Source organism: Scaptodrosophila lebanonensis, unplaced genomic scaffold, assembly GCF_003285725.1.
Source record: "Scaptodrosophila lebanonensis strain 11010-0011.00,11010-0021.00 unplaced genomic scaffold, SlebRS2 tig00000001-arrow-pilon, whole genome shotgun sequence".
NCBI lineage: Eukaryota > Metazoa > Arthropoda > Insecta > Diptera > Drosophilidae > Scaptodrosophila > Scaptodrosophila lebanonensis.
Genome location: NW_022060529.1, coordinates 9725279 through 9850969, shown reverse-complemented (window position 1 = coordinate 9850969; position 125691 = coordinate 9725279). Strand labels below are relative to the sequence as shown.

Sequence of the window (125691 nt, the reverse complement as noted above, 5' to 3'; positions counted from 1 at the left end):
AATGCACATGTCAACACACACAGAATCGTACACTCAACACACACTCAACGCCTGCCAATGACAATCTCAATTAGTTTGGTACGCAAATTAGCAAAATTAGCAGCGACAATGTGCAAATGCGAAAAATTCCAACTGAAATGCAAATGCAGCAGCACCAGCACTAAAAGAAATAACAGTAGCAACAAAAACAGGAACAACAATGCAGCGTACCAAATGAAGAAACGAACTACAAACAAACAAAAAATAAAATCACAATGATATAGTTTGGCACACCAAGCTACAGAGTCCCTTGCATTCGTGTAAGACTTAAAAATGCAGCTTTAAAGTACATAATTGATAATAATATACAAAAAACGAAAGTGGCAACTATTTCTAACTATAAATAAATACATTTCATAACACCTGAACGATATTTTATTTGAGTGATTTCCAAAAATGAATCCGTTTTTAACAGTTTTGCACTTTGTAACAGCTTTTACTTTTATTTGTATACTTATACAAGTAACTAGCAAGTGTTTTATAATGTGTTTCTTTCCCAATAACAATCTGGCAGCATGTACAAGTACATTCGAAAATGGAATATCATAACATATATTTTTACATCACAAAGGCATGCTTAATTTAAATGATAAAAAAAATCAACTTTAGTTAACAAGCATGCATTTATATTTTTAATGAAAATACAAGAAACTGCTAACTATTTAATAATATTATACTTTTTCTGCATATTACTAGCAATATGCCTTTTTATAGGGTACACATAGGAGAATGGGAACAAGAACCGCCAAGTACTCCTAAATTTGGACAGAAAAAAAAATTGCCAAGCAAACAAAAAAAGAATTTAAGCAAGTAGAAGAACAAACTGGGGAGCAGAGAGTGGTAACAATGTTTTAACAAATTTACAATGAAACCGCTGGGTAAATAAATATGCCCGCCCTTGTCCCACTTCTCTGTGCCTCCGCTGCTCCTTCCTCTACTGGTATTGCTGCTGATGCTGCTTCGACGCCCCAGGCCAACGAGAGTGTCGCGCTGTGCACTGCTTTCTATGTGTGTCAACCTCAGCCCCAATCCCAGCTATACCGCCAGCCACCATAGTCCTCGCGGGTGCAGTCGCAGTCGAAGCCGAAGCTGGCTATACAATGTAACATGCAAATTTCCATTTGCTGCACAAATCCATACACAAAAAAATTCTGGTAGGAGAGTGGGGGAAGGTGGAAGAAGGAGGCTACGTTTTAACTATTTGCGCAAATAGTGCAAGCGAACAGCTTGTCTAATTGTAATCCGAGTTGTAAGTCGTTTAAAACAGACAACGACGCTGACAACAGCCAACTACAGAGGCGATGGCGACGGCGACGGCGGCTGCGACGATGACGACGATGACGACGATGACGACGAGAGCGGCGAATACTTGAATTAATTACCCTCGGAAGTTGCTTGGTTAACAACGCGCAGCGAAACGGAACGGCACACGGAAGCGTTGCCCGGACAGGACTGCAGCGGACTGAACCGGACAGTACAGGACCGAATGCAGGCCGAACAGCGTGAGTGTGTGTGTGTGTGTTTGTGTGTAGACTTTTCGTTGGAATGTCATCATCAACGCGTTGTCCGTGGACACAATGATGGCTAGCCAGTCCAGTTCAGTGCGACTTTGCCAATGTCCCCAACTATACGACTCGCTGCTTTCCTCTCGGCCACTCTCTTTCTCTCTTCTTCTCTCTTTGCAACTGTAATGGCAATGGCAATGGCGAAATGAAATGAAATTGCGACCGCACCGCAATGGAACGTGTATGTGGCCACAGGCATCGTCAAGCTGTGCGTACGTTTCTGTGTGTGTGTGTGTGTGTGAATCAGTCTGCATAAATGTGTATATACTATATATGTATGTGTGTGTGCGAGTGTATGACGTGCAAATGAATGCAGCGGAAACGAAATGAATTCGTTAGAGCCACAAAAAGCAACGAGCTGCGAACATGGCAAACGGTTTGCAATTAATGAGCGCCTTACGGTATGCAATAAAAAGCCTTACAGGCTCATGTGATTTTGCATGGGCGTGCCAGCAAAGTATGTGGTTTGATTTAAGCGCTATCCATGCTGCTGACAGCCGACTGGCAACTCAGATTATAAAAATATCAATGACCCCAATTCTCAATTGAGTCGTTATGCAAATATTAAAGCTTGTGTAAATGACAATTTTCTGCCTGCACCTTTTGGACTGCCGTCCCAAATCTCTCTTTATTAGTGCATCATTATTTTAGTACTTCTTCTTTGTCTTCAAATTCACGCTGCCGCCTCGTATGCTCAAGCTCTTTGCCTTTGACAGACTTAACATAATGAGCTCAAATTAAAATCTTGTTAGGAGTGCATTAAATATAAAATAAGGAGAGAAGTGAAAAAAGCTGCTGGCAACCATAAATGGAAATACGCTCGACATTTGCCTTGCCTTGCGCTGCATTTGACTTGACAAGCCACCCCCAGCGTCACAAGCTTTCCAAGCATCTCAAGCCAGCCAGCCAGGCAGTTAATCTCGCCGAGCTACTTAAAAGTCATTGCAACGACGCACAAAGTGCAAGTTGCAAAGGCAAAGAACTTAATTAGAAAATTATGCGCGCAACTTCAAAAGCTGTATAAAGTTTGCATTAGTGCGACGCCATATAGTTCGATGTATAAACAATTCTACTCATACAAATAGTTTCAATCTTGCTCAACTTAATGGATACATATATATTTCGTATTAGTGATATACAAATCAATTGAAATTCTTCTGTACTATTCTCGCCCCATACATTTACTCAGAAAGTTGAACTTTAACACTTAATTGCGAGCCGATGATCTGGTTGGTGTATATATATATATATATATATATATATATATATATATATATATATATATATATATATATATATATATATATATATATATGAGAGAGAGAGAGAGAATGTTTGCCTGTGCCGTCGGATGTGTAATATATATTTGTGCGATCATATTGCATCGCACCTGAAATATGCTTGGTTCTTATGTTTAACGTAAACACTTACTTTTTACTTACTCAAGTACAGTATGTTCTCTATTTTTGCGCATGCTACAATATACAGAATAATTTTTTTATATACTATAACATTTTAATAGACTACAAGTATATATGTTGAAAAAGGGCAGCTTCTGCTTATAACCCTATGTTGGATTCAATGTTACCAATTGGAATTAACAAATACATATATAACTACTCATTATAATAATTATATAAAAAAGGTTTTTTATATAATACAATACCTACACAAATAGTCTACATTTTTACAAAGTTATAGTGCTAAATAATTAGCCCAGTTATATCCGTAAAGCATCATGAATAAATATAATTACATGAGCAACATTATAATAGAAACAGAGGTATATTTGGGACACTGTGCCCATTTTCGTGAGTGTCAGTGTTATGTATTTGTAGATAAGTGTGTGTGAAAAGATATGCTCAGAATTTGAATATTAAATGCCACGAAGTGATTTTCTAATGTATCAATAGACATTCGATATGGCATTTGTGCAACATTTCAATAATCCTGAAAATTGAACAAGTTCATACTTACTGCTTTGCACATTTCATTTAAAGTTTCATTAGTGAACTCATTTAAACTACGTTTCAAGCGCATACATATATATGTTTTGGCCTTAAGCATGTTCCCACGCCTGCTTTTAGCAAGTCAATGACTGTGGAAAGGCAGTAGCAGCTATCAGCTTAAGCAGTTTGAGCAGAACTTGTGAATTTTTAATGATGGCTTCATATTAATGGCTGCTTGGCATGTTGTGCGTTGTGCATATCTGCCAAATTGTTGCCTTCTTGCATTATGCACACACACTTTGGCAACTCAAACACACACACACACACACACAGACATAGTGTGCACACAAAATGAAGTTGTCGTAAGAGCAAGCAACCAACCCTCGAAGAAAAGCTCGACTACTACTTTTCACCTTTTCTGCATTTTTTATGGCATTAATTTTTCCCAGCACAAGGCAAACATCACATCGCTCACCTTGCCATGGAGAGAAAAAAAAGGTATACACATATATATGTATATAAACTGCAGACAAGACGCAATTCGTGCTGTTTGTGTTGCCAAATTTAAATTGTGTTGCACCGAGTGCTGTTGAAGTTGAAGCTGAAGTCGCTGCTGAAGTCATCGTTGTCCGTGAAGATGATGCAACACAAGGCAGCAAAACAGACTTGCTCATAAGCCATGCATCAACGCAGTCAGCTTTTAACGTGTACACACAAACATACACACATATACATAAGAGTACACTCAGCGAAAAATGTAATTAAAAATCTGAACTGCAAAATACAGTGAAAACTCCCTAAATGGACACCTCTTTTATCCGGACACTCCATTCGGCGGACACTTTTTCTAAAAACATTCGATCGGTGTATAAAGTATTTAAGTATCCGCTTAAGCGGACACTCGCCTTGGGCGGACAGAAATTGGCTGACCGTGAGAGTTTTCACTGTACAAGAAACTTGCATATTTCATATAAGTTCGACATTTCTTCAAATTCAATTTTCAGATGGTTATAACAAGAAAGATCGTACACTTTACATTCTGGCACTTACATGATTTACTTTGCATAATTTACAATTAAATTAATTGAATTAATATTCTTCACTGGCTTCCAAACAATTGGAAACACACAATTAGAAGCAGGTTGAAAGGTAATGAAGTCTTGCCTCTTTACTTTAGGCGTATCCAAGGCGAATTTATTAATGTACATATTTACCTTTATTAATTGATTATATTTTGTATGCACAGATTTGTTTTCTTACATGTATTTAGAAAAAGAATCACGTATTTGTTTGGCATTTCAAAAATAAATTTTTAGATATTTGCACCTTTGCTCTATTAATATTTTTCCGATTTTTTATTCTCATATTTTTTAAATTAAGCCAGAAAGTAATGGTAAATGAAATATAGTATTAATACATGAAATAAATAATTATATAAACATGAAATGAACATCCTAGAGTGTTAAAGTTGACTTCAGTTTTTCTACAAACGAATTTATTTTTATTGAAAAACAACGTCTAGAGACTTTTTTCTGAGTGTATATACGTACATATATGTGTGTCGCTATTAGTGCTAGCAAATTCAGTTAAACTCTCCTCTCTGTGCCGTTATAATGTTGATTTGATGCTGACGTACGCCAAGTGAGTGTGTCTGACTGTCTTCCCCTTTCCCTCCCCCACTCCATCACCACTCCACCCCTTCAACTCGGTAAACTTTTGTGCTATACATGGAAACGATAATTTCACACATATTTGCAAAATAGTAATCATAATTTTCTCACGCGCTTGCACTTTTGCCATTACGAGCATTCAGAGTTGGGGGCCCGCAACCGCTCGCAGCCCGCCGCCAGCCGCCCGCCGACCGCCTTCCGCTTATAGACGTTGATTAAGTTGTACTTAAAGTTTGTCATGGTCGTCTCGATGTCGTTCCACCTTTAGCATAATGAAGACATTTGCGCGTAGTTGTGGCTGAAACTTTGCAGGTTGTCAGCTCAACTGACAAGCTCACGTGCAACTGGGGGGCATTGACTCAAAAGTTTTGCGCACATCAAAAGCCAATAAAGCTCATATTAAAATTCATTTAATGGTCAATGCACTCACATGCGAATAGAGACAGACACTGAATCGTATAGTCATGTACATGTATTTCCACTTCAATGCAGCGCTTAGTTTTCAAACTGCACAAAGGATATGCTTGTAGAAGCGGACAAGATTCAACGTGTGTCTCCAGTTGCACCTTACAGGTAGACTAGCTCACTAACGGACTGACTACCCGGGTGAGTGTTATACGTACATATGTATGAGTACGTGTACTTTTGCCCAAAGCCCAAAGTTGACAAAGTTTTAATTGAACTTTAGTGAGTTGTCGTTTCTGGAAACCAAAGACTGGCTATGGCAGTCCCAAAACGAGCAATGACCGCCATTTAAAAGAATAGGAATGAAAAGCAAGCAAGCAAGCAACGACACAAAAGCTTAGCGAAATCACTAGAAAAAATAAATGTAGCCCAAGACAGGGAAAAATGAAAAAGACTACTACTACTCGTAGTACAAGTACCTATATATTACTTTAATGGAATAATTAAGCATGTTTGCGGCCTCGACGAGCGGCCAAAAGGAATGCCGAAGCGCACCGTCACAAAGCGTTCGCTTACTCAAGTTTGTTTTCTTAGTCTTCCCATTAGAAGTTGCGACATGACGGCTTTTGTTGCCACTTCTCGCTGAGGGCTATATACACTGCTATAGTTGGGAACTTGTATTTTTAATATGCAGCGCACAATGAACGCGATATTTTGCTGACTGACTGCACTCGGGGTCTATTTCATTGTGTGCCCAGCGAGCTCTATGGTGGCAATTGCAGCCCCAGCCAGAGTGACTTTTTTTTTTTTTGTGGCGCACCCATAATCATATTGAATGACAAATAATTGAGGTTAGTTTAGCCATTGACCTGTGGGACATTGATGAAGTGGCAGCAGAAGGAAAGAAAGAAATGCGAAAAAAAACTAAATATTATTGCTTGCTCGCTGCTAATCGCAAATGTCAAACACGTTTCAGGGCTCATGAGCAAGTGTTGATGGCATGCGGGAGGCAGATAGCTGGCCACCAGTCAGTGTCAGGCAATGCTTACGTGCTGCACAGCCACATGCACACACACATAGATACATACATACACACACACACACACACACACACACACACAGCACATAGAACCTAGTACAGTTCAAAATACAAAAGAGCACAATTTTCTAAAGGAAAACTTTTGTAACGGAAAAAGCAAAAGTTTTGCTTCGACACCGCAACGAGAATTGTGTTTTTTGCACCAACTACTACCCGCCTCTCTAACTGGGCAATGCATGCCGTTTCCTGAGCTGCCTTTCATGCCGGCCAGCCAAGTCGAACCAGTTTAGCAGACGAGCTGAGAGCTGCGAGCTGCGAGCTGTGAGCTTGTTAATCCATAGCCACACTCGGCTAGTGATAGTTTTAGGCGTACGTGTGGAACGTTTCAATTTACCGCAGCTAGCTGCAGCAGTCGCGTGCGAAGCGAAAATTGAATTTATTATCATTGGAATTGATTGTGAGCATCACACCCCACTAACACCCACACCCACATCTAGAGCCACCTCACCATGTCCTCATTCTGTTAGAGCAGCTACAACTTTGCGCTCATCAGTGGCCAACTGTCGACTGTCGACGACTGCCGTTTGTTGTAACAAAAGGCATGCTCATGCTACCAAGAAAAAGTAAGTATAAGGAGAGAAGTAAGTGAGTATGCGGGTCGCTGCCTGGCACAATGTCAGATTTATAACTGGCATCAATGGCGTCACACACACATACACATGCTTTGATTTATGCGCTGCCCTTTCCCTACCGCTTCCACTTTTTCCACTTTTCACTTGACGCTGCACAAAAATTTAATTGTTTAAAACAAATTTGACGACTTTTTGTTAATTTCGTTTGCCTTTTGCTATGACTTTACGTCTTTTTTGGCCATTGCACTGATTACACTTTGCTCGTACACCACCTTGCCTTTTGCCATTTGCCTTCCTTTGTACCGCAGCTGTGGAAATGTGCATGTGAGTGTATGTTAAACCTTCATGCAACGGCGACGACTGCCGGAAGCTGTGTGCACGTTGGGGGCTGGCCAAAGTCGTTAAAGCTTCATTTCCGGTGCAGCCATGCATGTAACCGAACATTGACCAAACGAGCTTCAAAATGCCTGTACAGCTCAGCATTGCTAGCCAGGTTGGACAGTCCTTAAAATGGCTACTGTCCCAAAAAGCGATGCTATTATGACTTAAAACTTGAGATTAGTGCAGCTACTTATGCCCCGATGAATCATATTGCATCGCTAAAATGCTGCTAAATAATTGAAATTAAATATCAGAATTTTTGTTCAATAATAACAGATTCACAATTTGTATTTTGAGCACAGAATTAGATCTGCCTGTTATATGCACTCGGTTACATATTAGAAAATGTATAGAAGTGTATAGAAAATGTACAGTGACTGATGTACCTCCACCAACAAAATTCAGATTCCAATTGAGTGACGACTCAACTTTTAGGTACAAATATACAAGTATGTACATCTACTCGAAATACAGTATATGGCTTTAATAAAGCCTTAAATCTATGAACGTCACTGGATTTGCTTAACTCCAATAAATGTTCCCCAGTTGGAGCATAAAGAAGTTAAACTATAACAAGAAAAATTTAAAATGAAACTGAATATCAGATTGTAGTAAGTATGTTAATAAATTTTCTAATCATATGATTCGAAATATTTATATAATTTGAGATATAGCTTGTAATTTTATAAGCAACTATAAAGTTATTTCACTGTGGCCGTGACTTAGCTTCTAACCACCTACAGCAATAGCTGGTGACGCCTTTTGATGAGCAACCATTGTGTGTCTGCCAGCAACAGTTCCTGCCTTCAAATAAAATTGCAGCTTTTCGTTTCGCTTGCTCATTTGTACTTGGGCGGCTTTGTTGGCGCTTTAAATGCATAAATTATGCAATTTAAAATAATTAAAAGAGCCGACGCCTCGACACGTGTAAAATGTTGAAGCAGACGCCGCCGGCCACAACAAACAGTGTCTCACATTAGCCAAAGCAGCTCAGCAGACAAATGCCATGTGCACAGCTTAAGAGCGAGTCCCCACACCACCATCCCGTACCCTCGCACCACAACCGTCAGACAACAATTTTCACACAAAAATTTGCACAAAACCGCATCGCAAAAGTTTTGCGGCGTCAACGCAGCGAAAAAGAGGGAAAAAACTACAGATCCAAGTTGGTGTTAGAGTTACGGCTGCTGGTACTGCTGCTGGTGTTGGTGCTGGTGCTCGTGCTGGTGCTGATACTGCTGCTCGGTGTGATTACTGAAAACACTTTCATTAAAATTATTATTGCAGAAAATGCTTTTTACGCTTTTTGTTGCTGTTGCAATTATCTCCACTCTGTGTTGGAGTGCCGGTACCAGGGCTAGCCAACTGCGACTGCATCAACCTGAAGTTGCGCGGTGTTTTCAACACCACGAATACACTGAGAACAAATTTTAACATCTTAAATTGTGTGGAAAATTTAATCGATACATCTCTTTATTTAGAAAATACATATTGATTCCATAGATCTCGGTGTTTAGACGGACAAACAAACGGCCATGTCTATATCGATTTCTCTCATCACGGCCAATTTGCAAATTAATGAAAATAAAAAAGTTTATATAATAAACTGGAAAGTTTTCTTCTCATGTATTTCTTACTTTTCAAACAGCTTTCGTTTTAATAATTTAACATATATTTTATTCAACTTTAAATGTCCATTACGTAAAATGAACATCTCTCTAAAAAAAACAAGCGATAAATTTTCATTTTCATCCTTTTTTCTCTGAGTGTAGGTAGAAAACCCACACATACATTCAAACAATTACATTTGCATGCGGCACAGTGCAATGCGTTCACCAACACTGCTGTTATTGTTGTTCCTGCATGGAAGCCGCCAAAGGCGCATGTTGCAAGTGTGTTTGTGTGCGAGTATGTGTGTGTGTGTGTGTGTGTGTGTGTGTGGATGTGCTGTGTGGTGTTTGTCTGCGGTGCAGCGTGTGCTGATTGCTTGGCTGCACCACCGAAGCCAACAACGTCGACGTGATGCCCACGGCGAAGCTGCAACATGAAAATGCAATGTGCTCGAAATGAAAACATTAAAAATTTAATTGCGATAATACAAGCGCATAAAATGTTAATGGAGTGTATGTAATCTGACACAGCAAAAAGCAGAAAGTAGAAAGTAAAAAGCAGACAGCAAAACGGTGACGAAGCGTGTGAAGCGAACGCAGCGAAATGGCGAAAAAAGGAACCGGATGAAATGAAGGGTGAAAGAAATTAAACTGCTTTGTGCGTTTGGCTTCTTCATCATCTTCCTTGGTAGTTACTGTTGCTGTTAGCCATCGACGCGGACTTGCAGATCAGCATTGAAGCATTTCGGTATGGAAGGTCTTGCCTTGGGGACCATTGACAGCGTTGACACTGATCCAAGCTGAACAGTGGGCCAAGCAAATTGTGCATAGACAACACTTTACATTAAAGTTGCAAAAAGCATCAATGGCTGCAAACAAGAGGAACAAAAAATGGCGAACTGTCTACTTTGTCAATCCCAATGCCTTTTTGTCCACAACTACAAACAGCTGCATTGCGTCCGTACGGTAATTGAATGCGCCGGAGATAAAAAGCAAGGCAGTAAGGCATGAAAAAACAGAAATAAATAAATAAACGAAAAGTGCCATGTAGAGTGTAAGCTACAATAGCAAATACTATAAGTAACATAAGATTGTTGTATAAAGAAATAAGCAAACTACCAGGTAAGACCGACCCCCTAGCGCCCTCCCTCCCCCACACAAGATGTTTCCAGACTGCAGTGCAGTGTGAAAAGCAACTCAAAAACAACTTGAAGCGTAGCGAATTCAACTCGACTCGACTCAGCGACTACCAAAACCCAGAGTATAGGAACGAGAATGGGAATCTGAATGAGAACGACGAGCAAGCTAACGCTTGCCTGTTGTATTGGCAAAACAAAAACAGGAAGTGCTCTGCGTTGCGCTTAAGTACTTCCGGTACTCATTGTTGCCGTCGCCAGCGCCGCCATCGTTGCTGCATTCGATGCCAAGTTGTCGGAGTTGCTGCAAGGCTGCCAGCATAACCAGCTCAGCCTCAATACCTCCCATCCTCAAATCCTAGCCTGTATACTCGTATTTTTTCTTCTTGCTTGTTGTCGTACAAATGAAAGCTGATTGCATGCAACACGTCGCTCGCTCCACACAGCAAATAGCTGGCATAATTGCTGCGGGCTGTTTTTACTGCGCTCATTTCACCTGACAGCCAGCAGGCAGTACATGCAATCAAGAAGTTATAAAACACACACAAATATCACATATTTGCTTTCCATATCGAACACTGAAACTGGATGCCGCCAGCAAGACTGCGATACAAATCGAAACGAAAGCACCAAACCATACTCAACTGACTTGCTTGTAATGCAAAATTCTAGCCAGCGTGCTGCCCTCGTAATTGAGCGAATAATATTCAAAATAACAAAACATAGAATATCATAAAAGTATCACTTATACAGTCTATCTTTCATTTGATAACTTCCCACCAGGAATCATTTCAGCTTTGATTTTTATTCAAAAACATTTTGTTTTCCGTATGTGCTGAATGTGCAGGCTAGAAGCAATACAAACGGTCTTATCCAGAAAATAAATGATGGTAATCATAATACTCAAACTAGTATATATTTAAGCCTGCTAATGCTATGGTCTAATAAGAAAATAATTCGCTTATGGATTATAAACTTATATCTAAGTTGACTTCAATTCAATTCAATTTAAGTTGTTTTAAGTTTGCTTTTAAAATTGCGTTAAAAAAATTGGATTAGAATAACTGACGGACAGCGCTCTCTTCTCCCCTTACCTATACTAAAGAACAAAACGGTTTTTGATGCTTCCATTCCCGGTTCGATTTGTCGTTGCTTAATATACTAAATTATAGCATAAGAACTGACTGAACAGCAGTCTTTCAACCAGTGATCCCAATTAGTAAATGTTGCAAATAACATGCAAAACAATTACAAAAGAAATACATTTTGTTATTCATTTATTATAAACTTTAATATATGTGCAGAGCTTTTAGTAATATTACTTACTGACTTTCTTTTTAATTTATAGTAACATATCTTCTCAATTAATTCGATCTGAAAATGTGGCATTCTAAATAATAAATAACAGCTTTAGTTCGTTCATTGACTTGCTGACAAAGTGTTGCAAGTTAATAATTAATTTTAATTTGTACCCACTTCAAATTCACAGATAAACGATTTGTGTGCCTAAGCCTTTTTGTTGCAGCTCGCAGCACATGAAATACAAAAAACACACATTTTGCTTTTCTATCCACACGAAACGAAACGAAACGCTGACCAACTTCATAATGAACACTTTGCCATATGGCCACGATAGTTGTTGTTGCTATTGGCGTTGGTGTTGGTGTTGAGCATCTCGAAGGGCGAGTGGGAGCGCCACCTTTTTAAAATGCAAAACAAAACTTTCGGTTAACAATACTAATCCGGCAATTTATGCAAGGGATTTCGACAGCTGGACCACAGCTGCTTAAACAAACTTAGTGGCTCTGCGTGCAGCATTTGGGGGCGAAATGGTGCGGCGAAAAACTACATAAATGCGACAAATACAATGGGCCAATGGCAGCGTGTACAATAAATAAGTTGCTGCCAGCAGCTTTTCCAAAAATAATACGCTCCTCATGGTGGAACGGCGACTGCGACGGGGCCTTTGGCTAAACGCAACTGACAAAAACAAAAACAAAAAAGCCAAAAAAAAGCAAACAGTGGCCAGGCAGCTCAAAGTATTTTGCATAAGCGTTGAAAGCATCAGCAGTATAGCAAGACGGCCAATTATGCCAACAAAAGCGAAAAATCTACAAAGGCAACAACAACAACAGCAGCAACAAAAGCGAAAAGTATGTGCGGCGCTTAGCAAACTTTGCATGCTCCCACCACCACCACCACCACCACCACCACCATCACCACCGCCCCCGGTGGTAATGCATGGCGTATACGTAACTTCTGATGGCGCCCAACGTAAATTTCGCTCGTTAGCCCAAAACAATTCATTATAGAATTAGAAAGTAATTCGAACGGAAATTTTACTTTTGCGCAACCAAAGTTGGACGCCTGTCTGCCTTCCAGTGTGCCGTAGGCGAATCGTACTTGGGTCGCTCCGGGGTGGTGGTCAGTACTGAAGCTTACGAAACATTTCATGGGTGGGTTGGATGGGGGGGTGAACTGTATATGTATGTGGGTATGTGTGTATGTGGGTGCACACCTCAACATAAAATTTAAGGCGATTAAAATGTCAAACACGACAAAGCGTGCGGTTTTAAAAATGCCAACAACGTGGCAACACCCACAGGCACACACTCGCACACGCACACCCGGGCACAACTGTCTTCTGAACACACAAATACATACATATAGTACATATACAGTGGCGGCTTTCGCACAATTGACCAACACTGCAATCCCTCGACCGTTTGCTCTTTATTTTTGCATAACATTTTTCTTTTCAGGCGTTGCTGTGTGTTGTAACGCTTGCAGCAGCAACTGTTTTGTTAAATCAGTTTAATAGGCGAATATCGTAATTTTTCTTAGCGCCACCTCTTGGTCGTATGATGGAAAGGCGCAAGCAGGTCAATAGGGTAACTCCTTGCTTAACAGGTGCAAGTGTCACTTTCGCCGAAAATGGCTACTTTCACCTCGCTGACCTACCGCCTCTGTAAAAAGGTTCCCGCCTGGTCCAAGGCGTCAGATGCTTTCTTTTTCTGGTGATACTTGGCCGAGAGCAGACGTGTGCAAATTGCAGTTCAAAGTTTTTTTATATCCGAGTCGAAGAAAAATTTTAAAGTCGCCAAAAAGAGCGTATCCAGATTGGTTTTAAAAAAAAAAAATAAAAATAAAACAAAGGCCCACACAAAGGCCAGTGATAATATTGAGCTATGCCAGCCCTTGATCGTATTGGAGGGTTTCTGAAACCGAAAAGCAGTCCATTGCATTGGCATTTGCAATAAACGGCAGCCGCCAGCAGCATTAAAATTCTAAAAGACGAAATCACTCAAGTTTTGGACCCTATGTTCGACGCAGCAGAACTACCGCAGGCGATCGTCCGACCCACCTGAGTGCAACTCAGTCTTCTATCGTACGCGAAGCAGCTACCAGCGCCGTCGTATCCACGCTGCTAAATTTTACCCGCGTCGGCTTCATTGTTGTGTTTGGTTTAAATAAAAAGGTTGAGTGCAGCTAAGACGTGTGGCTCTGAGCAAAGGGAAAAGGCAGTAGTGGCTAAATTTTTGGTTGTTGGAAAAAAACGATATAATGGCCAGCCAGAATCAACTTCTCCATAGGTTAAATTTTCATTATATTTATATTTAAAGTTCTATTTAGTCATACAGTTTTTTTTTTACTGTTAATCTTGGTTCAGACCATTTATATTACATTGTTCGATGTCATTAATTTTACTTTGTGAAGGCATAGGGAAACACATGGCCGAATTTTAATTATTAGTTTATCTTGGTTCTCGAAATCCGAAGAGAGGCCGTATCTTCGAATATTGAAGAGGAAGAGGAGTACCGTTTTTTTTTGTATGTTTTGTTGAGTGTTTTCTTTCGAGTGAGTTTTTTTTGAGTACAGCAAAAGAAAAAGAAACGAAATTCTGTTTTGTGTCCACACAGATGGTTGGATTGTATTCCCATCATCTAAGATTTTCCTTTTCAGCAGCGGTCTCATCGGGAAAGTACTTTCAGCGATGGATAACGCCAAGTAAGTTATTTTTTTTGCAAATTATTTTTTTGTTATTATTTTTTTTTTGCGAATCACGTAACAAAAAAAAAAAAAACTCAACTAAAGAGGCAAAACTCAGAACATATAGTTTCATTACTTAGCTTAACTGATTCAATTCTTTTTTCTTGCATCATTTTTCTACTGCCATTTTGTTTCCATGCCGAAAGTTTTTTTCTAATTTAATAATTCATAAGAATGTATATTTTTCATTTTGGTTATACCTTTATAAATCATTTTTGAATTCTATTTATTTTTCATATTCATTTTTTTTATTACCTTTTATCTATATATTTTAAGCATTCATATACATACACATTTAATTTCATTTATATTATACCTATTTAATTGTTATTTATAATTGGTTGTCATGCACTTCTTATTTTTCCACGTTCGTTTTTTTTGTGAATAAATTATATTTTATAATGTTTTAACTTAACTTCTTTTGATCAATGCTAGTCATGCCGCCCCTGTAGGTCTCCCGGAAATTTTAGGGGTCATTCTAATAGTTAGTCCTTATTTTTTTGGTAAGGAATGACCATGGTAGGGAGGGCAGTTCACCTCAATAACACCTGAGGGTCGCAGTTCACCTCATTAACACCTGAGGGTCGCAATTTTCGTTTTAGGTTTGTTTTCCCTCTTACTATCCTGTGTGTGTATTACCGCAACTTTTCCGCTTGTCTGCACGCATCTTTTTTTTAAAGAAATATATATGTATAGGCAAACCATAGGCGAGAAGCAAGATCACCACCCCACTTGCCGACGAGCCAGAGCCGGAAAAATTTCGCGTGCGCTCTCACCTATGCCCACCATCTAGCCTGGATTATATACGTAACCCGTTACAGTTATGAATTATAATATACAATAATATTATTTAAAATGGCGCCCAACGTGTGGGGCATACTTTATCTAGACCTTTATAATAACTTTCTCTAGAACTCACATTCAGATAAAGAAGCCCATAATCTCATAGAGGCTCACACACACACAATGTTCTTTTCTTTATTTTCATTTTCAATTTTCCTAAATTATAACAGTAACATTGGGTTGGAGACACTTTGTAGTTCAGCTACCTATCTTCTGTCTTTTCAACCACGGTTGGTGTTGCCGCTAAAATTTATTCTTCCTATGAGTTATTTGATCCCTCATTTAGACGCATAGGATACGCAGGTATTTAAATTTCCAGTAGTTGAATACCTGACCACGGCTGAAAGTAGGAGAAAGTAATTCAGAAAGCTTTTCTATTTGAACAAATTTCCTTTGAGTTTTAATTTTGCTATTCAAGACGCATAGGATATGCAGATGACTTTGTTATTAGTAACGAATCAACTGACCACGGCTGAAAGGCGAAAGAAAAGACTCAAAACAAATCTATAGGTAAACTTTATTTGTAGTTTAAATGCATAGGATTTTGCAGTGTGATTTTCTTTTATAAGAATTCCTCTGACCACATTTAAATTATTTAATAAATCAAAAACCAAATCTTTTCCTTTAAAAAAAAAAAAAAAAATATTTCAATATGTAAGTTGCTTTGGATGACAAATTGAGTTGATAAATGTTATCACCATTTGGCCACAGCTTACTCAGGTTGTTGTTGCGCGAAAAATAAGAAAGAAAAAAAACGGACAGGTCTACCGCAATTGATTCTATTGGATCAGCTGTGGACGATTGTAATGACTTGTCGCCGCCAGCATCAAACGTAATATTTTACTTTTTCTTTTCGACGCAAACGTAAACAAATCTGCTAATTTGCTGATAAGGGATTCATGCAGGGAGCATTGACTAAGGAAAAGATCAATTTATGTTTATGCTTTTTGTTCTTCTTGATATTTATTTGTTGATTTACAAGTACCGCAATAGTTTTTATTGTTTACACGTTTTACTTTAGGTCTTAGCATAATTATTATTTGTTTAGAATTACACTCATTTCGCTCAGGTTGTGTTTGCAGTTTCGTTCGCATGCAGAGAGCAGTTGAAGAGATTAGCGAATAGCGGCTCCAAGGGTTATTGACCTTGCCCTTGAAATTGCTTAGATCAGCTGTTTTGTATTTCTGTTATTTTTTTTTGCTCTTAATAAGTTCTGTTGTTTATCATGGGTGTCGATCATTCGGATGAGGAGGCAGGCACAAATGCCCAATCTACAACACAGTGTCATATATGTAAAAAGAGCATAGCAGCAACGACTGGCTACACGACTACTTGTGGCCATGAATTTCATAAAAAGTGCATTATGGCTCATGCACGCACATCAAATACTTGCCCATGCTGTGTAGCTGTTTGTTTCAAAAGCCAACCAGACACAATAGCGCAGAATACCAGGCAACAAAACACGAAACGTATGCAACTCAAGACGACATACCGGGTACTAGTAGATCAGCAGAACAACGGAATAGCACGAATTCCCAAGAAAATTCTATCGTTCCTATAGTGGCTCAGGCAGTTCGAGCCATGCAAAATGACCTTTTTAGCCAATTGTCAGCTCAAATAGCTCAGTCGATACGGACCAACATAGCAGAACAGATGAGTTCTTTGGTGGCTCAGACTCAAAACCAGGCTCAAAATACTCGTAGAAATAATAATGAGCAAGAGGCGCAACGCAGTCAGCGCGAGTCAATGTCTGTGGTATTTCCTACTGGAACACCAACTTCGCACAGCGATTTAACGTATCGTCCAGATAAAGTTGGTCATATTCTGAATAGTTGGAAGTTACGCTTCAATGGAAATCCGGAGGGCATTAGTGTCGATAATTTTATATATAGAGCTGAGGCAATGACACACCAAACTCTAGAGGGAAATTTTGCACTTCTTTGTTCTAATGCCAGTTTGCTTTTTGAAGGAAAGGCACGAGAATTTTATTGGCGGTTCCATCGAACTACTCCTTTGGCAAGGTGGGACTTACTTTGTAACGCACTTCGAAAACAATATCGAGATTCGCGTACAGATGTAGACATTCGAGAGGCTATCAGGGATCGAAAGCAGCGCGAAAAAGAAAATTTCGATTCATTTTATGACGCAATAGTTCAGCTAATGGATAGTTTAGAAAGTCCTATGTCTGAAGAGATTGTTGTCGAAACACTACGTCGAAACTTAAGGCCCGAAATAAGGCACGAATTATTAAACATTCAAATAAATTCGGTTAGCCGCCTGCGTGAAATTTGTCGCCGTCGCGAAGCGTTTTTAAAAGACGTAAAGCGAGATTATAGCTATCAAAAAACAGTTCCTTTTAGAAAGCAAGTTTCTGAGCTGGTAGAGGATAGTGAAACTGAGGATGCCGCAGAATTTTCTGACATGGAGAGCGAAGGCGAAATTGGCGCAATGGCTCTAGTTTGTTGGAATTGTCGTAAAGAGGGGCATCGATATCAAGATTGTGAAGCTAAGCGTAGAGTTTTTTGTTATGGTTGTGGTGCTAAGAATACATATAAACCAACTTGCACCAAATGCTCAAAAAACTCGAGGTCGAACGCACCGGCTCGGCAGCACCCGTGTGTTCAGAGCAGCAAATTAACGAATGCCGAATAATTACCGATGAAAACACAAGTACAGCTAGTTCTACGTTGTCACTTTTGCATTGGCCGCAAAAGTACAAAAACTTTGTAGATATATTTAATTTTAAAAACTTAGGTAGAAGAAAATCAGTTTCTAGAAATGCAAAACGCATGCGCGCGTATTGGCAATCTGCAAAAACAATAAATGCCATTCGCTATAAAAATAATGATAAGCGCCCGTATGCTGAAGTTCGTATGCTGGATAGAATTGTGCTTGGATTAATGGACACTGGCGCAGCTATTAGTTGTGTAGGTGGTCGATTGGCAGAACAATTAATACGAAGTAGATTCAATTTCAAAAGAATTATAAGTTCAGCTTGTACCGCAGATGGAAAAAAACAAGAAATTGTAGGTCGTTTTAAAACTGCAATAAAATACAAAAACGAGACGAAAGATATAGAGTTGCATATTATTCCTTCCTTAAGTCAGGATCTGTACCTTGGAATCGATTTTTGGACAACGTTCAATCTTTTGCCACCGGACAGAGAAATTTCCGAACTGTCATCAGATTCTCACAACTTATTGGGTTTACAAAAGGAAAGCCTTCAGGCAGTAATTGACAAATTTCCTTCATTTGTAGTTTCTGGTCTTGGCAAGACTTCGCTCATATCGCACATAATTGACGTTGGTGATGCAAAACCAATTAAACAGCGTCATTTTCCTATTTCTCCGGCTCAAGAAAAACTTCTATATGCTGAGATTGATCGCATGCTTGAGCAAGGAGTTATAGAAGAGTCAGACAGTGCTTGGTCTTCGCCAGTTGTGTTGGTACAAAAGCCAGGAAAATTTCGTATTTGTTTGGATAGCAGAAAAGTCAATGCTGTATCGCGAAAAGACGCGTATCCGCTTCCACAAATTGATGGCATTTTAAGCCGTTTGCCAAAAGCAATGTTTATATCAAGTCTAGATTTGAAAGATGCCTACTGGCAAATTCCGTTAGATGTTTCGTCGCGAGATAAAACAGCATTTACGATACCGGGTAGGCCGCTTTACCAGTATAAAGTCATGCCATTTGGTTTGACCAATGCTGCCGCAACAATGACTCGTCTAATGGATAAAGTTATTCCACCATCGCTCAGAAATGAGGTATTTGTTTATTTGGACGACTTGTTAATTGTGTCGAATAGTTTTGAGTCGCACTTAAAGGTTTTGACTCAAGTTGCTGAGCGAATCAAATCTGCTGGTTTAACACTAAACGTAGAAAAGAGCAAATTTTGCATGCGCTCGGTTAAATATTTAGGACATATTATAGGTGAAGGTGTCATTCGTACAGACCCAGAAAAAATTTCAGCAATGACAGATTTTCCAATTCCTCGTACACTCAAAGCTCTAAGGAGTTTCTTGGGAATGGTTGGATGGTACCGCAAGTTTATTAGCAATTTTGCCGCAATATCTGCTCCACTTACAGATCTGTTAAAGCCCAGACAGAAATTCATTATGACTCCAGAGGGTGAACAAGCATTTGTAAAATTAAAGCAGTTGCTTTGCTTAGCACCAGTGCTACGCAGTCCCGATTTCAGCAAGCCCTTTTTTATACACTGTGACGCTAGCAAAACTGGAGTCGGAGGTGTCTTGGTTCAAAAGACTGAAGATGGAGATGAATATCCCATAGCTTTTGTTTCGAAAAAACTTAACAAGGCTCAAAAAAATTATACTGTAACTGAGCAAGAATGTTTAGCAGCTTTAGTATGCATTAAGCGTTTTCGTGCTTATGTTGAAGGTCACGAATTCACGGTGATAACCGATCATGCGTCCTTAAAGTGGCTCATGTCACAACAAGACTTACATTCTCGTCTTGCTCGATGGGCACTAAAACTTCAAGGTTTTAGATTTAAAATTGAACATCGAAGCGGTAGATTGAATATTGTTCCAGATGCTTTGTCTAGGGTGCACGATGACGAAATAGCTGCGATAGAGGCCAGTAATGGTTTGTTAGTCGACTTGGAATCTAAATTTTTTAAGTCCGATGACTATACTGAGCTCATGGAACGCGTTAAGGCAAATGCAGACAAATTACCCGATGTTAAAGTGGTTGAAAATTTTGTGTACCGTAGATCAGACCATGCAACGGGAGACCAGTTGCATGATTCTTTTGGTTGGAAGTTATGGATTCCTAAGGAATTAGTTTCAGAGGTTTTGAAAAACGCACATGACCACCCGTTAGCTTCTCACGGTGGAGTGCATAAAACTTTGGAAAGGATACGAAGGTATTATTATTGGCCAGGCTTAGTGAACGATGTGAAATGTTACATAAATTCTTGCGAAACATGTAAAACGACTAAAGCGCCAAATACAGTTCAGCGTCCGCCAATTGGAAAGTCCCCAGAATCACAGAGATTCTTTCAAAGGTTGTATATTGATTTCTTAGGCCCGTACCCGCGTTCTCGTAGTGGAAATATTGGTATTTTTATTGTTATGGACCACTACACCAAGTTTGTTTTTCTTAAATCGGTGAAAAAACTGACTGCAGATGTTGTCGTGAAATATATGCAACAGGAGCTTTTCCACACATTTGGAGTTCCAGAGACAGTTGTTTCAGACAATGGTTCGCAATTTAAGGCTGAAGCTTTTCAAAAGTTGCTTCGGGACAATCAAGTTGTTCATACATTGACAGCTGTATATTCGCCACAGGCTAATGCGTCCGAGCGTGTAAATCGCTCAATTATTGCTGCTATTCGTTCTTATATAAGGCCAGATCAAAAAGACTGGGACGAGCATTTGAGCAGTATAAGTTGTGCTTTAAGGTCAGCAGTTCATTCCGGAATTGGTGCTACTCCATATTATATGGTGTTCGGTCAACAATTTTTAAATTCGGGTTCAACCTACAAATTGTTGAGACACTTAAAATTGCTAGAAGATAAAGCAGCTGTTTATAGCAAGGAAGATTCTCTCGAACTTATACGAAGCAAAGCATGCGAGGTAATGCGAAAACAAAATGAGAAAAATGAGCGCAATTACAATTTACGCTCAAGAGCAGTTTCGTATAGGGTAGGTCAGGAAATTTACCGGAGAAATTTTCGACAGAGTAATTTTCAAGCTGGCTATAACTCAAAATTGGGACCTGCCTATATCAAAGCCCGGGTTCGACGTAAAATTGGCAATTGCTATTACGAGCTGGAGGATCTCCAGGGTCGATTTGTTGGCAAATATCACGCAAAAGACTTAAAGCAATAGCTGCTTCAAGCTTAGGTGTGATCAGCCTTGATGTTTTTTTTAAAAAAACCACCAAGTCTGATTTTGGTGGGGGGCATTTGTAACGCTTGCAGCAGCAACTGTTTTGTTAAATCAGTTTAATAGGCGAATATCGTAATTTTTCTTAGCGCCACCTCTTGGTCGTATGATGGAAAGGCGCAAGCAGGTCAATAGGGTAACTCCTTGCTTAACAGGTGCAAGTGTCACTTTCGCCGAAAATGGCTACTTTCACCTCGCTGACCTACCGCCTCTGTAAAAAGGTTCCCGCCTGGTCCAAGGCGTCAGATGCTTTCTTTTTCTGGTGATACTTGGCCGAGAGCAGACGTGTGCAAATTGCAGTTCAAAGTTTTTTTATATCCGAGTCGAAGAAAAATTTTAAAGTCGCCAAAAAGAGCGTATCCAGATTGGTTTTAAAAAAAAAAAAATAAAAATAAAACAAAGGCCCACACAAAGGCCAGTGATAATATTGAGCTATGCCAGCCCTTGATCGTATTGGAGGGTTTCTGAAACCGAAAAGCAGTCCATTGCATTGGCATTTGCAATAAACGGCAGCCGCCAGCAGCATTAAAATTCTAAAAGACGAAATCACTCAAGTTTTGGACCCTATGTTCGACGCAGCAGAACTACCGCAGGCGATCGTCCGACCCACCTGAGTGCAACTCAGTCTTCTATCGTACGCGAAGCAGCTACCAGCGCCGTCGTATCCACGCTGCTAAATTTTACCCGCGTCGGCTTCATTGTTGTGTTTGGTTTAAATAAAAAGGTTGAGTGCAGCTAAGACGTGTGGCTCTGAGCAAAGGGAAAAGGCAGTAGTGGCTAAATTTTTGGTTGTTGGAAAAAAACGATATAATGGCCAGCCAGAATCAACTTCTCCATAGGTTAAATTTTCATTATATTTATATTTAAAGTTCTATTTAGTCATACAGTTTTTTTTTACTGTTAATCTTGGTTCAGACCATTTATATTACATTGTTCGATGTCATTAATTTTACTTTGTGAAGGCATAGGGAAACACATGGCCGAATTTTAATTATTAGTTTATCTTGGTTCTCGAAATCCGAAGAGAGGCCGTATCTTCGAATATTGAAGAGGAAGAGGAGTACCGTTTTTTTTGTATGTTTTGTTGAGTGTTTTCTTTCGAGTGAGTTTTTTTTGAGTACAGCAAAAGAAAAAGAAACGAAATTCTGTTTTGTGTCCACACAGATGGTTGGATTGTATTCCCATCATCTAAGATTTTCCTTTTCAGCAGCGGTCTCATCGGGAAAGTACTTTCAGCGATGGATAACGCCAAGTAAGTTATTTTTTTTGCAAATTATTTTTTTGTTATTATTTTTTTTTTGCGAATCACGTAACAAAAAAAAAAAAAACTCAACTAAAGAGGCAAAACTCAGAACATATAGTTTCATTACTTAGCTTAACTGATTCAATTCTTTTTTCTTGCATCATTTTTCTACTGCCATTTTGTTTCCATGCCGAAAGTTTTTTTCTAATTTAATAATTCATAAGAATGTATATTTTTCATTTTGGTTATACCTTTATAAATCATTTTTGAATTCTATTTATTTTTCATATTCATTTTTTTTATTACCTTTTATCTATATATTTTAAGCATTCATATACATACACATTTAATTTCATTTATATTATACCTATTTAATTGTTATTTATAATTGGTTGTCATGCACTTCTTATTTTTCCACGTTCGTTTTTTTTGTGAATAAATTATATTTTATAATGTTTTAACTTAACTTCTTTTGATCAATGCTAGTCATGCCGCCCCTGTAGGTCTCCCGGAAATTTTAGGGGTCATTCTAATAGTTAGTCCTTATTTTTTTGGTAAGGAATGACCATGGTAGGGAGGGCAGTTCACCTCAATAACACCTGAGGGTCGCAGTTCACCTCATTAACACCTGAGGGTCGCAATTTTCGTTTTAGGTTTGTTTTCCCTCTTACTATCCTGTGTGTGTATTACCGCAACTTTTCCGCTTGTCTGCACGCATCTTTTTTTTAAAGAAATATATATGTATAGGCAAACCATAGGCGAGAAGCAAGATCACCACCCCACTTGCCGACGAGCCAGAGCCGGAAAAATTTCGCGTGCGCTCTCACCTATGCCCACCATCTAGCCTGGATTATATACGTAACCCGTTACAGTGTCTGCGTTGTTGCTATTGGCTACGGAAAGATTGTCGCCTGTCTTCAGTACTCAGGACTTAACGAAGTCATCGCAGCGACCAAAACGCTCTTGGTCCAACTTAACACGTTTCCCGAAAGATACAAATAAATCGCAGGTATGCAGATACTATAGTAAAAGAATACACAAATAGAAATACAAACACGAATAAGCACAATACACAATATGCTTTAATTACTTCTAATTGTAATTAAAATGAATAAATTGAATAAACAAACATTTGAAGTCGTTCTTAGATCAGTTTCCTAATTATTTAAATAATGATTAAGCAAAGCTAAAATAAACAAATAGCAATAGTACCCGCATTACAATTTGTGTTCACCAAATATTTATTAATTAAAAAAAAAGTATAAACCTGACCAAGAAAAGTACTGCAACAATAATTTAATACTACTTCTATTTAAATACTTTTAATTAAAAACAGTTGTTTCAGCACCTGAACTCCTACTTAACATTATATAAATTTCTCTGTTTTTCAATAATAAAAGTACGTAGAACTCAGACAATTTCTAGCCTAGTTCCATTGAAAACTATGTACTTATAATACGTCTTAACTATTTTTGTATATGCTCTAAAAATCTTTTATTATTAGTTTTATCGTTTTTGTTCCGTTGTAACTCGATTATTAATTCAAAAAAGTACGTTGAACATTATACACAATTTAAATAAATTTAAGTTAAAAAAATTAAAGCATTACAACAACCAATGAAAAGCACAGAATTTGGTAGCCCTGTGCGTTGGGCCGCGGCGAAATTGCAAAAGAAATTGTGAAAATTGTGTGACAGCGTGTAAAGTTGGCACTTTCACACATAACTCATAACTTTGGTAGCCCGCTTGGTTGGTCTGTTGGTCGCCTCGGTGGCAAAACTTTCGCTCACGCTCGCTGCGGACTTGTAAACTCGGCGCGAGCAACAGCGACACTTTACATTGGCGGCCGACTATTTGGATGCTCATGTAGACTATTTATCTCTACAAGTGGGAGTGTGTTCGCATGTGTGTGTATTCTGGAGTTTTGACAGCGCATATAAAAGACCATAAAACAAAAGTTTTTGTTCAACTTTCAGCGAGCAGCAACTTTAACGCCTACAAAGCGACATGCAGTCGCCGCCAAGCTAACTGGCTCACACAGACAAGCACACACACACACACCAACACTCACTCATTTTGTCACATGCACATACATCCAGAAAGAAGCTCCGACTGGAGCACTGGCTGGATTGCCTGCTAAAAATAGTCTAAACTATAAACTCTTTGCGGCATTAGAGTCGTGGCAGAAACACGCTCCGAATCGCTGCACAGATTTTTGTATACCCTGTATCACCAATGGGAAGTGAGCATATTAAATTAATGCAGATGTATGTAACAGGCAAGAATATGGTGAAAATATTAAGTATTAATAGCCCATATGGGTTCATATTTTAAGCATGCACGGAATCTTCACGAAAACTTCTTTCTTTCGTCCAAATTGAAAGATGTGGTTGAATTTTACAAAACTCTATGATTTAATTGCGTAACAACTTTAATTTGCCGATTATAACCCTAAATTTACCTTACTGAATCTCCGCTTGTTCTCAGCTGGATTTAAATATAACAAATCTGACCACTTCATTATTTAAATTGTATTATGCTGCAGAATAGGCAGAATATCGAAGTCTGATCAAGAAATCCACAATTCTGACCAATATATAGTTAAACTATTTTCATCAAAAAGTGTCCTATAGTTAAGAGCAAGAAAACTGCACCAAATAATGCAGTCATCTAAAAAGTTAAAATCTTCGTTAAGTTTTCGGTTATGGAATTTTTTTTTTTTTTTTTCATCTCGTATTAAATTGAATCTTGTACAAAAATTGAGATGTGAATGTTAAAAATTATGTTTAAGTTGATTACATTTTGCAGTCAATCCAACCTGTACTTTTCGGTTTTTTTAATGCTGTTGTGGCCCCATTTTCAATTTTAAAATAGCTTTAGAGTTTTGCAAAGTCGGCAGCAGCCGGCGATTACATTCTTACTCATTTTTTCACCAGTTCGCAAAAGTTGCGCGTGGGTTAGTGGTGTATATATGTGTGTACCAACAAATGTCGGTAGCACACCCACAAAACAGTGCTGCAAAGAGAACATACTGAAAAGGGCCGGCTCATGAATTATGAAAATTTAAAATGAGACGGCGACAAAAAGTTGGCAACTCAACGAAACCAAACCAAAGCAAACGAAACGAAACGAGTGGCAACTTTTTTGTTTACGCTCAAAATTAACTCACAAATACGAGTTTCAATTACACCGGCACGCTTACGGTGCAGTGGGAGATTTTAAATATCAAACTGGAATCAATTACTTTTAGTAAACAAAACAATGTTATTATTTTGGCCCGCATGCAATCGGATTGTCCTACTATAATAAGCCTATTATTGGTATAGTAAGCTTAAAAACCCATGCCCAAAGGCTTAGATTACGAACGAAAATGAAATTATACTACAAGTTTAACTATGGGAATGAACTATCTCCACTGTGCGGTGCTGAAAACAATCGCAATAGCACACATACACTCTCCATTCCGTTCCTGCAGTCCCTGGCTGCTTTCAATGCTTGACATTAATCATTGCCTACTTATGGGCGTCCGCTGTACATTTCTAATGCTGCCAACTATGAAGTACTGCAGAACTGTATATCTACAACAACAAGAACCAATTGTACATACAAACTGCAAAATATGCACGCATATAGCAAAAAAGTTCATAGTATACAGGCAAACATTCGCTGACTTGCCGTCTGGCCCTCTAATGAAGGAATACTAAATGCAAAGAGCAGCCAAAATAAATGACGGGCATTTTTCAAAACACAATTATGTTAACTCAAAACTAACATTGGCCATACGGCAACAGCACCCGGACAATCACGCCCCTGGCATTACCATTGCCAATACCAGTGCCCGTATTCGCTGTCGTCATCATCATCATCATCAGGCTAATAATAATAACAGCTCATGAGCACTGACGTTTGACAAATGGCACTCGGCACCGTGCCGGCTGCACTTGTCCGTTGCAATTGAAGTTACGTGCACCCCCTACCAGTCATTTAACATGCAAATTCCATCTGGGAGCGCAGCGTCTTGGCTGCACTGGGTGCCATCCGCCGGCAGGTTATTTGCACACAAAGCAAACGTATTGCAGTCTCATTTCTTTATATTAAAGACGATAGCTACAAATAGACAAGAATGCAGCATCCTTAACGGACTGAGAGCAGGTGAGTCAGAACTCATCAACGAAATGGCCGGCATTTGTTTGGCTTAACTTTATCAGTGGCCACTGCCGTCAATATGTTTGAGTAACGGCCGCAATATTCACAATGTTCAACCGTCTTGGCCGGCAATTGTTTATTACAGGAAATGTCAAGTCATGTCCGTTGGCAGAAGGCAGCCCCAAGTCCACTTGCGCGGCTGTCATTGACAAATCAAAATGACAACGCAACCGCTCCAGCAGCACCCATTTGCTATAGAGGCCGATGCGGTGTTGTCTCTGACAACAATGGCAACGCAACTTTCGATTTGTTTTGTTTCATTTTGGTTGTTTTTTTTTTTTGTTTCTTCCTTTCGTTTGTCCCCCCTACTTTGCACTGTCGATCGCGGAATGTTGTTTTGTTTCTACATTTATTAAAAAAGTTTTGTAATTAGCGACATTGTAGACACATTACGTGTTACCGGCACCTGCCCGAACAACATTTGTCTGCCTGCTACGCAGACATCAAAGCAAATTAAAGTCAAACAACTTATTTGTTTGTATCTATATCTACGTATATTAAGTAACACAGCATCAACTTGAGTACCTTATGCATTATTAAAATTATGAAAATATTCGCACTAAATGACTGCCACAACATGATAAAACTTCCTCGGCCATATTGTGCCGAACAGAAGCCAGACCAACCAAGAACATCGTCCATTTACGGTCCCATCAGACAGCTCATAAACGTAGCAAAAATACTCGTAACTGCCAACGAGTGCACAACTTTTAGCCAGCATGTTTTTTTAAACAAACTATTGTAATTATTTTGAACAGCCAATAAACATAAACCCAATGAGGCTAACAACCAACAACTAACTACATTGGAACAGCTGCAACAGCATAGTTTCCGACACAGGGTCGAGTTGGGCTAATGAAAATGATGCCGTAGACTCTCCAAATATGGCCACAGAAATGACCTTTGGTCTTCGACTAGTTGCTTTCCTCAAACATTTTAGTGCTGAACACGGGCTGTGACCATCATCGGACAGTAATATCATGCCGTTCCCCCACCACCAACAACAATATTCGTGTTGTCCGATATGTGGCAACTTTTCGCACTTCAGGGAACATTTTTGGGCCAACGACTTTGAAATCATTAACAGAGAAACATTTTTCCTTGACGCACTTAAAGCTCGCCTTTCTGAAGAAACAACGTTCAAGAGAGTTTCTAAGCAAATTAAATTTACATCATTTTTATTACAAAGCAGAAACTCTTGTTACGCAATATTTTGAGTTATGGATTGTAGCCTAGTAAAGTATGCAATTCGCGAAGAAGCGATATTAAATATCGTCAAAAAAAATACACATATATGTAAATATAAATAAGAAGACATCTTAAAAATCCATTTTATCCATGCTAAAAAACATGTTAATGCAAAAAATTATTATTATTGAATTTATGTTGCCAAGAACGTTTAAGGACAAAAGATGTGTCGTACTAATTTATGTTTGAAATATATATTAAAAACAAATAAATTGTCATTTTATGAAAAAACTATAATGATGCTCAGCTCGAAAAGCTGCGGCTTAATAAATGGAATTTTGTTCTTCATATGTTATATTTTATAGTTTATATGTGTTTATGAGTATGTGAAGAATCCTCTTTCTGCTGAGTAAAGCCAACACAAAAATATCCGACCCGCTGCCTTTTACGACTGACAACGCGCCACATATGAATATTTATGTATGCGAAATTGATGCCGCTACAATTACCGTTACCGCTAACTACACACAAACGCACACACAAGCACGCACACTTACACCCACAAACTCAAAGGCGCGCACGCAACAACAGAAACAACAACAATAACCGCAACGCTACTGCCAATTTACGGCACTTTTGCCAGAGTTTTTGCCGGCGTATAAATTATTGACAGCTTGTAAATTTCACGAAAGTCAACGCACGGCTAAAGCTAGGACGCTAGTGTATGTACGCATGGATATGTGTGCCATGATTATATACATATGTGTGGGTGTGTGTGTGTGTGTGTATGGTTGCTGCTATTTTTGTTGCTGTAAACTAAAATCTAGCGTATTGTCTGCACATCTTAGGTTGTGGCAAAGCAAATGTTGTCCATTTAATGAATGGCAACGCACAAAATTCCAAGATTTATATTGCAAAATATCTTTAATGTTGTCCCCAGCTTACTTATGTGTGTGTGTGTAACTCAACTAATGGCCAGCATTTGCATATTTCAGTTGTGGGGAAAAAATTGCATTGGACATTCGGTTAAGATGCTGAGAAGAGGAGGTTGTGAGGGGCGTGCCGCGTACATGCAAATCCGACACTGGCCGTTAATTTCTTTGCACTTTTACACCGCACACACTCACATGGGGACACACACATGAACATTCACACATTACGAGTTGTTTTTTGCAAGTTTCCGCTTTTAGCGCACTTAATTCCATTTGGCTCACATGCGAGCGAGCGGATGATGGCGCTATTAAGGACACATTAGTTGGACACTTTGGAATTATGTGCTACCGACAGCGACGTGGAGGACAAGCATGCCGTTCGGCTCGGATGCAGTACGCAGGCATGCATGCTAATGACAACGACCAAAATAGGCACTCTCACACACACGCACAGTCGTTACCGACACTGACACAATTGCATTAGTCCGCTGCATGCAAAAAAATTTAATCTCTCATGGATTCGCTGCCCACTCTCGTGCGCTCTCTCACTCTCGCAGTATTTTGCTCTCGCAATGCATGCCAAATTTATGCGTAGCCATATCTCTGCAAATAACTCAAACAATGGACGGCAGTTGGCCAGCCTGCCTGCCTGTCTGTCTGCCTGTCTGCCTGCCTGCCTGGCAGTCTCTCCAGCGTCAATTTTGAATTGGGTTAAGTTTGGCATTTCAACGATGCAACAAAACTATCGAGCACATCATGCGCCGAACGTCATTGACGCCTCCATAGCCAGTCAACCGATTTCTGATGCTTATGTGCGCCTGATACCGCCAGAGTCGAGAAAACATGGCGGCGAGTAACGCAGCTGACGACTTCTCTTACGTTGCCGGCCGAATGAGTTTTTCTTTTGAAAATCGACTCTGTACGACAGCGAACGTCGATGAAAAGTATGCAACATTTATTTGCGTTGTGTAATTGAAATAATATTGTTGCCAAATTGCACATTTGATTTTGTTATGGCCGGCATGCTTAAGCCAAATTAATGACCGGTCTTACACGATGCCAACAAATTCGAAACTCAACATTTCGGAAGTCATTGAATTTTCGAAACTAAAGAGCGGCGCCCTCCAAGTCGAATTCTAGGGGCAAACGAAAGAGAGCGAGCGTTCAGTTGTCTCTGTTAAGAGCGCTGCTTGATATAAGAGAGAAGTCTCTTACTTGTATGTGTGACATTTCTGCTATAATTCTATTTGCCATATCGTAAGTATAACAGTTTCCCAACAACAGACGGTTAACAGTATGTTGGCACAACTCCTTTCTCCGTGCCATTGCCCAGTCAGCTGGTAAATTGTTTGCTCTGTTCCCGTCATACACATATTTGAGAATGTCGCTTTCTGCATTTTCGTTGCATGTCAGTCAGGCAATAAATTTGCATACTTAGCGTTAATTAAAAACAACAGACAAGTAGTTAGAGAAGGGGGTGTTGAATGACTGGCAGATAAAATTCGATTTTGTTTTTGTTTTCCTTTATGACAGCCAAGAACTTTAATTTACAACTTGCCAAATGAGCAGAGGAACCGCATGTTAAGTGCCCTGCAAAGTGCCCTGAAGATCCTCATGGGGCCAAAGCTAACGCAGCAGGCATAAGACGAATGGAAGAAGTCTGCCTTCGAGTTGGTAAAAAGTTTCAGCAGCAACACACCAACCGGAAATAATAATCAACAACAAGCACTCGCTCACCCACACACACACACACACACACACACACACACACACACACACACACACACACACACACACAAATACAGCTACCAGCACACACAATTTGGTGCATACTTACAGGCACTGCTGTGGATTCGTCTATGAACTGGCACGACAATGTTTTCATTACGACGCGACCGCTGCAAAGCACGCGTGTACCGCTCAGTGTGACTCCAGATGTGCTGTGTGTATCTGTGTGTCTATGTGAGTGAGTGTTAACACACATAGACACGCACATGCATGCCAACAAACGAATATTGTTGATGAATACTCGACGTCACGTACGCTTGAGAAAAATACGTGTTTCCATTGTAAGAAAGTCGACCCGACTACCAACCAACCAGACAAACGTACAAACATACAAACACACCCACAGACAGACAGACAGACAGACAGTCAAATAGACAAATAGACAAAAAGACATACAGGCAGACAGTTAAACAAAAGCATAGCAATAATTTCGGCAGTGGAGCGGCAGCTGCACTCATCGCTCGTCTGAAAAGTGGCTGAAAAAGCGCCAAACATATAGACATTTTTAGCCAAGACGCTCGCGGTTATGCGGCCAAGCTTACCAAAACTAGTGCCAAAAAGCCGAGCTCACTGCTTGCTTGCTTGCCTTCCTATTCTGTTATAGTATGTTTCCGTTCCCATTGCTAACATACAAAATGTCGTTTATCATATTTTTTCTACCCCCTTTTTTATCAAGAGTGTTTTATTGCAATTAATCATTGAGGACACGCACGCATACACAGACGCAGTGTAGCTGAGAAGCATGCGTGTCGTCAGCATCAACCTGCCACACGCACATTTATAACTCGTTGCATGAACTCATTCAACACCCAAACCACTTCCCATACTCGTCGTTGATAGACAAAAGGTGTGCTCTGTCTTCAAGTTGTTTTTCTCGTTTTCCTCGTAAGTTGATAAACTCCGCTTAGCTGTATTAACTGCTTGTTGTCTGCTTTTTATTTCTGGTCCTTGTTTTTCTGCTCCCTCCTCACAGTTCGTGGCAACTTTATCACAATTATATATGAAGAAAAGTCAGAATAAAGATCGCCATTTAGTCAATCTTTTTTTTTTGTTTTTTTTTTTTTTGTCACATCCGCATCCCAATTATTGCTTCAATATTACAACATACGGGTATAAATTCACTTAATAATGCCATTTAATGCAATTCATTATTTAATGCCAATGACATCTAACTCTGCAACCTTGTGCCACACTTTAACGCCCGCAGCATACAATAACATTTCATTAAACTCATTAGTAAAGCAAATATTTGCCTAATTAATTATTGTAGTTTTAATTACTACAAGCGCTTTAATTGACAGTCTCTCGACGCACGCGGCGAATACGTGATGTTTATAAACTGAAAACAGCAATGGGTAATTGGAAAATGTCATAGAAATTTACATTTACAGTATACCTACATTCAAAATATATTTTTTTACTACTAAACTGATACCAAACAATACGGGCACAATCAATTATTTGTTCCTTTGTGAGTTTCAATTTTCAGCTTTCTAGTACAATTTTTAAATTAAGATTCAAAATGTTGGGATTTACTTTAAAAATATAATTCAAATTAAATATTCATGTTCCTACCTAAGAAATGTATCTTCGCGTCATTTGTTAGGCCAGATTAATCTTCTTTAATACTGTGTAAATTATAAATGCTAAACTAATGTCTATTACCCGCCTAACATTGAAGAAAACCAAGCTTCAAAAGTAGAAAGCTGCTAAGAATGAAAACAAAAATAGCCTGGAATATTGAATTATTAAGTAATGATTGTCTAATCAAGAGAAACACTGTTCTTCGGTTGATCATTGCAAATATAAGCTCTTCTTAAATGCATTTCGACTATGCGCAGCAAAATAGATTCAATGAAAGCACAAATTAACAGAAAGCGCCGCTTCTGGGCAAAAGTTGAAGCGAAAAATAGCAAATAATAGTGACATGACGAAATACAATAATAATCATGGTACAATGCAACCGCAAAAAAGTTTTACCATAAACAACAAGCGGAGCAAGACTCGTAGCAGGTCGAGCAATGCGAGAGCTGGTGATGATGGGGGATATGAAGGGGGAAAGAAGAACAGAAGCAGAGCAAATAACAAGCAGCATAATAGACGGTTGGTCGGTGGTAGTAGCTGTGTGTATGTAGCTGAAGCTGCTTGTGAGAGGGCAGCCAAAGAAAAACTAAGATACCTAGTCGTAGTGCACTGCAGTGCAGAACAATGTCGACGACGACAACGGCAACGATGACGACGACGACTAAGAGCACAACCACAACAGAAATAATAATGGCATATAAATGAAGTAACAAACATTGTTTTCCTTTGACATAACTCATTAACCAGCGCGCCAAGAGAATGCCAGAGTAAGTGGAGAATGGCATACCAAGGAGCAGGAGCGGCTGGAAGAATGCAAAGATGGCTGCCATTGCTGCAGTGCAATGCACGTCATGCCAGAGTTGCCAGCCACAATGCCAAGAAGTTTGTGCAAATTCCAAGCTGACTTGGCAGCTGCTGGAAGCCCCACAAAAAGTTGACAGCCAGTGCGCACATCACGTGCCATGTAAATTAATGGCTCTTGGTTAGCCCGCTCCATAGCTGAGACAATGCTAGATATGGTGATGTAAATGGAACAGAAGCTGAAGCTTAAGCTGAAGGTGAAGGTGATGGTGAAGAAGTATTGCAACTGGTGGGCATCAGATGATGCGGCGCACATTTTAATAGACCTAGCACTGTTTTTCGCAAATTCCCTTAATTAAAACAATAAGCAAGCAAGACCAAGCCACGAGCTGGGCTTCTCAGCCACAAATGTCTGCAATTATTTCTAGAAATACAACAGCAACCACAATACCCATGCAGCCCCAACAGTTGTCAACAGCTGGCTCCCTATTCCGGGCACTAGCTGGCATCTAACACGCGCAAGTCTAGCCACAAAATGCGACCAAGGCGCAAAACCGCAAACGCGGCCATTGCTTGTTGTTGCCGCTGCTGACTTAAACCTGCGCCCTCAAATCTCTCAGTTAGTCATTCAGTCAGCCAACCATAGTTGTTGTCACTTGACTGCTACTTCAGACTGTTGGCTGACGGGTGACGGGTGACTGGCGAGGGGCGAGGGGCGAGGGGCGATGGCAATGCTTGAAATTAAGAAATTCCAGAGCGCACTTCAATGGCGCGACTTTCCGGCTTGTCTTCAGCTGTCACTCAGTAGCTGCCGCTGTTCTTCCGGTTGCTGTTTCTGCTCTGCGGTTATGAGTAATGATTGAAATTTTACGTTCCATATGGGTTCATTAACTGTGATGCTGTTTGCAGTTTTCGTTTTACAAGTCATTTGCCAGCATGAAATAAAAAAAGTGCAAGTGTCACGCTTCTTTCTTTTTATACCCTGTACCCGAAGGATGAAAAGGGTATATTAGTTTTGTGCATAACTTAAAACAGGCAGAAGGACACAATTTAGAATACATATTTTTAATCAGCATGACGAGAGAAAGTGACACAGCCATATATTGTCAACCCGTCTGTCTGGATTAGCGCTTAGACCACTTTTACCAAACTTGGTATGTAGACTCTACTTATGCCCAGGTTTTTTCCTCCCCTGACTCTGCTACCTATTTTTGCCAAACCTAACCAAACTTGACTCATATTATTAATATATTTCAATATTTAAATTTCGACTTTTGTTTCAAATTCCAACCAAAGCCGTCAATTCTAAGAAAAGTTCTTGGCGCAACGGGTTCACTTCAGTACTACACCAACAAACTGCACGGTTTCGCTTTCCTTGTTCATACTTTGTATTTTTCCGTAGGCGCATATAATTAAGTCGCTGAAGTTGGCTTGGGTACAGTGTATTTCACCTCCAGGCTTATTCGATTGTAGCATTCTATGTTGTTGGATTTTTTAAGTAGATCTTTAACATATAAGTAACTCTACTTGTTGCACAAGCAACTAAATACCAATAAATAAATCCAAATTCATTTACCTATTTATAGCTGTAAGACGTAAAAATGTTACTCACTCTTTTTATTTACTATATTCATTCAAAATAATTGTACGCCCACTTAATATTAGACATCCTCCACACCTCACAAAGCATTTGCTAATTAAGTAGTCAGTATAGCTGGTGGTGGAATAATAATAAATTTATTTATATATTTTTTTTTTTTGATGGTAGTGTAATTTAAATTTATTTAAGAGTTTTTGTGATGTAGAATAATATAATTAGTTATATGTAATCACATAACTTTAAAATTTGTAATGAAACAATATACATTTTTATATGTACATAGTTGTAATTAATCTTGGTAATTGTTGTTTTAAAATGAAATTCATGAAACATTTCCGGGCAGTGCCACATTCTTGGATATTTAGTTCTCTCTTATTTAGCCGAAGTACATACATATACTATATGTGTGTAGTAAATAAATATAAATTTAAAAATTCTGCTCCAATATCCAACATATCTGTTGCTTGCCACTTCTCCCAATTAGACTTAAGTGGGCAAATGATCGTTCAGACAAAAAGACTTAAGCGAATGGAAAACAAATCATTGCCGGGCAATCAAAAACAAATGTAAGCGTCGGGAGTAAAACGCTTTCCTTCGAATAACACACTTTTAGGCGTGTAAACAACAAATCGGCAATTGGCTATACGTGATTTGGCAAAAGTTGTACGCACATTCGTAAAAGAAAGAAGCGCGTGTGCGGCCCCGATGTTTTCTGAGTTCTGTGGCGCGGTCGGCCATTTTATTTTTGTCCCACAACTGGCAATCGATTTTGAAGTGATGGCTGAGATGCAGGATGGAGCTAGGCCTCTGTCTGGCTGCTGCCCAATATCGCTTAAAGTCATTTCGATACCGCCGCCAACTTGCGGGCATTTTTTAATTTACACTTCAACGCCATCGAGGCATGCGGCCGCAGCATTGAAAATTGACTTTGACTATTTGCGCAACGTGATGAGATTTTGTGGCTATTCCCAGCAGCCGCATCAGCTTTATTTACATTTTCCTCAGCCTGCTCGAATCGATTCTTATTCTTCGGCTTTTGCACAGCCTTAACCGCCTTTTCGATGTGGTTTGATTTTCCGCATTTTTTGTTGTTTTTTTCATTTGTTGGTCTGTGTGTGTGTGTGTGTATGTGTGTCTAAAAGCAGACGCCGACACTAAAGTTTTAGGGCGGCGCAACAGCTGCCAGTGAACTGAGCCGAAAGTTTTCCAGTGTGCGACAAAACAACAAAAATTAAAAACACGAAATGTTTGTCTGCCTGCCATCATAGTCCTCTAAAAGAGCGTGTGTATGTATATATATATATATATGTGTGTGTGTGTGTGTGTGTGTGTGTGTGTGTGTGTGTGTATGTGTTGGTGCAGACGCCGGAGCCTAGGCAACAAAAAAACTTCTGCTCATGAGTTTGCAACGAATCTGGCATGCACTGCACTTGCCTAGCCCCATAAAATAGTCGGTTTGTCTTCAGCATCCATAATGGGTAACTATGTGCATAATGCTGTCAGCTCACAACGCAGTCATTTCATTCCTAAAGGAAAAGTTCTAATGCTCTCACATAAAAGCTACACAGACACAAACTCATGTATATTTCTACTTGTGTATATCTAACACCCGTAGTGTTGTACTAACTACGTGCGAACTAGTTCAACCAAACGACTAATGTAGATTATGAAGATGTTAATTAGTCAACGATTAGTCCAAAAAAATAGCTTTAGAAATATTGTATTGAATTCTTTCAAAATTATACTAACTGCATAAGTTTTCATTTGTAATTTCATTTTCGTGTTATCAAAATTTTTATTTTCAATTAAGCTAGCGCTGTATTCAAAAGTAAGTAGATCAATGATAAACTATAGAATTAATAAAATCTAAGAAATTCTCAATATTACAAATCCTGCAAAACATACATACATACAAATAATTACAATTTCATTACTTTTCATGTCTATTAAATAATTCGTTGTAATCGTATGTTTTTTTCTAAAATTGAAAGCAAATTTATTCCTTTTATAATATTATTATTACTAGATCTTGTATTATCGCCCGCAATAGTATAATCAAATAAAATCTAAGAAATTCTCAATATTACAAATCCTGCAAAACATACATACATACAAATAATTACAATTTCATTACTTTTCATGTCTGTTAAATAATTCGTTGTAATCGTATGTTTCTTTCTAAAATTGAAAGCAAATTTATTCCTTTTATAATATTATTATTATTAGATCTTGTATTATCGCCCGTAATAGTATAATCAAATAAAATAACGTTAATTGAAAACGAAATGCCGAGTGATAATATTTAACAAGATATATGTACTCCACATATGATAAATTTGAAAAGCAAGGAACATATTTTTAAACAAATTTTAATTTTTTATCGTATAAATGAAAACAGTGCTGCCTTTTGTAAAGGTTTTAAAATATTACTTTAGTTTGTTCCGATTTTTGCTACGCAATACGAGCAATACGAACTGGAACTATAGTAGAGCGCACAACCCTTTAATATCGTAAGCTCAGATGTAATGTGTATATTTGTGTGTGTGTGAGTGAATGCGTGGATTTGTCGCTGTCTGTTTGCCTGTCGCCTCGCCTTAGCCGCAATCTTCTTAGCCCGATATCGACAGTAGCAATCATTGCGCCCTTTTACCGTGTAACGGCCTGCCACTAGCACCACCACCACCACCACCCACTGACAACCTCTCTGCAACGGCCTTAGTGTCGTGCAACTTTTGACATGTCTTGTAAAGCGCTGAGAGTAGTTTCATGTCCGCCACCGCCCGTGCACAAATTTTCACTTAATTCCATGTGTCTGTCTGCTTTACGCTGGCAAACAGACATATAGTATAAAAATATGAAAATAAATAATATTTATGTGAAAATGCATTTAAAATGCGCTCACAAATTGCGCGGACAAATATTTATTTATCTACAAATTTATGCAGCATTTGATTACCGGCACCACCAAAGCAAACATTGCATAAATCATATGAATAATTTAAGTTGTTTCGTTGACCGTCGCTTTGTTTCATTCCCTTGTTGTGTTTTGTTTTTATTTCGCTTTAATGGCACTCCATCAAATGATTCATTTTTTGATTTATATCGGCCACAACGCGAACAGCGAAAAAATGAAACAACTGAGTACCGCTTCTAGGGCTTGTAATTGCATTAAATGGCATGGAACCGAATCCATCAGCACAACATGAAGTGGGCGGACAGGAATCCAAGCTGGTCGGGCTGGCATTGACAAGTCCGATTCACGTTCAACATCAGCGCACAAAATTCCAATTTATTTTAATTGATTTATTAATGATTGAATTGCTGCATAAATGCCGCAATACTATATGCATATAGTAAGCATTCTTCTTTTTGGACTTGTTGGCAGCCACTTGGCCGCCCAATGCAATTCCCCAATATCAAATAGGCCATTAGATAAAAGGAATTGCAAACACACAGAAAAACCCAACAAATCCTTATTTAATAACGTCGAATTAATTGATGCAATATTGGAAAAAAATATATACTACGTGTATATACATTTATGTCCGAGTAACACAGAAAATTATCTAATTATAACACAAAAGTAAATCTACCTATACACCCATCTATTTTTCTTTATAATAATATTTCATATTTATCAACAATTTTAATATAAGTTAAATTATATTATTAAAAATAATCGTGTGAAGAACTTACTCTGATTCCTGGATGCAAAATTTTGAGCCTGTATATAAAGACCCATTTGGTCAAAAGTTGAAGCAGGACTCTGCATACATTTCTGGCCCTATTTTAAAAATTCGGTTTTTGCATAATGATTTTCCATACGACACGACTATATGAACTTTAATGTTGTTTAATTTATTTAATAGCTTATTTTCTTTTGTCTTATATTTTCATATAAAATAATGTGTATAATTTATGTACTTTTAATTACTTCCATTAATGAATAAAAACTTGGTTGCATATAATTAGTTTTAAAAACATATGCAATCGTACTATAATGGTCCGACAAATAGTTCACAATCCATTTTTCAGATTAAATCTATATATTTTATGAAGAATCAATGGAATAAATTTAGTTGCTTATATATATTTATTACATTCGTACTACTATATTTGTTGACCAGTACGGCTAGTTTTTGTTCGGTGTACATAGATTCGTACATACTTTGCTTGTCATATACCAATGCAAAAGTTTATGCCACAATCAGCCAATCTTCAGCAGCTCTGACGGCTAATGCTTGCAATCCAAACTCTTTTGCATTGCACATTTTGTGGCATGCTTCTTCATGCAAAGTGTCCTTCGGCTGGTGGAGATGGAAGGCAAAAACCAGAAGCGCCAAGGGCGCGTAAAATGAAAGGGCATAGGGTGATGGGTGAGTGGAATGTCTCAAGATTAGGCATAATTATGCAATTTCCTCTTTAACGCTCACACAGACAGACACAAAAGAGTTAAATTCAATAAAATTTACATTTAACCACAAAAACAACTTCTGTTGGCAACGTCGAGAACTAAGGACTGTGATGGCAGTTACGAGTTAAGTTCAGCAGAAGAGTTTAAAAAACAACCCAGAAAAACTGTGGGGGTGTGGCAACGGAAAAGACTTATGTAAATTGAAATTCGACTACAAAGACAAAAGTGCAGAAAACAAGAATAATAACAACAAACCAAACAAGTACAACGAAAAAGAAGTGGCGGTAGTTATAAAGAATTTCATTCATTTCAAATTACGCTATATGAGTGCGTGAAAAGTGAGAATGGGGTAGGGGTAGGGGGTAGTGGATAGGGGAAGGCGCTGGCAGTTTGGCATAATTGAAGGCTTACTCTACGCGAAATCCACACACACACACACACACACACACACCCACACACAATGCGGAAGTTGTGCCTGAACGCTACCAATTGGCTTGGTTTTGTCGCCTGCTGCTTTTCAGCCAGAAATTCAATTTCATGCCGCGTGACACAAAGACAAAAGATGCTGCTTCCAAAGCCATGCCCCGCCCGCTTCGCTATTCTAGCCATGGCCACCATCATGGAAGCAACGGCAGACAGTCGCAGTTTGGCTGAAGGACGACGACGACGATGACGACGACAACGACAATGATGACGCGAAGGAGTCGGGGTAACGAAGGAGCAAGCGCGCACTGTCAAGTTGACATTCAAAAATGCGCTCACTTCGCTCAAAAGAATTTCAAATTAGCCACTTTTGCTTAACAATTGGCAGGCGACAAATTAAAAACGCAGCGAGGGGCAAGACTGACGTAAAGTCGTCGAGAGTCACGGAGTCACAGAAGGGCGGCCGACCAGGTGGGCAGCGTAGTTGGCGACAATTTAAAGTGAAGTATTGAGTGCAAAATAATTGCAAAAGCGAACGAGAACTGCACTCGAACTGCTGGCTGGCAGACAGACAAACAGACAGACAGACAGACAATAGAATTCAATGGAGGCGGGAGGAGTGAAGGCGTGCTGGAGCTGGAAGCTGCCTTGCCTCGCCTCGCCTCGCCTCGGCATTAGCGCCATTTACACAAATCAACGTGCCATGTAAGTGTGTGTGTGTGTTTTTGTGCTTTTATATATGTATATGTATGTATGTATTTGTGTGGTTTGGGACTGAGCAGCTGAAGTCGAGCAGCTGCTTAACGACGCGCTCGCTAAGTGGCAAAATTTCCATGGAAAAGCGAAAACGCAAAACCAATTGAAATTGCGGCCAGACCGCACAGGCGACGACAATAATGGTCAACCGTCGACCACCAACTGAAGAAGAAGTAATAATGGAAACAGAAATCTGCCTGCCTCCACTTCCAATACGTATTGAAGCCATTCATGCTGTTAAATATAGAGAATACTGTGATTTAAATAAGGGGGCCTATTTAATACATTTTAATGGGGGGGGGGGGCAATATGTAATACATATTGTAAGTAAAATCCCGACTCTAATATCGCTCTACTGACTACATCTGCTAGCTATTTGTACTAAATAGTACGATTATATTGCGATGCTTATTTTTGCAAACTAATATTTGTAATTATCTATAATAATGTTTATATTTATATACTTATATCATCTAGAACACGTATTTAATAGATTACGATTACAAAAGAATCGAATACACGTACATGCACCTCACATTGAAGACAACATTAGTAATCCAAAGTTTGTCTTTAGTTTTGTGAGTATTTATTTTCAAAATGCTTCTTTTTTTGTTTATTTAAAAAAGAAAAATAACAATGTGGACATCAAATAGAAAATTGTATTTTACGTTTTCAGAATGTTAATACTTTTCTAAACTTGCTTATAAAATTATTAATACCATTGATTCAAAACTGTTACGTTCCTTTTTTAGAATCTTTTAACCTCAAATATTTGCAAAAAGGTGTAATAATGAATACAATTTAATCATACTATAATATTGATACTGCATAGTTTTCAAATTTAATTAATATATGTTATACAATTTAACAAAGTACTAGTAAGTAAGTAATCGTTAAGGAAATCATCCCATTTATTAATATGTACTTTTATTAAATATGTTGTTCAACTACTCTGGAACAAAATAATCTAATTTGAATGAAGCGGCAGTAGATACTTTTTAGAGGCGAAATTATTCACAATTTTGTATTAGTCGTAGCTTAAAAAAATCTCTTCCATATTATCGAAAAAAATATACCACACACAAAATAATGGCAAAACTGCATTTTGTGAAGCAGAAAATCGCGATTCGTAAATGCATTTAACTGCCTTTAGAATATGCATTTGAATTTTTTGTTAACATAGATTTAATTATTTGTTTTACAGCTTATGACCATTTTATGACTGCAAAAAACACAATTTTTTTGTTAACAAAAAATACTCATTGAAAATGTATTTTTCACCTTATTGAGCTGAGCTCTATAAAACGGCGTTTTTTTAATTTGGTTAGACTGTTTATTATGGAGCCAAGAGAAGTTTGTTTGAATTAATTTAATTAATTTTTGTATATGCATATGTAACTACATAGTACATAATAATTGCATTTTTGTATTGAATGAAAAAATTGGCATTGTACATTGAAACGTGAATAAAAATTGTTTATTTGGACGACATTTGAAATGCTGTAATAAAAGCCCACAACCAAACAAATAAAAAGGCATATACAGCCACCATTACCACCAATTACTCTACCAGCTCAGCGACTGGGGGAGGCGCGGGAACAGCTGTTTCAGCAGATTTAGCCCGCTGCTGCTCCTTCTGCTCCTTGCGGGCCAATTCTGAAGAGCGCAGCTGCTGCTTGCACTGATGTATCTTGTAGGCCGTCTCGCACTTGTTGGTACCAAGAAGTCCATGGCAGTCGCGCTCTGCATAGGTATTGGGATCGGTGATATCGGCCAGCTTGCGTATGAAGTCGCGTTCCACGAAGACCCCGTCGCGCATCAGACCCATCTGCTCGTAAAGGCAATGGGTGAAGCATTGGCTGGCCTCTGAGGCGTTGGAAAAGTCGTGATTTCTGAACTTGTGCAGCTCATCCATTGAGATATCCGTGTCCTGTTGACAAATGCGAACCATGTCCTCGGTTAGCTGATGCGAGTCCTCAGCGACCGTAAGGGCCAGGTTCACATTGAGCTTGGTGAAGCGAGCCTGCACAAACGGCACAGTTATTAAATCAATTTGCAGAACTGCATTTCAATTACAATTTACACACCTCAGTGGCTGCGAACAGAGAAATGCAAATCAGAACGAGCGCTTTGTTCATGCTGGCCATGTTGCTGAGCTGGGAGGAGTCGACGAGAATGAATGATTCCGCCCTTGCTGGCCAACAGACATTTATACGTGGCTCTTCAACTGGCCCGTTAAATTTGTCAATTAAATTTGCTGCGCAAATTATAAATATTAATTGCAGTATCAGCGCAATGGCCCGCAAAATCCGCTTAGCAAACGAGCGGTTAGTGAGCAAAAAAAATAAAAAATAATAAACAAAAAACTGCAATTTGTTTTTATTGGTAATGCTGATGGGCAAAAGTTGAAGTTGAAAGCTACTCCAAAAAGTTGAAAGTTCGCCGCAATATTAATAACGCAGAGTAGCGGCAACAAAATCAAATCAAATCAAATCGATGCGCCGACTTGAGAGCTGCTTCAAAATTGCATAACTGCGGCGCACAAAACTTGCCAAAAACTTGCAACAAAATGAAAACAAAATGAAAAGCAAAATCAACAGAAAAAAAAGGAGCAACAATTGCCGCAACAATCGAACGAGCGTTCAAGCTACTGACGAGCCCCATATACATACAAACATATATACACATATGTATATACATATATATTTATATACATCTATTTATGTGTGTATGTGTGTGTGTGTGTGTGTGTGTGTGTGTGTGTGTGTGTGTGTGTGTGTATGTTTGGCCATTTCCGCTGCCGCTGCGGCTGCTGCCATTTTGGTTGCGACTATTTCCGCTGCGCGCATTAACTGCAGGCGCATAACTTTTCCAATTTGCTTTTGGCAATTATTGATATAAGCCACTTGGCAGCAACAGTAACAGCAACAACAACATCAACGAGCATCCACCTCTCAATATGTGCTGGCCAAAACGCAAGAGCCAACAACCAAGCATATTTTCTTGCATTTTGAGAATATTTGTGCAACATTTTCAAAATTCTTCAACAGCAGTTGCAAAAAGTTTTGTTATTATTGCTCCTGCTTGATGCTGTTCTGCTGCTGTTCTGCTGCTGCCACCTCGCCCAATCCCCCTCCTGCCTCCTAGTAGCTACCACTTTGATTACTTTTGCAGTTGCCGTTGCAATTAGTTTGTTCATTAGTGTTGGCTAAAGCCGGCAGCAAGCGGCAATACTCGTAAGTAGCATGCATTTGGGCCATGATATCAGATGTGCACACACACAGACATACAAAGGGAAAAACAGACAGACGGCTGGCAGGCAGGCAAAATGTCCAGCGCAGTTTGCTGTCAGGCAATCATACATACATACATACATACTTACAAATATACTGCATCATACAACGTACTCGTACTTGTACACTTGTACTGAGTGCGACGAAAGGCATTTGCTGAGACTTGATTGGAATTCACACACTTAATTAGTTGCATTTCATGCTCAGCTTTTGTTTTCAAGTTAATTTGCACTTTTGTAGCACACACACATACGTACATACATACATACATACATACATACCTACATATGCATATGTATGTACATACTCGTACATTGAACTATTATTCTCGACTCTAAGCCAAGTATATTAATTTATGCGTAGCCAAATAAAACATCCAAGTGGCTACTTTATAGATACAAATACATAGAAATTACTAGATAGATGCTCTTGCATCTATGCAAATGCCCGCGAGCCAACCACATGCTAGCCACATGTACATAAAAATTGAACAAACTACGTATGGAAGTACGAGTAACTATGCAAATAAGCGGAAAAAAGTGAAAAGAAGCTGCCGGCTTTGTGGTCATGATGGTCCGATTTGCAAATGCATAGCGGAATGTTAAGCGTAGCAATCATTTCTGATGCAACAAAATTGTTCAACAACTCGCAACACATTGAATAAGTTGAGAAAAGTAGAGCAAGACGGATAGCTAGAGCTTGAGGGATAAACTGAAATAATTCCATGACTCCTACACACCACATACATCAATTGTTACTATTTCGTATTTAATAAGTGAATACGAATTCAATATTTATTATCGTCTGCTCCAATCTGACTTACGAGAGAACTTTATCCCTCCAGAGTATGGCTCCACGAACTATATATCCTGCTGTTTTCGAAATTATGGGAGGAGATTGTGTTTGAAACGGACACCGCATACAGTATACTAAAACAGTATATCCTTAACTTTACAGGGTATACAAAATGTGTTATAAATAACACCGGCTTTGAACTCTAAGGAAATGTTTAAATTAATAACATATTAAAGTTTAATTTAAAGCTTAAGTTTAAGAATTTATGTAAACGATATTAATTTTGCTCAGTATTCCTCATGATTCAAAATATATGTGATTTAAAGCACGATTTATTTTCCAAAATTTCTTTATACAAAACTTTGATTTGATTTGTGGATTTAGTAAATCAATTTTTATTACTTGCATTAAAAATAAAAGCTACGGACTGAAAACAAAATTATAAAAAATGTTTTACACGCAATCTACGCTCTTAATTACAGCCAATGATTAAATGATATTAAAATTTAGCTGAGAATAGTTCAAAAAAAAAAAGAAGTACAACATGTAGACGATTTTTCATAACTAATTTGAAACCCCATTTCATTTTGTAATCTTTTTAAAAAACATATCTTTGGTTTAAAATAAATCATACCTCTTTTATCGACTTGGTGAGCGTCCAAACTCTGACTGGAGCGTATATGTACATAAGAATTTGCATCAGTTCGTCCAATGTGAGCAGCAAGCGGTTAGTTGTTGGACTTACCCCTCGTCCTTTGTCCTTTGTCCCCGCCAAAGTTGTGGCATCTTTTACACACAGGCAGCACACATTGTTCCTTTCTCCGATGTTTTATACGAACATATTTGTTGCATAATGCAGACTTATGCGCTGGCACATTGTTGACCAGTTGGGCAGGGCCTCTCACCACCGCACATGTCCTGTAGACATTCTTTTAGCTAGCACATATTTGTATTATGTATTTGCCGCTAGTCCAATGCAAAAGCGTTTTGGCAGACATTTGTTGTTGGAAAGTCCAAAGCGTTTCTCGGCAAATCGCATGCGGCAAGACAAAAGCACATGCCAAACAATCTACCTACGGACTAGCGGATAAATGGATGCACATAGATGGATCGTTGGATGGATGGATTGGTGGATGGGTCGATGGGTGGATGGAAAATCTTGCTTTCATACCAGTCGCTCCAGCTCGGCATTATTCCACGTCAGTGCCTTGGCAGATTTCAACAGCAACAGCAACCGGCAGCAATTGTGTGTACTTGGCCAGTCCAAAAGAGACTGTTTGACTAAATATAGTATAGTATGTGAGTCCATGACTGTGACTGCGATTGCACACAGCTTGGAAATTCTTAAGCAAATTTCATTCAATAAGAAATAAATAAGTAAATACCTGAGATAGTTTCTAAGACTTGTGGCATGCTCACAGATTTTCTGTGACAAATTTTGCTTCGGGTTAATTCGAGCATTGTACGTACCACAGCCTCCTGCCCCTCCCATTCTGTGCTACTTTAAAATTTAGGAGCGTTTCAACATGCAAATCACATTGAAGGCACACGAACCAAATAAATATGGGAAGCGCAAATGCCTATAAGCAAGACCGTCATTTTTTACACACTCAACAAACACAGCCTCGGCAGAGGCTACCGTTCGTGAAGGGAAAATAAAAATGAATCATAAAATGGCGGCGGCGCTAGACAAAACAAATATGACAAAGCTGCAAAAGGACGAAATAAATAAAACTTTGGTGGCACAAATAAAACGTGCCTAAGCCATGGCGGTGCTCGTACAGTTGCTATCTTTGCTTTAAGAAACTTAGATGGTGGCCCACAAATACCACCATAAAATATCAAGTATGAATATATAAAAAAAAACTGTATTCAGAAAAAGTAAAAATTCGCTCGTTCAATTATTTATATATACGGGTTTATGAGTCCTACGAAAAGCCATTCCAAACGCTTTAACGGCAACTTGTTGGATACTTCATGAACTTCATTAACGGCAAATTAACTTATATTTTTGGCAAGCTTAACTCAACTCTTCACACATTTGAAATTATGAAAGATGGTGCAGAAAAGCAAATGAGTTTTATATACGTACATCAAGAAATCAGGGACCGCAACTTATATAAATAAATAAATAATATTTAAATAAGTTCTAAAAATGATTTCCTGAGTTTTTTAGTTTATGCACAGTACTAAACAAGTTGTTATACTCTCAAGAAGAAGAAGGCGTGACAGATCTCCCAAAGTACTATATTCCTAATAACTGTGGCAAGGCCATTTATCCGCATATCCGTCCGTTTTATTGTAAATTTTAAGTTCTTGCTTTGGTTATTTATGGGTCATTTATTTATTTTTCTGACATATTTATAATTTTACTTAAAAAAAGTAACGATTTAAATTTTGAATATGTTTTTCTCCCCTTTGTGTTTTTTTTTTTATTTAATAACAAAATAAATGTATAATAAGAGGAATATACAACGTGCCTTTCAAGGCTTATTATCGCCCAAAGCGATGGGAATAATTATAAAAGTATGGCATATATATGTACATATGTGGAAAGTTAAAGTACCAGTACTGCGGGCCTAAAAATAATAGCAGGGGTAGATAGTTGGGGTAAGAATAGCACAGACGCTCCTTTTTGTGGCAAAAACGCCTTTGGTTATTCGCGTTTCTACAAATAATTGCATTAAAATTGGAATGCAACGAATTTTTCAATTTAAAAACGTCTCGACTAGTGTCTCGGCCACACACACACACACACACACACACACACACACACTTACACACATACACAAACATGCATATATACTGGGACAGCACACAATACTGCCTTACAATGTGCGAGCGCTTATCGTGAAGGACATGTGACAGGCGCAGTGCTCGGGAGTTAGTTTAATATGGCGGCCTTTCTTATTGCCATTTCTAGTTGCAGCTGCAGGCGGGAACAATATGAAGTTGTGGCATGCATTGTTTGTGGCCATGTGTCCATACACACACGTGTCTATATATACAAGACTGTGTTATATATGTGAGTGTGTGTGTGTGTGTGTGTGTGTGTGAGTAGCAGGCATTCTTCAGGCTGACTTTACAGCGCACAATTGTTTGATAATGACACTGACATGATGCTGCTGTGACAACTCACAGGAAAGACGACAACTGTGGCTCCGGCAGCAGAAGCGGCAGGAACAGTAAAAACAGCAAGGACGACAAGAGCGACTGCAATGGCAATGGTTCCTTCGAAGCTCAGACAACCGGCATTGGTTGTCCTTTTTTTGGGCAGAGCCCAAGAAATTATATACGAAAATTACTTGTAACGGCTGCCGCAAGCAAATTCCTGATTTGTGTGCCCCAGCAGCATCAGGAACTGTCCCTCTGCCAGTTCCACAGCTCTACCAATAAGCGTCCCCTGCTGCCATGCGAGCTTTGCTTGATCTCATTTCGTCTGACGCTTGTTTTGCTGATTTCTAGCCTCGACGGCATGCGGCGGCTCCAAATTAAGTTTCAAGCAACATGTCTGCAAAAATCATGCCCGAGGACCAATCCCAGACTCCCTCCTCCACACAAAAAAATTACGGCACACTGTCACAGGCAGTTGGCCGCCATCGTTGCCTGCCGCAACGTTTTTATTTTTATTTGGCGTTTTTTCCTTATTTAGTTATTTGAAGAATGGAAATTGTGTTGTGTGTTTGCTGCAGTGGTCGTTGAGTTCCTTGTGGAGTTTCCTCTCACTGCTCATTGTCCTGACTGGCAGGCCGTGTTCTTTTTCGCTCACGATGCTATTTACACTGCCGCAGTCAGTGACGTCGGCGTCGGCATCGGCATCGACATCGGCTGCGAAGTTGGAGCCTGAGTCTCTGGATCTGCGACTGAGACTGAGTCGCAGTCAGAGTGTGAGTCTGTGCCTATTTATATATATTTGCTGTGCTCGGTGTACTTCTTGCGAGTTTGCTGCCTGCATTTGTGTTTGTCTTTTAGTTTATTGTGGCCCGGTAGCGGCGGCATTCCAACTTTTCCTTTTGTATTTGCGCTCCATTGAGGCAAGGAATTCAATTTTAAAACCGCAAAGGACTTGCACAATTGTTATATGAACGTGTATTGGGCTCCACCTTATTCTCAAGCAAAGCCCCGCCATGTACTCGTGCATGTGTGGCTTTTATTACAGTTTGTTTAATTTTAAATGATTTTTGCAATTGATCAATGCACGTAAAGCTGCTTAGTACTTAATTAATAGCACAACAATCATACGCAACGTTGCCCGCCTTGAGCCAACACCAACGGGAAGAGCAAACAGAGCGACTGGTAAACATCAGTCTTAGCGGCCGAGCTTAGCCGGCATCTTAATTAAGCTAAAATGGGCTCAATGCCTCCGCAATGTCTGGCAAACAATGCAGCAGCACGGCAAGAACGCACAAAACCGCAACAGGATTTGCTGCCAAACGAATGAGTTTCCAAGCCCAGACGGATAGCGAACACTTTGATGGCAATTAATTAAAACTCAGCAACAATGCCAACGACAATAACATCAATAAAAAAATGCACCTGTCGACTGAAGATTTCAAGCTCTTCCAGGCTTCCATTCAGATGACATGCTCGTCGAGAATCGCAAGCCAAATTAACAGCAAAGATAAATTTATTAGACGAAAGTTTGAAAATATAAAACAATAGTATGATAGATATTCGCGCTTCTTTTAAGCTATATTAAGTATTACACATAAGTAAGTAGTTAGGTTTAGTAGTTTAGTAGGCTTGTAGTTAGACATTTTCTAATTTCAATTATTAACTAAAATTAAAATTCTATTGTATAGAAATTGTTATGCTTTTGAAGTAAAAAACAAATTTCCAGATTTAGTTTTATTACTATTATTGATCGACCTGTAGACTTAGGCCATAACATAGCAGATGAATGTAAAATTTGAAAACCACAAAAGCTTAATCGCAAAAATAGAGAAAATAAACAAATAATTTTAGATATAACTATACTTTTTTATTTCATTGTATTTTCTATAGGCATAGTTGCTTACTTTTGTACTCCTTACAGACTTTATCAAATATTTGTTGGTTAGTCACATTGAAAATTGACTCTCCTTTCTCCATTCCTCAATCTACATCTTCATTGCCTTCATAGTGACCATAAGGTCGTCTATTAACTGCTTCAAAGCCACAGAACAACCGACCATACCAAAAGAAATGCCACATACGATGAGCGCAATGTCCCTGAACAACTTCCAGTACAGCCTACCATAACCGATATCATAATTGAGAAACATATCTATTAATGCTGGACAAAATAGATTCAGATTTGATAGAGAAAATGCTCCTTCTAATGCTGTAAGCGCCGCCAGGTTGGGAACTATCACAGCTACTACGCCTAGAAGAGATGAGTTCGGAACATAAGTCTAAAATCTTTAAATCTCCATTAAGAACATACCCGTCAGCACCAGAAATATGGTACGTGTGATATACTCCGTGCAATGGTTGGACTTTTGCAATTCACCCTCATTCGCGTATTCGCTGAAAATCACGGTTATTGCAACAAAAGCATTCAGTGGATAACTCAAAAAGATGCCGCTGGCTATAGTGACCTTGATGAGCTGCGAGATTCTAGAGAGAAGCTAAGAAGAGTATCAAATAAGCGTGCTTAGTCACTCACATTTCGTCTTGCGGTATGTTTAACGTCACACTGGCCTGGACTTGATCGCCATATCGCCAATAGCCCATGATGCCAAAGCACACATTGGAGAAGAGAATGAAAAATACGGCCAGGTTAAGAACACCGAATGTGCCCAAATATTGTTGCGGATGCGCCATATTGGCCTCGACAACAAGCATCTATAGTCGCCAAATAACAATTACTGGAAGGTGGAGCTCCTTCAATTCACTTACCGAGCCAACAGCAGTTAGCGAGAACGCTGCAATGCCAAAGAAGAGAACCCATTCGTACGGATGAGTCGATAGCACACGCGAATCAATGTTGGGCAGACCTCGAACCAAATAGTACATTATGCACGCAAATCCCAAATAAAGCAGCACATTAGAGAGCAAATTCAGCGGCACCAGATACTTAAGCTTGCGAATCATAAGCAGGGGGAAGAGCAAAAAGCAAGCGCCTATTACATAAAACCTTTCGCTCACGTTACGAAAGTAAAAGTCGCCGATCTCCTTGAAGTTCTTGGCCACAAAAACCAAATAGACCGTGCACAGTCCGAATTGGCCAATCACCAGCACACAGCTGGTCATCACACTGGCTGTGTGGGCCAGCCAGTGTAAGCACTTTGGCCCCTGCTCGTAGGCAATCTGTATGGCCTCGGGCATGGAGACTTGAGGTACTCGTATGCGACGACAGCATTCGGTCATGCCACTGATCTGCACAGAAACTAAACATGTACTAATAATACTGAATCCTAACATTCACATCTACTCTACCGACCAGCAGATGTATGCTATATGTCAGCAAGATCATAAGCAGCAGCGATATCACCGCTCCAGCCACAATACCCGAGTGGCGAAAAGCCAAAGGCATGGCCAAGACTCCCGTGCCGATCACGCACTTCAGCAGCGATATGAACGCATCGAAATTTCTGTGGAATAGTAGCTTTAGTGCAGTGTCAAGTAGACAGACCGACTCTAATACCCACGTCAATGGAACCTCAAGTACACGCTTTTCATACGGATTGTAGTAGTAGAAGGAAGGGCGGGAGCGGCTGTAAGCAGAAAGGGGTTAGTTATAAAGAAGAACTATGGATTAGTACAACCAGCTTACTACTCACACCTCGGGCAGCGACGGTTCCGTCTGCGTTGTTGTTGGTGGCTGCTGCGACTGCGTTGCTGCCATTTCGTTGGTAACAATACAAACGGAACGGCCAATTTGACAAAAAACTCAAATCACATGTGCAATAGCTTGTATGTTTCTTTTTTAACCGATTTCAAAAAAGAGGAGGTTATCAATTCGTCTGTATATTTTTTTTCTTTTATTTAAAATCTTATTTAAAAAAAAAAACATCTCATTTGAGATGTATTGACCAAACATACGATCACAGCTAAGGCACCTAAATAAAAAAGGGCCTTAATTTCATGAAATGGTTTGTTTTTTCTTTAAGCCGCTGTAATGTTAAATCTACAAAAAAGAGTAAAAATTAAACAGAAATTTTCTCGAACATACGGGTAGCAGAATAATTTAGTTGGCAATGACACAAAAGCAATTTTACTAAAAGAATTCGTCTAGACTTATTTAGGGTGCACGATCGCCTGTTGATAAGAGCAGGTTTGCTATCATACTGCGACGAATTGCTTATAATTAACTGAAGAAGTCGTTCTCAGCTATGTTCGTCGTACATATGTGTGTTCGCCCAACATATTTTGTTTTGTTGGGCAAATCTAAAGCTACAACTTTTCTATTTTGAATTTAAAATAAGAATGCTGCTCATACTCTTACTTAAGGCCTTTGTTTTAGTGGGCAGCTGCGCACGCGACACGCATTCAATTCACTTAAAACTAATCAGCGGTCTTAGAATATCATTAAATTGGCTGCACATGCTCGTAAGCTGGGGAACTCGCGATGGCGCGATGGCGGCGCACAAAGCGACAATTACCATAATAAGTGCAACTTATTGCATACTTTTGTGCGCAGGCATGTTGCATAAAATGCAGAAACTAAGTGTGCAGCCGCTCATCTGACAGTTTTCAAAAGCTAATATAACGGCGACTGTGACTACCACTGGGATTGGGACGCCCAAGCTGTCGACCCCTAGATCGTCGCTGGTAACACCGCCGCTGAGCGCCGTTCGCCGTTCGCCATTCGGCGATTGTCATGCCAGAATGTGCACTTCCGCTTCCGTTTAGTTGTGAATTTAGCAGTAAATTGAATTAAAATTTATTGTGAAAATTGCAAATTCCAAAACGCAGTACAAGAAGCGCTTGCGAGTAGTGTTGTCGGAGCGTTGGTGGAGGCGTCGGCAAAATCCAATACAAATAAAATTAAGTAAAAATTCACACACACACACCCACACCCACACACAGCAGGCAGATACAGCGAGATAGAGAGATGGAGGATGAGGGCGAGTGAGGGTGAGGGCGAGGGCGAGCCTTGTCTGCGCTCTTGTGCTGTGTGTTTGCACAGAAATATGCAAATGTGATATTGTCGCTGGCGACATTTACAACAATTACAATAACAACGGCCGGCAAGGAACGAAAGGGGCCAACGGTGGCAATGGAAAAGGCACCTAACTGCGTGCGACATGTGACACGATATTCAAATAAAGGAGCACAGGCGAACAAATCGAGTAGATCTGGGTAGGGCACAGCAAGTCGAGTGGTTGGGGGCAGCAAGGGCAGGGTGGGACAGAACGCGTCGGACGCATTTATAGCATATATTTTGCATAAAGGGAAATATGCAGAAAGAAAACGAGCGCAAGCAGCACAGAAATCAAATAAAACAAATTTGGAATTTTACAGTGAACAGGATTCTTGCATGCATGTGAAAACTGCGAGTGCCCCAGTGGGTAGTTAAAGACGTTGGAGGGCGTGCTGCATGTTCCTTAAACTGTCAGTCGCGCGTTGTATTCCTGACTTTGTCCTGTAGTTGTGGATGTGTGCGAGGGCAGATGTACATGATTGTCAAGACATTTCTCAATAAACTGCTCTTAAATAGTTACGAGTATATTTGTTATGTTTAAAAAATGATCGAAATTTACCAAATTACTTGTATTCTTAAATGCTATTTAAAGTTGAGCTGCTATTGCAGCAGGCAACCAAGAGGAACAAGGAATTTCAGCTCTTTAGTTATACAATTACTATAATCTCTGAATCATTTTGTATAATTTCTGAGTAAAAAATATAATTTCAACTTCCATAATTTGATATTCATGCAATTGCTAATAATAAAGAAAAATTCCTGATAGTTAAAGCAGTTAATATCCCAGCATTATAATATTTAATATTTTGCTTGCTGAAATATATTTGTTTTCCTCATCATCGAATTACTAATAATAATCCCAAACATAAATTTATAAAAATAAAAATATCATTCATTTATTTCATTTATTTATGTTTCGACTGAAACATGAACCATTTACAACAATGTTCACCATCATTACATGATTTTTTATAAAGCACCCCTCGTACAATCGTATGCGTATGTGCTCGCTTGTCCTTTATTTTGTTTTCTTTTTTTGGAAAACAAACAGACTGACATTCAATTTAAATTCCTATACAAATAATGGCAGGACAGGACGGGCGCAGTGCGGCAAGGGTTGCGAAGCGTAGATTGTGTTGACTTTTGGGTATTAGAGCTTGATGCCGCAACTGCCAAGAAGCAAATTAACGCAGCTTTGTACAAGTAGAATGAAAACACCGCTAGTCCAAAATGGTGCCAAAGGCATGCCCAGAACTTCCGCAACTTGAGGACTTGCAGCAGACTTGCTGCACCGTCATCAATATGGTCGCTCCTTGTCATCCGTTAAACCGAAAATAAAATCCTTTGAAGCGAAAACTTTGCTAATGCAAGGCACGCACAGTGCTCTACGCGAACAGCCAGTCAACACAGTGACACCTTGCATCGTCCTTTGTCCTTGGCAATTTGCGTTTACCTGACTCTGTCCAAGCCCGACACGGCATCAGCGGCATTCAAAACATTATCACTGCGTTTATCGGGCGCTCGCCTCACCAACGACAGTGGCATCATCCATGTTATCAACAGCTTAGCTGCCTGGCTACAACTTTGATTGTGTGAAGCGAGAGAGAGAGAGAGTGAGAAAGGGATGAGGAGTCTGTGTCTCAGCAGCCACTGCACTGTGTTGCGGCTTCGTTGCCTTCTCACGCTGTGCGCATCAATGATTTTGATCAGATTTCCTGGAATCGCTGTCCAGCGACGCAAGACCCCTCCACCCACCCCCTACGCCCACTCTTATCCGCGCACTTATCTCTCCTTTTCTAACAATATTTTTGCATTTATAATGAAATTCATCGTTCATTTTTCATACTTGCACAAAGTGGATTTTTATTAGATTTGCATTATCTTTTTTTTATTGCGCTGGGTGCTGGGTGCATTTTACAAGCATTGAATAGCAGTAGCGTTAATGTGGTTTAAGCCAGCTGGGCTCTGTCTAGTGAAGCGGCGCGCGAGGGCGTGGCCACAGGGACATGTCGATGCGGGGGCATCGCAGCCTTGCTCTGCATACCTCACGTTGCAGTTTTATCTGACAAAAAGGAACAAAGGCATAGCCAAAGTGTTAAAGAGAATCACTTAATATGGCACCCCACACTCACTTTATTCCTTTCGTAGTGGCCAAAGAAATAAACAAACAAAAAATAGAAGAACTCCACTGCAGTAATGAAGCTGATGCCAGTAAAGAGTCCAATGCAACCACCGTAAGATACTATTAAAAATTATTTAGTTGTGAATACAAATTGATTACAATAAGTTACATGCTGGTCTAGATTTTAACACGCTTCTTTTTTACCGATATAATTTTTATACTTTTATACGAGTATATCACAATTAACCAACACTTTTACAATTAAGCGCAAGCTATAGAAAATCCTGCAACGTTAGGGATAGAAAATAGAAACTAAACTATGCTGAAACCTGACCAGTGATCGAAGTATTCTGGGTGTCTAGCTAATAAATATGGAAATGTTCGAATTTTGATTTTTAGAACGTCTACCGATATATTTTATAAATACAAGTAGTGTATTGAGCGGACTATGAACTATTATCCGAAGAATTAATATTAAATGATATATTTTTCACTTTGATTTGCCTACACCATGATTACCAAAATGAATACCAAATAAATACAAAACTAGTACTATATCTTCCATATTACTGAAATATCAAATAACCAAGTGTGGATCAATATCGGGATTTTACCATCGACCGCTCTTATGAACTATACTGATATATCCGTAGTGCAAAATTTCAATATAACTTCAAATAAGTAAATAAAATAAGGAAATATTAATGCCAAATCTATGGCTGATAGATACGTATTCAGGATTGTTAATAAAATTATATTTTTCGCCTGATCGAATTACGAAAAATTTAGTAATAGCAAAAAGATGGTATTAAAAGCTTGGCAACTTACGAAACAACTCCAAGGGACCAAAAACGACTGTCCTGCGCACAACAAAAAGCGGCCAACTCGATAAACGAATTGTAATTCTGCTGCCAACAATACCACTTTCTTTTCCATTATTATTTTTCCAAATTGTGGTTGGATAATAAAATACGTTTTCGCAGCTTTGAGGACAGCTTTTACAAGTGCTAGTTCGTATGGAGTTGCGATTGCTAATTAGACACCCCAAGTTTCTGATATTACACCAGGTGGCATTAATATCTGAATACGAGCAAAATTTCAATTATTTCGGCTTTAAGATTTGTCAATGGATGTTAACTAACTAACTTTTGAAAAAATCGTTGTAAACGTGGGGTAGACAATTGCATTTCTCGACAAACAGCATGGCATGGCAAAAGTTAAGGCAAAGGGATTCATCATAAAACGTGCTCCTGATATACGGCTTCATATCATTAAACATCTCGTTAGAGTAATAGCACTTTCGCTGCCTGTAAATACCATAAACAGCATTGATAATACCTCCATCTTATAACTTACCAAGGTCTCAGAGCCCTAACAGCCGGTGTGTTAAGTATGCCAAAAATCTTGAAATTAATAGTCGTGTGATATTCTGTGCTCGGCGTAAAAGTTGACTTGTCCCTCAAAGAGAGCAGATTGGTGGTTGATTTCATATATATCTGATTTCAGAGGTGAAACACGTATTTTATTAATTGCATTATACTTACCCTAGCATCCTTGGCGTTTCCTACCAAATCGAAGCTGAGATGCCAATTCGGGCTTGTTTCCTCCAGAAAAAACATCTCATTTCTACGCATTCTTAATGAACGGAGAGATTAGTTGAAATGTTTATCAGACAACAGATCAAAACCTACTTTTCATTCAAGGAATTACGCTGCATCAGAAAACTATTAAACACAATGCAAGGTCCCAGCTCAGTTAGTTGCATATCGAAATAGCGATGACAGGAGAATTGCCTGCTACCAAATGAACAATTTTTTAACATCTGATCAACGTCTATGGATTCCTGTGGCACCCAATATGGCAGTTACTATGGATCCAGTTAGTGCGCAATGATTTTTCTTACCTTCATGTTGTGTAAATATGCGTGGATATTTAAGGATGGCAAAATTGCAGTACAATCGACAACGCTTTCATTGTATTGAAAACTAAGGTGCACATAATTCCACAAACACTGATTTAACCATTCGGGTGTGGCCTTCGTTGATACATTCATCACTCGCTCTGGACATATAAAGATGGCTGGGAACTGAATGGGTTGCCCAGGATCATTCACATCAATTGTCGATATGGTGGGCTCCGTTTTGAACCGCCAGTACAAAGAATACACTATAATGAGGTATATCGTAATGCTGCAAAACCAGACCAGTAGCCAAAAGTAACGCGCAAACTTTCGGTTCTTCGACCCCAAGTAATGGACACAGCTTAGGGTGGTGAAAAGAAAAAAAACATCGAACTGCCTCCTGAGATAATGCAATACGTATTCAAACCCAACAGCAATCATCGTGCAAACAAAAATGAATTTAAATATATAGACCCCAGCAGTATGCAGGTTTTATGCTCTACACCTCAAGTATAAGGGTATATCGATGTACCATGCAATCGGAATCATATATTTTGTCGGCATGGAAGGGATTGGATCGAATAGATATAACAGAAATAATAATAAATTATATCTTTTAATTTAAAATATTAAAAAGATTTTTTTTTTACAACAAATTTTGAACTATTTATATTATACAACAAATAAATTGTATAAATGAATAGTAAATAATCTGTAGTATCCATTATATGATGAATGAACTATGTTCAGTAACAGAAATACTTTCTATGATTAAATCCATTTTTTCTTAAGACAAGAAAATAATATTTTTAAAAAATGAATGATTAATTTAATTATTTTTATTCTTATTCTGATTCCCATAAAATATACCCCACATTGTGTTTCTGCTACGATTTTTAGTTTTATTTTCTTTGAACTTCTTCACGTTTAAGTTATCGGCAGCGAATTAGTACAAGTAAGCTTCCAATAGGTAGGCGAAACACTTAAGGCCTCTAGTAGAAAGGAGAAAATTCTCAAAAATTGTAGTCAAATTTTGAGTAAACGAACCTGTTGGAAACAATTTCACGTTTCACTCATCATAATGTTCGGAACCTACAAAGGACAAACACATTTTAGATATTGAAGGGCATAAAAATTCGACTATGCCTTAGAAAACTCTTTAGATTTAACTAATGTGATATTAAAGTACTTTACAACTACAGCAAACACCTCTCAGTCATACAAAACATGTAGTTGGGTGTGGGGCGTGCGTTCATTTGTTATGTATATTTTCCACACAATTTGTCAAAGCTTTTCATATATACTTGTACACACACCTGTCTAAGGATGTGTGAGTGCGTCGATTAGGGGTAAGGTAACTATTTGAAAATGCGCATGCTGCAAATTTCTATTAGACGAACTGTCAGTCATTGGCAGCAACGTGAAAGTCATACGATGATATTTCAAATAATTGCACACCCCGCGACCCCACCTCGGCAACAAAATATAAACGATATTTTTAGTTACCGACGAAGCACGCACCAGCACGGTGCGACAACACCCTTCACAGCACCCATAGAAACACAAGAAAGGACACAAATAGCAAAGACAGTGACAACAGGCACGATAGAAAACGTCTGCCTGGCCATAATTGAATGTTACACGTAAAATATTAAAAGAAAAAATACTGCTAAGTGCATGTGTACAGCGAAGCTCTCTGCGAGCACGTAACTCAATGAGTCAGCCGCAGAAAGACTGGCAGCTAATCAGTCCGCAATAATAGCCATGATGAAGAAGTGCAAGTCCAAATCCATTTGAATAGTGCGCCCAGATGCACATAGACACATTTGCTAACTGCTTTGGAACTTGGTGCTGCCATATAGTCGGAATTTAGATGCAATATGCATGAAACATCACAAAGTGTTTTTTTTTTCTAATAAATGTGGTCGATAATTTCCTCACTTGCTCACCTCTAGAACAAATGAGTCGATTGCAAGTCCATCCCTGGCAAGCGATGCAGAAAAATTAAAAACACAGCAATTACACAATCTCAGGTGTGTGTCCTTTGCACCACAGTCCTCGTATTGTTGGCAGCAACGCAATGGCCATGTTGACGCGCCTCACCAGCGGTGGCACCACAACAGTGACGCCCAGCTCACCAAAAGGCTTGCAACGTTTCCAAAACTATATTGCAGCCTTTCTCTGGCCAGGATCGCAGTCGCAACGTCACCAGCGTAAATCGACACAGCTGGACGCCATTGATTGTTTCACCAATGATCTAGTCAGTCGTAAGACACAGAAATGGGAGGAGCTGCGTGACAACTTGATGAAGCCAAACACGACAATCGAAGCAGAAAATAACTATGCAGGTAAAGGCCCCAACACAACTCATACATTGTCATAAGTCCACATTTATTATGCTGGCAAGCTATTACCAATTACTTTTGTGTTTCACAATTATTTTTGTGTTTCAGCTGATAACAACAGCAACATCAATGTGGGAAAGAGCGGCAGTATGACAGCGACGGCTGCCAGTTTCAATAAAAGCGTCGGTCTTATGTCCAAGGGCATGATGAGTGATTTGCAGGCTCTGCGTTCGCCGCAACTGGGTCTGGACATACGTTCCCTCTCGCAGCCGCAGCTGGACAATTTGCTCCTGGCCACGCTGGAGATCAAGAACAAGCTAGACTTCCTCTACTTAATACGCCAGTGCATACGCTGGCAACAACTACCGTCCAACGAGGTGTTCATCGCCTGTCTCAAGTACTTGAGCACGCTGAGTCGATTGCAGCAGTTGGATGCGCTTGCCGAAACATGCCGTGATCTAAAGCATCCGTTTGCAAAAATGTACGCAGACCTGGCTCCTTTCAAGGCCATTGCGTTGTGGCACAATGGAAACGCGGATGTGGCTTTAATGACGCTGCATCGGGGGTATGGCATAAGCCTGGGGACAGACGAGGGTCGACGCATGATACGTGCCGCTTTCCGCACCATTGCTGAGGAGACGCTGGCCCAAAAGAGTGAGGCTGTACTCGTCTCGCTCATGGAGGTGGCGCGCGCAATTCATCGTGAGCACAAGGACATCTTTGTGGTGGCATGTGTGTGGAAACAGTGCTTTGCAAGCGACTGGTTCTGCGACCAGAAGTCAGCCAACGAACTTTTCGAACACTACAAGGAGCTGCAGGAATTGGTCGAACGCAGGTACGTATTACTTCAATTACCAATACCTAAAGCATACTTAGCTTCTGGCTTTACTTTGTCAAAGGGCCAGCCCACTGTGCTCCTCATTCCTGAGCCGCAACAACGTGGATGCAGTGCATCGTCTAATCGAGGTCTTTCTGCAGCACAAACAACGCGCCGCCTGCGCACATTGCCTCAGTTTGCTCTTTAACTACCAATGTAAGTGAAGCACGACCATAGCGTTCTTTTATAATTTTTTTTTGTGTTTAGACCTGCGTAAGGATTTACGCGCCTGCGCCGAGATTGTGAAGTCCTGCAGTGAACTGGAAATGCCGCTGAGCGAGCTGCAAAATGAACAGTTCCTTAGCCTGTTCCTCGATCAAAGTGATCCCTTCGAAGCGACATCGGTTGACTCGTCTACTAAAACGTACAAATCGCCCAAGTCCTTCCAATATAAATTCTAAATCTAGCGGTATATTGCTTCTTATCCGAGTTAGTTTGATCGTTTGCATTGTAGTGTGAGCACCAAAGCGTGGCGCCACGCCCCACATCATGTTCGTTCTAGAGCAATAAGCTAATTATCCCTAGCACCTCCTTTCATATGATTCACCTAAAAGATGTTGATTGAGAAGCCAAATGTAGCGTTGATTCAATAAATGTGTTATTTAATGTCCAAAATCAAGTTCCAGTCGTCCCTTCATTTAGATTGCCTTCTGGCAGTTGTGAGGACGCAATACCCATACATTCGTAGCAGCGTGAGATTAAATGATTCCCACAACGATGCGCCAGACACTGTTGGCAGCGCGAACGTGCCTTCGTCTCCCGCTTAGAGCGAGCACAAGGCTTGCATCTTCTATGCTTCTCCCCATAACGACTGCTTAGCGTAACCCCATCCGGGAGCACGGCCTTATCTAAGTTGAGTACACCGATACCCTGCGTCTGTTTGGCATCACTGGCCGCCTCACTCAACAGTCGCTGACTGGATTGCCCGAGAATCTCGCAAATTTGCAGCTTCATCACCAGTGTGGTGGTGGATCGACGCAACAGACGTCGCTGCAGTCGCTGTTGCGTCAGAAACAAGCCCAGTTGCCGCTGGAAGTCGCGCTGCTCGATTAAAGCTTCTCCCTTGGGCGAAAGACGGAGCAGCACCCACGCATTGAGTGCGGCCGTATTGAGCATATGATGCAGGAATTTGAGGAATGTAGGCTGCTTTACTTGCGACGGTCTCGTGGCCAGCACGGTACTGTATCTTTGGGCTAAGTCATGGAACTGTGCACAAGTCTGAGCCGTCAAAGCGTGCAAGCTGGACGCGTTAACCTGTGCGCTGAGGCCGCAGGTGAGCAAATGATTAGAGCCTTGCTGCTTGTGTATTTTAACGTTGTCATAATACAAACATCCCTCAGCATTTTCTGGCCAGTTTTTGGGACAATCCGCTGATGTGATGGGCAACATGCCTATGGAACTCAGCTGACGCTGCAGTAGCTGCTGGCAATTCTGCAGCTTTGTAAAGCGTGGGCCTAACGTCACATTGCGACCTGTGGTTTTGAAGTCGCATATTACCTGGTCGAGATCCTTGTCGTGGGACACCTTCTGCCTCAGGAGCACTGCATTAGCCATGAACAATGTCTTAGAATCGCAGCAAAGCACCAATCGCATATTATCCAAATTCGAAGGCTGTTCATCCACGCAAACCCAACTGCTGGAGCCGTAATATGAACGTGAATTGATCAGCAGCTTTTGCCAAATGCGCTGCACCTCGTCCCAACCTTGCTCCGTGCACAGGCAATCGGTAATGAACTCAAAGCGTGTGAGCGTCATAGTCGCTCGGAATATGGCGTTGCCTAGTTCTAAAGTCCAGAGCTCCTCCAGGGGTCCATTGTACTGAGCATTGCGAAATACGCCACACAGATAGTTTAATCCCAGCCAGGACCGTAGCTCTGTTAGATCCGTAGGCCGCTGTGATACTCCTCTGGTGCGACGTTTACGGATCTGATCGTTAACAAAGCGCAAAAGTTGCCGTAACATATCGTCATCGAATAGCAGCATCCAAGATTCGACGGCGTTTGAGACCGTCCTGGCCGGACCTTTGCCACAAGCCTGGTGCACAGGCAGTGGCAACTCCTCCTGGCTGGTTGCATTCAGCTCAGCGCTCCAGGTATAGCCATTACTGGAAATGTAGCTGCCAGACGAAGGACGTCCGCGTTTACGTGCTTTGGCCAGAACTCGTCCCTCGGATCGCAGAACTATATCTGCAAGCTGTTCCTCACCGACTAAGAGATCGCTATCTTTAAACAACCACTCGAAGTCCGACGAGAACGCGGCCTGTTCCTGTAAAGGGTCAGCATCTTCTCCAGCCAATGTGCACTCTTTATAATCCTCTGGCGACGTCGGTACCAAATAGTCTTCCTCCATTTTCTCGTCGTCACCCTCATTGTCGCTGCTCTTCATATTAGCCAACAACTGCTCATCAAGCACAAATTCCATGTGATCATCTGCACTCATTTCGAACTCATATTTTCCCAACACAACAATATATTTACATATTCGTAGAGATGCAATAAAACATGTAATACTGTAATATGAAGGGCGACGTTTACTCTTTTGACGCTGTTCAACACATAAAACTCGTGTTAGACACTACTTAAGTGTGCTCCCATCTCTATATCATCACATAAACAATAAAAGGCCAAACGTTCTCGTTTTTGCTAATCGCCAGCTCTTACTCTGGTCGCCGTAAATTCCAAGATTTGTTGCATTAGTGTGCCAATTATAGTGTAAAATCAAATTAAAACGCATCTCAGACCTTTGGCGACTTGTATTTACGCGCGCGTATTGACGATTTGTCAAAAATTCTTCTTCGTATTAAAAGTGTCAATTTGACATCTTATACTGTCACGGCTGGCCTTATACGGCCCTTGCGGAAAAGTCTTATACTGAAAACTGGCTGTCGACATGCCACGATATTCGATTATTTCATAGCACTAGGTAAGAAGTAATCGGCATGATGTGACGGTTTTCTTCTATTACCGTTCTTTCAAATTTTTTCTGCTTTTTCCAAAGGACATGTGCATTTGTGATTACGTATAACTTAAGTATTTATTTTAAACCGCGCAAGACACTCTGTATATTATAACACGTTTTTTTAAGTAATATCCTATTTCAAATTAAAAAGAAGTAGGCTTTGGTTGTCATGTTTAACGACAGGCGTAGTCCAAGTTAGTTTAATTTCAAAGCCCGAGCTGTGAACACAAAATTTTGTGGAAAAAAATACGAGAAAATTTTCTCCGAAAAACTTGCGACTAAATAACAAACCGAAAAATAATATTTAGCGTTTGCGTGAGATAAATAAAAAAGATTTTTCAAAAGTATTCACTTGTTGCTTAATCATCTATCCTTGACGTGTCGGTCCTTGCTTGTGTGTGTAACGTTGTGTTTTTGTCTTCGATTTTAGACGTTTGCCGCTTGCGTAGACTTGAATAATGATTTCGCCGGAGCAGGAAGAGGTTAATTTGGTGCTCGACCGCCAAGTTCGCCAGAATATCCAGGATATGATGCATGAAGCTCAAGTGCAGGCCACTTTGTTGGAAAGCGAAGGTGAGTTTTTATCTGATGTCTATTGTACCCCTGCTATTGTATGATTAAGGATAAACAAAATTTGAAATCCTATTTCAGGTCGCGAACGTCTGCACTCTGAGTCTAGCGTGGATCAAGACGCTTTGCATCACGATACTATGACTGTCCTTGGCACCATATCAGCTGACGAGATAGTCGAAGAAGATGACCTTACATCCGAGCACGGTATACAGGAAACGACTGAAATACAGAACTACCACGACATGATTGTTGATAATGAACATCATATTGATATAAATGGGTCGCTGCGCAAGCGCCGCGGCAACTTGCCGAAACATTCTGTGAAAATTCTAAAGCGTTGGCTCTACGAGCATCGTTACAACGCCTACCCCAGTGATGCTGAGAAATTCACCCTTTCTCAGGAGGCCAATCTGACGGTGCTCCAGGTCGCCAGAGATGCAATTACTTGTTGTTACTCCATCTAAATATTTTATATCTAACTCTCCAGGTTTGCAACTGGTTCATCAATGCACGTCGTCGTATATTGCCTGAAATGATTCGTCGCGAGGGTAACGATCCGTTGCACTTCACCATCTCACGCCGCGGGAAAAAAGTAAGCCCGAACTCTTCAACTGTGATGAATCAGGGACCGAGTAGCAGTGCTCCTAATCCCATAACAGGCAGCCCTGCTTCTGAAGTGGTATGTTTGACAAAAACAAGAATTTTGTTTCACGTGCGAGTTATTATTTTCAACTACTACTAGATTTGGAAGAATATATTTTTTTTTATTTTACTTCCGCTTAGGTTGTTGGCGCCACCGAGGAGGTTGACAGCGCTGTTGAAATGCACGACGGCATTGCTAATGTGCTCACCAATTTCGATCAGTATGTTCAGGGCCCCAATGGACAAATTGTTAAGATGGAGCCGGAATATGACGAAAGCGTTATTTACAGGTAAGATGCTGCAATGCAGCTTGTGTAATTAAGCTGCCTTTTTAGTTGGTAATTTTACAATCAAGCAACCACCACTTTCCCCCAAAGTTGGCAACAAGCAATAGCAAACAATCCTCTTGGCTTCCAAAGTCTTCATTCCTCGCTTCAAGCAACAATGATTGATAAAATACAGAACTATCAGCTGCGCAAGGCAGCCATGACTGGTGTGAGTGGAAGCCGTAATTCAATTTTGCCGTATAGCCTCTTCGGGCAGCTTCCCCCAGAGTTTGATGAGGACAGTCAGCCGGCACCAAAGCGCGGTCGCAAACGTCAACAAAGCAAGTCGGAAAACGACCAGTCGAAAATGATCAAGTTGACCAAAGATGTGGCACATCCAGGTTCAAAACAGGAACAGAAACAGTGCATGGAACTGAGGCAGCTAGAGGAGGCACCTGTTTTTTATTGCCAGGAGGATGTCCTTAAGAGTTTCATGGTTGCGCCGAGGTACATGGTGGCTCTCACGCGCACTTGCTTCTTTTAGTTTAGATTTAATGTTTTCAAACATATGTGTTTTTAAACCTAGGTGCATTCCATTTTCCATATAATCCACAGATCCGAGGGCGAGGAAAGTGGTCAAGGCTACGAGTCCTGTGAACAGCAAAGCGAAGAAGAGGTGCGCTTTGAAAACTCTGATGACTGGCAGAGCGTGATGAAGTAAGTGGACTGGCAATAGGCAATAAGAGCGCTTATGAAAGCTCGCGTTCGGAAAATACTCCTTTTTGAAATGTTTGTTTCTTCTCGTATTTTATTTCCATAAAACTGATGCTCTGCCTACTACACAACAACAACACATCTCCACATTCATTACGACTCTCTTTGCTCCACAATTTCCTAACAAATATGCGGGACCGTTTTCAGCACCGAAGAGGTAACCACAAGTGGCGGTATCAACAAAAACATCGCTGGCGAGACTGCTGGTACCTCTTACTGGACTCCGGTTGCGGATCAACAGATCTTGAAGTCTGAAGGTATGCTAAGATGTCGAATTTCTTTATGCACCTGATTTCAAATATTATTATTTTTTTGTGCAGAAAACAATCCGCTAATTGTCTCTAATGCTGGCGAGCTGCTACAAACTGTGGGGGCCGAGGCCACCGTGATGACCACTGGAGCCGCAAATGCCGATCAACAGGAAGTTTTTACCATCACCGGGACTGAAAATCCAGGACAACCCATATCAACTCCAGGTGCGTTACGTTTAAAGACGACCAAGTGTTGAAAAAATATTAAATTCCCAACTATTAACAGGCTTGCGCCGTGAAGAACGCGACAAGTACAAATGTCTATATTATCTAGTAGAAACAGCCATGGCTGTTCGTCAAAACGAACCTAACGAAAAGGATGAAGTTTATATGCGCAATTAACCTTCAAAGCTACGTGATGCCCTAAACAATGAAGATCCAATGTACATAGTATTCCATCATTTTTTGAAAAAGAATCGCAGCTGGAGCTGTTATGTTAATGTGTTATGATTATAGCCTATATATATTATAGTTTGGCGGATTGAGCATTTTCAAACATTATTTGTTAATCACAAAACAAAATTGGTGAAAACTGAACAAATCCAAAAATGACTAAATCAACACGAATAACTACACACGCTTTGAATAAAAATAACACCTATTATACAGTAAATTTTTACTAAACGTAATTTATTAGTTAGAAAATTATGCTTAAATAAGACTAATTTTAAATTCATATTGTGTTTGTTATATTAGAAATTAATTTTATGCAATAATCGCTTGCATACATTTTGTAAAAATTAGATACTAGGTCATCTCATGGTTATGTAATGAAATTTTATGCGACATTATTAAACAACTACCGAAAAATCCTTAATGTTTGCCATTCCCACCAACTAGAATTTAAAGTTCCGAGAGCGCGCCACTTCGTGCTATCAATCGGTAGATAGCTATTCGATAAGCAGGTCGAAGAATGAGTCTGCTATCGATAGCAGAGAAATGGGCAGCCAACTCGCATCTCTACGGTGGCACTTTCAGTAAGTTTTTGTTTTTTTGCAATAAATGTTTGCGTTGTGTTGTTTATTGCTGAGGTGAGCGCAATAAATAGAAGTACGAGTATGCTGAAAACGCACTAAAGACTGAAACACCTTCTGTGGCTAAATGAGGCCCGAAATAAAGTCGTCTGAAATTTCGTGTAATTGTATGTAAATCGGTAGTTCTGTGTAAATTACATTTACATTATAATAGCAATAAATTGGCTGAATGAAAATGTAAAGGCTGCAATTGCATCTGGCCAAGTCTACCAGTAAGGCCTAAAACGCGACCGCACAAATCGCAGACGCACAAACAGCAACAGAATCAACAACTACAGCCTCAAACAAAACAAGCCCTGGCTGCCGACCGCACCTGCAGTGACTGCCCCTGCCCGTGCCCCGCTTGCGTGTCCTGTCTATCCTGCAAGAGGGCCAACAACATCAAAGATCCGCTGTGCCGGGTGGCATCGGTGTCAGACGAAATCAGGACATGCAAAGAGCATTTCAATCTGCGCTGTGGGTAAGAGAAAAAAAAAACATTTTTATGTATCGTTCGTACATTGACATCATCAGCATCATCATCCAAGTGCGGCAAATATGTAATCTCCTTCCCACACACCAGAATTTACTTCATGTCTATGGCTTTTTAACCATTCATAATGCGCTGGTTCGTGCGTTGGCATCTTTTTGGTTATTTGCACTTTTACTTTTTCGCTTTTTTCGTTTTGTTTTTTTTTTTTTAGTTTTTACACTGTTGTTGGCCCTGTTTCGACTTGTGTGCTGGCACACCACTTGCGTCATGCCTTGCCACCACTGCCACCGCAGCTACCATCGAACAACTAAGCCACACTTCGAGCTGATTATGTGTTATATGTGCTTTTGTTGCTATTGTTCTTGTTGTTGTGCACTTTTAGCGCAGTTACCGCAGTTGTGCTCCCGTTCCCCAAATGCCGGTACAGTTTTCTGTTTTACAGTTTTGAAAGTGCTTTTTGCTAGCTGTGGCTATTGTTCTGTGGTTACAAAACACAGAGGCCAACATAGCAGTATGTATTTTCCTTATAACCACCGACATATTTTCTTATCATGCTTTCCAAAGTCAATTTCTGCTGAATATTATTATTTATATTTTATTTGTTTTTTGATGCGCACAACGCAAAAAGCTTATCATCATCTTTAAAAATAGTTCTATTCGCAGTAGCTGTCTTTACTTATGTGTACATACATAAATCTCACAAACTCTGACATAAATATATGCATATAATTCTATATACATAAATGTATAGGTATGCAATTTTGAGTGTGGCTCAATCAGTTTTCTAAATGCGCTCTATATTTAAACAATCCAGCACTTCACTACTTATGAATGCATTTATTTTCCTCTCAATTTTTGGGTCAACTCAGTTTTCCACTGTATTTTTAGTAACGTCGCCTATGGCGGTGCTATTTTCGGGCACGTGCCGTCAGCAATACCCTGCTCTGTGTCGTCGTCGCACCGTGGATAATTTGTAAACTTTATTGCTATTAAAATACCCACAGTCTCATTTATATATATATATATATATGTTATATAACAAAATTTATTTCGCTTAAAATTAACTCGTAATTTATTCACAGGCATGTTTTTGCATCACTGTATATGAGATTTTCTTTTATGCTTAATTATATAATGTTTTGAATATTTGCATAGTAAATAAAAACAAGCTTGTTTAATCCCGAACATTCTATATGTTTGTTTGGCAATAAACTTATTGCTAAAACAACAAAAGAGAACTTATTGTACAAAGTACAAAAACTTTATTTTCAATTTGTTTCTGCACTCTCGAATAGCCCAAAAATCTAAATAGAATTGAAAACTCTCACCTCGCATTTACATTTTTCAGATTTTACGATCCTTACACTTTGAATTCTTAACGCACAAACACAGACAAAATTATTGGTATGTTCTTATTGCGCAACTTAAAAAAAAAAAGAAATTCGAATAATTAAAATTTCGATTGCCAAAATTATGATAGAAACTGGGAAATAGATTTCAAGCTTCGCTTGTAGTTTCAACTTTGCAATGGTTAAGAAAAACATTCCCATTCACTCTCCTATTTTATACTTCAAGTAAAAAAAACGATTGAAATCAATGGGTAAATTATTCACTATTTTATCATAGGAACTATTGAGATATCTTAATATTGAACGGAAATATTTCTCAACTATTTTCATATTACATTATCATCATTTCGCGTTAAGTTATTTATTTGCGCTAACCATTTGATAAGGCACTTAAACACTATTTAACAACAGTGCTTTAATAAGCTAATTTTTTAAATATTGGCAATCGATTTGTTTTTAAATTAAAACTCATTCAATTCGATCTGATGTGTTATACATGTCTTATGATGTATGGTTATCCCTAAGGGAATGAATAGCTTTGAATTTCCAATCGAGCCACTGTGCCACAAGCGCGTTTGGCTATAAGATGCGTCGTTTAGCATGCACCACAAAATCGCATGGACGTCGCGCATTTGCCAGTTGCTACTAGACATTCAATTAAAGTCTGCTATAATTAACCGCCTGTGTGTGGCAATTAGAAATGGCACAGCTTTTTTGCATTGTTGACGTCCCTAGGCATGTGCGTGGGGAAGGAAGGGGAGGCAGCCATATGCTCTCGCACCTCCCCCGCCTTTAACAAACAAATTTGATTAATATTTGGAGGCAAAGCCAATAGATAAATATACATATGTATGTGTGTGCGGGTTCGACACCTAACAGTGCTGCGCAGTTTGTTGCTACGCCTATGCACAAAATGTTGTGCGTCAGCTCCTATCGCCTGTTGCCACCTGCTAGCCACAAGCAACACATAAGCAAATGCGAGTGGCATGGCATGGCGATGTCATGCAATTCTTTACATGCCATCATCATTCTGTGCTGTGCGCGCTCTTAGCTCGGTCGGTGCGGGTTCCTAACAACTTATTTGTCTGGTTTGCCATACATACATTTACATGCTATATCTACGTGTTAAGCGTCGGTGTTCTCTGCGTGAGTGTTGCATATAACGGCTTGTCGTCTGGCTGAGGGAGCAGATGTTGCCGGTTCGAATGCATGGCTGTCTGCCTCACTTGTTGTGGCACGAACACGAACGCATCACATTTAGTTGCAATTATCAGCTACGCGCATTCGAGACATCGAACTGCTAAATTTCGTATGTTGCTCATACGCCCCGTGTTTGTCAACTTTCGGTCTGTGTTTTTCTGTGTCGTGCTTGGCGCCAAGTGTGAAAGGAATATGGCAATTAAATTTAGCAAAGCCGTAAAAATAATTTAGTGCTCATTTGTTTCTCACTTTCCTTTTTTCAATTTCTGTGAAAACTGCTAAAATGCTGCTATCAAGGCGTTGTTCACGAAGGTGCATAAAATAAAAAGCAATACTAAAAAGAACGCATTCCATTGTGTAAAGTGTTATTCATGATAATGTATCTGTATAGTATATACAAGTACATACATATGTGGTTCATTTCTATAACGCATCGCCATGTAATCGCTGTTTGGATGAGTGCATTGTGCCGGCAGACAGACAGGCAAGCAGGAGATTATCCTGCTGAAGCACTACTCTGTTTGCTTGTTGCACTGAGCACCGCTCGATAAATCGCGTGTATATTTTTTGCCTGGCAGTTGGCATTACCATTAATGGATGGCTAATTGAATAGCCAGCCCCATTCTGCTGGGTTGCGCCTGCAACAGCAACTTCTCGCTGAAAATAGATGCCCAGACCAGTATAGTTCTCCCAAGGCACTCAACCAGTGCCTGCCTGCCTGCCTGCCTGCCTGCTCATGCATAATTACATTCGTGGTCGGTACATTAACGAGCTCTGCATATTCAAGGTTGTGCGTTGCGTTTTCACAAGCAAGCTAGAAGGCAAGGCAGACTCATCATCTACACAGCCTCAAGCGCAACCCCAATCTCAATCCCAACACCAATGCCACCCACTTTTGCATGCCATTCCATTACTGGGACGCTTTGTGTTGTGAAATTGTGCAAAACGATGAGTGCCACTAACAAGCTTCTAGTTACCATTTTTTCTTCTTCTTATATACGGCCTTTTCTTTCTCTGCTTCTGCCAACTCATAGTTGCCGCTACCGTTTGCCGTTGCCTTTGACCATACGCCTGGGTTCACATTATGTGCATTTTGTTGCTGCTTTTGGCGACCGTTGGCGCATCGTGTGCCGTCGTTTTGTTTGTTTGCATACCCTCCTCCCCTCCTATGCAAATGCGTCGGGGCGGCCAGACCTCCAGACAGACAAACACACAGTGTGTACTCACCAGACCCTCACTTTCTCATTTTTATCAATTCGCCACACTTGTAATATTTTTGCTTTTTGTTGTTGTTGTTGTTGTTTTTTTGCGTGTCATTCTTGGGGTGCTTTCTTCGATTCGTTGTACTTGCTAATACAAAATCAATCGGATTGGCTTCGACCGAGCATTAAGCACATTGAGGTGAAGGTTTGGACAGCCAGTCGGTCAGTAGAGCATTAAGACATGCCTTCAAACATACAAGTAATACACTCAAATATATACGTTTTATTGTTGATATTTCGCTTATAATGTTACAACACTTACAGGGATATGCATACTTCGCATTAGCAGCTAGCTTAACATGAATTATAGAGACAAAGTGTATTTGAGACGTAGTTGCCAGAGATCAACATTCAACGTCCATAAAATAAAGCACATTCGTGATTTGGTTGCTGTTTTTCAGATCCAGTTATATCGGTTATCAGTAGCGTGTATGTGTTATTATATTTTTGTAGCTTCTAGTTGTATTTTTGTTCAGTATAGTATAGGAGCCCTGCATGTGTAGCCAACTAATTGCCTAATGAAACCTCCGGTTCAATTCAACTTTTTCACCTGTTTGAAAATTAACTAATCCATCAAACAAAATAATTGTATACTTGTATAATAATTATAAAATAAGAAATCTAATTAAATTTCATTCAATTACAAATACGAACATTTTTTATTTTTCCTAAACAATTTAGTAACAAGGGTTGCACTCTAGCAAGATTCTTTATCCAAAAAATTGTTATATGCGAACATACACTAGCAAACAGAACACGAGTTAACCCACATTCATAGAATTAACCAATTTTAACTTTGGAATTGTGAAAAGTACTTACGAAATCTGTATAAACGAACGGATTTAGATGAAATTGTCCTGTCATGCTGACTAAGAATATATTGTATATAATTTTTACAGTCAGACTGCTTACTTCTGCCTTTTACACACATTGCACAAACTTATAATGCCCAAGGGTATATGCAGAACAATATTCCATTTTTATTGTCGTCATTGTGCATATCAGTTTGCACTGTATCCTTCCTCCATCTTTAATACAACATTATAATAAAACTGAAAAACTCCATATAAGCAGTCTGAGCACTAGATTTGAAATAAAACTGGATGGCGCGAAAGAAATGTTTCGCATGCAGGCTTCAAAAAATAAATAACATCGCAACCCACTGTTGTCAGTCGCCCACCTGTTTCAGTTATTTGGAATTTTACAGCATTAGTCAACCTATTGTTCCAAGACCATGTTTAACCACCACATCTTAGCTGTTGCGGCGCTCAGCTTATTATTGACTTCCAACTTGGACCGAGTAGCATTTTTGATAATGCAATAAAATTGCCCTATTTTAGCTTAGTTTTTAGTATAGTGTCATAATGCCAAGGTCTTTTTTCAAAAACTATTAAAAAATTCGCCCTAAAACCTATCCTATATTCACAAAATTATAAAATTATATTCAAACATCAATGTCTTTCAAATAAATGTACCTTCATTTGTACAATTTATTTTGTAGACTTTTTGCTTCGGGGAAAATTATATGTATATGCAGGGCTCTATTCGTTAAATCTACACATAGCCACTCGACTCAAGCTTTAGGGCACCCTCATATGTAGGCAAACCAGATCTGTCGATAATTTTGCTCATATCCAGACTAACAATGCCGTTGTCATTAATGCTGTCCAAATCGTTGATTGCAGCATTAGCATCTCCCCCATTTGTCGCCGCATTTTCATTCTCATCTGTGGCAACAGCCCCGCTCTCCTCAACGGTAGCTGCCATTGTTTCGATTGCATTTCCATTTGTTGCATCCGCAGTTTTGCCGTCGGCCTCAATATCGTCATCGTTGACAGTTGAGTCAAAAGTTTCTGCGACCATTTGGGGATCTAGCTTCGCTGGCTCCTCCGCCACAACTGCTTGTCCATCATTTGGTAAATTGCAAACGTTGTCATTGACATCGTGTCGGCTATCATCTTCTACAAAACGATGCTCCAGACTGGGCAGGGTCTGGCCATCACGCGATGTTGTGGCCGTGTCCAAAACACTTTCTGTGGACGCTGTCAACGCATCCTCCGCGTCATAACGAAATTTTCCACATAAAGGGCACCCCCTTCGGTAATTGTGACTGTGTTGGTGTGTCTGCTGCAGATATCGTCGCCCAAAACTGTTTAATCTCGAGCCCGTCGCCATGTTCGAGCCATGCTTGCGAGCCTGTAGCGCCGGCGGCGGCGTATATGTCTCCAGCTCCATGCAATTTCCGTTGCCATTGCGCGCAGCTACCGCCGCCGCTGCCGCATACCACATGTTCTCCACCTCAGCGCGCTGCAGGGAGCAACAGGATTGGGCATTCAACACGCGCTTCATGTTGAGAGCTGCTTGCGCGTTCAGCGGCTTTCGGCCGGCAACAGTTTGCGGTGTGCTGCCCACGAAGTTGCTGCTGCTGGCTGCGGCACTCATGGACGATTCAGCGACGCACTCATTCATGGCCATACCATCGGGAGTGCCCCGTCCACAAGTTGCAGCCACTGCCAGTGTACTGATGTCCAGCGTGGAATGATAGCCGGGTGGCGGAGAGACGCGTTGCAGCAATAATTGCTGCTGCTGCAACTGTTGCTGTTGCAGTTGTTGCTGTTGCAACAGTTGCTGCTCATGCAGCACAACAGCATCGTACGATGGCGGTGGCTCGTGATGCAAAGCCGGCAACACAGCCAAACCATCGCTGGAGTCGCCTAAAAATAGGCCAGACGTTTCGTAGCACTAAAAAAAAAATAGAGCGAAAATGTAAAAAAGATGTAAAGAAATTAGTGATGCGTATAAAATCACAATGTGCGTTCGATATGGATAAATATTAAACCGTCGCATTTTTTCCGAAATGAATGCATAAATATTCTTTATAACTCGATTTCAAGTTTACGATTGTGAAACAGAACAAAGATGTGGAGGGTTGAGCCACCTATTCGTTTTGTAAGAAGAATGGATAACAGGCTCCAACTTTTAATATATGTATGTGCTCTTCAGGGAAGCTCACATCTAACATGTCGCGCAGCTTTGATTTGAAACAATATTTAACAAAGCGTTCCCATATATTTGAATGCAAAATACGAAATCCTTTTTAGACTACCAGAATACCTAAATCTGAATTCGGGACTAGTAATAATTACACTTTTTTTGTGTTACTTAATTATCCTTATTAAGATAATCATTTTTTTATAATATTAAACAATGTATGAATGAAACGATTTCTTTTGTTTTCATCTGGAACGGATATACATTTGCAGAAATAGCTTAAAAAATTAAACAACTAAATGTGATGCACAACATGCCATTTATCACTCCAACACTGATTCACCATCAAGCCAGTAGAAAATCGTATTCACTGTTGCGAAAGGATCACAGTTTTCCTCATCACAAATAGAAATCAAATTTATTTAGTCTTGCCACTAGCAATTTTCTATTTCCACTGACTACCGCGACACTTTTCGCGCCATTAGCTGCAATCTGCTGGAAGCAAAGCAGCGAAATATTTACGAAACCAAATAAAAAAGTTTAAATTGCACACATCATAAATTTATTTGTGTAACCCCAATTTAACGCCTCGACGGCTGTCGCTATCGCTATCTCTCTCTTTATTCCTGAACCTACCGCCGACCGCGGCCATGTTGACACTTTTGTGTCGCTGTGAACCGTCAGAGGCTAGAAGTGCATGAAGTGGCCAGAAGGGGACATTAGGGGAGAGGGTGACTAGTGGGCTGGCTGACATGGCGACGCTAACGTTGATTTACGTTGAGCGGCTATGGCGGCGCCTTTTCCCAGTGGGCCAACAAACAACAATAAGCAGTGTGTTGTGGAATAGAAATGAAATAGAAGGGGGAAAACAAGGATGGCTACTAGAGAGAAGTGCTTGCCCTGCGTTGCCTTTAACTTAATAAAGCCGCACACCAAGTGCCTGGCTGCGTCCAATACTAGACAGCTCTAAGTGGTGGGCCTTGACCAGTCCCTTCTCTTACAACTGTTGCCCTTTGTATTTGGCTTTTGCCGCTTTTTCCATTGCTATTGTCACACCTGTTAAATGCGCCGCATAAATATCCATTACCTTTTGGTTCTACTTTCAAACTGTCTCTTGCTGGTCCAAGTGAAATGTTGACTTAAAGTTGCACGCCGGGGGAAAAGCAGTGGCCATATTTAAACGCAATTAATGTTAAAGTCGCCCACAAATGTTAAACTGCTTATCCCGCTAGAGCTATGCTCTCAGTACATACATTGATTTCAATTTAATTGTTTCAACTTCATTTCAATAATTACACAAATGCCACGAATCATTAACGCAACGATAAACAAGTCATTAAAAAACTGATAACAGTGTGCCTCATAGGAAAAAATATAGAAGAAAAGTACTATTTCTAATTAAACTATTTTTTGATGCAGCTTTGAATAGCGCAATGAATCTATTTATCAATGCTTCAAGTTCTTATTAATAAATTCAATAATTAATCTCTTGTGCTGAAGTTATAAAGCCTTCTAATTGAAAAAGGTTCCTTAACACATATGTATGTACCACCTATGCAACATTTAAAATACAACAACAAAAGCAAAAACCTTGGTATTTTTAACCGACTGCATTGACTAATGAAAGAGAAGTACAAGTTTAAAAAAGTACAAACATATGTACACATTTTTGATGACGACTTAGTTTATTTAGTCATTTTAATCTTTCTCCAATGATTCAGAAAAGGCTATTTTTGATAACTACTGCATCTATATCTTAGAAACGAACATTATAATACTATAATAATGTACCCGTATACAAGTATTTAAGTATTTTGTGCCGGAATTCAGTTCGTAGTGTAACTCACCTGCTCAACACTGTAAATTTCCATATTCGGATCGTTCTCCAGCCATTGCCGCTGCTGTCGATATGCGGCCTCTGTACGTTTTTTAATGTTGCGATGGCAACAATAGCAGACCACACACAAAATTGTTGTGACCAATGACAACATGGCACTGCAACAATAATAACAAAAGGATACTATGTAACCACATTATAATAATACTCCGCAAGAGTAAGGCTATGATATTGATTGCGACAGGAATCCGCACAGACAATCAGACATGGCTCCTTATTAATACTGATTGGATTTTATTAATTTTGTTAAACAAATTATGCTGAAATGCACAAAATATCTGACAATAGTTCACATTCATGTATCCCTATGTATGTTTACATATCTATACTATATGCATCGTTACTCTGTATTGTGCTCTGGTCGTGTCGCAATTCACTGCACATAAATTGATAAAATGAATTTTCTGACAAAAGGCCAGAAATACTATACAAGTATACCTATAATGCATGTGTGCGAGTGCTTATGTGTTAATATATAAAGGTGCATTCATCTTGTTACTTGTATTTATTGTAGTAGATGTAACAATCATTATATTTGTATTAAAATTTCAATTACGAAATACAAAGGATGCCATTGTTATTGTAACATTTTGTCCATATTCTGCACATTTCTATTTGGGCTTTTATTCCTTTTCCTTACAAATTACGGTTTATTTTGACCTCAGTGGGCGCATCCAAGCATTCTTTTCATTATAGGCTCACTTCCTTTGCTAAACTTGTGGTGTGGCAAGTAGCAAATATTTTTAATTATGGCAAATATTTTAATTGATCATGCTCACTGATTTTAAAGTCAGTCAAACGCACTTTTTTCTCCCCTGCTGCTTAAAGGTCGCAAGACTACTCAAACCGTTCTTGACATAAATATATAATTGCAAGTACCCTCTAAAGTTTCGCAAAATTATTATAATTGTTATAATTGTTATAATTGTTATAGGTCGCCATAAAAGTATATATTAAACTTATTTATCAACGTCTCAACACATCTCAGATGAACCAATATGCACGTAATTTTTGTCCACAATATTAATAATGAGTATTAATAGCTACTTAACTCTTAATAGTCTTTATCGTAATGCTATTATCTCCCGCGGACTTCCGGCACTGAATGCAACTGCTGCCTTGTCTATTAACTTTCCAATCGCTTGCACGTCGCAAGTCAATGATGTCACTTAATCCACTGCGAATGCAACATTATATACCACTCGCCTCGTTTCGCCCCTCATTTGCCTTCACGCAATTTCTCGCATGTCAACAGTTCATTAAGGCCCAAAAAAAAAAAAAAAAAAAAAAAAACAGAAACAACAACGAAAAGCTAGGTGGTGGGATCCCGGCTTGTCTAGGGCTATCAACGGCGTGTGCACAATTTTGTTCTATTTTATTGAATTGCCCGAGACAATCGATAAAAATGTAGTTAAAATAAAGTTTTTGGATTTGAGTGCATGCCTAGCCACCAATTGTTTATACAGATTGAGACTTGAGAATGAAATCGGAAAGGGGTGTGGGGTCGTGAATTGTACTAGCAATTTAATGCAATTGACCCATAAATAAAAAAGTTTTAATAACATGCCGGTGACACTTTTAATAAGGAGAAAACATGAACACAGAAAAAGAAATACAAAAAGGAAAAATTGAAAATACATGTAATTATTTTGTAATGTCAACGCCAATGTCAGGCAACCAGCCAGTCGAGCCGTCGAGTACTTCAGTTGAAAGATGCTCCAGAATAGCAGCAGCTCTGACATTTTTCACTTGCAATGGTTGTTGTTGCTGCTGGTTGCCGCTGCGTGCAAGCGAAGTATGAATTTTTGATGTTTATTAATTTGCAGCCCGCTCATAAATCAAGCTCGAAACATGTAGCTCGGTCTAGGAATCATCCTTAAAATGCGCACATTTTGTTATGATCTATGAGCGTGCAAAATTACCAGAAAAAACACTTGATGGGGGTGCATGCAATGAAGATGGCTACAAAATTCACAATTAGGGCAATTATGTTGGCTTTTTATTTTATTTATGACTCGGTTTTGTAAGGGGCTCAAAAAGTGCCGCAGGACCAAAGTGCAACCACCGCTTTAAAATGTAAAATATAGAAATTAAAATATTTTTCAAGTATCTTCAGACTTCATGTTATTATTGGGAAATATATAATGCTCTATTATTTTACTGTTGCATGAGTAACGATTTAATAGGCTTAACATTTAAAGAAAAGAATAAAAAATTAATTTCCAAATTATCATATCTTTAAAAAAAGATCTGAAACACCTACTATATAATAACCAAACTTGATATGCTGGTTCTTTTAAGTCCAATAACTATTGATTATATACATACTTAGTTCTGGCTGTTATACAAAAATGAAGTAACGGTTGATACGTTGTATGAGTAATGTTTCTTTTTGTATCGAGTTGAAATGTATAGTTTCTTTTTGTATCGAGTTGAAATTTTGGTTAAAAGATAAACGTTTGCGCATTATAAATTATTAAAATCGTTTAAAAACCCTACAATTACATATATTATTATCGTTTAAATTTGGGTTGCAAGAGCTGCCCTAAAAATCGTTAAAGATGAATACTTTATGATATACAATTTGATAAATATCATACAAAATATCAATTAACTTCCAATTGAAGTGTGCAAAGGGAGACAAAATCTATGCGTTCCTCCCACATTCTGTGTTTAATATCCCTCTGGGCAATAGTATGCCTGGAGTTGGTGGCGCGCGCGAGTGAGTTCAGTATAGTACATCTATAATTCATATCTGTCTCATTGCACATGCGACTGCACCTATCCAAGTGTACGCCAGTTGTCAGTTATCGTAGGCGTTAATAAAACTTGGCTTCTTATAAATTAATAAGAAAACTAACTAGGGGCAGACCGGAGAGCTGTCTGTCAGGTGTGCTCGCACATTACTTACCCGCCCAATAGGAGATTCACATTGCCATTGACGACATTCGCATAGGTGTGTGGTCCTGCGCTGTTGCCAGATCCTGGAACGCCATTAAGTAGCGTTATACCACCGTTGCCGCCGCGCTGATGCTGCTGGTGATAGAGACCTAACCCGCCACTATAGTAGGTGGTGAAGGAGGATGACGAGGACGAGGCGCTGCCACTGTCGTTGTCGTTGTCGCCGTCGCTGTCAATGCTCTGCTGACTGCTGGCATACTCCTGAGACGCATCTTCCTCGCTGGTTGCTGGACTAGAAAGCGAAGGTGTTGCAGCTATTGCCGCCGTTCGTGTTGTTGTTAATGTTGCAAGCAGTGCTGAGGATGTTGTTGACATGGCTGTTGCATTATTATTGAGTTGCTGTTGTCGCTTTTCCGAATTGTAGTGTTGATTGACCGCAGCGAGTATTGCGTAACGTTTCAAAGACATTCCACTAGCATTGGCACTTCACGGATTGCTGCTAGGCTTGCGTGATTGCATAACGATTAGCACCATTAGTGGGCACACTAGCTCACACACACACTCACACATATACTTATTTATGGTGGCTTACACTCTCTTAGTCGTCTGCTCATTACGCGCCAACGTTTGAGTTGCGACTAACTTAGCGCTAGACTAACTGACTGAGCCAAGGACAATAGCTTTTAGCCCTCGCGGCGTATACGTAACATGCAGGTGAGACAGACGCCAGCACGCACGCACACTCGCACACACACACACACACACACACAATCTGAGAAACTTTTGTTAACGCAAAGCGCGCGCGCCGCATTTCACGATCGATGGCCAAAATTGTTTCCGTTCCATTTTTATTTGTCTTACAAATGGAGGGGTAGTCATTTATTTATTTTTATTTAACTTAGTCTGCTTTTTTAGGAAACTTGAAGTGCTCGGCAGGTTTAACATCGGCGTTCGCACAACTCGCGATTTATGCGTCTGGACAAAGTCGTTGCGCTGTTGCAACTGATTCTAAGTCCAACTGTGGCTTGACTTGCTGGCTGGATGGCTGGCTCTGTTTGCTTGGCTGTCTAGCGGCTGCCTGGCTTGGCGTGCATTCGTTCGGCTTATCCTTTTGTTGTGCACGAAGTTCCTTGACAACGACTGAGCAGTAAAATACAAAATAAAGCGCCTTCGACTGAGCAACGTCCGCTTCGGTCTCTGTTTCGTTCATGGGTCGTCGGCAGCTCCTGTTCGTGTTTTTCGTCCTATTCGTGCTGTGCGCCTGCTACCATTTGTGCCGCCATTTTGCTGTTGCTTTCCTTGCCTTACCTTACCTTGCATTACATGGTTGACATGTGAGCTGATTTTTGAGCCACCACCGCCAGCAGCAGCGACCAAAGCCAACTCATTTGTATTGAGCTTCCTTTTTATATATATTTGTGTTTGTGTGTATTTCTGTGTAAGCGGTTCCTGCACGTTTCACGTCAAATTGCGCGCCAAATGGCTGATTTTCTTTATACTTGTTTGCTTGCGTGTGTGTGTGTGTGTGTGTGTGTGGGTGCCTATTGTTGCAGGCAGATTGTTGCTGCTGCCGCCATTGTCGTTTCTGTCGCTGTTGTTGTCGTTGTTGTTGTTGTGGCAACCGTGCATACCATTTGAATAACACTTGTCGTCAACTGATATTTTTCATTGCATAACATGTACTCGTACACGTATATGTATACATATCTACTACCGGTTGCCAATCCGTACAGTACAAGCCACGCCTATAGGGCGTATACGAAATATCCACTTAACTGATTATCATGTGGCATTCGAACCACTTAATGAAAATAAATTGCTACTGACCGCCATAAGCTTATAAATGTTTTACAAATTTTTCTTCATTATTACTTTTATTCTTTTTTGTATTTTTTATACTAACAAGTTTGTAATGTTTGTAGCACACAGGAAATAAGTAGCGTGCCATACCGCATATTATGTATGATAAAGGAGTCGTCTCTTTTTCTATCCATCCGTACGAACCTCTATTTCAACCACGACATTCGAGCCATCTTGGGGCACCAAAGTTAGCATATTGACTTGACACATACTTGTATACACAGACCAAGATTATTATAAACAATATATAGTTACAATATTTTACAAAACTGATATAGGAAGATCAATGGCAAAATTCATTTTTGTAGGTAGAAACATTCTTTGCTTACGACATTGTATCCAAATATAATTATGTTTGTTATGTCTGTCCACTCTAACAAAAAGTGCTGAGATTTTGGTATAAAGAGTTGAAAAGTCTTTCATAGATATAATCTTGTTTCAGCTCTGCTTTGAGGGGAATAGAATGCAGGGAGATTTCTAAAATTCCTGGTTAACTGTTAAATACATTTTGAAACCACTGTACGACCCGCACCTGTACACGGTCGCAGGCTTTTCAAGAACATATGTAAATAGTTGCACGCCATTTCGGGCTGAGCTCACGAGTCCCCAACAATAGCAGTAGCAACAACAACAACAGTCAGGTAGCTATGAGGCAAGAACCATGAGCTGAGAGCCAAATGTGCTATGCCAACTGTGTTTCTGTTTGTGTGTACGAGTATGTCGGCGTCCACCTCCCCATCAAACCACCAAAAGCTGCCTTCTTGAAAAAGCTGAAAAATAAAAAATCCATGTCTACGTCTGCTGTGCTACGACAGCTTAACAGTTAGCCATAGTTACTTACACCTCGTGTGTCAGGCGCGCTCGCTGCTGAGGAGCTCGTCGAGTGTTGAACGTCAGTCGTTGAGGGCGTGCGACGGCCGTGAATAGTGCAAATGTTGTCACATTTTTTCTTTAATGCATATGTGTGTGTGGCATAATTTTAGATTTGTGTGCGCCAGAGCGTGCTTTCAAATAAATAGAAATTTGTATAACCCCAAAAAAGCGGCAACAACGGAGAGAAAGAAAGAAAGAAAGAAAGGCCTGGCATTTGTATGCCTTTCAACAGTTGGCAGCTGAGTTGCTGGCAACGTGACTCATTAGCGAGGCTGAGGCGCCACTTTGACGATGGCTCTAGCTATGGCGATGCCACTGACGCTGCTGCGTCGTCTGATGATGGATAGTTTTGGACCAGTACGCACGCGCTGCTGCGGGTAAGCGAACAGGAGCAGCTGCAAAGTGTGCTACACTATTTTTTGTTTGGAGGCGCCCAATAGTGCCACCGCAATTAGTTCCTGGCCGTGTCGGCGGTTGTTTATACTCGTATTTAACAACATCAACTAATGAGACTGTCACATTAATAGAGAGGAGAGGGAACACGAGGGGTGAGGGTGGTGTAAGAACCTAAGAGACGTCGGACACCTGCACAAGTGCCTAACACTTGTCAACTGGGCCACTGTCAGTGACATTGTCAGCCAACTGGCAGGCAACTACCGAGGTCACTGCGGTTGCATGCGCTAACAGAAAGGATGGGCATTCTCCCTTTTCTCTATCACTCTTCCAACAAACAGCGGCAATCCTTTTTAAAGACTAAAGCATTAATTATGCATCTGTCGCTTGATTTATTATGCACAGCTATAAAAGTAATGAAGGCAACAAATGACAAGCTGTTTACCTGCCGCACTGCTTTTTTTCTAACTCAAGAACTGTACGTATTTGTAGCTGTTGCTCCTGTTTCGACTTCCACATGGCGTTGAACTCGTACGCTACAATAACACGTTCCTCATATGTATGACCAGAAGAACAGCCAGAGTTGGCTGCATGCCACCCCCAATCCGAGAATGCGCAACAAATGTTGAGACTTTCGATGGCATTTGTGTAGTACCAGAGTTCCATGTGGTTCGAGTGTAATACATATGTACATCCTTGTACTTCATGCGAACCTACATGCATATGTGGACACGTATGCGCTTTCAACAGGATGGGTTGGTCAAATGGTTGCATGTGCTGTGCTTGTAGTTCATATTTTAACAGCACGCACCGCTCCTATATTATGCGGGCAAAAACAACAATGCACACTAAAAATTCTCATGCCCTTCCTTAGCCCACTTATTGAGGTTCACTTAATTTAAGGTGCACGCAAAGGTTACACCGCAGTATGTAGGTGTCCTCAACACGTCATTCCATGTGCCAGGCACCACATAGTGTCTCTGACAAAGCAACAGCCTTGATGATTTAGTTCAATGGAGGGCGTGTTTGTGATATATACTCGTACATATACTTATATAACGTTTAAAATATGTTGCAATTTAGAGCAATAACACATTTGTAGTGGCTTTGAATCAAATACAACTTGTGGACAAATTACGAGAATCAAAACATCAACTATATCATGAAATGTTCCATCCAAGTACTTTTTAATTGGGTTTTTAAAATAAAAATAAACGTTGACCATAATTAGACGAACCACTGAAAAACAGAAATAAAATAAGCAAATAAATATTAGTTTAAATATAGATACCGTCCTAAAAACTTTACTAGAAATTGTGCTCAACGGTGCCAGCGACTAACAAATTTAAAACATGTCATACAAATTAGACAGCAATGTTATCAGTTCTCCTTAGTTGATTTTATTAAGTTTTGATCAAACCTCTTGTGAAATGCTGTGGACTTCGAATTTACAGTTCAATCTGGCTATTTTGATTTTACTTGTTTCAATATTTAGAGTCCACATTGGGTCCACATTTTGTTTTGTAGTTCAGTGTTAAAAAGGCCTAAGCAATTATCTTTACTTAAAGATTTATGAAAAGTTTTGCAAACTTATGTTTAAATGTTTTTACCGCTTAGAACTACGACAAAGACTGTAAGTTTTATCTTTCATATACTGCAAGAAAAGGCACTCAATAGGGCTAAATGGCCGACAAAAAAAGCAGCCCTTTTCTCCTAAATCATATGTTAAACAAAATAAAATTTGTTTTCTCCTTTCAAAGTGAAAGAAATTACCAAAATAAAAGCAAAAGAAACAACTTCTTGAAACCTAAAACTTAGCAATGCTCTACAAGTATCTCAAGAAGGCTTACGTTTTGAACAAAGCACACAATGGGTAAGAGATAGCTATATATAGTATGTATATATGGCTTTGCCTATAACTATAACTCGTTTAATGGAGAAGCGCACCCAAAATATGTGGCACGATATACATATATGTACGTGTATGTGCATATGTGTGTTCAATATATTAGCTACATTTTTATAACTGCTATCATTTTTCATTATAGTCCAAAATAAACTAAAGTGTTGGGCACTGCTTGGAGCCCACCACTCCATATCCTAGCCATTCCTTTCGCCCTCGTGTGGGTTGCGTGTCAGCAATGTCTAAGGCAAACAATTCCTCTATGCGCTTTATGCGTCGTAAATGCTACGCCCACTTTGTTCTGGTCGCGTTGTAGTCGTTTTTAAAGGTTCTTTGATTTTATCGCACATCAAACCCCTAAGCTGAGCAGAACGCAGGGCGAGCATTGATTAAAGTTCGATACGTTGCCTCTTTGTGGGTCACCCGCATGGCACGATGACGGCGAAGACGACAACGACAAGCCCATTGTTTTCTTTTCACGCTCCATGCTCCGGCTGTTGTCGTTCTTATTGTTTGGTTAACTGTTTAATTTCTTTGAATGTAAACTTTAAGCAAAGTTAGCAACGCCTTTTGTGCGCCCATCACGTGTCCCTCCATTGACAACGTTGTTTGCCTCGTTGCTTTTGATGATGACAACATGTATATATATATATACGAATTTATGTATATGTGTGTGTATATATGGATGGGGGCGAATTGGAATCCGTCAACGCGTTACTCGTGTAAACACACTAAAACTACAATTAAATGCTTGTCTCGGCTGTAAATTAACCGCACTTTCTTTCCCTTCCTATTTTGCAGCCTGCGTTACCTTTATAAGATGTCCCTAGCCGTCTCGCTTCGGCGTGCACTGCTGGTGCTGCTGTCTGGCGCCATTTTTATACTCACCGTGCTTTACTGGAATCAGGGTGTAATGAAAACGCAAGCGTATTCTGAGGCACTGGATCGGGCGATTCGAAGCCACAAACATCCACATAATTATCCCATGTGAGTACAAAAGAAACAAAAGACTCCCCGAAATTCCGACAACCTAGATGGTTTTGCATTTTACAGACCTGTGGAGAAACTGTGGACTTACAAGTGTGAAAACGACAGATGCGTTCGATCCCATTTCCTTGGAAAGGGCGCCAAGCGTGTCTCGTTCATGTCCTGCTCCATGACCTGCGGCGACATTAACATCTGGCCGCATCCTACCATCAAATCCCTCGTCAACGGGCATACGGTACGCTTTTCCACTGAGGATGCACAGTTGCTGCTGGACACACCGCATCATGAGGTGCGCAAGCAGCTACAATTGGTGTGGGACTGGTTTGTCAAGCAGCTTCGCGCAATTCAGCGATTAGAGTACACAGCAAGCTCCACAAGTGAAACGGGCGGGGCAGGGGCTAGTGAATCCACGCGAACGCGTCGGCGCAGCTCCATATTGTCAAATGCTCCACAAAACGAGTTCGACACACCAGCGGTGTCCCTATTCGGATCAACGTTTGGCGGACGACGTGCCGGCGATGTTGATAGTCTGACTGTTAAATTGTCGGTAATTAAGTCCCCAGAACTAGACTTCAATCTTGAAAATGATGAGACCTACCAGCTAAGCACAACATGTGAGTATCGATCGATAACAACAGCAATAAGCGACTTATCCGTAAATATACCTGAAACACAATCATTTAGCCATTTCCCGGTTTTCGATCTCGCACAAAATATTCAGCATAGAAATAGCTTGCTGTTCCGGTATCCAAAAAACTATGGAATTATTCGATTGTAAGACCTTCAAATATTTGTAAGAATTAAAATTTTAAGCATAATCTATCGGATTCAAAGCGATCTGTTCTCAACTGCGATTAAGTCTTGTATATTTTTAAAAGAAAAATAATAATGAAGGCCGTAAAAATAAAACAAATTTGTGAATCAGCTCTTGTCTCAATCGTAGCCTTTGTACAAGTACAAGAGAAAACAAAACCTAATCCTTTATTTTGTACCATTGCAGTCGAGAATCGTAATCTGCAGGTGCACATTAAGGCGAATTCATACTTTGGTGCAAGGCATGGACTGTCCACGCTGCAGCAACTCATTTGGTACGACGACGAGGATCACCTGCTTTGCACCTATGCGACGACTATGATCAGCGATGCGCCCAAATTTCGTTACCGCGGCCTCATGTTGGACACCTCCAGGCACTTTTTTTCTGTGGAGTCCATTAAGCGGACCATCATGGCAATGGGCCTGGCGAAGCTTAATCGTTTTCACTGGCATATAACGGATGCTCAGAGCTTTCCCTATATTTCACGCTATTACCCTGAGCTGGCCGAGCATGGCGCCTACTCGGAGAGCGAGACGTACAGCGAGGACGATGTGCGAGAGGTGACAGAGTTTGCAAAACTTAATGGAGTGCAGGTTCTGGTGGAAGTGGATGCACCCGCACATGCCGGCAATGGCTGGGATTGGGGCCCCAAAAGGGGACTCGGTGAACTGAGCCTCTGCATTAACCAGCAGCCTTGGAGTTTCTACTGCGGCGAGCCGCCGTGTGGACAGCTGAATCCAAAAAATAACCACACCTACCTCATACTGCAGCGCCTGTACGAGGAGCTGTTGCAACTGACAGGCCCCACGGACTTTTTTCACCTGGGTGGTGACGAGGTCAACTTGGACTGCTGGGCCCAGTACTTCAATGACACTGATTTACGGGGCTTGTGGTGTGATTTTATGCTGCAGGCCATGGCGAGGTTAGTTAGGTTTGCCCTTCTTATTTTCAACTGCTTCAAGCAACCATCCTCTTATTTTTAGGCTGAAGCTGGCCAACAATGGCGTGCCGCCCAAATATGTGGCCGTGTGGTCGAGCGCCCTGACCAACACCAAGTGTCTTCCAAATAGTCAATTCGTAGTGCAGGTCTGGGGTGGCAGCACGTGGCAGGAGAATTACGATCTACTCGACAACGGCTACAATTTGGTCTTTTCGCATGTGGATGCGTGGTACTTAGACTGCGGCTTTGGCAGTTGGCGTGCCACCGGAGAGGCAGCGTGCTCGCCCTACCGCACCTGGCAGAACATGTATAAACACCGTCCCTGGGATCGGATGCGACTGGACAAGAAGCGAATGAAGCAGGTATGCTAATCAAAATAGCGTCTCCTTCCAACTCGTAGATAATAATTAATGAAGAGTTTCTTTGGCAACACCTTGATGAAATCAAAGACCAACTCTTCTATCTACCGAGTTCGATGTTCTGTTGATTTTTTGAATAATGGATTTTATTTTATAAGAAATGTGAAGGTTCTTTAGCAATACTTATATGAAATGAAAGACACCTATTTTATGTGCCGAGTATTTCATGTTATTAGCAATAATACTATATATATTTGCTGATGTATTTTAATAATTCGAGTCGTCATTAGAATAATTTTTAATTCTCAATGAATAAAAATAATCCTACAGGACGTTAAATTAACTAATCGTTGAAAGTACTGCATTCAGATATGTTATTCGACCCAAAGATACGGCCTTATGTAAAACAGATAACTATGTTTTGTATACTCGTAGACATACTCATCAAATTTTACAAATTTGTGTGCAATTATTTTTATGCCTAACCAAATCCTAACAAAAAATAATTCTATAAAAAATATCAATAGAAACTAAGATAGTAACTTGAACTAAAAAGAAAATGTATTTAATAGGTAGATTCAATAATTAAAAGGGATGATTTATTTATTTAATAAGAAGATTCAATTAATAATAATAATAACATTCCTTTCTTCTTTTTGTAGGTGCTCGGTGGCGAGGCTTGCATGTGGACGGAACAGGTGGACGAGAATCAGCTGGACAGCCGACTATGGCCGCGTTCTGCGGCACTGGCCGAACGGTGAGATCATACTGAGATATATACATTAGTTTTTTTTTCAGCTTATTTATTATTTGATATTGCAGCCTTTGGTCGGATCCAAGAGACGATCACGAATTTGATATTGTGCCGCCTGAGGTGTTTCGACGCATTTCCGTCTTTCGGAATCGGCTGGTTGAGCAGGGCATTAAGGCGGAGGCGCTGTTTCCCAAGTACTGCGGGCAGAATCCTGGCGAGTGCATTTGATATTACCTTTAAGCATCCCCTATCCGTTAGTTAGTTAATAGTTTAATTGTTATATTTTACTATGATGATAATGATGATGATATTATGCGTTAAGTCGACTAAAACAAATTGTAGGGGGTAGAGAATCATGCGCATGAACAGACTTTTGCGTGTATGGTTCGGATGCGTTCTAGGCTGCAGCAAAGATTTGCGATCAAATGGTTTCTGTCAAATGGCAAGAATTTATACCAGCGCCTTTTCTTAGCTCTTGTCTATGTTTAGCATGACTCGAATTTCTTTATATAGTACAATTTCCACGAATTGCGCACACACTGCATACCTACATACATACATACATACATAAATGCATCCATTCATAGGACCGTGATTAACTAACGCGTAGCATTAGCAAATGTAGTTTTAGTTTTTTTTCTAACAATCTCATTCTCAGACACCCAATCAGATAAAAAAAAATATATATATGTATATGCACACAGACACAAACACACATAAATACACACAACATTAACATATGTATGGATAATACATATCTAGTTTGAGTGCCGGAACTACCACATGGCATATATGTATTTATATATGTTGACCACACATTTTAATATTGTTTAAAAGCTTTAATCGATGAAACAAATTACGTAAAGATATTAGTTGGCCCAGCGGATGTTACGCAAATGTATGTTTTAATTTTCTTCAGTTAAGTTAATTTTAAATTAAATTACATTTTCAGTGATATAAACAATGTGACCTTATGACAAAGCAAAAGAAACAAAAACTTAGCGTTAGATCAATTATAAATACGAAATGGCACGCGTTGGCACTCGAGTCGGGGGATAAATAGAAAGTAATTGTAGTTAATAAAAAAATAAAAAAAATTACAATCGTGTCTAACGCAATGCACAGACCCTGTCGCCTGTGCCCTCTAAATAATATTAACCCATTATGTTAACCATGTTTTGTACTTAAGTAAAGTTTTGCAAAAGGAAAAAGATCCAAACTATTTTTAACATTTTGCTGTAACTCGAACTTCAATTTCAAAAATAAAACCCAAATTAAACCCAAACGGCATCATTAGCCAGCCCTGAGCAAAATGTCTTTATTATTAATAAAAGCTATGTAAGAAAAACAAAACAATCGAACAACACTTTTGAGGAAAAACACGATGAACACACAATATAACAGGCTGGCATTTTTAGCAGCGTTCGTGGTAGACAACTGAAGCTTTTCTTTTACTTTCAAACGTTTTTACATTCGCTTTTGCAGGTTATGTTAAGTGATATTGCGGCTCAGCCGCTTCCGCGCTCTTCGTCGGCTTTAAAAGAAATAAACAGCAGCTCGCTATGGCTTCAACCGCCGAGTCATTTTCCTACCAGTATTCTGCGGGTACCGCGTAAAGCTGTCAAAACGGCAAAGGAGAGCAGATCTACAATCCCGGAAACAGTTGAGAATTTAAAGGAATTGCATGCACCCTGCGAATTCGACCTTTTAATAAAAACATCGATCGATTTCTTCCCCTCCCTATGCAAGGCGGTGCATGATCATCGTTTTGTGGACGAGGCCTGGTATCGTATGTTCCGTACATATGATACAGAAGCCTTTGTTTTTGATCAGTTTTACGAGCGTTTGACCCGCTACGAGGTGGATAGTTTAGTTTACGAGTATGGTCCGATAAGTTAGAAGTGGAAAATGTGCAGTATCGAGAAAGACACAAATAAATATTTATATTTCCTACCGCAGGTATTGCCCGTCTTTGATTGGCTCAGTATTTTTTGCTTACAATTATACGTTTATTTGCAATATGCTTTTTCTCTTCCGACACTCTCTAATAAAATGAAATTAAATTGTGCAATTTCTGAAAAATTAATAAAAATATTGTTGGCGCCCTCCTTTGCGATTCTCAAACCAAGTACCTAAGTGCCGGCAAATCAATAGTTAAATAGTGAAATTTATAAAAAATTAAATAATAAATTTGTGGACTTAAATTGTGAAATTTCTAATATATTAATTTCAAATATTGCGGCCACCCTTCTCTGCGATTCTCATACCAAGTACCTAAGCGCTTGCAAATCAAGAATTAAATTGTGAAATTTCAATACAATACAATATGTATTATTTATGTAGTACAATTAAAAGCTCTAAAATTTGGCAAGGGTATTTGTTGAACTTATGCAACTGCAACACAGATGTATAAAGTAATATGCACAAAATATGTGTGTTTGCATGTATGAACCTACACTATTATAATTATTTCTTCTACGCTTCAATGAAAATTTCCAATAACACTATGCAGTTCATCTTGTATTCTTTCTTAGAGTACATATCCCAAGTAAGTAAAATAAAGTCACCTAACCCTTTAACAGGAAGCTTGTGTCCAAATTACAGCTTCTGAACGCTTACCATTTGGACTTTGCGTTGATTGCACATACTAACATACACATGTGCATACCAGCAGGTCTTGCCCGTCTTTGCTGGGCTAGGTATTTGTGCTTACAATTATAAGTTTATTTACTGTATGATATTTCTCTTCCGACACCCTCAGAAGTTTCTAAAGGAATCATTTCCCAAATATTGTACATACAATAAATACTACGTATGTATGGTTATACGACCAAACATACATACATATGTGCATACATATCTTCATTACGCGGCTGGCGGACTGCCAGCAGTCAGTTATCTTTGCGCTTTGTGAAGAAATATTAAAACCCCAATAATTCAAGCTCCAAGAAAAATTTCAAAAAACCGAGTATGCAGTTTTATTCATTTTCTTTAATTGATTTTAGAAAAATGTTGTATGTAGATCGATTGAAACGGTGAATTTTTCAAACAAACTTTGGAGCTTGTTTTCCCCCTTTGGAACTCGAATTTTCCAAAACCCCTTCTTAGAGCGCACCCTCACTATGAAACGATAATTGAGTCCAAATTTCAGCTTGGGCGTTGATCACCAATCAGTCAGTCAGGACAAACTGTTTTATATACATTTTTATATAGAGATTAAAAGAGCGTTGCTTTAAACAAAATCAGTGAGATCAAAATCGGTGCTGTGGTATCTTTTGATGGAGCCGCGTTGCAAATTCTGCATAGGTCGTACACAGATGACGCACTCCTCGGTTCTGGAAGAGAATAAAAACCATAAAGGCGTTTTGGTATAAGTATATCTGTATTTACGTGACTATGAATAATACTTTAGTTTGTTATCTTAATATGAGCTAGCATGCGTTACTGTTTAACAGAAAACATTTTACAAAAAGTAAATATCTATAACATAGAAGATACAGTTCAGTTCATTCAGAGTGACCGGTGGGCACGGGACTCGTCGAGGTCAGTCTAAAAATATTTAAAAGAAAAAACAAATTAAGAAAAATATAAATAACATAAGTATTACATAAGTAGTACTATATGACTATAGTACGTTTATACGGAGCTTTAAAATCTTCAATAAATTAAACAAAAAAAAAACCTAAAACCCAAATTTTACAAATTAATATTTACAAATGGCGTATGGATGATATTTATGACCTTATGAGAGCAGACTAAGAACTTAACCTATGGGCCTAGGAATAAAAACAATAGTCAGCCATTGAGAGGTTTTATCTTTTCTCTATCGATAACGTCTCAAGAGCTCAAACAAGAACAATTTGGACCAACACTAGTTGAGCTCATGAATTTTAGCTCCGTATATTATCAAATTTTTTATTCTTAAAATAAATCGTTTCCCATTATTACTAGTCAATTAGTGCATTAAGAAAGCTATATGGAATCAGTCGATTGGCATTGTGGAAAGCTACGAGAACTCAAATTAATGACCTATACGCACCGTAGACTTTCGGTTCGCGAGCGCAGCGAGTAGTCTTTGGATGCACGATGTCTGAAATTAAATTAATTGTTAAATGACCACAGAAAGGCATGACAGGCTGCAGTGGAATAATGCACACTCAGAGCACATACAACACTGGAGAATTTATATATGATGCTTCTTGGTAAGGAATTATAACACACCTGCGATTTTTCACAGAACTGGTTCGATGAATGCTGCGATTCTCGCGCCACCTTATAAACCGATGCCGTAGCGTTTGACGCACCTCCGAATTGAGAAAGCAGTAGAAAAGCGCCACAAAGAAACCCTGTAGAATTTCAGATCGAAATTTAAAAAAATGACTGGGGTATATAACACTTTACATACCTGTGTGCTTATAAGAAATGCTCGCACGGCCTCAAAGAGATTGCGACTGATGCCTTGCTCGGGGCCTGTTAGCACCAACAAATAGGTAATTCCAAAGAGCGGTATCAGAACCAGCAATGCCTTTGAGGCCTTGTAATACTGACGCGTCTCCAATGTGTGTGCTGAGCGTAATTTGGTGATGAGGACCTACGGAGTGGAGATTCGATTAGACCTTCTTTCAACATTCCAATAACTCACTTCAAGGTAACTCACCCACATAATGCGTATGAGAAATACTAAATTAATTAAAATGGCCAAACAAGCTGGTCCCTTAAATATCCAATCAATGTGAGATTCACGCATCCATGTGCACTCGATTTCCAGCTGATAAAGCAAAATGTAATTAGAATGGATTGAAAATCAGGCACCTCACATTACTTACGCCATTAAAATTGTCGTTCTCGAGATGCGATGCAAACGCCTTGGCAATGGCCCAGATGAGAATGCAGAGTGCCGGACTGCCCCAGCCAATAAGTGCATAGATTAGGAAGCTGATGTTTTCACTGGAGAACGTCTGCACTACCAGCGTGTAGAGATAGAGGCCTACCAATAAACAAGATGTATTGATACCTTTAATATACTTTAAAGGTAAGTAAATTTATTGGCCTACCCTCAACGAACATCCAGAAGAAATTCGTCAGATAGAAATATTGAAACATAATGACCAGCGTAATACAACCAGCCTGACTAGATTCGGTGGTTATCTGCAAAATGGAGCATAAGTATTCGGAATTATATATATCAGATCATATCTACCACTTGCAAGAATAGCGTCAGTATCCAAAGCAATGCCGAGGTGATATAGGTGAGAAAAAGATTCGCATGTATTGTGTTCCTTAGACAGCGTAAGTCCCTGCATGTAAAAATGTATTGTTATTAATTTTATAACTATTTTTCAATATGCGAATTTTTTGTAAGAAATTATAAACAAATGTTAAATTCGTCTTGCACAATATTAAAATGATGTTGAATTTATTAATTTAGTTAGCCATATCGATTTGGTCTTTTAAAACTGTTAAAATATAGTATGCTTGTATTTATTGTAAATCGGTTCAGTAAACTCACTTAAAGCTTACAAATACAATTAGGGCGACCACTAAGGTAGCAAAGCTGACCAAATAGCCGCATGCATAAATAATGGCTGGCAATTCCACACTGGGTGAAAATTCCGAAAGCACGGGTCCTGTGCCCGCCTGATGACAACCATCATAATTTGAATAGGTATCCCAGGTGCCGTTGGAATGACAAAAGCGCGTAGCGTTTTCTATTAAATATAAATACATATTATTTGTACCTTGATTATGTTTTATTGTTATTCCTATACTCACGTGTTGGGTCGTAATGCACGCCCTTGAACTCTTCAAAGCAGGGAAGAATGGCAAACTGACCGCCAGTGGTGCGGGGCCAACAAAGTACAGAATCAAACGAAGTCGGGCAGTGGAGAGACTGAAAATACATAAAATCAGTTCAAAATTTATTTCATTGAATCTTTGAATTGATAAGCAAATTGTATAAAGGAAATAAAATACTACTATCTACCTTATACATTTTTATACAAGTAAGTAGATACACTTGTAAACTACTAAGCATGCATTTTAGTTAAGTATTTCATAAGAGTCTTGTGATATCTAGTTACTTCTAAAGCACCAATGTAATATCGATTTGGCTTAAAGTCTTATTATACATAAAATGACTTTAAAATAAAAATATAGAAATAATTGCACTTAGTCTATAAACATCATTGGGCATAGATAAAAATCTGGAATATTTATTTCAATATCTTAATAAATACATAATTACCATGAACTGGAGAATAGAACCTACTCCAAATAACATACTTTATTTTACAAATAAATTATTTTTATTACGTTTCCTTGAAAATTTAAATTTAAATATTTAAAATATCATAAAAGACATTTAATAAAATTTCGGACCTATAGAAACGTAGAAAACTGGTATTTCAATGATTTTTTAAGAAAATTACGAACAATGCGATGTTTGTTTTTTATTTCCAAAACTATTTATTATAAATCTATATATATATAAAAAAAAATTAGTCCCCCTCCGTGAGAATGTTATTTTCAAACATTGCCGAGACCAGGATTCGAACCTGGGTTGCCACGGCCACAACGTGGAGTCCTAACCACTAGACGATCACGGCTGATGAGGACTGGTGGCTCTGGCTGGCACAATGCTGTATTTAAAGCTTTCACCACTCGTGGCTAAACAACAAAGCTTGGTAGCGCATGCTTACTTGAAAGCGTCCGATGTGGAGTGGGGTGGGGTGTGACGGTGGGCCATTTGGCTTGCCATATAGCAACAACTAGTTCGGTACAATCTCTTTTCCGTTGTTGTTGCTGTGGCGCTTGTTTTGCTTGTGAACGGTCGCGCGCCGATTCCAAAAATAGCCACATGTCGCTGCCCCAGCAGTGGACTGCCAAACTAAAGCCGCATATGCAGAGAGATAATTATATGAACTGGACTAGACTCGGTACTTTCAGTTAATGCACGAACTTTATTTTTAATGAAAAACACCGACATACTTATCGTGCTTTTAACTACACTCGGAATAAATATCCGGAATCAAGCTATACATGTTTCTTAAAATCTTCGTTTAAACACAACTAAAGGCAACAACTTTTATATTTATAAACTACAAGTGTTCTTTTCTGTAAGAAAAATTTGTCCTGGGCTCTAGAAAAACTAAAATTAAGTGAAATAAAAATATTTTCTGTTAAAGAAATGTACTCTGTACCAAACTTGGTATGCAGACTTATTTTATCCATACGCAGATCAAGTTTATTACCATCAGTATAACATCATTATTTTAAATTGCCGCCATACTACTAATCGGTTTAAAAATCACTCTTCGTATGTTCCAACAGAAAATTCAGTGCAAATAAACCTTAGCAACATTTGTTTTAAATTTAAGCAATATATTATGACGGTATACTGATATAGAGAAAATGCATTTTCTAAAAATTTCACGAGCTGTAATCTTGATCTTACCAAAAATATATATTTCTCGATAGTAATTTTTGTAAAATTAATATATATTTTTATTCGATGCATTGTTAGATTTAGTTTGATTTTCTAAAAGCCATGTTTCTGAACTTATGTTTTATTTGATGTACACCTTAAGTTTTTAAATAAAATAAGTGTTTTGTAAATATTATTATTAATAATAAATATTTAATTATGCCCCATTACTCAAGTTTATTAGGAGATGATTGCATATTAATTTTAAGTTTTTAACTTAAAAGAGTGCATAGTAAAAACAATTAATCAATAAATATATAAGCACTTATTAAGGCTTTTATTATGTTTGAGCAGGCAGATCGCATCGCACTCAACATATACAAAAGCTGCGAGAATTCCAATTGACTTATCAAAGTTACGTCAATTCTTGTCAATTGGTATCCCCAAATGACTGACGCCAATGGTCATAAATAGTCTGCTGGTTGGTTTTCCAGGTCTTTAAATGAATTATTGCTGGTGGATAAACGCAGACAAGACAACAATGGGTAGGAAAAAATGTGCAGACAACAGTTTAGTACACTTGCGGCCATAAATTTCATTTGCCACGCATTATGAAGTTTCTGTGAACAACCACTAAATACGATAATTTGAATTATTAAAGAGGTTGTGGAAGTATGAATCGCTAACCATTTTAAATTAGGCAGCCTTTTATGTACATACATATTTAGGTTGAGTTGCTTTAGGTTTTGACTTGTAAAGGAGAACAGGCATGCTTATTAAATATGCTGCTTTTGAGCCGCAACTAATTTGTTAATTGAGCTTCGACAGCCTCTCAAAAGCTCAAGAATTTTAAATTTTCCCTTTGCCACATTCCATCCTTAGTTGATTTAATGAGCACGCGGACACACACCTTTTATTACTTACCCCTTTGTTGACTGTATCTTTTTCGGTGAAATTGCTCCTCGATTGCATCTCCTTTTCAGCTTGCTGCACACATTGCAGCTCCATTGTTCGATTTAATAGCAATGCAACGGTCTCGGGCCTTTGGTCACCGCCTATCAAGGCGCTCGCTCTTTGTAGCAGGTCCATCGAAAGGTTTGCAATGGCATTCTTCACCGTATTTTCTGAAGTTGTGTCCCGTAGGCTGTTAGCCAGGGCTCGCAAATCATCGTCAGCCATTTGAGTTAACGCCTGTGGATATTATGTTCGGTTCGCTCTGGGAGCTTTTTCTTCTTTATTTTTATCGACGACTACAATGTACAACTCTGTTGCAATGTGAGTTACATTTGTTGTCAGCTCGTCACTTTGGTGATGTCCCCAATTTTACGAGCTGGATGTAAAAAGGTTTCAGATTTGTGCTGTTCCGGTTTTTATATCTCTGCTCTGAACCCCAGCCAACCGGGGGCCTATTATTCTACGACGCCGTTTTCTCACACTGTCACTTTCGCTCTCCAGCTAATCTGTAAAAATATGAAAAAAAAAAGTTTAAAATCAGTCAACGCCATCAAAAATTGTTGATATCTTTTCACAGATAAAGACAAGTCATGGACTTACACGCACTGTCAAGGCAAGGCCGCATATTCGAGTATTTGTATAAGTAGCCACATTTGTACACAAATTATAAAAATCTTTTCAAATAATGCATGCGTCAATCACGTGGTTAAGTGTGCGCCAGCATTTCTGGATGGGTGGTTGCTCACTAGATAAAATGTTCAAAGGCGTCTATCTATCTGTCTACAACTATGTATATGTACTCGTGTATGGGCAAGTCATTTGGGCGGGGTTAGCTTTCATTTAAGTGCCGCTCAATGCACTTTTGATTACATATTTTTGCTCTCCGTTTGAAAAATTATATGCTTCACACTATAATCAACGCAATTTTTGCATCTGATTGTCAAAACTAGTTCGATTGTATTTGTATTTATAAGGTTTGTTAAGGGCCTCATTATATTCTGAACTTTCATCAGAATTGGTGCAGTATATCATATAGGTGTCATAGGAACGGTCAGACCAAAAATTAATAGTGGCACCAAACACCTTTCTTTTTTTCATATTAATATAGACATCACCCTTTCGGGTGATTATAACGTAGTGGATTTTTGCGTATACACATGTTGAATGTGAATTGTGTGTAGTAGTTATACATTTTAAGCGGCGTATACACATATAGAGAATCAATTTTTTATTTCTGCTAGCCAAAAAGATATCTTACCTGCACTAAATTAAATACAAATTCATAAATCAAATTGCTGAATTTTCAGTCATTTTTGCCAAACTGTGCCAATAAAAACAAAATAAATCTTCACACACATATTTTATCCAATAATTGTGTTACTTATATATTTAAAACAGCTTCGAATATATATATAAAATTATTTGATTTATGCATTGCTTTTGATTATTTGCACATATGTTCATATGAACGTTTTTGAGGTCAATAGACTTTGGCTTATATTTAAAACAAAACTTAACAAAAAACACCTACACAACAGGCGATCTAAAAATGTACACATCTGTTGCAATAACTAGTTAACATAAAGAAATGGAAAAACTAAACAAAAATTCTGAATGAATCTTTAATAAACATTAAAAAATATTCTCGTAAAGCTTGCTTATTCAACAATTAACAACTTTTTCAATAAATTAAATTGCATTTTGAAACTATTTTAAGAGCCCGAATAGCTATAGTTCGCTATAAATACTTGTAAATAAAATTACAAAAAAAAATGAAAAAAATTCAATTTAAAACTAATACAAATTCATTGCAATATACATATGTGAACATACTTATTATAATTATATATAAATTGTATATTTAATGTGATAAGCTGTCTATTTTACCTTTAACTTTGCTACTACTTCTACATACTCGTATATAGGGCTAGCACGTTTACTGTAATTACTCTATTACTAAATGTGAGAACGTTATTTCCCATATAAGCACCTTTTCAAGATGTCTCGCTTGATTATTAGGCAAAAATTATACGTTGGCTGAGTAGTAATTTGGATATAAATGGCACGCAAGTTGTTGAACGCACATCGCGGGGCAATAAGTGCGATGAGATGCTAAGCTCTTGTCTTGATTAAGATAAAAGAGACTCAGGTACAATCATGTGCTTGTACTTATGTACAAGTATACACATATATCTATGTATGTATATTAGTATGAATGTCTATACATATAGTATATACATACATATGTATATACTCATATACATATATTTGTATGTGTGTGCATGCATGCCAACGACAGATAGACGGAGAGATGAACAAATAAACAAACGCACACAAGCCTACACAGCAGAGGGCAGTTACCAAAACAACATTAACATCAACAGTCATATCAACAGCAACAGCAACAGCCACAACCACAACAACAAAAGCAACAATACAAAGTGGGTGAGCAATGACAACGATGACGACGACGCCAACGACGCCAACGACGACAGCGACGTCGGCAGCTGCGGCTACTGTGATTAAAACAAAGAGTGTCATGTTACTTATTAATGAACAAATACAATAAGGTCCCCAGCTTTTTCCCCCTCTCACAGACGACAAACCAAGACAGAGATACAAAGGGAGAAAGGGAGAGAAGGAGATAGATATCGGGGAGAAAATACACATTAGCGCAGGTTTGTCAATATCGACTTGCAGATAAAAATGGTGGTACTGTGTCAAAGGATGCACGACACACGCACGGCTCGGGGCAAGCACGTGACATTGTTTTTGGCCCATTTTGTTAGCCCAATAAACGAGCCAGACGTTGAATATTTGGGTGATATGGCAAAGAAGCGCACGAGTACAAATCTTTTTAGTTGTATGATGCCAGCCAAAAATTGTTGATAAAACCATACAGTAATAACTACTTTATAGAGCATTTCATTTGAGAGAGTAAAACAGAATTTGAATATTTCCATCCAAATTTTTCCAAATTCGGAAAAAATCTAAAAATGAAGTTACAAGTATTATGAAAAATGATATTAATTTAGTATGGCCCAATAAACAAGTAATTCACGTGATATCAAATACAAATAGACTACTTATATTATATAATTCCAAAACAATGTAAAAGAATTCCTAAATGCTTTTTCCAATCTCGGCAACAGCATGAATTCGGGAACAATAAAAAAGGATGAACATAAACGTTCTTGATCCCGAAATAAACTCTCAATTGTGTGTATATAAAACAAAGTTTTAAATATATATGAGATAAATACTATTAAAAATAAACGGAAAAATATAACAACATAGTCCAAAGTTACGTGAAATATTAAAGTTAAATCAAAAATGAAATAAATATATCCAAATGTTTTTAATTACAGTGTATGAACTAATGTTTATTAATGGAGAATATTACTTGTACTTTAGAAAGTGCTGTTATAATAAGAATTGACCCAATTCCATCATTACATACTATCAGTTTCATCAGGGAAATTAGAAACATATGAAATCCATTAGAAGAGTTGATTTTAGATGAACTGTCGATTGTTTTACAGAGCTAAGGCAGGTAAGGGGTTGTTAGGAGTCGAGAGTTGTAAAATTTAGCATTTTATTCGTTTTTCTTTAAATGCATGTATTGATCAAAAATTGAGACCCATAATCACAACAGCATTATCAGTAGTTAGTCATAGATAAGTTCCACTGTATCTATGAAACATTGTAAATAATTCAAATATGTTCGAAATTGCATTCAGATGAAAAACATACGCAAATTGCAATTTATGCTAATAATAGCGGTCCCATTGACTTTGATCTTGGCATCGATTGAGTGTGTGTATGTGTGTGTGGGTAATGCAAGGCCAAAAATAACATCAATTTTTTGTAAGTACGGCCCCTTCCATGGGGCGGGTGTTGGTCTGCTTTGCGTTTATTTGGACTGGCTGCCAAATATTGGGAGTGCACACGAATAGTATTTCCGCCGCTGCCATTGCCGCTGTCAGTTGGACAGGCCAGTCTGACTTGTATTGTGTGGGTAGCACGCGTGCACCTAAAATACATGACCTGTATGGGAGGAACACTTGAACGATGGACGAGTTGCGCATACGCACCGTTGGCTGACTCAGAGCGCTGCTGAGCAGCGACAGCTCAAATATTTACACACGCCGACATCTGGCCAGAAGTCAGGCAACTTTTGTGGTGCTGCTGCTAAAACTAAAGCACTCGCGATTTATTTATGACACGCTCTGGCAAACAAGCGCAATGTTTGGCCAGCGCGTGCGTGCTTCCAAGAAGGAGCTGTGGGTCGCACCGCAGAAGTAGTCAAAATACCAGCTGCTGAGATGAGGGCAGCGCTTCCAATTAGAGTGGCAGTTTTATGCGCTGCAGAATTCAGGCATTTCCTTTTTATTGTTGATAGCTAGAAATCATAATTTGGGTTGCTTTCAGTATTGTTTGTGTGCCTGCTTTCAATTTAGCTACCAATTAGATGAGCGACTAATTTGGCCAAATGCGCACAATTAACGGCCAGGGCAAATAAACAGATGCTCTAAATGTAAATATGCAAATGAGTTCTCACCCCGCTAACTGTCTAAAATGTGTAATGGTGCGTATACGTTATATTTGATTACGCCAACAGCGGCAGCGATATTTTAATGATTTATGAAGTGTCAAAACAAATAAAGAAATAATTAGTTTTAGCAATACCCGTGGCCATACTTTCCAAACAATGAATTATTGGGCCATATACGAGATTATGACAAACGTATTTGAATTTCGTTTCACATGTAATCCAATTCTTTTTAACTCAATCCATTTTGTATAATTAGAAGACCTTTTTCTGCCAGCCAAAAATTGCAGATAAGTGTCTAAAATACGACTAGTATATGAATAATCGTAGAGATAATGGAGACGCATTGCAAATGTTAAACATTATTAATTTAGAGCTTCTTAAATACAAAACAAAGCAGTCATAAGGGTGTTTCAAATATAGCTTTTTATGAGAATGTAAAGTTTAATAGGAATAAAATATAGTATATTATAAGTTAATGCAAGCTTAAATGCACAAAGAAATATATATTTTATTACATAGTACATATTTTATTATTATATACACAACAATCAGGATTCATGTCGCATTGATTTAAGTACATATCTCCAACAAGTTTCAGTGCATAAATTATGCCATTGACTTCGGAAACACTAGAAATAAAAGCATTGAGGATGAATTTAAGATTTGTGTGAGTTCATTGCAATGGAAAATAAATAAATAATAATCATTCAACTCTCATTCAGCTCTGATCATAAGATCATAAAGCTTGTACCTTCCTACCTGCTATGGTTCATAGCATTTGCAATTGTTGGCCTTATCTCAAAGACTGTTTAATCAAAGTTGGAGCTACTTATCTGCACTCTTAAGTATCTCAATAACAAATTAAGATAAAATATGAAACGTGCCATGTTTTTATTAAATTTTCACATATATTAGAGTGTAGTTAGAGACTTTTATTATATTTTCCAATCTACATATGTATTTCTAGCTCTAACTGCACAAATTTTCAACAAAGTAATTTATATACCGAGTTAGTCATAAGTAACGAAATGGCAACGATCCACAACAAACAACATTTTATCTAGCACTGCACATGGCTCGCTATCTAAAACCGTATCGCTTTCGATGCACACGTAACAAAATCAACTTGGCCGTGATTAAAAGGCCGGCTATCGAATCAATTATGTCTTTAAGCACTAAGCCACTGCCTATTATTAGATATTAACGTCGGCGCCATATGCACGTTCATCGTTGACGCTACCATGACGATAGCAGCGGACAGCAGCTGCCATCGCAAAGCAGTAAGAGAGTACCAGTATGCACAATAGAAACAACAGCAACAACAACGACAACGACATTAACAAGAACAATAATGGCGTGATAAAACGCACGTAAAACCAAAAGCAATGAAATAATTTTATGAATGAATGGCCGCAGTCAGCGAAGCGCAATGCAGTCAGATCACATTAAACACATTAAACGAGCTGGTGGGTCCCTCCATCGACTGGCCAGGACCGTTACAAATCAAACCCGAAGCTCAGTCAAGCGCTATGATTGATATGCCAAACTGCCAATGCCCGACTGACTGGATTTATGGCGTTCGAACGCAAATTCATAAGCGAGCTAGCGTACCATCCAACAGGTCGTCATCGCAGTCAGTAGTGAGGGAATATGCCTCATCCCCACCTCCATCAACAAATCCGGCTGCCGCTTGCAAGCCTGCCTCAACTTAAAGCCCATAGGGGCAGCAGTTCTCACAAAAAAAAAACAAGCAAACAAAAAATTTTTAACAAAGTTGAGCTAACTTTAATAAAATATAAGTTGAGATTTCAAGTTGTGATTTGCAGAATACAAAATGCTCTTTTCGTAGAAAATCATTTAAGTACTTTACAAATTTACCAACTTGCTTTACAAATACAATCAAAGTAATATTTCCGGGACCCCAAAAAGTTTACATTTATTAATGTGCTAGAGTGTTTGAAGTTCTCTTTTACCATTAAAAACATATTTTTAGAAAAATGTTAGCCTTGCCAAAAGTTGCAGGCTTCAACACAAATATTTTTAGTGACAGTAATTCTTTCTAATGGCCAGTAAGCATCAAAACAAAATTCATAACAGTAATAAACCTAAAAGTGACCACGGATATCATGTTACATAAATCCAAGGAGCATACAGGCAATTATTTTATCATTATGGAAGAATAAATGTAAACAATTTTTCTAAAATAGGCTATATTCATTTCATTCGCTTCATTTCTTAGTTCTTTTGTAAGCAACTAGTCGTTACAATTATATACACATTCAATATTACAATAATATAATAATAATTCAAATAAAATACCTTCCGGACTTATAAATTAAAACTTTTGATACAACAATATTGCAAAATTTGGTTGCATATTTTCTAAATTCTATGCCATAAATCATTATTAAAGGGAATTTCGCAAATCAATTTTCGGCTGACATATGTTTGACAGAAAATTAAAATAAATCATTTTTTAAAAACTTGTTTACAACGCATAGCCACTATTACTTACTGGTAAAAGAAATCTGGTATAGCAAATAAGAATCCCTTTTCTTTGTGCTAATTATTATTTCATTTTATTTTCATTATATTTATTGTCATTTGGATGATTTTCACTTAAATGTTATCGATCGATATAACATAGAGCGCTAACTCTGTTTTTCATGCCATTAATTTTTTCAAAGCGATTCCGGTAGCGTAAGGCAATTGCTAATTGCGATATTGCAATTAAGAGGGTATTACTTCGCAGTCGACCACTTAATCATTATAGTTATCTAAGCGTTATCATATGTGTCATCGCTATAAGCAATTAAATATTCGAATGTCATTGTTCAGACAAGTAATGCAGACTTAAGGAAAGCTACTATAATTTACTGCTGTTAAATTCACTTTGAATTTAATTTTACACAGAATTTATTATTGAAAGCTCCACCTTCCCGAATTAAAATGGTATGAATTACTGATATAAATAGATGTTCACATTCAATTAATGCTACCCTTTTAGTTAGAGCAACAACGAAAAAGTAAACTACAAACTTATTTTACACGGTTTTGATTACAATTTGTATGATCTCCAATAGGTGCTTTAATGTGAACAATGGTATAGCTTAATATACCACTTATTTACAATCGAAACAATTAACAAATGAAAAAATTGTATTCAAGGCCAAATCAGTCAAGGCGTACAATTTCAAAACAGCTTGAAATTTGAAAATGTTTTGAAAAAAATTGGACCAATCCTTTATTTATTTATTTGGATTTTAAGACGAATTGCTGTCATAAGTCTATATAAACAGAACTATGAAGTCAAAGGTCTCAAAAGCTTTTAAAAGCGTTTCTCGACATGTATTGTAAATTTATGCGCACATAAAACATACACAAAAACATATAAGTACACGCATATGTTTGGACTACGAGGCGTATGTGCAATGGCATTCATACGCACCGTTGCCAGTCGACTTCATTTATCGTAATATGCTCACTAATTTTATTGCCTTACAACGGCATAACAAATTTTGAAGTTCGCTTTCAACTTGCTCCTTCCGGTTAAGGGCTGGGTGGGTGTGGGGATCAGACTGTTGTGTGTTTTATGCGTCAACAAGAGAGGAATGGGAAAATTTTCATTTGCAATTTTATACAACTTTCGGCTGCGCTGCGAGCATTTTGCTGCGTATGCTGTGGGAAGCGAGGACGGGGGTGCTGGGTGGCGAACCATTTGCAGACACGTGTACCTGGCGCATGCATAATGGCAAACGCATAAACAATATGTTGGTTGGTAATTTCAAAATTCATGAGTTCATGTTTTATGTCTGTTTTATCTTGTGTATGGGTGGACGGGCAGACGAGCGATAGCAGCCATAAGCTAAAGTTAGAATCGCTTCAAGCCAAGCATTCTTTATGGCACATACATACATAAGATAACATTCAGATCAGTTATATCAGCACATCTCATAATGGCTACAATACTCGTATTTAGCTATCTATGTATTGCGAGTCTAAATTGTACAATTGGCCAATTCCTAAATTGGCACTTGTGGAGAACAATTACCCAGCCTCTTTGAAGAAAACGCATTTCACGAGCACACACTTCAAACTAAAGCTATAGAAGTGGCAGTGCACTTAACTTAGTAGTAGTCTAAGAAATTGCATTTGTGCTTCAACGCCTCTTGGAAATTATAGGAGCAGCCGTTCAATTGCCGCATGCCGCTACCTTTGTCTAGGCGAACTGTTGCACTCAAGTATAATTAAATGGTTCTATTTACTTAACAATTCAAATTCAAGAGCACATGAACAATACGTTTGTATTTTTCTTTAACTTGCCTCTCTGTATTCCATCTTTTGTTTAATGTTTACTTAGAGCTTTGCATCGAGGCGGTTGCACTGTGAAATGTTACAATGTTTATATTTGCCAAACATTAACAGGTTGGCGAAAGAACTAAGAACGTATATAGGTGCACAGCAGCCAGCAGCGAGCAGTCGTATATTGCAATAAAACAGATGCAGTACGGAGTCAAGTCCACCACAGAATGTGAAGGAAATCGGGACAGAATAGTGGACCAAATGAAAAACCAATATCAAGTGGTCTGCCTGAAGCATATGTACTTAATCGACCGCGTATGCTTTTGGTTACGCGCTCTTGCCGGCAGGCATTGCGTATACGCCGTGTCTGTACATGACACAACACGTTCCGAGCACATGCGGGGTTAGAAAGGTTACTTTTTATGTTGTGCTTTTTAATTTATCTCTTGTTGGAGGCAAATACAAGATTACACAAAATTTTCCCTTGTTAAACAGTCTCAATAGCATATATGCAGTTCATACAACGTAAAACGAACACATTCACGTATGTACATAAGTTGCACATCCATATACATGGCGGAACGATGCAGTGATTCAAATCAAAACTAGTTTCTTTACTGTATAAATAACAATCGTTAATTTTTTTATATATTTTTTTTTTATTAATTTTTCAAACATTTTTATTGCTCAGTACAAATAACTATCTTTTGTTAAAAAATAGCAATTTTGTTACCTTTTTCGCCCGCACGCTCAATTTATTTCACAGGTTGAGTAGGGTTTTCACACTAAGTTAAAAGTTATATTTCAAACCTAAAACATAACATCCATAAAAGCTTCACAAAATCAAATGCTTTACGTTGATTACAAAAACCTTTACATACGTTATTTTTACTACATTCTCAATATTATAATTATTATTATAATTGAATGATTTTAATCAAATTTATACACGGTTTAAATTCATAGAATATGAATAAATATACCATAAAAAATGGTATATTCAAATCGAATTAAAATAAAATCAATTGAAAATTATAATTAGCCAACTGGTGTTTTGGTTAGTCAAAATAAAATCAAAAATGTTACTCCATAGTTTTGTTTCGTTTACTCTAATGAGTGTGCACTGTACATATATTTATATGTTTGATTTCCTCGGTCTCTGTTATAAATGTGTTTTGCTTTGTTGTGCTCTTAAAATGGATACCAACAAAGCATTTGGACTAATCAGACGTTAATTCTTCAATTTAACGCTTATTTATGGGTTTTATTGTGTGTTAATAGGCGACCTGCTAAGTGATCGTCACATCCACTTTAAGAAACGCAAGTAGCCCGGCAAACTTGCGAAAATCTTTTAGAATACATAGACCCCGGCGCATATTTGCCCAATTCGTTAAATAGTATGTGTCGAATGGTCAGTGGGAGATCTGTTGTTGTTGTTTATTACTTGTTTTGTAGATTTATTTTTGGGACCGTTCAAGCGTTTAATGGACTTTTTTGATGCTATTATTTTATTAGAATTTTCATGGAAAGTCCATAGGCTAGGCGCCATAAATAGAACTAGTCATTAATGTACACAATACGATCGGTTCATCAATGAGTTCACAATTAATTGGACACGCAATATGCCTCAATGTGTTAATAACATTCTCATGAACAGTTTTAACAACCAACACAGCCATACAATTAAGCGTTAATCTCTTTTTCGTTCTCTTTTTACTAGTAAATTCAAACTAATACAAAATGCGGATGACACATTCAAAGTTTGGACCACACACAATGATAATTTCACTGTAGATTTGGCATTTGTTCGCCCTCTGGGAGCAGCAGCTGATGAAATAAAATACCTAGAGCATAGTTCTTGGCTTCAAAGCAGGAAAAATTCGCGCGCACGCCACTCACACAAAAAAATTAATTCCGACGACAATACGAAACCAGGCCCAGAGCAGAGTGTTAGGTTGCCGAGCAACTGGTGCTATGATAAGAACGCCAACGATAATTTACTTGTACTAAAACGACGATGATGCAGGCAGACTGGCGACCGCGCACACACGTCTAATGGTGACGACTGGCAGCACCAAACTGCGATGTACTGAAAGCTTTCCGGACGGCCCACCTGCACATGATGGGAGGAGGGGAGACAAGCACCCTCACACGCCCACACCCACATATACAATCGAAGATAGTAGTAGTAGACAACAGGATGCGGATATACGAGTACACTGCAACAACTTGTAGCTATGGGAGACCGGCACGAAAGCTCAAATGTGTGTGGGGTGAGATATACACAGTGCTGATGAGAGTGTGAGAGAGTGCGAGAGTCTCTAATAAAAAGCTTTGCGACCTGCTGAGACCGGCATTTTCGTAATGGCCTTTATAGACATGTATTTGCATTCAGTTGGCGCACTCTAAAAACGCTTGATGTCCATTCAAAGCTTCTTAGAATTGCATTTCATTGCCCAAACCAATGGCACGACAGCTATAACACCTGTCGCCTGCAATTGACAGTCAAACTGAATGAGACGTTTAACGCAATGGCTGCATTTTATTTACGAACACATATGGCAAAAAGGAATAAAGTGCTCGGAAAAGCATAACTTTTCTGTTACAAGATAAATTTCAAATTGTGCTTGCAAAGAAATTCAAAATAATAGTTTTAATGGGTGATGTGCTTACATAGCAGGTTTTGAAATTATTTACTCGTACTCTAATGATTACCATTTTATTCAAACTTTACAATGATGTTTATAAAAAATATTGTATCATCCCTTTTTTTTTACTTTTTAACACAAATATAAATATTTCAAAACAAGAAAATTCACAGAAAATTTGACATTAGATGAAATCCAACTCGAATTTGCAAATAGAAAATTAAAAGTAGATCCATTCTGAGCCAATGTTATATTAAGACTGAACTATTGAAATCCGTTGGTTTAATTTATCTCAAGGGTATTATAAAGAAGTTGCAGATACATTATGAATTGAATTTAAGATATTTTACAACCAGTTGTTTGAAGCGTGCTAATTATAGAGAACTACAAGTAATTTTATTCGAAAACACCGATTTCTTATAAGCTTAAAATAATCTTAAAGTCGTAATTGCAAGAACAAGGCGGAATTAATATTTATTTACTCCTGCACTAGCGTGGTCGCCACATTTCACACTTCGGTGGCTGCGGCTGCTCACTGGAGGTGCAGTTGAAGTCTCTGACAAATTGGCGCATATTATCCACAGCCACATTGACGCGTACATCGTCAGCATCGTGGGCTATAGCCGGAGGAAGTTTGCCACAAAAGAATTGGGCAAAGTTCAAGTAGAACAGCTGTGGGGCCAGAAACTCATTTTCGAAGGCATAAGGACGATACTCATACTGTTCGGAGGCTGAGCCGATGCCAAAGAAAGCATCGTATGCCAATTGCAGACCATTTATATCTGCCAGACGCTCCTTTAACGATGACGTTGGAGACTGCTGCGCACATTCCAGAGCAGATTTAAAGCTTCTTTGTTCGCGTATCTCCAGACCCATAGGCGTTTCGTTACCCAAGGCATTGTACAGTATACCTTCCTGCTCAAAGGCGTGGTTTATCTCATGAGCCAAAATAAAACCAATCAAACTCTGCTGAAAAATGGGATGCTGTTGCTGGTCGAAGAATGGCAACTGCAAGAAAATCAGCGGAATTGTGAGCGTATTGCGCTCATGTTCAAAGTAGGGAGCGCTTCGCGCCTTAAACACATCGTCGTTGACATAATATCGATTCAGCTGCATCTTAGCATCCTGCTGCAGCAGCGGCTGATGCTGTAGAAAAGTGCGCAGGCGCAGTGCTTGCCAATAGTTGTGATAGAAAGTGGAGTCCGTAAAGTTAGCGCTTCCATAGTAGTTGTCGTAGAAGGCTGGCTCTGTCTCAGCAGGCAGATTTCCCAGCTTCAGCTGCATAGCATCCAGCTTGGCCCGCACGTACGTCAAGTGTGTACGCGTGAGTTCCAAACGATTGACCTGCAAATAGTTGCGGAATGTTGTGCGTAGAGCTTCGAAGATGTCAGCCAGCAGACGAGTGTCCTGTTCGCGTGTCTTATACACATATCGATCGTAAATATAATTCATGCCCAGTGGCAGCAGGGCGAGCATATGATGGACACAGGTCGCTGGTGCGAGATCAGGCGGACTAGCTTCCGAAACAAAACGGCACAGACGCATAAGCAGATAAACCTTAAGCATGTGCGCGTTGCTGTAACGCGTTAATAACGCGCCAAGCTCTCTAAGGTACTCCACGTCGCTAACCTCCACTCGCAGGTTGGAGGGCGCCTCATCAGTTCCTAGCAACTCATTGAAATAAGTTTGCCAATCGATTTGAGGTATCTGTATCTTTAAATCGTTCAGGCTCCAGGCAAACACCACAGGCTCCGCACTGCGATGCTTGGCACTCAGATTGTTTAGCTGCAGATCCAGACCATAAAGATCCTCTGCGATTCGGTGCTCAGCTCTAGATATACTCTGAAACAGTCCAAACTCCAACATATGATCAAGAATTTTAAATTTGCTTTGAAAGTATGCATGTTGTGGCGGCATCCGTATTTGCGCCACATGCACCAGCGAATCATTGAATGCCACATCAGCTAGTTCTGTGAAATAGACGCCATTTAGGCCAAACTTGCGAAGTGTTGCCGTCACAAGCTCCCATTTATAATTTATTTCGGATGACAGCGTGGTGACCACGTCCCTGGGCAGCTCTTGCAAATAATTCTCCATTTTTGGATGCAAATGTTCCTGTCGGCTGCATGCCGCAAAGTAATTTTGCATTTGCTGCACCAAACGAGGCGCCATTTCCAACTCATTGCTTTCCATTCCGCGCAACAACCTTTCCATCTCATGCGCATATTTGTCTTCAACTATCTCAAAATTGTCGACGAAATGCCCGCGTTGCCAATTGCCGCACGCATAGGCCCAGAAATTGGAGCAGGGTGAGACATCACGCTTCAGACTTGAATGAATGTTGCGCGCCGAACCCATATTGATATCCTCGGGATCACAATTCACTTGACTGTTCATCAGCAGCATCAGCACTAGAAGCTTTAAGCAACCCATATCGGCCAAACTTATTGCACTGAACAGACCGACTTGGCTCTGCAGTGGTTATCTCTCCGCTCGTCTGAGCTCTGACATCGCGCTTTATCAACAGAGAGCGAGCTCGAAAATTTAATTTAATATTTATTGAAATATAGTAAGTAATAAAAGATAAGCAATAGAGTAGTGTTCAATACGTATAATAATCACTAAAATACATTAGAGCACCTTACATTTAACTCATCATTAAAATATTGGACTTCACAAACTTTTTAATCACACACGCTCTTAAGATACAGTCTAGAATAATTTTTCTGAATACATTTGTTGATCTTTGCCAGCATATATATAGTTATACAAAAATACATGAAGTGTTTCCAAAACTGGTTTGTGTATTAGCAAGAATTAACAAATAGTTTAACAAATTATTTGCCTGTGTGACCATCGCTTGTTTAAAAGACAGTATTTCAATAATATATTAGCTTTAAAATACAACCATGTTATATGGTTTTTTGGCTACTTCACTTTTTATTCTTAAACTTTTGCTTATTGCCCGTTTGCGGTTTTGCATTGATGCCTGACTTGGACTTTTTCAAATTTCCAATCTGTTTAGATTTGTGCTTCAGATTTTGTTTTTTGATGGGTTTACCCTCTAGTATGGGCAGGTCATCTATATTCACCTTGACTTTAGGCACAAGAGCTGATTTCTTAGAAGTTTTACCGGATTGAGTCGATGGTGTTGACTGCTCCTTCTTGGATTTAGCTCCGGGTGTTAACTCCTTTTTACTGGATTTAATTGTTGGTGTAGGCTGGTCCTTTTTGGGTTGAGGTGCTGGTGGTGACTGTCCTCTATTCAATTGAGCCGGCTGCTCCTTTTTGGACTGAGCTCCGAGTGTTTTCTGTCCTTTATTAGATTTAGTTGGTGGTGTGGACTGCTTTTTATTGTACTGATGCGATGGCGTTGATGGCTTTTTATTGAATTGAGCTGCTGGTGCCGACTGCTTTTTATCATTTGACCCACGTCCATTTACTGCTGCGGGAAGAACCGTGTGCAGAGCAGAAACATCATTTTTTTTCAATTTTGCTTTCTTATCAATAATGTTTTTTGTCTTTTCTTGAATGCCGTTTGTGGACAGATTTGGTGGCACTGGTGGTTCATTTGCTTTTGGTTTTTTCTCTACCTTAATGGGCTTTTCAAAAACCTTAGCCACATATTTTGTTTTACTCTGCTCCAGCTTTTTCTTCTTCAGCTCTGCTTCAATATCTGTGAGGTTTGGTTTTCCGGCGCGCTTGCCAAGCAGCTTTCGTGAAGATTTATCTGTATCTTCAGCTGCTCCAGCATCGTCCTCGTTTGACACATTCGTAGACTGATCAGTGGGTATGGCTTCGTCGAGCTGCTTTTCGTCGTCCTCCTGTTGTTCCTTGGTAAGGGGTATCGTATTGGAGAATTTCTTCAACTTGGCCACGTAGAAGCCATCCATGTTGTGTGTATGTGGATAGTAGCGTTTCGTTAGACTTAAGCTTGGATGGAAGCGATGCTGGCGGAATTTTGTAAAGCCATCAACCCCAAAATCGAGACCCGTTGGCACAAGCTTTACGTTCCGCTTCTTCAGTGCGTAATCAATTACCCATTCGTTCTCCTCCGGTAGCACTGAACAGGTTGAGTAGACGATATAGCCCCCGGTCGCTGATTTAGCATCCGTACAATCGATGGCTGTGAGCAACAATTTTCGCTGTAAGTTGTAGCAACGCTGCACATCCACCTCCGACTTAGTGGACTTTACACTGGGATCCTTCGAGACAACGCCCGTACCCGTGCATGGTGCGTCCAAAAGCACACGATCGAAACCACTTATGATGTTGCGGAACTTGGTTCCATCCTCGCAGCTAATTACGGCATTGACTATGCCCAGGCGATGAAAATTTGCTTTGATGGCATTGCAACGATCACGATTTGAATCGTTGGCAAAGAGCACGCCGGTATTCTTCATTATGGCGGCTATGTGCGAACCTTTGCCGCCCGGAGCCGAGCACATGTCCAGTATTCGTTCTTTCTCTTGGGGAGTTAGGGCCATAACTGGCAGCATAGAAGAGGCACCTTGTATCATGTAGTGACCGGCAAGATACTCAGGTGTCGCGCCTAGAGGCACCTGCGAATTGAAAATGACCAGACCCACCTTTGTCCACTTGCCCAGAGGATCCAAATTCACTCCACGATTAATAAGGGCACCTGCCAGATCGCGTCGGCGAGTTTTTAATGTATTCGTTCGAATAGTCAGAGGTCGTGGAACCTATTGATAAAAAATTGGAGATTAAACTATTTCCAGAGCATATTCAGAGAACTTACCTCAGAAGCTTCGAGGTACTCCATAAGCTCAGTCAATGGGAACATATCCATTAGTTTGCCCATGAGGAATTCATTGTAGCTGTAGTAAAGACATAGATCACGACGTAACAGATCAATATACTCGCCACGAGAACGATCGGCCTGCCGATACTTTTTGAAGTCGGACAGCACTAGTGACACATCCTTGATACGCTGTTGCACTTCCTGGAGTGTAAGACCGCTCTCATCCTCATCATTTTCGTCTGGGAACTTGAATACATCCTGCTGGTCGATTGCCATTTGGGCTTCCTCTTCGGCTAGTAGGGCTTCCTGCGCTTCTCGCTTTTTTAGTCTCTTGTTGGCTCGCTCAATGGGCAGCTTATCGTCATCATCGTCGTCATCATCATCGTCGCTGGCATTTTCACCAGAGTCTGCAGTTTCAGCGTCCGAAACATCAAAATCATCGTCGGAGTTGGCATCTTCGTCGTCGTCCGAAAGGTCGTCCAACTTGCCAACTTTTGTGCCGTCATAACCATCGTCCTCGGAATCTTCTTCCTCTATTTCATCGTCTGAATCGGCTTCGAAGCCGTTTCCACTATCAGAATCAAGCTCTGCCTCAGAATCTTCCTCAGCATCTGAGCCTACTGAATGCTCTTCCTCATCAGAATTGTCTTCGTCAACTGATTCATGCTCCGGCTTTGGCAGAACCTTTTTCTGTTGCTTCTTTAGTTTCAGCCAATCTTTATTTTCATCGGTGAAACCCTTAATAGTCTTTTGTTTCACAATATCAGGAATGGGAACCAACTGTGGCACCTCCTCATCAGAGGAGCTTTGCTGTTTCTTAACCTCATCCTCGGGTTCGCTGTCGCTGTTGTACGTTTTTTGCTTTCGCACCTGCTGTTTTCCTTTTGCCTGCTTTTCCTTTAGCTTAGCTTTCTGTACGACCTTTTTTTGCACGCGTTTCACCAAACGTTGCTTCTGACGGTGTGACAATTTTTGGTCTTCGACCTCAAGAGGAGCTGCAGTAATAAACACGATGCCGGCACAACATGAGTCTGACAGAAGTGAAGAATTTTTTCAATTACATACCAAACGATTTCTTGGGAAATGTTGGTGGCCCCTGTTTGCGAGCCTTGCGCCCAGGACCCTTCTTTTGTTTCTCACTGTATTCCGCTTTGCGTCCCATATTTTATAAAATTTACACTAAGTTAATAGAATCACGTCAAAGATACAACTAAAACTGTATGCTATTCACTCCACGTGCACAACGGGAAGCGACGTTGCACAACACTGCATTGAACAGTGCAACGAACGGCTGAAAACATTTATTAAAAGCCGAAAAACTGAATTTCACTGATTTCCCTATGAAAAAAACTGATAAACATATTAATACAATTGCATATATGTATGTATTATAGGATAAGATTTAGCAAATAAATTAAATAAAATATTCCGTTTAAGAAACAACCCAATTTAAGAATCAATGGTCAACTCTTTCTTAATTTTTTGGTAAAAATATTTTTTCCATATCAACAATATGTCTTGTTGTTTGTTTTGTTTAAATGCATAAAAATCAGGAACTTACGATCGCATACCAAAATGTAAATTTCAAGTATAACAAAAATGAAGATTCAGTCCCACTGTGCTCTGTAGAGCTATGTGAAATAGCGCGGAGCTCGGCAACTCTGGCAGTAATTGGCAGCTATTGACAAGCAAAACGGCAAACAAACCTTTAAAATGTAAAATTATACTGTTTATTTGCGTACCAAAAGTGAAATGGACCTCGCCAGCATTGAACTTAGTGTGGAGGCGCTAATCGGCTCTCTAGTGGCCCTAGGTGTGCTGTTTGTCTTCTGTCGCAGTATATTGGCCGAAGATGCCGTCATTCGGATCTCGGGAAAAACACGCCACAACTGGAAATCAATAAAAATATTAGGACAGGTGGGCTATTAGGGCGCACACTTGTTGCAAACCCCCAAATCTACACCTCACACCCCCCATAAGATTGACCCTGACACATGCGCACATAAATACTTACATATATTTGTATGGATATCTTTTTTTTTTATTTAGGCTTGTTTTTGCAACGTCTGTGAAATACTTCTGACGCCCTCTGCCGGCCTCTTTTGTGACTGCTGTGGCCTCTGCACTCATTCAACGCCGGCATGTCAGCGGCAGGCGGACCGTGATTATCGGTGCAAGGACAAATGGTTACGCAATGAGACAGCCGTGCGGCATTTATGGGTGCACGGCAACCTGCCGCTCAATGTTAGCTGTGCTGCTTGCAGCAAGGAGGTGGACGATCAACATAGCAGCGCAGGGCTCTATGGATGGCGTTGCGCCTGGTGTCAGCGATGCTATCACAATAATTGTTATAAACGCATCATCGACGAGAAGGATCAGGAGGAATGCGATTTTGGCGAATTTCGCGACATGATTTTTCCACCGAATTGCATTGTGGCTGCACGCACGCGTGAGTCTGTGCGTCTGCACCTGGCTGGAATTAGGCCGCCCAACATCGAGAACTGGGAACCGTTGATAGTGATTGCCAATACAAAATCTGGTAGCAGCACTGGAGCCAATGTTTTGTCGCTGTTAAGCGGCTATTTGCATCCGTTGCAGGTCATGGAGCTGGGCTCGCGTGGTCCTCAGGATGCGTTGCAGTGGGCTGCTAAAGCGAGTCCACGCCCATGCCGAATTCTTGTGGCTGGTGGCGACGGTACCATTGGTTGGGTGCTTAATGCCATCTACACGCTGAACATTAAGGTATGTTGTAGATATGTTATGTTATGTATTTAACGCTGCTCTTTATCTTAAGCCGCAACCCGCTGTCGCCATCATGCCACTGGGAACCGGTAACGATCTGTCTCGAGTGCTGGGCTGGGGCGCTGAGCCCCCAGCCGTGCTTGATCCGGTAAAGATATTACGCAGCATTCGACGTGCACGCTCAGTGAATCTCGATCGCTATGATTTGCAAATCGAGAAGTTGCATTTTCGCCTTCCCATACAGAGGCATCCCACAAAGACAATACACGTGTACAACTATTTCAGTGTGGGCGTAGATGCATTGGTCACTTACAACTTTCACAAAACCCGCGAATCTCGCTTCTACCTGCTCAGTAGTCGCATATTCAATAAGGTAAGACCAATTTCTCCTTAACCCTAACGTAAATATTAAATACCTTCCATCGCGTGTTGCAGTTGCTGTACTTCACATTTGGGACACAGCAAGTTATGCAGCCCGATTGCGAACGGATCGAGCAAAAGCTAATCCTGCATCTTGATAATAAACCAGTCGAACTGCCGGCGTTGCAGTCGCTTGTATTCCTGAACATTGATTCCTGGGGCGCCGGCTGTAAGCTGTGCGAACTAAGCAACTCAAATGGCGACGGACGCATTGTGAATTCCATTTCCGATGGTGTTATGGAGGTCTTCGGCATAGTATCGTCGTTTCACATTGCACAGCTGCAATGCAACATTAGCAAGCCAATACGCATTGGACAAGCTAAGCATATTCGGGTACGTCAGATACATAATGTTTTTAATTTCAATAACGTACCAATTTCTTGCAGTTGCAAGTAAACGGTACAGTACCAATGCAGGCGGACGGCGAGCCTTGGATGCAGGTTCCTGCAGATATAAGGCTTCAGTCGCGAAGTCAGGCTCGTGTCCTCAAGCTGGACGCGCTTTGATAGAGCCATATGTCCACGGAGTAATATTTACTCAACATTTTTCAAGTGCCAGTGCTTGTAACTTAAACTACAACGGCTTATGTACTTAACTCCCATGAGGCCAAAATTACACTCTCGAATAATCCATATAGCCCACTATTATTTGTTTCAACTTGTATGAATAGTTTGATAAGTTTTGAACCTGCAATATCAACTTATACGTTTTTTGTGTTGTAAAATTGCGGAACGCGTCCAAATAAAATATTAAAACTAGCCAAATTTCAGTAAGTCTAATTAAAATGGTTTTAAAGAAATTTAATTTTATTCTTCGATATTAAGTTATGCTGGTATTATTGTAAAATGTTTGACTCAGCGTGACGAGCGACGCGGACGGACGCACGTTTAGCAATCAATTTATTGGTCAAAAGGCGGGTAATCAACAAAATAGTTTTTTTCAGCGCAAGGAGGTATTCACGCTTTAGAGCATGGTCAGCTCCATAATTGCGTTTACTATATCGTTGTTATTGTTCTTTAGAGCCTTAATGGCCTTCGCACGCGTTGTATTTGCTTGTACGACTACCAGTTCAATGTCCTTTTCATCGACGCCCGTGTCGTCCACCTCCTCCTCGTCTTCCTCTGCGATTGGCGCCACCGACGTTGTCTGATTAATAAGGTCAGAAGCTCCAGCCGATTCGGGTGCCTTAAACTTCTCAGCGGCAGCAACTTGGGCCTGCTGCGACAAATCTTCGATCTTTGCTTCGCCGAATACAATGTATGTGTCACTATGGGGGTTCTTGTATACCTCCGGGTTGTTGATGACGAACAGAATGTTCTTCGACTTACGGATGGTTACACGATTTACGCCCTGGATTTGTTTCAGACCCAACTTTAGCATTATTTTGCGCGCCTTTTTCTCACCCCGTGATTGCTTGGCCTTGGACACGACATCGATAGGCAGACCGGTGGCACCGCCGCCCAACTGTGTGGTGCCTGCACCGGCTTCTTCCAAATCTGGGATGGTGTCATCCGAATCGCTATCACTACCATCATCCTCCACGCGCACATCCTCGGGCTTCGCCTCAGCCGACGTAGAGGGTGCAGCCTCATTCTTAATTTCAGTGAGTTCAGGCATGATTAACAGGTGCTAGAAATTAAGAAAACAATTTTATTTGCAGTCAGTTTTAATGAATCTACGCTTAGAATAAAATAAATTAAAACCGAACTGAGCCACTCCGTAATCTGCAATCGATTTTCCAACGGGAAATATCTTGTAAATTACTGCATAAGAATGCTAAACTAATATAACAATATTTTGGCCGGTAAATGAACTTAATTATTTTCTATATCATCCTCCTCCATAATAGTGGATGTAACTTGAAATTACCGATTATTTTCCCAGAAAGTTGTCGCCGGATTGTAAAACGAATTACACGTTTTCAAGAGAGCTGAGCAAGGAGTCGATAGTTCTTCCCAAATTTCGATAGCCTTTCATTATACACTTATCGACTATGTTTCATCACCAAACTATTCTTACCAAAAATTGGTCGGCACAGCATTCAAATCTGGGAGAGGGCCCGATTCATCTTGATTTATCTTTTCTTTAAACTTATCGTCTATAGTATACACCTAATTCTGTTTTTACACGGTCTTTTTTTTACACAATTTTGATATAACACTGTTAGAAAATTAAAAATTTAATATATATATTTCTTTAAAGTTAAGGAACCAATCACTTATTTCTGCATATGATCAATGTCTTTTTTACACGGTTGTTTCTGGAACCAATCTACATACACATATATATTGCGTATTTTTCGGAATGGACCAAATTAGTTTTTATTTGGTAGTTCCTAAAGAAACTTTTCGGCAAATAAGTCGGAAGAGAAAAGCCTTAGCCCAGTTGGAGAGGGAGAGACATGTAAGACCTACGTACATACATACATACATACATACATATCTTTTTAACTATGAAACTATGAAGGTCATCAAAAATTCAATTTATTTTCAGATATTGTAAACAGTTGCAATTGTATTTAGTTCGTTACTTAAACGATATTTTTTGTATTTGTGTTGAAGCGGATGCATTCGATAGCACGCCAGAATAATATTCGCGGTCTATCAAAAGCTGACTGCTATAATATGCTACAAGGCTGAAAGAGTTCGTAACTAAAATTACAAAAACTAAAAGATAAACGCTTTAAGAATGCAGTAAAATCATTTTCTTAGAGCCTAATTGATATTAGTTTTGGATACAATTGAATTAAATATAAGGATTTCGGATACATGAAAAAATCAGCATTAAGATTCTTATGCGATAATTTAACGGTTCAAATTTTTTACATCAGTCGAATATGAATATTATAATTAGCAAACTTATTAGAAAGCCTAACGAAAAATGGAAGTTCTTTTGATAGATTTATTTTTTCAGTGGAAAATGTGTAGAATATTACTTGTGCGGACCTAATTTAGAAATTAATAACATACCATAACTTCCTTTGATCCAATTAATTATTCAAGAACTAATGCTCAAATAAAAAGCCATCTCTGCTCTTAACGAACTAAATAAATATAACGTGGCAACTGACAACAATGTAATTAGTTTCCAATTTAATTACATACACAACCAATTGCCTTTAACCTTAATTACAGTTTGGCCAACAAGCATTGATGACATGGACATGGATACCAGGATAGTAAGGGTGAAATGTCACAATTACAGGTAACTATAAACGGCGGCCTGTTGGCTAGTCCTGCCGCCGATATTGGGAGTGGGCGTGTCAATTGTTGGGTAAACACAGGACAGCTTCGTGTGCTGCGGTTAGCGTGACCATATGTTCTCATTCACATTTCTGCCCAATGCCCACCAACCCGTTACCCATTGAATTTAATTTTTTATTTGCACAAGAACAATACAAGTATATGTAATTTGATGGCCGTCGGGGGTAAGCAGAAGCATGACCAAGTACCAAATTTTGAATTTCAAATTAAAAGCAAAGCAGCCATTTAGCAGAGGCAGAGGCGCAGTGATTACATGTCTGGGTAGAAATTTAATTATTTTCATTTTATTTTGTGCGCATTTTTATTCGCTGCAAACAAGTCGGCAGCAATGCGAATTATTTGCAACAATTTGTCAGTAAATAATTTCGATTTGTGCCTCGTCTGTGAAGGCAATAAAAAAATCTTAAAAACGCGAGCGCACAGACCTAGATGATGACGAGGGGAGCAAAGATACATGTATGTACATTGTCGTATATATTGTATCTTTGTAGATCCTACATAAAGCTATGGCCAGGGCAACACCCCGTGTGTCAGCAGTACTCTGATTTATTTGAGCGCATGAAACGCTTCGTTGCTTTTCGTTAATTTGAGCGTTTTCCGCTGTTCAAGAAATTATTTGCCCGTCCTGCGCATGCCAGCACCAAAGTCCCCAACAGAAGGGATATACATATCTACATACACACATATGTATATAAGTATAATGTACACATTTACTTATGTATGGCTTTGTGTGTGAACAAATATTTGTATGTCTATGCCAAACACAATTGTCAATGTGCCAAAGTAAAAAATAATTTTAAAAAAGTTGATAAAAATTCGCCGCTTGCGCCAAAAACAATCATAATAATAATCGCTGACGCGCATAATTATTGTAATTTATTCAATTGTCGTTTTGGCACAAACAAAAGAAAACGAATCAAAGTTTTTAAGCGATCGTAAAATATTTTTAACACTCAAACGTGACAAAATGGCGTGACTTTAGAAATTAATTTAATTGGTCATACCAAGTTTTTTCATAAGTAAAACTTTTGCTCAATTATGACCAATTAGGCAGACCAACAACATTGAAAACCGAATATAAAATTCAATAAAATGAATACAAATAGGCAATTGTTTGCGATGGGAAGTGCGAGAAGTGATTGGCATATTAAATAGGTCGTTGAGTGAATGCATTTATGTCAAATTAAATTAGAAAAAAAGTTTTCGTACATCTTAAAAATTACTTGTTATAGCTACATATAATTATTAAAAAAGGCATCTGACTGATATGAAAATAATCTAATGGATTATACATAGTTAGTGAGTTTTTGCATACTACTTGCTATATACAAGTATGAATAATTTGTACAACTATTCATTTTCCTAATAAAAATACATATGCTTGGAGTAATCATTTTTAATGTAATTTTAAAGAAATACTTATTTATTCATTTAACTTCTTGCTTTAAATTTGCTTCAGGGTGTACCGAATACGGAAAAAATACTTTAACATATACAAATTGGTTTCAATGCTTATGTTAAAAAAAGGTATTAGGCCGTAATAATTAAGCAATATTATAATGAAATAATAGTATATTGTAGTATAGTATATTTAAATAGAAATTGAGTGCAACATTTTAAGTCTTACATTCAAGTTAATCTATGTGTTTCTTTTAGAAAAAAAATACTACTGGTTGCAGAAAAAAATATTTATATTTTGGATAACAATTATTTCTGACTTTAGAAATTGACGGATTTCTTATTTATTTATATTTGTTTTGTTTTTATAATTATAATTTGTTTTATTTTGTGAAAATTCAACATTTTTTTTTTACTAACAGGATATGTGGAACTTAAATTAAAAATTACAATTTAATTGAATTTTTTATGAAACTATATTATTTAAAATATATTTTGTATTTTATTGGGAAATTTATGGAAAATTAATTTAAAAATAAAACTCAGAGTATAATTTTAGAAAACCTATTCTTATTCAGTGAAATTCTGCATCGTATTCATTTCATTAAGCCTTTTCTAATTAAATATGAAAAATGCTTGAAGTTAGTTTCCTTATGGTGAAAAGTGTTTTGTTTTTCCAATTTTTTCTAAGTGAAAATGTATATGCATTCAAATATGGTTTATCATAGAAGCTAAAAAGCACTAAAAAAGGTATTATTACAAATTTTACTGTTTATTCAACAGTAGAGCACAAACTCTAATATAAATCAATATACATTTGTGTTTGCAAAATTTGTAATGCAAAAGACATACTTAGCGGGGGTTCTAAGGATCATTAGCAGCATTGATGGAGCAGGTTATCGTCACGCCCGAAATTGGGCAATGTTTGAATTTACGAGTAAATTGGTCACTAATATGCCACGGGAGACTTAGTAATGTGTACTATATGCTAGTACTATATCTATATTTAAATGCTATAGTCACCCATAGCATTTGTCGAACGACAAAGTCGACGTCGCATTAATGGAAGGGCGGTCTATTGTATGGATAGTCTGATTATCGCACGACTCGAGCAGAACGCAATTAGGAAAGCTCCACCACCACCACCACCACCACCACCAACACCACCACAGTCAAGTGCTACATACAAACAAACACACACATATATTTAACATGACTACTTATAGATGGACAGACAAGTGTAACCGGTCTGCTTTATAGCGCCAATTAGCGCCAGCCAATGAAAAATGCTGAGTGCGCGCACAGACACACACATTGGCATGCGCCATATTGGATTTGTTGTGCTCAGAGGCTCAGAGGGCGGAGCCACGATTCGACTCTGTGTATGCGTGTTGGTGGTGCTGGTAGCTGTGGTGGTGGTTGTCCATCGTCAGCGCCGTTGGGTGCAGTCGTGCGCGCCTTCGAGTACGTGACATGTCTGTCTCAGGCTGATGTTTCAGTTGCGCGCAGATCTTTGAACGGTTCACTGGCTCGTAGCGTGTGTGCGTCGTCAAAGAAAATTATTACCAAAAAAAAAAAAAAAAGCATTCGATTCGTGGTCGGACTATCGATCTCATTAGGTAGTGAGTGGCCTTTGTGTGCTTGCCAAGCAATTAAGTTAAGCTGCCATGGAACGCGCCGCGCTCATGAAAAATGAAAGTGTCGCGAATGTGCCATCATCGGAGACCGCCCCGCCGACAAAGCTCAATACCAAACCATTTCCCAAGCCCTTCTCAATCGAGAGCTTAATATCAAACCAAGCCCCTGCAGTGCCCACGTCCCCTACAATAGGAACGGCCGCCGAACAGGAACAGGAACTCAATGCACGTGCCATGGTTGCCAGCTCAGCGCTGGGGCTCACACAATTTCCACTCTACAATCCCTGGCTGCATGGCTACTTTGCTCAAAATCATGAGCGACTAACACATCTCATTGCCGGCGGCTGTTATTTGGGTGCACCTTTTGGTGGCAAAGACCAGCAGCCGCAGCAGCAGCAACCACCAGCGCCTCCACCTGCCTTGGACAGTCTGAGTCCGACAAAGTCATCAGTGTCCTCGGAAGCTGAAGCTACCCACAGATTAATGCCGCATCCTTTGGAAGCCCAACTGCACACACGTTTCCTGCCCTTCAGTGCTACCAACGGCCCGTCTGAGTCAAGCTATCCCACTCTAGGGGATCATTTGCTGCTGCGTGCCCAAAATGAGCTGGCGGCAGCTGCAGCCGTCGCTGCGTCTGGCGAACTGAGTCCACGGCGACGTCTAGCGGAGATAATGAACCAGGACTATGTCCATAATCTTAGCGTGCATGCCCGGCTTCAGCACATGGCCGCCGTTCGTGCGCAGGAGGATGGCAACGGGAATGGAAATGTGTCGGAAAGGTTACAACCCACGTCAATGCGGGGCTCACCTATCAAGTCAAACAGTCCCGAGCCGGCGGTGGATGTTGGCATGGATGAGGATTACGAATGCAGCGGTGATTCTTGCAGTGACATCAGCCTGACCATGTCACCGAGCACTTACAATGCTGAACTGGACAAGAGTCGAGGTGGGTTTGTATATTAAGTTGCATATATTATTACCTTTTAAAGAACTTTAGTTTGGGTTTCTAATAGATTAATATATTGTACCTCTGAAATATACTTGTAGTGTAAAGTGTTTCCTGAACTATATTCTTCCATCCTTGAAGAGTTTGAAGAAGTCCAAGAGATTTCAAATTAAAAATTGTTCACTGTTTTTCCATCTTTGTGGTGGGGTCTTTAAATTGGCAAGAATACATAAAAAGTATTAAGTAAATTCTAAAAGTAGACTTTCAATACAAAAGAATTATTTATAGTTGTAGGCATTAAAATATTATCGCTTTGAAACAATATGGATTATCTGTCTGGTTAAGGTAAATATTACTTAAATTGTTAAGCGAGAAGGATATGTTAATTATATTTTTGTAAGTTTTAAAAGTTTAATTTGGTGATTCAGAATCAGCGAACGTTTGTTATCGAGGACTAGCATATTCTTATGTATGTTGTTCGCTCCATAAAACAATTTAACTTTGTAAAGATGCTTAACGGTTAAATATTTTGAAGTGGTCTTGGTTCTTAGAAATTACATAATTTCTGTTGTTTTTATGGTTTGGTTACGTGGATCTTCCAATCTTTATTCCAAATGGTTAGACTGATAATCCACTCGTAGCCCTTTTTTTAGGCGAGATGGACAGCTTCTTAATAGGCGCTCCATTACATTTGTGGCCTAGAGTAACGTTCTCATATTAATTAAAATGAAGCTGCCTCGTAATAATTGAAATTAGCATAAAATGCATTAAGATCCAATGTTTGGTGTCAATCAAAAGTAGAAACTTTTCAACTCTTGCGCGGACACTCAGACACTGAGACACACGCGCCCGTTCGTTCGCTCAACAATAGCATCAGAATGGAACTGACATTTTGACAAACGTAACGATTTAAGCGTTGAAATGGATAAGCACGGGGCGACAGCACATCATAATCACCATCATTATTGTCATCTATGCTTAACACTCTGTTTGTGGGCAGAGTTTGGCGCCCCAGAATGTGCTAGTGAAAGCATTTAAATCAATTTGGCAAACGTCGTGGAACACTCAAAAAGCGCAACAAATTTCCAAATTAAATATTCATAACGATGACGATGATGATGTTTGTGGTTGTTGTTGTTGTTGCTCAAATCTTGGGGTGAGCAAAAAAGCTGTACATTTTACCCCCAACATTTTCATTTGTGGATAAACGGATGCTGAGGTCTTGCACAAATAAATCAGTGACAGCGGCCACATGCGAAGCGTGTAAGTGTTAAAAAAGCGCTTAAGCGAAACCCAAAATTACCAAGAGCCCCTGAGCCACCCCGGGGGATGATGATGTGAGCCATTGGCACCACCACCACCACCACCCCCGCGAACCGTTGACTCAATGAAACATTTCGCTTTCACGCTCAACTTAAGTCACCGCACATATATATACATATTAAGTTTCAAGTGATGTCTTCTTGTTGACGATCTGGAGGTGGGGATGAAAGGGGAAAGGTTTTGGTAGGGCATGGGTCGAACAAGTCAAGTGCTGCCGTCACATGGACACATGCATATACAAGTAGTAATAAATACAGATATGTGCCACAACTTATGATACAGCCCATTTGCGCCAGAAGTTTAACTTGTTATGGACTCTCCAAATGGGCCCTGCTTTTGGCAGCATGGGCGTTGGCCTCTTCAGCTAAATAATGCATAATTTGTTGACAATCTTTACAGCCTACACGAATTCGGACAGTGAGGATTGCAGCGACGACGAGGGCGCCAGCTCACGACACGAAGCTGGAGGCGGTAAAGAGTCTAATGGGACTGGCGGCAGTTCTAAATCACGCCGACGTCGCACAGCCTTCACATCCGAGCAGTTGCTCGAGCTGGAACGCGAATTTCATGCCAAAAAGTATCTCAGCCTCACGGAACGCAGCCAAATTGCCACAAGTCTGAAATTGAGTGAAGTACAGGTAAGACAATGGACAGGTCATAATTACTGAAAAGCTTTAGGTATTAATGGGTGGTATTAATATTATACATAGTTGTTTTTATAATGAATTCTTTATAAAAAAAAACTTATTTAAGACGGATAGCAAAAAAAATTTAATGGTGGTTAAACTTCTGAAATCATATTTGGAGTTCTATATTTTTCATGCATATTAAAATGTATATGTAGCTTTATTAAGCTATTCGAATATTGATGTTTTAAATCTAGCAAAATCATCATTAAGCAAAGTTTTTGAATACCGAAAACTTTAGTAAAGTTAAGAAAGATTTATTAGAGACATCATAAAATTCAAAGCTGCCATTAAGCAAACAACGTTTAGAAGTAATTTGCATTCGTAATGTAAATTAATTTGAAATCTAAAGATGTTTAGCAACTTACAAACTTTGCGAGAAGAAAAATTTTATTCCTGTTATATGAATCAATTTAGATGAAGTCGTTGCTTTTTTCCATATAAAAAAAGTACTCTATCTATGATAATTTCCTGCACATTTCAGGTGAAAATCTGGTTTCAAAACCGACGCGCCAAGTGGAAACGCGTCAAGGCCGGACTTACCTCACATGGTCTTGGTCGCAATGGCAGTGCCGGCACCAAAATTGTAGTGCCCATACCGGTACATGTGAATCGGTTTGCCGTACGCTCGCAACACCAGCAGCTGGAGAAAATGTGCCTCAGCGGTCCCAAGCCGGATCTGCGCAAGAAGTTCCCAACGGAAGCGATTAGCGGTTTTGAAAAGTTTAATGGCGGCAGCGGCGGTGTGGCGACTAGTAACGCTGGCGTGGCAAGTGTAACAACCGGAAGCATGGGTGTGGGCCTGGGAGTTGCACCCATTGGGCCGTCGGCTCTTATGGTTGGCTCTAATGGCCTCCCATCGGCCTCATTGGCACTGACGCGCAGCATTTACTGAGGCTAAGCAAAGCTTTACTTTTCTTGGTCAACAAAAATTGTTTTCTGTTATAGATACTATTAATGCTCAACTTTCTTGTATATAGCCCAAGCATGATCAACACTTGGCGCATAAATAGGATTAAAAAGATTTGTAAATAATAAAAAATATATACAAAATGATAATGCCACTGATCCACTTTATAATTATTGATTTGAAATTGCTGAATCAATTAAAAGGAATAATGGTTTCGGTTTTGTATTTGGCCAAGACACTCATATCAGTGTTGTCTACAAATATCATGATTTTTGTTGTTCCAGATTGTTCCGGATTTATTATTTAAGAAATAATTGATTTATTATTTTGGTAGATAGAAAAGGTAATGATCTTAAAACCACATTAATTAGTTTAGCAATTCCTTTTCAAGAGAAATTAAAGATATGTACATATATAGTATATGTATAGTATGTATCGCAATTGGGTAAACTTTGAATGTTTTGTGAATGATCTAATCAGGAAATATTAACAGCTTATACTTACAAGCTCGTAATGTAGGTAGTGACAAGCAGAATTTTTCATAAAGGATAGCCATGCCATCTCTCTACCCGAATGAACATCTTCT

At 39.3% G+C, this 125691-nt stretch overlaps 15 protein-coding genes and 1 non-coding gene across 23 annotated transcripts; 6 read left to right on the top strand and 10 right to left on the bottom strand.

Moving 5' to 3' along the window:
• Positions 1-41724: 41724 nt before the first annotated feature.
• LOC115634795 (general odorant-binding protein 56a) lies at positions 41725-42301 on the bottom strand. Its single transcript, XM_030532702.1, has 2 exons — positions 42251-42301; positions 41725-42186 (listed from the first exon to the last, which is right to left on the bottom strand). The coding sequence occupies exons 1-2, from the start codon at positions 42299-42301 to the stop codon at positions 41725-41727; spliced, it is 513 nt and encodes a 170-aa protein (XP_030388562.1).
• Positions 42302-49342: 7041 nt separating this feature from the next.
• LOC115634790 (glutamate transporter polyphemus) lies at positions 49343-51080 on the bottom strand. Its single transcript, XM_030532698.1, has 7 exons — positions 51016-51080; positions 50884-50949; positions 50676-50826; positions 50132-50611; positions 49899-50077; positions 49677-49849; positions 49343-49616 (listed from the first exon to the last, which is right to left on the bottom strand). Exons 1-7 carry the CDS (start codon positions 51078-51080, stop codon positions 49351-49353), a joined length of 1380 nt encoding a protein of 459 aa, XP_030388558.1. The 3' UTR covers positions 49343-49350.
• Positions 51081-55642: 4562 nt separating this feature from the next.
• LOC115634782 lies at positions 55643-56410 on the bottom strand. The gene is made up of 5 exons (XM_030532682.1): positions 56405-56410; positions 56193-56344; positions 56046-56136; positions 55858-55997; positions 55643-55808 (listed from the first exon to the last, which is right to left on the bottom strand). Exons 1-5 carry the CDS (start codon positions 56408-56410, stop codon positions 55643-55645), a joined length of 555 nt encoding a protein of 184 aa, XP_030388542.1.
• Positions 56411-58359: 1949 nt separating this feature from the next.
• Positions 58360-60242, top strand: LOC115634277. The gene is made up of 4 exons (XM_030531910.1): positions 58360-58749; positions 58855-59581; positions 59646-59779; positions 59831-60242. The coding sequence occupies exons 1-4, from the start codon at positions 58482-58484 to the stop codon at positions 60022-60024; spliced, it is 1323 nt and encodes a 440-aa protein (XP_030387770.1). The 5' UTR covers positions 58360-58481; the 3' UTR covers positions 60025-60242.
• Positions 60077-62102, bottom strand: LOC115634273. The gene has a single exon (XM_030531901.1). It carries the CDS (start codon positions 62060-62062, stop codon positions 60239-60241), a length of 1824 nt encoding a protein of 607 aa, XP_030387761.1. The 5' UTR covers positions 62063-62102; the 3' UTR covers positions 60077-60238.
• A 168-nt stretch (positions 62103-62270) lies between these two features.
• On the top strand, positions 62271-65760 carry LOC115634275 (homeobox protein PKNOX2). Of its 6 annotated transcripts, none has more exons than XM_030531904.1 (10): positions 62271-62545; positions 63012-63154; positions 63233-63579; positions 63642-63833; positions 63938-64086; positions 64174-64569; positions 64678-64779; positions 64972-65093; positions 65157-65312; positions 65374-65760. In XM_030531904.1, the coding sequence occupies exons 2-10, from the start codon at positions 63040-63042 to the stop codon at positions 65487-65489; spliced, it is 1695 nt and encodes a 564-aa protein (XP_030387764.1). In that variant the 5' UTR covers positions 62271-62545; positions 63012-63039; the 3' UTR covers positions 65490-65760. The 6 variants fall into 6 exon arrangements, with proteins under 6 accessions (XP_030387764.1, XP_030387765.1, XP_030387763.1 ...); XM_030531905.1 differs by lacking the exon at positions 62271-62545 and adding an exon at positions 62643-62775; XM_030531903.1 differs by lacking the exon at positions 62271-62545 and adding an exon at positions 62869-62925.
• A 599-nt stretch (positions 65761-66359) lies between these two features.
• LOC115634272 (probable beta-hexosaminidase fdl) lies at positions 66360-88421 on the top strand. Of its 2 annotated transcripts, none has more exons than XM_030531900.1 (7): positions 66360-66641; positions 84084-84269; positions 84336-84883; positions 85270-86005; positions 86067-86385; positions 87045-87139; positions 87205-88421. In XM_030531900.1, exons 2-7 carry the CDS (start codon positions 84103-84105, stop codon positions 87362-87364), a joined length of 2025 nt encoding a protein of 674 aa, XP_030387760.1. In that variant the 5' UTR covers positions 66360-66641; positions 84084-84102; the 3' UTR covers positions 87365-88421. The 2 variants fall into 2 exon arrangements, with proteins under 2 accessions (XP_030387760.1, XP_030387759.1); XM_030531899.1 differs by lacking the exon at positions 66360-66641 and adding an exon at positions 83203-83252.
• LOC115634274 lies at positions 71553-78949 on the bottom strand. Its single transcript, XM_030531902.1, has 3 exons — positions 78264-78949; positions 75303-75450; positions 71553-73206 (listed from the first exon to the last, which is right to left on the bottom strand). The coding sequence occupies exons 1-3, from the start codon at positions 78719-78721 to the stop codon at positions 72019-72021; spliced, it is 1794 nt and encodes a 597-aa protein (XP_030387762.1). The 5' UTR covers positions 78722-78949; the 3' UTR covers positions 71553-72018.
• A 203-nt stretch (positions 88422-88624) lies between the features above and the next one.
• On the top strand, positions 88625-89035 carry LOC115634781. The gene has a single exon (XM_030532681.1). The coding sequence runs from the start codon at positions 88625-88627 to the stop codon at positions 89033-89035; it is 411 nt and encodes a 136-aa protein (XP_030388541.1).
• Positions 89036-90535: 1500 nt separating this feature from the next.
• Positions 90536-106922, bottom strand: LOC115630770 (diuretic hormone receptor). Of its 2 annotated transcripts, none has more exons than XM_030527428.1 (12): positions 106215-106922; positions 95484-96019; positions 92909-93026; positions 92646-92844; positions 92337-92433; positions 92191-92284; positions 91963-92123; positions 91794-91904; positions 91542-91727; positions 91358-91482; positions 91176-91226; positions 90536-90685 (listed from the first exon to the last, which is right to left on the bottom strand). In XM_030527428.1, exons 2-12 carry the CDS (start codon positions 95736-95738, stop codon positions 90643-90645), a joined length of 1440 nt encoding a protein of 479 aa, XP_030383288.1. In that variant the 5' UTR covers positions 95739-96019; positions 106215-106922; the 3' UTR covers positions 90536-90642. The 2 variants fall into 2 exon arrangements, with proteins under 2 accessions (XP_030383288.1, XP_030383295.1); XM_030527435.1 differs by having other exon boundaries at positions 90643-90685; positions 106270-106922.
• Trnah-gug lies at positions 93670-93741 on the bottom strand. Its single transcript has one exon. It is a non-coding gene; the product is annotated as a tRNA-His (tRNA).
• Positions 106923-107507: 585 nt separating the features above from the next.
• LOC115634780 (endothelin-converting enzyme 2) lies at positions 107508-109451 on the bottom strand. Its single transcript, XM_030532680.1, has one exon. The coding sequence runs from the start codon at positions 109449-109451 to the stop codon at positions 107508-107510; it is 1944 nt and encodes a 647-aa protein (XP_030388540.1).
• Positions 109452-109561: 110 nt separating this feature from the next.
• Positions 109562-112967, bottom strand: LOC115622613 (25S rRNA (cytosine-C(5))-methyltransferase nop2). Its single transcript, XM_030516617.1, has 3 exons — positions 112846-112967; positions 111778-112775; positions 109562-111721 (listed from the first exon to the last, which is right to left on the bottom strand). Exons 1-3 carry the CDS (start codon positions 112940-112942, stop codon positions 109952-109954), a joined length of 2865 nt encoding a protein of 954 aa, XP_030372477.1. The 5' UTR covers positions 112943-112967; the 3' UTR covers positions 109562-109951.
• A 506-nt stretch (positions 112968-113473) lies between these two features.
• On the top strand, positions 113474-115706 carry LOC115621778 (diacylglycerol kinase epsilon). The gene is made up of 5 exons (XM_030515578.1): positions 113474-113697; positions 113830-114522; positions 114575-114895; positions 114958-115275; positions 115329-115706. Exons 1-5 carry the CDS (start codon positions 113533-113535, stop codon positions 115446-115448), a joined length of 1617 nt encoding a protein of 538 aa, XP_030371438.1. The 5' UTR covers positions 113474-113532; the 3' UTR covers positions 115449-115706.
• Positions 115707-115727: 21 nt separating this feature from the next.
• Positions 115728-116912, bottom strand: LOC115621850 (nascent polypeptide-associated complex subunit alpha). Its single transcript, XM_030515703.1, has 2 exons — positions 116812-116912; positions 115728-116571 (listed from the first exon to the last, which is right to left on the bottom strand). Exon 2 carries the CDS (start codon positions 116557-116559, stop codon positions 115906-115908), a length of 654 nt encoding a protein of 217 aa, XP_030371563.1. The 5' UTR covers positions 116560-116571; positions 116812-116912; the 3' UTR covers positions 115728-115905.
• A 4276-nt stretch (positions 116913-121188) lies between these two features.
• Positions 121189-125263, top strand: LOC115633779 (homeobox protein unplugged). Its single transcript, XM_030531256.1, has 4 exons — positions 121189-121772; positions 121863-122186; positions 123909-124147; positions 124680-125263. The coding sequence occupies exons 1-4, from the start codon at positions 121271-121273 to the stop codon at positions 125088-125090; spliced, it is 1476 nt and encodes a 491-aa protein (XP_030387116.1). The 5' UTR covers positions 121189-121270; the 3' UTR covers positions 125091-125263.
• Positions 125264-125691: the final 428 nt, after the last annotated feature.

Bases quoted from the DNA above. Each gene is read 5' to 3' on its own strand.
- LOC115634790 (XM_030532698.1), bottom strand. From the start codon at position 51,080: ATGGCAGCAACGCAGTCGCAGCAGCCACCAACAACAACGCAGACGGAA. The intron at 50,827-50,883 runs GTGGGTATTAGA...ACTATTCCACAG, and splicing joins GTACTTGAGGTTCCATTGAC to AAATTTCGATGCGTTCATAT. The intron at 50,612-50,675 runs GTCGGTAGAGTA...GTTTCTGTGCAG, and splicing joins CATATAGCATACATCTGCTG to ATCAGTGGCATGACCGAATG.
- LOC115633779 (XM_030531256.1), top strand. From the start codon at position 121,271: ATGGAACGCGCCGCGCTCATGAAAAATGAAAGTGTCGCGAATGTGCCA. The intron at 122,187-123,908 runs GTGGGTTTGTAT...CAATCTTTACAG, and splicing joins TGAACTGGACAAGAGTCGAG to CCTACACGAATTCGGACAGT. The intron at 124,148-124,679 runs GTAAGACAATGG...TGCACATTTCAG, and splicing joins TGAAATTGAGTGAAGTACAG to GTGAAAATCTGGTTTCAAAA.
- LOC115630770 (XM_030527428.1), bottom strand. From the start codon at position 95,738: ATGGCTGACGATGATTTGCGAGCCCTGGCTAACAGCCTACGGGACACA. The intron at 93,027-95,483 runs GTAAGTAATAAA...ATGTATTTTCAG, and splicing joins AAGATACAGTCAACAAAGGG to TCTCTCCACTGCCCGACTTC. The intron at 90,686-91,175 runs GTGCGTATAGGT...AAATATTTTTAG, and splicing joins TCGCGAACCGAAAGTCTACG to ACTGACCTCGACGAGTCCCG.
- LOC115634780 (XM_030532680.1), bottom strand. From the start codon at position 109,451: ATGGGTTGCTTAAAGCTTCTAGTGCTGATGCTGCTGATGAACAGTCAA.
- LOC115634272 (XM_030531900.1), top strand. From the start codon at position 84,103: ATGTCCCTAGCCGTCTCGCTTCGGCGTGCACTGCTGGTGCTGCTGTCT. The intron at 84,270-84,335 runs GTGAGTACAAAA...TGCATTTTACAG, and splicing joins CATCCACATAATTATCCCAT to ACCTGTGGAGAAACTGTGGA. The intron at 84,884-85,269 runs GTGAGTATCGAT...GTACCATTGCAG, and splicing joins CTACCAGCTAAGCACAACAT to TCGAGAATCGTAATCTGCAG.
- LOC115634273 (XM_030531901.1), bottom strand. From the start codon at position 62,062: ATGAGTGCAGATGATCACATGGAATTTGTGCTTGATGAGCAGTTGTTG.
- LOC115634274 (XM_030531902.1), bottom strand. From the start codon at position 78,721: ATGTCTTTGAAACGTTACGCAATACTCGCTGCGGTCAATCAACACTAC. The intron at 75,451-78,263 runs GTAAGTAATGTG...TTATTGTTGCAG, and splicing joins GTGAATCTCCTATTGGGCGG to TGCCATGTTGTCATTGGTCA. The intron at 73,207-75,302 runs GTGAGTTACACT...TTTTTTTTTTAG, and splicing joins AAATTTACAGTGTTGAGCAG to TGCTACGAAACGTCTGGCCT.
- LOC115622613 (XM_030516617.1), bottom strand. From the start codon at position 112,942: ATGGGACGCAAAGCGGAATACAGTGAGAAACAAAAGAAGGGTCCTGGG. The intron at 112,776-112,845 runs GTATGTAATTGA...TTATTACTGCAG, and splicing joins ATTTCCCAAGAAATCGTTTG to CTCCTCTTGAGGTCGAAGAC. The intron at 111,722-111,777 runs GTAAGTTCTCTG...TTTTATCAATAG, and splicing joins AGTACCTCGAAGCTTCTGAG to GTTCCACGACCTCTGACTAT.
- LOC115621778 (XM_030515578.1), top strand. From the start codon at position 113,533: ATGGACCTCGCCAGCATTGAACTTAGTGTGGAGGCGCTAATCGGCTCT. The intron at 114,523-114,574 runs GTATGTTGTAGA...CTTTATCTTAAG, and splicing joins TCTACACGCTGAACATTAAG to CCGCAACCCGCTGTCGCCAT. The intron at 114,896-114,957 runs GTAAGACCAATT...CGCGTGTTGCAG, and splicing joins GTAGTCGCATATTCAATAAG to TTGCTGTACTTCACATTTGG.
- LOC115634275 (XM_030531904.1), top strand. From the start codon at position 63,040: ATGATTTCGCCGGAGCAGGAAGAGGTTAATTTGGTGCTCGACCGCCAA. The intron at 63,580-63,641 runs GTCGCCAGAGAT...CTAACTCTCCAG, and splicing joins CCAATCTGACGGTGCTCCAG to GTTTGCAACTGGTTCATCAA. The intron at 65,094-65,156 runs GTATGCTAAGAT...TTTTTTGTGCAG, and splicing joins ACAGATCTTGAAGTCTGAAG to AAAACAATCCGCTAATTGTC.
- LOC115634782 (XM_030532682.1), bottom strand. The intron at 55,998-56,045 runs GTAAGTATAATG...CTCTGAAATCAG, and splicing joins GAAACGCCAAGGATGCTAGG to ATATATATGAAATCAACCAC. The intron at 55,809-55,857 runs GTAAGTTATAAG...TGGTATTTACAG, and splicing joins GTTAGGGCTCTGAGACCTTG to GCAGCGAAAGTGCTATTACT.
- LOC115634277 (XM_030531910.1), top strand. From the start codon at position 58,482: ATGGCCATGTTGACGCGCCTCACCAGCGGTGGCACCACAACAGTGACG. The intron at 59,582-59,645 runs GTACGTATTACT...ACTTTGTCAAAG, and splicing joins CAGGAATTGGTCGAACGCAG to GGCCAGCCCACTGTGCTCCT. The intron at 59,780-59,830 runs GTAAGTGAAGCA...TTTTGTGTTTAG, and splicing joins TTTGCTCTTTAACTACCAAT to ACCTGCGTAAGGATTTACGC.
- LOC115634795 (XM_030532702.1), bottom strand. From the start codon at position 42,301: ATGAACAAAGCGCTCGTTCTGATTTGCATTTCTCTGTTCGCAGCCACT. The intron at 42,187-42,250 runs GTGTGTAAATTG...CCGTTTGTGCAG, and splicing joins CTCTGTTCGCAGCCACTGAG to GCTCGCTTCACCAAGCTCAA.
- LOC115634781 (XM_030532681.1), top strand. From the start codon at position 88,625: ATGTTAAGTGATATTGCGGCTCAGCCGCTTCCGCGCTCTTCGTCGGCT.
- LOC115621850 (XM_030515703.1), bottom strand. From the start codon at position 116,559: ATGCCTGAACTCACTGAAATTAAGAATGAGGCTGCACCCTCTACGTCG.